A 140,769-nucleotide genomic window follows, 5' to 3' on the forward strand; every position below is an offset into this window, starting at 1 on the left:
ACCTGTTTTTTAAAATCTAACTGAATTTCACCATCTCAGATGGGGCTCAGATGACCACATCCTTGAAAAGCAATTTATTTGCCTGCAACTAACATTTGTTCCCCATCTGTATGCAATAAACTTTTAAATGATTTTTTCATCTTCAATAACTCTATGCATAGCAACTGCCTTGATGAATCATTCCTGGGAGGTCAATTTGCCCCCTTAGAGGGTTAACAAAGTACAGATCAAGAGGTTTGCCTCTTTTAACAAACTCAAGGACACTAGTGAAAGAAAACATATTTAATAGCAATATACAGCCATGCATTTGGTTATTTCAAATCAACACAGGACATTCTGATCATCTTTACTCTGTTCTCCTCAGTTCTCTAGGCTTCTTCCATCATTAGGCAAGCATGAATCATCATCCAAGTCAAAGTGACTTTCCAGTTTCCTGAGGGCAGCAGCACTGAATCTGAACATTAAGCAATTTATAGAATCAAAAACTGATCCTTTCTTCACAATAGTTAGAATGTTCACCAACATTCTGCGTCATCACAGCAGTGCAGCATTAGAAGTTGGTGAATTCAGACATTCTGTGACAATGCTACCTTGGGGGCTGGTGAACAGGGCAGTTCGATGTACAACTTTTTAGTTTTTTGTCTACTAAGAGAGCAGCTGTTCTCGTTCACAGGCTGCCTCTTCCAGCACCAAACTTACAATACTGAAAAACACAAAACACATACATTAGCTCCAATAAATAGTTTATTAAGGTAACATGACAATGGAAGGGAATGCAGTAGCTCCTTTGAATTTCCCCCTTGCACAAGTTAAGGGGAAGGCACAGCTTACTGCAAAATCCACATTGCAATAAGCTGCACTCTGAAAGACCTCAAACTCACACAGCTCTTCACAGAAGATACAGACTCAGCCCTATGCTCTCTCTCCCCCTTGCTCTCCAACTTTCCCTTTATGGGAAAGCACTGAATACCACTGGCCCCAACATCCCCCTTCTCATCCAAGCTATGCTCCCGAGACCTGAGCATTCAGGAGTGGGGATGGTAGGCCTCAGTCCGCATAGGCAAAAAGACATGAAGATGCAGAAACAGGTGAGCAAGAAGGGCAGCTGAATCACCAATCCGATCTGGCCCCTAGAAAGGGAGCCTCTTCAGCTGCTCGTAGGTGATAAAAAACTGTCAACAAGTTAAAGAAATGCCCTCAAGGAATTGGCTTTTCATTCCACACCCTGCTCCCTGTCCCAAGTCTCATCGCAGCTAAGCATCCACTTTATAGGTTTCTATTTCAAACCATGAAACAGAAGGGCAATCCAGTCATAAGTGCTTTCGACATGGAGCTGCTGGGACAAGAAGACTCTCAACCAACAACTGCTTTGGATGACCATCTGCAACTATTCACTCGTGAAATATCACAGAAGCCACTTTCTCACCCAAGTAATGAAGCAGCTCCACAGTCAGAATTGCAGAAGCCTAGAGACTGGTACTATTTGGTCAAAAAGCAGGAGAGAGAAAAATAGCCACCCAGATAACAAATATCCCTAGGACTTCCCTCATTGTTTCTGAAACTTGAGAACTACAAAGCCTGTTTTCCACCTGGGTTGGTCAGTACTGCTTCATCATCCCCCCCCCCCTTTCAGGCATGAGAAATCTGGGATATACATATAGTCCAAATACACAAATACAGTTAACATATGAAGCTCCCTTATACCAAGAAATACCACTATTCTGAAAGCAGAGATCTTTCCTGTATCTGACTACTAGAGGTCCTTTTTTAAAATGGGAGCTGCCCGGATTGAAGTGGAATCCTCTGCATGCAAAGTATGAGCTCTGCCACTACTAAGCTGTGCTATGTGGTACCTATGGCCCCTTTGACCACTGCTCTGCAGCCTTTACCTTGCCGACTCAGTGTAATTGTATCACCACTCTTTAGTACACCCTAGATAAATAAAACCAAAGCTGCAAAGGGCCCCAACTCCCCACCCCTGAGAAAATATCAATTTGGCGAAAGATGCCCCAGCACAGAAAGACTACACAGAGGACCAGTTTGTTTGTTTTAAAATGAAAAACAAGGTACTTTCAGCTACAATTCCCATAATGTACAGTGGCCTGGTTCGCATACGACTTTAAACTAAAGTACAGCTTAAAAGCAAGCACACAGTGATGAAATCACAGGAGCTTGTCTCTTCCCTTGTTCCTGCTGGAAACTAAGCTGTAGTGTGGCTTAGGATTAGATCTTAACGTAGGTTAGTGGTTTAATTCTCTCCACACGTATACCACGAACTGTAACCAAAGTCTGTTATTGGCTTACCACTTATGGTTTGTTTAGAGAGCAGTAAACCCACAAGCCCAGGTTCAGAACCAAAACTAAACCAGACCATGGCTTGGTCCCCAGCAGCAACAAACAAGGAGCAAAGTGAAGCCCTTGCAATTTTAGCAGCCTGCATCAGCACACTGGGCATTCACCTTTAAACAACAGTTTAGTTTAGTTGCAGTTGAAAGTGATATGAGAATACATCATTGTTGGAATGTTGCAAGATCTGTCTAGCTGTGATCTAATATCTAACTCCAGAAAGAATACTATGGGATAATTGCTTTGAGAACTCTCTTCGACTTTCCTTTCCCACCAAGGTCACACACATTAAAGGATACAATGATGTTCCAGGGGCCAAGCCGCAACCAATTTGGCCAGAATCCTTTGTAAAGCGCGAAGAAGCCCTCACTTTTCCATGTCTGGGAAGGAGACAGAAATTTTCAGGACCCACTGTGATCAACCTACCAGTTCTCTCAAAGGCCTGCAACTATATGGCAGACCAGAAAGCAATTAGCTTTCTGTTACAGGGTGATATTCAGTCTCTAGATAACCTCTAGTTCAGAGGAGGGGAACCTGTAGCTCTCCAAGTGTTGTTGAAGTCCAGCTCTCATCATTCCTAGGCAGAATGTCCAATGGGTCAGGGATGATGGGACTTTGTAGCCCAGCAACATTTGGAGGGCCACAGGTACCCGCTATCTCCTCCAGCTGCTCATTACATGCCTTTGCTCTTTCTAGTGTTTTAACTGTAGGCAAAGTCCCAAAGGCTAGCTTTGGAGGCAGGCACAAGAATTAACAGGAATACACAGACATGTGTTTGTGTGCAGGTCTCCTTCATTTAGAAGGCACAAGAAGTTCCCAGTAGATTTGTCATTTATCCTTGTCTTGGAAAAAGCGCAATCCCTATATACACACCAAATCACTGATCAGTTTTTATCTGTATTTATTTATTTTATTTTTTTAAAGTAGTAAAGAAGAAAGGGGCTAACTGAAAGAGGCTGTTTATACTGTTTGCTTCTACAAACTGTGAACAGATGGCATAACACTGGGATCTTAATTAGCTTTTGGAGAAACCTCACTTGCCATACACACATCACTGAATTATTTTAATGTTGTATGAGCAACTTCAAAGGACTTTTAGGATTTTAACCCATCTTCCATTTTGTCCTTGACATTTCAAGACCCAAAAGTGACTTCGTTACAAACCTTACCTTTACCAGACCATCCAGTGTACCCCTGTAGAGGTCAACGGTCCCCACAATGGCCCTTTGATTCATCATACGTGTCCGCACCACATCCACTGGATTTGAAGCAACGGCACCAGCCAGCCCACATGTAAAACTGGAACTAAATAGAGAAGAATACACGAGGTTACTTTTAGCACTCCAGGGGAAACAATTCGGGGTTGTGGATTCCTCCCATTCTTAATATACTGCTTCTAGAAACAAGACTGACATAATGGAGGTGATATGCACAGGAACCATTTTTTCTGGTTACCACCAGCCCCTCTCCCTTAAATCTTCTGGTATACACAGACTACTCAAAGTAGGGCCAGGATTAGTTGGCACTGGCTTTGGTAAAAGTTAGAAGCAGTGAAGATCTGTCCTGACTGCTCCTGACTAGAATCTGGTAAGAAGTTAGAGATGAGGCCCTTTCTCTTCCAGAGATCTCTGTATGTGCTTGAGGACTCAAGAGAAGGGCAGGGCTTGCCTCTCATTTCCAGCATGAAGTGAGCGAAGGGGCACTTTCTCTTTTTACTTCCCCTTCCTCTTCTGAAAAGTGGCAAGTCTCAGTGCTGAGAATAAGAAAGAGGAGGTGCCTGCCAGAATTGAATATAAGGTGCCTACAGATGATTTAGTAACTGTTCTTAATTTATTTGTGTTTATGTTAGATTGGTACTTCCATGACACAAACATTAAAAAAACACCTACTCCTCAGGCAGTGGAAATGAGAAACTTCAGCACAGAAGTGTAAAGTCTAAGGGCCACATTCACCTTTGACAAATCTTCCAGGAGCTGCATGCCATCAACAGGTGTGACGACCCACACAATACTGCTCTCCCCTCTCCCTCTCACACACATTGCTCATATCCTCAGCTGATTCATGCAGACCAGCCTTGGAGAAAGAGTTATCATCACCTCTGCTCATCAGAAAATTGATCTGACAGTAGGTAGAGGTGATCTGCCCACCACAGCACTATGTTTACATTCATTTTATACATGCAAAACTGGTCAATAATTACATGAAGTGGGCAAGGATTGTGTCCCCCACAAGTCCTGAAAGGATCAAGTGCTTCTTGGTGATGTCATAGACTGGCAATTCAACTCCCACCACTATGGCAGCTCTCTGAGCAGTCGGGACAACACCCTGCCAAATAAAAAGACTGAAAGTTAATAGTGCTGCCACCAGAGACCCTCACTCTAGTAACTCCCATGCATCTCCACTCCCAAATACTTTGACATCTGCAGCCTGCATAATCTTTTGGAAAAGGAAGGCTCATTGGCTATTAAGGCCTGCCAAAGTATCCTGGGCATAATCACATTTGCTATCCTTAGAAAAGATAGCTTCCTGTACTATCCTTAACTCTGCAATAGAAAACAAAATTTGACTAGAATACAGCACACTGATTTCTTTATATTACTTAATGTTCTTGCCTTGTAGTCCCCCTCCTTCCAAGAAGTTGCATCTTGGTATTTGCTTGCTTAGCTCAGAGCTGGGGAACTGAATTAGGGAAGAATGCAGTATTGGATCCCACTTTGTGGCTATATTATATTAAACTGGTTTAACTCTACAAACCATGATCCCAGTTGCTGCCTCCCCCCACTCAGAAAAGACAAGCAAACCTATTGAATCCACCTCATGAACTGGACAAATTAAGATTCTGCAGAGAATTTCCCCCCAAGCAGGTTCAATAGCTAAAGAAGGGGAAGGCAAAAGTAAGGAATAGGTCAAGTTCATTATCCTTCCATTCCAGCACTTTGCTAGACATGCATACAGTTTATAATAATTTTATAATAATCTGGGTGGTTTTGTTGTTGCATTGTTTTGTTGTATGTATTTTTAATTTATTCTTAACCTTGATGTGGACCACCTTGAGAACTTGGATGTATGGGGATATAAATACTATTTGTTATGGAGCAGAAAGCATTTATCCAGCACAAAAACATGTTATCACATTCCATGTTCTCTCATGCTAAGGTGGCATCCAGAACAAAGATAGCCTTAATACAGGGGTCAGCAAACTTTTTTCGCAGGGGGCTGGTCCACCATCCCTCAGACCTTGTGGGGGGGGCGGACTATATTGGGGGGGGGGAAATCCCCCCATACCGACTTTCCCCTCCCTTCTCCACAGCACTGGACAAGCCCCGGTGGCTGCTTATTTGTGCCTTGCGAGCGGTAGGGGCTGGCGGCGGAGGGACAATGAGCGGCGTGGAAGGGCTGGCTCGGGGGGGGGGGAGGGCCTGCTTAAAATGACGCTCAGCCAAATGTGGCTCAACAAAGCCCAGCCCCCTTTCTTCTCTAGGCAGGGCAAGGAGAAGCCAGGAGGAGGGAGGGAAGAGGTGCCGCTGCCACAGTGTGTGTGGGTGGGGGGGAGAATGGCACAGCCCAAACGATCAGAATCCCCACGGCGATTCCCAAACCATCTGCGGGCCGGATTCGGCCCCCGGGCCTTAGTTTCCCAACCCATGCCTTAAGACAACCACAGGAAGAACCCTGGTCACTTCTCAAACTATGGCAGAAAAGTTGGGGAGCAACTTACCCCCTGACCCCTCTTTAACTGTACCAAAATCAGACTTCCCTCAATAATCGCTCTAAATAGTGGACAATGGGGACATCAATGGGGACATTCACCTCTGAACACCCCCCCCCCAGTAATTTGTGTACTGTACTTAAGGAATACATGCTGGTACTAAGGCAAACTAGGAATATTAGCCAATTCAATCTGCAGCACACTCACTATACCAAAACAACGTGGATTTTACATAAGTTAGGAAACCAAAATGCAGAAATTCATATTATCCTTGATAAGTCTCACTACAAAATAAGACTTGATAAGACTTGATAAGTCTTACTACAAAAACGTTTGTTCTCTGAAGAATTTTTTTAAAAGCAAATGATAGATCGATGGGGTGCTAGCACTACAAGGAGAAGTAGTCAGTGGGGAAGGAGGGAAAGAAAGAAAGAAAGAAAGAAAGAAAGAAAGAAAGAAAGAAAGAAAGAAAGAAAGAAAAGAATATGTACAAAAGAAGCACTTACTCTCCATAGCCCCCGTGTGCCTTCCTGCTGGTAGATGTCTATGAAGCTTCCAATCATTCCTCCTTGGAACAGACTGCCCTGAGCCTGCATTCGGATCTAAAAGAGATGGATGAGCAAGAGACTTCCTAGTTATAGAAATGAATCAACATTCCTGATAAAGTAATGAATGAGCTGCTATCCAAAGTAAACTGCTTGTAAACCCAAGAATCTAAGCATTGAAGCAGCTGTCTAGCATGGTATCAAAACCATTTGTTGTGTATGGCTGGTCTTGAACTAGTGAGCCAGGGCCTATGGGTGGGTCATGCTGTAAACTAATATGATATTATCACCACAAACTTTTTGTGTATGTGTGCTTAAGGTTGGAAAAGAGGTTTGAGAGAGAAAATGTGACTAGATGCAAGGAAGGCAATCCTCCTCTACTGTTAAACCATTCTGTGAGTTTTCTCATCCCTCAAATATCAGCAGCACCTGCTTAAATTACCTCTTCTGCACAAGTACCACTGCTGTCCTCCTTTGCGTCTGGTCACCCAAGAGAGAAAGAAGCAGGAAGACAGCCAAATATAGCTTGCAGGGGGTTAAAATGAGTCTTACAATAAGCCTGCAACTTATGCACATTTAATTTGTCCACATTCAGCTTTATGTGCAAAGTAATATTTTAAGAATTAAAAAGGGGTGAAAAGGGGGGTTTTCTGGGGAAATTAACTTTGGCAATCCTGGCCATCCACTGAACCAAATGACTTTTGACTATAAGTGATTTTGGCTTTAGGGGTGATCCCTGGAATGTAGCCGTGTAAATTGTGGGCTTACTGTATTTAAAGTATATACAGTGGACGCTTGGGTTGTGAACGTGAGCCGTGCGGGAAGCACGTTTGCAACCCGCAGCACTGCGTTGGTTGCGATTCGGCACTTCTGTGCATGTGAATGTGCGATTTAGCGCTTCTGCACATGCGCCAAAACCTGGAAGTAACCTGTTCTGGTACTTCTGGGTTTGGTGTGGTGTACAACCCAAAATCGCACAACCCAAAGCGTCCATAACCCGAGGTATGGCTGTAAACTGCTTGATCAGAAATACTCCAAGCGGTATACAAATAAAAATGATAAAACATATTGAAAAATCCCCAAACAAATTAAAACCAAATATGAATGGATCCATCATCATTTTAAACAAATACAAAAGTTCATTAATATTTTTAGAACATGATAACAGGCTGTAGTTAAAGGCTCATCAGAAGAGGCTGAGGACTACTAGTCTTCACGTGTCTAACTTAAAAGTGTTACACTAATGTGAAACTGTATTTGGTCTCTTCCCTTTGTTGCTGCGTGTATGGTCAAAAAGTATGGCAAACATGGAGTAGCAGCTATGGCAGTGCTATGGATTGTAGAAGCAAAATAGCAGCATCTCCACAGACTAAGGACCAAAGGAGATAACATATGGAAGCAGTAAGTATATATACAAAGGCAGGTCCCTCTTACCTTCAGTACATCTGTTGGATTTGCCAGCGCAGAGGAGATCACCCCTGACACAACTCCACATATAACATTTAGTAGTAATGTTTCATCTGCAAACAGGAAGGAGTTTGGAGAGGAAGTTATAACCCCAGAATGGACCCCAAAGGAGGGAGAGCAAGAGAGTATTTTAGGAAGAAAAACAAAGACAAAAAAGATGTAATGTTACATAAAGACCAAGTGTTCCAGCTTTTTTTCTTTTGGGCCTATGGCACCAAGAACAGCCTTGTGACACTTCTGGTTTTTAATGAAAGTACTTCTGCAGCTTGACCAATGAGAGCACAGGAGCACACTACCAGTTAACTTGCTCTTTGGGACAGTTATCTGTCTAAAGAAATGTCATCCAATCCCATAGGGGCAATGTTCAAAGAATTTTGATGGTGGGGGTGGGGAGGATTCTACCAAAACCTAGAAGAGCCATCCCCAAGACCAAAAAAACCCCAGCCAAGGAGATTAGATCATTAGTTCAGAAAGTAAAAGCCAAGAGTTAGAGCAGAGTTAATGCTGGGAAGGGCAGTGGTACTGACCGCAGCGCTCTCCAAAGGAGACCGGGTCAACAGCTGCATGTGGCCTGAAGGGAAACAAATATTTAGGATATAGTACCCAGAAGCAGAGAGACCATGACACACCACATGTGGCAGGCATAGACAGAGGCAACTGTGTTGGGCAGCCAAGAGACAAGGAGGCATGTTGCTGGATTCTTGTAAGTTATGTTACATTCTACAGTTGTAAGTACTAGAGGAACTCAAGCTATGCTATGGTTTCTCCATCAGGAGCCCAGGAGTGGCAGGGCTACCAGCTTAATCAGAGTCCACAACAACAACAGTACCAAGCTCCAAGCTTCCAAAAGGAAAGCAAGAGGACAGTGCTGCCCAGGAACTTGATTCTGAATTGCAGGAAGCACTAGAGAGGCTGCCAGGAAATGGACCAAGATGAAGCTAAGTAACAGCCAGTTGTTTGAATGAAAATCACAGCATGACTGGCTACAATACCTCACCTACCTCCAGTAAAAAGCATCTCTTCCCCCAACACTCAAGTATCACTCCAGTTTTGCCAGACTCCAGGAATAGCAGGTGCTATTTGTAGTGCATCTATGTGTGTGCATAAATGCATGCACAGAAGTCCTTTCAGACTGATGTCAGTTGTGCATTGACTGTGGTAGTAGTGCATGTCAACCATGCATGCCCGTATCCAGAGGGTGGGATTAGTCCATGTACGCATGAGCCCTTTCACATGCTTATATTGTTGTGAGACCTGAAAGACCTGCTCCCTGCCTTGCAAGCTTTTTCCACCTGGTCTGGGACTCCCAGGTCCTAACTGACTCCAGCTACAAAAGCTGAAGCTGCTGAACAGATCTCAGGCTGGGGTGTTGCTTGGGGTGGGGTATCTTTATTTTACATCTTGTGATTTATGTGGAAAGTGTTCAGTTTGGGTTTTTTTTGTTTTTTTTATTACTACTTTCATAATGTTGCAGTTTTGTATTTTTTCATATTGTAAGCCAGCTTGAGCATGGCCTGAACAGTGGAAAGACGGCATACAAATGAAATTATGTATGTATGTAATACAACCATCCCTGCATGCTTAGCTTAGTATACCTACACCAAAGGGCCCAATCTCATACAGTAGCCACTGATAAACATTAAGTGAGAACTTTTTAAAAAAACGTGAATTATGACCGACAAGAGCAATTGCATCCAAAGATGCTGTAGAAAATGTCAAAGACAGCAAATGAAGTGGAGAGAAATGTGGCTCACTCTCTCTTGAAAGAAGAGATGTAAAAAATAAAGCTACTCCTGAGGAGTAAACTTTATAACTTGAAATATGCTGAGTCTTTCTAGAACACCTTTGGGTGCAGTTCCATCATCGATTTGCAGTGGATTGATGCAGCCCTTTTGTCCACCTTAGGGATTTGAGGCCAGAGACATAAAAGAGGAAGCCCAAACCAGATAAATTATTTATAGTATGGCATCATCAATATACATGGCCCTATAGATTAAGAAAAAAAGGCACACACTGTTTTCTTGGCAAACTAACCTTCTAATCGATCCACAAAAAGTCGCTTCAAAGTCTGGTATATACCAATCTTTATTGTGCCATAAGATGCTTGTCTTAACAAGGCTGGAGCGATCCTGTGGTGGGGGAAGAAGACAGTTAAGTTCCACTCAGCAAAGCAGGAGCATCACTCCTCCTTGGGGGTTTTTGGCTGAGTTCCCCTAGCATTCCAATTACAGTATACAGTTTTGACTCTTGCTATCTACAGGTTCTGAAACCTCAATTTAAAGGATGGGGAAGATGCCTCAAGCATTGTGTGGTTACTGTACATAAAGGACAGCGCTTTACCCAGAGTAGAGTGCAAGAATGCCTTCTTCCTTGGAGATACGAAACAAGGCGTGGAACATGCCCCGATACTTGATCTCTCGGAAACGGGCATCAATGCTTTGGCCTTGGACTTGAAGCCGTGTTTTGGTGAGATCCACAGGAAACGTCCCTATAAGAAAAAGAAAGAGACTTCAGTTCAGACACCAAAGTGAGGGCTGAAAAGGATACCGATTGGTCAACCCTGCCCCAAATCCATGCCAACACTAGCCGCTCTGTAATAATTTACATATTTGACTAGGATGCAATCAAGTTCATTGACTTATTTCTTCCTACAAAGCGCAAGTATCGCCTGTACTGAACTAAGCCATCCAAACAGATAAGTATTTCTCCCATCTGCTTCCCACACTCCACCAAAACCAACTAAGGGTCTTGTGGCACCCTTAAAGACCAACCAATTTATTAAGGCATTAGAAGCAACATAGGAAGCTGCCTTATACATAGTCAAAACATTCGTTCATCTAGCTCAGCATTGTCTACAGTGATTGGTACAATTCTCCAGGGTTCAATAACTGCCAACTGAGCTACAGCACGCTGTTGAGTCATATCTGAACAGCTCAAGAAGGCAGAAACCAATACAGTGGTACCTCGGGTTACATACACTTCAGGTTACAGACGCTGCATGTTACAGACTCCGCTAACCCAGAAATAGTACCTCGGGTTAAGAACTTTGCTTCAGGATGTGAACAGAACTTGTGCTCCGGTGGCGCAGCGGCAGCGGGAAGCCCTATTAGCTAAAGTGGTCTTCAGGTTAAGAACAGTTTCAGATTAAGAATGGACCTCCGGAACGAATTAAGTTCTTAACCCGAGGTACCACTGTACATTTTGCCATAAGGAATTAATCTGTTTTGTTATTCACTGTAAATAAATTAATGAATTTAGTGTTTAATTGCATCCTATCAAGAACCAGAGCTGAAGTGCTGCTTGATACCTTAAAAACTGTGTCTATATGCACACATGTGATTTATGGATGTCAGTAAGATACAGTATACACTTGATTTGTAAGGGAGAAGACAGGAAGGCCCACCTCATCAGCTCTGCTGTGACTGTCTTTTGGCTCCTCCTCTCTGATAACTCTCTTTCAGTGGCTGTTTCATTTGTTTATGGAACAGTTATGCAACTATGAAGAACTAATACTGAATTTGCTTTTTCTCTATTCCTTCCCTATCATTTCCCTTTTGAAACATGTCTGCTAGCCTTTAAGTGTACATACGGGATCAGTGTTTTGCTTTTAAATCTTTGCATAGCACCTAGAAAACGCTAGGCAATTTATAAATTATCAAACAGAAACACAAAGCAATGTGTACATACATGATGTATGCATACACACATAGATGTGATAACATTTCATGCAGCTAAAGCGGTCTCCAATTGACAAAAGCATGTGTCACAAATAAATCTACTTACTCCTTAAGGTGCCACAAGGACATTTAATTGCTTTTACAATTAAAATATTTAAGAAGTCAGGAACAACCCATGGACCCAAGTCATCCACTGTTATATATATTTATGTGTATTTTTGCCACTCTTCCTCTGAGGAGTGCAGATTGGCATAAAATATCCTGCTTTTCCATTTTCACCCTCACAACACATAGGTAGAGTAAACGTATAGCGAACAAAGTCACCCCAAGAGCTTTTGTGCTGAGGAGTCAAACCAACTTCTCGCCTGAACTAGTATGAAAAATGAGGCCCTGCAACATAGGGGCTTCTCTCTTTATCCCACCTTCCTTCTGAGGGTCACAAGAGCCATGTATGTGGTTCTGTCACCCCCACTACAGCCCTGCAAGGTAGGCTAGGCCAAGTGACAGTGCTAGGCCCAAGGTCATCCACTTAGCTTCACCAGCACCTCAGTTCCTTGAGTTCTAATTCAGAACTTTTAACCCCTACATCATACTGTTCGTCCCCACCCCCCACGTTCGCCATCTTCCCCTTTCTCTTTCCATTTCCAATAAGCCACCCTTGCAATGACCACCCGTTGTTAACATTCGGGTCCTCGTTTTCTCCCTCCATCAACAGATATACTTTTGCCTCACAACAACTCTGCGAGGTAGGCTGGTCTGACAGCGCGCCAGTGGCCCAAGGTCACCCTGCGAGCTTCGCCGGCAGGTGGAGATGCGAAGCAGGTGATCTCCCCTGTCCTAAAACCCCTTAACCCCGCCGAGGCTTCCCCACCCCCTCTTCTCTGGCAGAGTGGTATGGACCGAACTGAAAACGGGATGCGCCATTAGCAGTGAGGGGATGGAGATAAGGAAAAGCCCTCAAGGGCCGGACAAAGCCTCCTAACGGGCACCAGACAGCAGTCCGAAGGCCCTAGGCCCTAGAAAGGGCGTGGCATGTTGCCCGGTAACGGGGAAGGGGCGGGGTTAAGCGAGAGCGTGCGCCCAGGCCGGGGCCCCCCACCCACCTCCCGGGTCCCTCTTTCCCCTCTCACCCACCGAACTCGGCGACGAGCGAGGCCAGGCCGCCGTAGACGAACGGCTTCCAGCTCAGGACCGACATTGCGGCTGAGGACGGGAGCCGGCAGGGACGCCCCCACCCCCGCTCCTTTTCCCCAGAGCAGCCTGGCTCTTTCTTTCGCACGGCGGCGCTCCTGCTGAGGAGAGAGAAAGAGCGGCGACGGCAACCGGCAAAGGCCAAAAAGCGGGAGGGAGGGGGAGGAGTAAGGCTTTCGCTACCCGCGTGATATAAAATGCGCAAGACCGTCCCATAGCTTATGACTGGACAAGTGAAGCGGGCGTTTTCCAAGGGGCGGGGTAAAATCCGGCCAATGGCAAAGCAGCAACCGGGGGCCCCGCCCATGCAGCGCGCACGACGTCACGCCCTCCCGCCCCGCCCCCTTCCCTTGGCCAGGATTCCTGAGGGATGAGCGGGAGAGACAAAGGAGAGGTTGAGGCTGCCACGGCGGGTTGAGTGCCTGGCACGTGGGAAAAGGTTATACCCGTGTGTGGCGTAGCGATTAGGACTAGGTTCTTGCGATTTCATTCTTGCCTGTTGGCCAGCATGAGAGGATGATGGTCATATTAAATACTGTACAGGAGGACATCATCACTACAGATATTTGGGAAGGAACAAACCACCTATCTACACCAGTGTTTCCCAACCTTTTTTGGGCAAAGGCACACTTGTTTCATGAAAAAAATCTCGAGACACACCACCATTACAGCCCCGTGACGTCAGTGTGCAGCGTCACGCCGGGAGGGACATGAATTGCTAGCAAATTACATAATCACCTCCTTGAGGGCTGGCTCTTCTTCTCCGAAGGCAGAACCCCATTAATTAACAGCACAGACTCACACCATAGCCAAGACGAGGGGGGGAAACCTCAGTCATGCACAGTCATGCACATGTGGGGGCTAAATGAGGACGAAGACCGGGCAGAGAGCAGGGTTCAAATCACCCCACCTGGCCAGGACAATCCCTGGGTGCTCCCTTGGGCCACTCGCCTGACCCACCTCGCAGGGCTGTTGTTGCGAGGATAACACGGGGAGAACCACGCGCGCCCCCGGGAGCTCCTTGGAGGAGAAAGCGGGCGATGAATGCAATGCACGAAATATATGAGAGGCGACCAGGTTTTGCAGGTGAGGGGCCCCCGCCAGCCTCCACTTCCAACACCCGGCGCAACGACGCCGAAGTTTCCCCCCGGGCTCGGCTCGGGGAGCAGCGCTGCTCCCCCCGGCTCCCCTTCGCCCTCCCGGCTCTCTCTGCCGCCCACTGGGGACCCCCCTCACCTGCCAAGTCCGGAGCGCCGGTGGAAGTTGCATGCATGCATGCAGGGCGCCGCCTTGCCATTGCATTGCACTGCACTGCACTCCATGCAACGCCTGCACGCATGCATTGCCTTGCACGCCCGCCAAGGGGTCTCTGCGCAGTCCGATGCGTCCCCTCCGGCGCGGATGCAGCATTGCAAAAATAAAAAAACCCCGATGCAGCCCTACCTGGGGGGCAGCCTCCGCCTCCGCCGCTCCGCCTCCGCCGCTCCGCCTCCGCCGCTCCGCCTCCGCGGGGATCCCCGGGCTCCATCCTGCCGCCCGATCTCTGCGGGGGCGCAGGCAGGCTGCGCGGGGTCTGCGCGGAAGAGCCCCTGCCCGCCCGGCTGCCGCCGCTGCGCTCATTCCATGGCCGGGAGAAGAGCGCTTCAAACAAAACGCCCGGCCCGCCAGGCCACGCTGGGAAACGTAGTTCGTGCACCCCGCGCGGGCGCGGAGCCCAAGGGCAAGGGGACTACGGATCGCGGCAGCCCCCGCGCCAGGGACGGAGGGGGAGAGGACGGGTGCAGGGATGGAGGGACGGGTGGGCGAGCGAGTGAGTGAGTGGCAGCCGCCAAGCCTTGGCCGAGAGCCAGGAAGGGCCTCCCCGGAGGAGGAGGAGGAGGGAGGCGCAGAGCGGGAGGGAGGGAGGGAACCCCAGGGGTCATCTAGTGACGGCGCCCCAATCGAAAATTTGACTTTTAAAAAAAAAATCTTTCAAATTTTTTAATTTTTCCCGCGGCACACCAGGCAACATCTCGCGGCACACTAGTGTGCCGCGGAACAGTGGTTGGGAAACACTGATTTATACAACAGAAGAAAGGTCTTTCTAGGCCTTTGCAGTGTTTTTATCAAAGCGACTCCTTTCATTTTCACATTTAAAATCTTAAGATTTTGTAGAGCATGAACAAAACAGAGCAAGACCTGCATGGCAGACATCTGTGGGGATTACTGTCATCAGCAAACACTTAATGTCAGATCTCAAATGCCTTTCCTTGACTAAATCTGTTTTAAGAACAACCTTTCTCAGAAACTGGTACTGTATCAGGTTTATCACCCTTGGTTTTCGTTTCCAGACAATCAACTGTATCTGACAATAAACACATCAATTTGGTCTCAATAAAGGCATTGTTAATGGAACACAGTATCACACTGGCATCTATTGATGCCAATTACCCTTCCTGGGGGTTGGGGGAACCCTGTGGCCAAAATGGAAAGGGGGGAAAAAGCTCAAATGAGTTAATAACTGATGGTGATTTTAATCGGAACATAAATGAATCGTATTTTTTTAAAAAAATCTGTTTTATGTGTTTTTTGCAAAAAGACTATATGTCCATTTTGAACAAATAAGTTGCCATTCTGAACATTTTATTGGCTCTCCTAACCCCTTCACATTTAATTAATACCTGTACTTATTTTGGCAAATAATCAGTTTTGCTATAATTCTGCAGTTCAGTTAATTCTATAATAAATCTACATATGTCACATGTTTGAAAAAGCAGTTGAATTAACTTAAACCTTTAAAAGATACAGTATGGTTTATGTCCTCTTTCAACAGTAGAGGGCACTCCAGTACCACTAAATGTATAAGGTAAACTATAAGAATAACAATCAAGAGAATCAGAGAATTGAAGACTTGGAAGCAACCCTGAGGATCATCTAGCCCAACCCCCTGAACTGCATGAATAAGCAGCTGTCTTATACAGGAATTCAACCTGCAACCTTGGTGTTATCTGCACCATGCTCTAACCAACTGATCTATCCATGCTCCAGCATATTTTAAACAAATAAATGATGGGGCATATAAAATTTTATGGACCAGCTGATAGCAACTAAATTTTTATTTGTTCCAAAATAATAATAATAATAAATTATTATTATTATTATTATTATTATTATTATTATTATTATTATTTCAAATGTTATCCAGTTTGTATCACACCAATCCATACATCCAAATGACAAAGGAAACTTAACAAATTCATATTGCAAACAGGCAGACCACACATTAAAAAAATATTTGGTGTACGTTCGCCCAACTGTTGGAGGATGGGCACTCCCAAATCTAAGCAGCTATGACAACACATGCTAATTCAGCAACATGACAGACCTAAAGTCTGGCAATAAGCGAGTTTAGTGGGGCACCTTAAAGAACTTGGAAATATATGGTGTCCCTATAAAAACAATGTTTTCTTTTTCTTTTTGTTTGTTTTTAAATACATCTCTGCTCTTTACATTGGATTACAAATCCATTCAAGGTTCCAGTCCCAGGTCCAGCTTATTCAAGGGACATTATTATGTGTTTTCATTGTTTCAAGAAAAAAATGTGAGATTTGGAAAGCTCTTAAGAAAGTTGGAAGGAATATCCAGCCTAAGGCAACAACCCAGTTAAGATCTTTCAGGATTTACCTTTTGACACTTTTAAAAAACTTCTCCACAGAAAACAAAAGCATTCGGACAGGAATGGGCTGGAAATGCATTTGTAAAGAAGGCACCTGGGGACAGGCATATGTTGTTTGAAAACTAAGGTTGATTTCAATATACTCCCACATTTATTTCTTTAAAATGTTTGAAATATATTTGCTTATTATGCTTGAGGTATACAGTACTCTGTACCCACAGAGGTGCTTCATTACTCTCTGCTGTTCAAATAGAGCATGCTTCAAGCTATATTTCCCTAATGTTTTAATAGTTTTAAGAAGGTTCCAGAGCTGGAACTTAGGTAAACTTGCTGGAGATCCAATTAATGAACAGAACAAGAACAGTAAACATAGAAGGCATGAATTGGTAGAGAAAATTAATAATTATTTACAAAAAATGACTACAGGTATAAATGCGAATACATACTTTAAACACGTTGTTGGCAAAATATCTTTGCAAAAAGGACCCATTACTACTATTCTCAATCGTTTTCACGTAGGAATCTCCAAACCATACTCCTCAAAGTTAGAATCTTACCATCCAATTTCTTTTCTTAATTTGGATTATACATTTTTTTACAATCCTGGCCCTAAATTTACCCAACCATTAAGGGAAATTTCTGCTATGTCGTCTGCCACTATTAGAATAAATAATATAGATTTACCTAAATGTCTTCTTGGCCACAAAACAAAACAAGTCTGTCGGCTATCACCTCTGTTATTTGCATTAATCTTAGAACCCTTAGCAAGAAGTCTACACTCAATTTTAGCTGGAAAGGGGGTAACCATTAACAGAAAGGAATACATCCTGGGATTTTATGCAGATAGTATTATTTTATGTATGTCATGTACATCAGATCCCGTTAGTGTTGATAGGGTGAGGAATTTGAGGCTTTTCCCACTGTTTCTGGACTTAAAGTAAAATTTCAAAAAAACAGGAGTAATGTTTTTCCACACACCACAGGCCCAAAAAATATTTTCTAAAACATTACAGATACCAATAGCCAGGAAAACTTTCAGATATTTAGGAATAGCAGTCACCTATAACTTTACACCAGGTAAATTATAATAAAGTTTGGAAAACAATAAATTCAAACATATGGCACTGGAACAAAATGAATCTGTCTATTATGGGTTGACAGGCTGTATCTAAAGTAATGCTAGTGCCAATATTACTTTTTGTATTGGAAACATGGCCAGTCTAGGACCTATCAGCCAATATTGCATAATGAATTCAAGGATTAATGAATTCAAATTCCAATCAGATAGATCATGCATTTTTAAAAATTGCTTTCTCTTCATCCCATCATAGGTGGATAGGGACTCCCAAACTTAGTTATTATGAAGCAAGTCACTTAAGCAGTATGGCAGATTTAGTGTCAACTCAAACAGGAGTCCAATGGACAATACAGTGGTACCTCGGGTTAAGAACTTAATTCGTTCTGAAGGTCAGTTCTTAACCTGAAACTGTTCTTAACTTGATGCACCACTTTAGCTAATGGGGCCTCCCGCTGCCGCCGCGCGATTTCTCTTCTCATCCTGAAGCAAAGTTCTTAACCCGAGATACTATTTCTGGGTTAGTGGAGTTTGTAACCTGAAGCGTCTGTAACCTGAGGTACCACTGTATCAGAAAACAGATGGGGTATCTATAAGTGCAATAGCATTTATGAAAAACAAGTTCTGTTCCTTACACTGGCTCATAAACCTGTTTACACTCACAACTTTTAAGGGATGAAGGTCCTATCCCAGGGACATGTGTCTGTGTGAATGCAACTAAAATGCAAACTCAATTGGGATATGTACCAATTCTGTAGCTACTGGATTATCAGTTACAATCCTTTTTGATACACACTCAAACTAAAAAAGAAGCTACTGGATAATTAACAGCACATGAGAAAATAATAGTTGGAGAAAAGATGGAGAGGAAAGGTCTAACTTCATCCATGTATATAACTATTATAGAGGTACAGTTTTGCCCACAGCAAAATTAGGAAATTGGTGGGAACTAAATTGGTATTTCCCTGCCAACCTAGGAGTTTGAAAGTGCACCAAAAAGTGCAAGTAGATACCGTATTTTTCGCTCTATAACACGCACCAGACCATAACACGCATGTAGTTTTTAGAGGAGGAAAACAAGAAAAAAAATAATTCTAAACGAAATAGTGGATATATGATTTTTGTGGTTCATGCTGTGGCCACAGACATGTGATCTGACAGTGAGTTTGGAGTAGCCCAATGCAAAAATCCTGAGGATCCATGTGGATCCATGCTTTGTAACCACGGAGGAGGGAAGGAAGGGGAACCATGGATCCTCTGCTCACAACTGCAGACCCCCCCCCCTGCCACCCGCAGGCATTCGCTCCATAACACGCACAGACATTTCCCCTTACTTTCTAGGAGGAAAAAAGTGAGTGTTATGGTGCAAAAAATACGGTAAATAGGTACCGCTCCGGCGGGAAGGTAAGCGGCGTTTCCGTGCACTGCCCTGGTTTCGCCAGAAGCAGCTTAGTCATGCTGGCCACATGACCCAGAAAAACTGTCTGCGGACAAACGTTGCCTCCCTTGGCCAGTAAAGCGAGATAAGCGCTGCAACCCCAGAGTCGTCTGCGACTGGACTTAACTGTCAGGTGTCCTTTACCTTTATATTTTTTAAATTGGTATTTAGACATAGAAGAAAAAGTCAAATTAAATCAGGACCAAATCCCTATCAGCAATGACAAGGGAAAGAAATCTCAATATAGTACATGGATGGCACCTAACTCCCAGATGCATAGCATATATCAGTGTTTCCCAACCACTGTTCCGCGGCACACTAGTGTGCCGCGAGATGTTGCCTGGTGTGCCGCGGGAAAAATTAAAAAATTTGAAAGATATTTTTTTTAAAAGTCAAATTTTCGATTGGGGCGCCGTCACTAGATGACCCCTGGGGTTCCCTCCCTCCCTCCCGCTCTGCGCCTCCCTCCTCCTCCTCCTCCGGGGAGGCCCTTCCTGGCTCTCGGCCAAGGCTTGGCGGCTGCCACTCACTCACTCGCTCGCCCACCCGTCCCTCCATCCCTGCACCCGTCCTCTCCCCCTCCGTCCCTGGCGCGGGGGCTGCCGGGATCCGTAGTCCCCTTGCCCTTGGGCTCCGCGCCCGCGCGGGGTGCACGAACTACGTTTCCCAGCGTGGCCTGGCGGGCCGGGCGTTTTGTTTGAAGCGCTCTTCTCCCGGCCATGGAATGAGCGCAGCGGCGGCAGCCGGGCGGGCAGGGGCTCTTCCGCGCAGACCCCGCGCAGCCTGCCTGCGCCCCCGCAGAGATCGGGCGGCAGGATGGAGCCCGGGGATCCCCGCGGAGGCGGAGCGGCGGAGGCGGAGCGGCGGAGGCGGAGGCTGCCCCCCAGGTAGGGCTGCATCGGGTTTTTTTATTTTTGCAATGCTGCATCCGCGCCGGAGGGGACGCATCGGACTGCGCAGAGACCCCTTGGCGGGCGTGCAAGGCAATGCAGGCGTTGCATGGAGTGCAGTGCAGTGCAATGCAATGGCAAGGCGGCGCCCTGCATGCATGCATGCAACTTCCACCGGCGCTCCGGACTTGGCAGGTGAGGGGGGTCCCCAGTGGGCGGCAGAGAGAGCCGGGAGGGCGAAGGGGAGCCGGGGGGGAGCAGCGCTGCTCCCCGAGCCGAGCCCGGGGGGAAACTTCGGCGTCGTTGCGCCGGGTGTTGGAAGTGGAGGCTGGCGGGGGCCCCTCACCTGCAAAACCTGGTCGCCTCTCATATATTTCGTGCATTGCATTCATCGCCCGCTTTCTCCTCCAAGGAGCTCCCGGGGGCGCGCGTGGTTCTCCCCGTGTTATCCTCGCAACAACAGCCCTGCGAGGTGGGTCAGGCGAGTGGCCCAAGGGAGCACCCAGGGATTGTCCTGGCCAGGTGGGGTGATTTGAACCCTGCTCTCTGCCCGGTCTTCGTCCTCATTTAGCCCCCACATGTGCATGACTGTGCATGACTGAGGTTTCCCCCCCTCGTCTTGGCTATGGTGTGAGTCTGTGCTGTTAATTAATGGGGTTCTGCCTTCGGAGAAGAAGAGCCAGCCCTCAAGGAGGTGATTATGTAATTTGCTAGCAATTCATGTCCCTCCCGGCGTGACGCTGCACACTGACGTCACGGGGCTGTAATGGTGGTGTGTCTCGAGATTTTTTTCATGAAACAAGTGTGCCTTTGCCCAAAAAAGGTTGGGAAACACTGGCATATATAAAACCAAACAGCTCTCCCATGTCTTGCGGAGGATGTGCTACCATAGGGACACGCCAGCATATGTGGTAGGACTGCCCCAAATATGAAATTTTTTGGAAAGCTGTTTTTGCATAAATATCTCTGAACAGAGCACAAACAATCCCCATGACCCAGAGCTGGCTCAAATTATACAACCAAGACATGTTATGCATTAGAAATAAGAACTTATAACACATTTGTTAACTGCTGCAAGAACAACTACTGCCAGATCATGGAAATCCTTACAGTTATGAAATATAGACCATCATCTGGCAGACAGCACTGCTAGAAAAACTCATACAAAAATTAAAAGTGACAGGACAAAAGAAACATGGCAACTTTTATGCAGTTTGGTATGATTTTATTATAATTTCACAATGAAGCATATGGTAGGAAAGTACATCTATAATACAGTCTGGTGAACATATGTTATCCCTCTTCCATCACTCCCTATTACAGTGGTACATTGGTTTTCGAACGTAATCCATACTGGAAGACAGTTCGAGTTCCAAAACATTCAAAAACCGAAAACTCAATACGGAAACCGCATGACATGTTCGACTTCCAAGGCATGTTCGAAAACCAAAGCATTTACTTCCGGCTTTACTGCGTTCGAAAACCGAAATGTTTGTCAACGGAAACGTTCGAAAACCGAGATACCACTGTCTTTCTCTAATTATGATATATGTAACCAATGGCAAAAAGAATGGCTATTGAAATATATAATTTTGAATTGTTACTGGTATAAACTATTATTTGCCTATGTTCACCAATCTAAACATCATACGTTAATGTACCTAATTTAATTGGAAATACCATATTTTTCGCTCCATAAGACGCACCCGACCTAGTTTTTAGAGGAGGAAAACAAGAAAAAAAATATTCTGAACGAAACAGTGGGTGTATGATTTTTGTGGTTCATGCTGTAGCCACAGACATGATATGTGATTTGACGGTGAGTTTGGGGTGACCCAATGCAAAAAATCCTGAGGATCCATGTGGATCCGTGCTTTGTAACCACATTTTTGGGCCATTGCGGCCCCAGAAAACAGTGGATGCGTGATTTTTTTGGTGCCGGCTGTAGCATGGACATGCTATGTGATCTGATGGTGAATTTGTGGTGACCCAATGCAAAATCCTGAGGATCCATGTGCTTTTACCTCCCTGCTCCCAGGCAGCCTCCTTTATCTCTAGAGTCCCTTATGTCCCTCCCGATCCCTTGCCGATCAGCTGCTCAGCGGCTTTGTTTCAACACCCCCTTCCCTCTTAGTGTCTTTTCCTTAGCTGGAGCGGTATTTTGCGCCTTCTTTTCTTCTAATTTCTCTCCTCATTGCTTTAATCTTCCTGTCTCCTCTCCTTGCAAGTTCACTGTCTTTACCTCCCCCTCCCAGGCAGCCTCCTTTATCGATAGAGTCTCTTATCTCCCCTCTTCCCGCTTTATTAAAAAAAACCAAAAAACACGACCTGCTTTTTGCCCCTGGGCAATTCGGCTCCAGGGACCACGCATTTGCTCCATAAGACGCACAGACATTTCCCCTTACTTTTTAGGAGTAAAAAATTGTGGCTTATGGAGTGAAAAATACGGTACTCGTAACTCAGTGTACAAGTTAAATATATTGACTGTTTTATTTAATTATTGTAAATGATATGTTCATATGCAACCAAATTTGTAAGTTTTTGCAAATGCATTTATTTTGTGTGTGTGTGTGTGTGTGTGTGTGTGTGTGTGTGTGAAGCCGTAAAGCTTATTGTAAAATACTTGGAAAGAACTAATGCTTCCAATGGAAAAGCCACTAACAGAACAAAACACGATGCTTGACTCTTTAACACAGGGGTTCTCAAAAAAAATATATCTAGTCCACGGTGAATTTTTTAGCGATAGGAAATAAATGGGGGGGGACTCCTAGCAGTGCTTGATTTATAACATAGAACACAGCTACTTTATAATATGATCATGGGAAATCCAGAAAGTATTAAACAACGCAGCTACATAAGAACATGAATCATTCCCAAAATATAATTATAAACAAACGTCTTACATATGCACCTTAAGTATCTATAGAAATTCAAAGAGAATTGTGAGATTGCTTTCGTCAGGTAATCTCATTTATATTAAGGTCTAATTTGAGACAAATAGTATGCATTAAGGGCAGGAGTCCAGCAATTGAGGAGACAAGTGGGGAGGGCTGTATCCTTGGGGGGGGGGAGAGCGATTTCCTCCCTCTGGCGCTGCCATGGCTCTTGCTGGTGTGCTTGAAGTGTGCCCTAAGTCTGGGTCTCAGAATACCCAGTAACTGAAGAAAAGTGGACCACATCAAGGTAGACGGTCACCGAAGACGACAAAAGCACAGCCACATGTCGTTATGTGAAATGTGACTTTTTGCATGACATGGTGTTTACAAGTGTTTCAGAGGAAACCAATTAATAAAGAGTTTTTTAAGAGCATATTAACACTCAGAACCCTGGAACAAGATCAACACTTCCCGTCAGATCTTTTAACAGCAGCATGGATGGCACTTTCGCCTGCCCCTTTGGATTTGGATGGCTTTCGCTTTCGAGCAAGGAAGTCAGCTTGTAAACGCAACCTTAGCTTCTAATTTCCAGTTGATGACTTAATGGTGGTCTGCATGTGAAAAGTGTCCATTTTTCAAGTACCCACGGGGTGCGTGTGTGGAAGAAGGTGGCTAACTTGACATGGGAGGGGGGAGTTTAAGTGGGGTGGGGGGAGGAAAAACACTCAAACTGGAGGGACAAGGAGTGTGCATGGGGTGCGTGTGTGGAAGGAGGTGGCTAACTTAACATGAGAAGGGGGAGTTTAAGGGGGGGGGAGAAAGGGAGGCAAAAGTTATCTGAGAAGCCAGTCAGAGTGTGCTGCGCTTCTCTCTCTATGTGTATGTGTGTTGTTGTAAACAACATTTTGCCCTTTTCCCCTTATGGGGTATCCAAGAGCCCATATAGAGTCCTTACATAGGTTCCCTATTGGTAGGAGAGAATAACAGAGGCCAACCAGATAATATTGAGAAGCAAAGCAGCTAGCAAGCTTGATCTTTATTGATCTGTTGCAACGGGGTACTCCCCTTACCCACAGGAGAGAGGAGGGACCCAGAAAAATGCTGTGCAAGGCCTTATAAAGACTTTTGAAATTGCCACCTTGTAGATCAAGACCACCCCCAGAAACATCATACATACATCACAGAAGGGGTGTAACCTAAGACCACCCCTCAGATACATCACACCTACATCACAGAAAAGGAAGTATAAAACATAAATTTGAATATTGTTTTCTCCTGTTGTTGTTTATCTCCTGTCTCACAGGTTACATGATTGGATTGCCTGGGGAGCCTGGCCATTCTTTTGTAGTGATAAATACTTAGTTCCTGGGCCAGGTCAAAGGCTCACACCCTATTCAAACACAGACATTCCCATAAGACAGGATTTGTGAAGGAAAAGACAATGGGGAGGCTTTTCCACTTTGACCTTACAGAGTAAACATTTGATCAGTTTAGGAATCAAAATGGTTCCAGGTTGGTCTTCCTGTGCTGATCTATGTATGTGCTTGGTTGGTACACTTATGAACATTACCACATATCTAAGACCATAAAATTCCTATCACAGTGTGAACCTAAAGGAATCCTTTCTGCACCCAGCTTCTCTCTCTCTCTCTCATGGCATGCCTCTCCGTCTGCATATGCCTCCTCCTGCCTCCTTGCTTCTCCTTCTCCTTAGCCTTTGTTGTGCAGGTGCATCTTTTGCGAGGAGCATGCTGTGTTCTCTCAGGCTGCCTCGGAGAGGAGCTGGTCTGCGATCGACAGAAATCAGTCAGGAGATCTACGAGTCGATCCCGATCAACCTGTTGGGCAATCCTGCACTAAGTTATATAGAGTACAATTTAGACACTAATCCTTTATGCTTAATAAAGTTTCAAATTGTGTTAAGGCTCTCAGAGCTTGTGTTTTTACATGTTCTTTTATAATAAGGCTACGAATACGATTAAAATAAATCCAGTTTGTGTTTTAGATTTGACGAAGTTAATTTTATTTGGTTACCAAATATAGGTTGATTATTGGTATAGAAATCTTGCAATGTGAATTCCCAGTGTTCAAATTGTTTAACTCTCCCTTGCTGATAAAAAACTGGGTGATGTGATATTGGGATTAGTGGAGAAATAATAGGTACAAGGTTGTGATATACAAATGACATGTGAAGACATGGTCCATTTATTTGCAAAATTCATTATTTCTATTTCTAAAACAATAAAAAGTTACTTAAAAACACACGGAGGCAACAGCACACAACATTCACTCCACCAAGGATTCAGGGCTCCCTGCATGTCACAGGGTCAGGTGGGTCTGTGGTGGCTTGAAGACCCCCTCCTTGCAGGGCTTTTCTTCTCTCCCATCACTCCCAGGATCTTCTGCTTTCTATTGCTTGGTGCCTTTCTCTGGAAGTATCTACCTTCTTGTGCTTCTCACTGTGGATTGTTCTCTGTTCTTGCCTGTCCCTGTCTGTGGCTCTGTCTCGAGACCTCACTCTCACATGCTCATACTTAGACTCCTGCTCATGATGTGCCCTGCTTGCATGTTTGTGCCCAGATGTGCTACTCCAGGTCTGCTGACTTGCACTGGCATGCCATTCATATCCTGGGTCTTCCTTCTCCACTTTGATCCTGGTTTTAGAAGGAGGCGAGTCTACAAGTTGTTCCTCTTTTGCACATTTTCGGTGCTCTCTCTTCTCTTTCTTCTTCTTCTTGCTTTTCTCTTTAGACGAACAGCAAGACACAGAGGTCAAAAAGGTTTGCCACATCCCTACTAAAGGTCCTCATTATTTCTGCTCTTTCACCTAACCATCCCCAAATATTTCATCTCTCCAGGAAACTCTTCTTCCTAGTGTGTCATATGCCCTAACATTCCCAAGACACTCAGACATGAAATATTTCTAGAAGCCATCTTTCCCAAATTCAATTCGCTCTTTTTATTCTTGGTATCAGTTCTGCCCTACTGCTGACCTTGCATTATACATTGTAAGGATCAAGGGCAACAGTTTAAGAGAAATACACATAAAGGCTAGCCATCTGTTTCAGTTCCTTCACCCTCACCTCCTCAAACCACCCGTTAAACAAAGGCTAGACAATCCTAGCAGATATTCGACAACTAGTCAGGTAAAATGCATACTATAACTCAAGAAAGGCAGGGAAGATGACATAACTTTGGACTTTCCAGCATGCTTTGTCACTGCCTTGCGCACTAGTCATTTCTAAGAATCAAAAGCTGGCTCATATTTCTAGACTTGGGAGTTTCAAACAGACTTACAATTTTCAGACACACACATAGATGTTACCTTTTTTGTGTTTCTTTACTACCACCTCACTATCTTTTGAAGACTCTGGTGAACTTGGAGGTGTTTTAGCACCACATCCTTTTTCTCGGAGAGCTTTTGTTACATCATCAATATCCTCAGAGTCTTTCGGTGGGCGATAGTTAGCCACATGGTCCACACGAATTGTCCTTCCTTTAATCTGTGAACAGAGAATCATTACAATTATGGAACAAACACATCTAAACTGGCAACCTTGTTATTCTCCTCTTCTTTTGATTTAGGCAGAAGTGGCACCACAAAACATAAGCCTGGAGCAAAATAAGAACTAAACTCATAGAATGTTAAGATGCCTGACAGAATACTATGACTAGTCCTTTTGAGGGATATTGAAAATGCTCAATTTCCGCAAACCTTTCCTAAAATAGTCTGGTGACTCAATGCATCTTCTAGAGTGAGGACCTATCACAGCCTGACTCTAGTAGCTAAGTACAACAGAGAGGAATTCTAGACACTTTATGTCTCCAATTGCCAAACCAACCTTTATTCCATTAAAATTATCAACAGCAAGAATGGTGCTTCGCTGATCTTCATAGCAAATGAAACAGAAACCTTTGGATTTCCCTGTCTTTTTATCACGTACTAGATTTATGTTCACAATTTCCCCATACCTGAAAAGAAAAACAGAGATCAACAGAACTTAGGCTTCACACTGAAAACATGGAAGGATACAAGTCAAGCCAAGAAATATTAAGAAAACACAAATGCTGAGGTAGGGTTTAATTTGTCAAGGCAGAGAGGTGAGAAGAGTATAACCATGCTTCAAAAATTGTATCCATGAATGTAACTGCCACACTGGGTCACATCAAGATCCATCTAGTATGGCATTCTGTTTGCAATGCATAAATAGCCAGCCAGGCTATTTCCCCACTTACAATGGGGGAAAGCCTCTCCCTGAAGTGAGAGATAGTTAGCAGAGACAAGAAGCCAGAATTTCAGAAGGGAGGGGCAGAATTGCAGTGATGGATGAGATAAGCAAACAGGACAAAGGTGTCCCTTTTCAAGCTGGAGTGTGGGTGAGTGGGGAGGCAAAGCACGATGCTGCAGAGAGGGTCAGACATGATGTTTGCGGTCTCTTGGAATCTGAGGCTGCAGCAATGGGAGGAATAGGACCATCTTGTGATGCAAACACTCTGCAGTCCCTCCATCTAGACACAAGTTCTATATATGTGTAAATAAAACACATATCATAATGACACCACAGATTCTGCTGTGTCTCATTGTCTTCAACAGGCTCACAGACCATGGAAAGCCTAACCATGAGTCTCACGCCACTCATGGAAACTGGGGTGGGTTGTAACACTATTAATTAATGGACCTAACTCAGCTTTGTCCATTAATTTCATGTCCCATATCTAGAAAGCACGGGTCCAAGTAGTTTTCTGCTTGCCCTGTGCTTTTTATGGATGGGTCCGAGCGGCTTTCCCCTTGCCCTGCTCCTTTCCCAGGGTAAACACTCTCTTTTAATTCTAAATTGGAGCGAACATCAATCTGAAGAAAACCTGAATTGTGATCATCAAGCACTATAAAGAATGGCTTTCCCCAGGGGAAAGCAGCAGAACAAAAGGAAGTGTGGATAAGTCATATTGAATTTGACGGGGCTTACTTCTGAGTAGACTGCACCATAAATGTTTTAAAAGACCTCTGGGAAATGATATATAATGAACTGAAAAAAATGTTGAAAACAACTTTTCCTAAGAAACCAGAAGCTTTTCTTTTAGGTATTATAGGACCAGAGATCCCAATGGTCCAGACAAAACTATGTATGCGACCACGGCTGTGCACACTCTCTTAGCCCAGAAATGGAAAGATGGTACAACACCGACCAAAGAGGAGTGGCAGACAAAACTGATGAACTATGCTGAGATGTCAAAACTTACAGAAAAAATTAGAAACCAGGAAGAAGTCTTTAATAAAGAATGGGGAAAGTTTATAATTTATTTGAAAAGCTATTGTGAACAATTACATACATTGGTAGGATTGACAGAAAATCTGTAGTAAAAATTTGAACTATAGATTGACAAAGGATTTATAAAAATAGTTGCGATAGAGATACAGAGTGGGGAAAATCATTTCATTAACATACACAATGTGGGGGAGGGAAGTCAAAAGGGATGCCTTCAAAGGAGTTCTCAAAGAAATGGAATGTTGAGTGGACAATAAATGATGGCAGTTAATCTCTCTTCAAACCAGACCTGAGAAGAGTGCCTGAAAGGCTGCTCACGGACATTTACCGTATTTTTCGCTCTATAGAACGCACTTTTTCCCCTTCAAAAATGAAGGGGAAATGTGTGTGCGTCCTATGGAGCGAAGACGCCATAGCCCCACGACCCTCTCCCGGCTGGAGAGGTGACGCGCGGCTATGGCAGGAACCTCTACAGCCCCGTGTCACCTCTCCAGCCGGGAGAGCGCGCGCGCGGGGCTAAAGCAGCCCCCCGCGACCCTCTCCCAGCTGGAGAGGTGACGCGCGGCTGTGGCAGGAGCCTCTCCGCTGCGCCTTTCCGCTGCTCCCTGACCTGCTCTTTGGGGCTGGTGGTGGGCTTCCCCCCGCCAGCCTCAAAGAGCAGGTCGAAAGGAACCTGAAGCCTGGAGAGCGAGAGGGGTCAGTGCGCACCAACCCCTCTCGCTCTCCAGGCTTCCAAGGTAGCCGCCTGAACGCACCTTAAACGGCACCTTGTTTTAGAGCGGGAAAACAAGAGGGGGAAAGTTCTCCCCCTCTCTGTGCAGCGCCTCCTGCCGCTTCACTGAAGGGGCACTGGGCAGAGAGGGGGAGAATTTTTTTTTCTTGTTCTCCCCCCTCTAAAACAAAGTGCGTCCTATTGTCCGGTGCGTTCTATGGTGCGAAAAATACATATGTGTTTGGGAAATAACAGAGGAGCTGACTGTAAGGCAACAAGAGCGGCTAGCTATGTAAATGAATTAAAATGAATAGAAGATGATTAAATAAGAAGAATGAAGAAGGCAAGAACTGGAGGAATTGGACATATGTTTGCATAGGAGCAGGAAAGCTAATTATTTAAAAAAATGTTTAAACAATTTGGATTGATTTGTTAAAATTTGGATAGCTAAAAAAAAAGAAATACAAAAAAGGGATTATATGTTTATGTATTTAATTCATTTGTTTATGTTTTTTATGTAAAATACAAAATAGATCTCAATTTTTCACTTACTGTGAAAACACACAAATAATGTCGCCTTCTGTCAGCTCATAGGGAAGACCACCTAGAAGCAAAAAAAGGGGAGGAGGAAATAAGTACAGTTCCCAGCAAAAGTCGCACAAACTGCTATACTTTCAGGGATTGTGCATCGGAGGCTGCTTCTGCGCTTGACACCCACCCACAAACACCCAGGCACTGTCGCTGTACTCAGCATGCCAGGAGACCTTATCTTGTACACCAAGCTGTGCCTCTCGTTCATTCAGCTCGTTGATAAGCTTCACTTTGGTTAGTGGACTAGAGAAAGAGAGAAACAAAAGCCGTGTGAGTTCAGGACAGACTTCATATGCATTCTCACCACCCTGAAGGGTGTCCCAGCAATTCGCGCCAGCATACATGGTCCTTCCGCAACTTAAAAAAAACCGTCCTCGTGAGGAACAGAGAGGTAATTAGAGAAATATCACCCGGCGAGGCTCATGGCAGAATAAAGAGACTTGCATGTCGCCGATCTCGTCCTAGCCCCACGCTATACTGAGGCATATTTAAGGCATAGTTGTCAACTTTTTCCTTTTTTGCGATGAATCCTATTCGGAATAAGGGAATTTCACTTTAAAAAAGGGAAACGTTGACAGCTAGGACCCGAGAGGAATGCGTGGCGATCTTGCGCAAATTCAGACGTGCTCTTCTTCCGTGTCAGGGCGTCACACGTTTCAGGCTGGATCTCGGCTCTCGGAAAGACGATCTATAGGGCCGAGCGCTCTCCCAAACCTCCACACGCCATACCAAAACAAAACGTCCCTACACCCGCCCGCTCACTTACTTCATGGGGGTTCTCTTCGTCTCTTGCGTGCAACCAGATAAAAAACACCTTGCACAAGCCCGGCCGGCCGCGCACGCGTAGTCCCGCCTCCTCCTGTCCCTGATAGGTCGCGCCTCCTGACGAGATGGCCAATCCCGATACTCCGTCTCTCTCGGCCATGCTGCCCCAACCTGCCTTCTAGGAGCTCTATAACGCAAAGGAACCATAGAGACAGAAACAGTGTAGAACGCATTCTTGACATCGCCGTTCAGAAATTTGAAAACCCGCCCATTGGCGTTGGTGATGCCAGGCGGTGTCGCTCTAGCCTTTCACATCCCTCTGGTGAAAATTCTTCTGTCCTTCGTAATGGGAGGTTCCATTGGGGGGATCTGACTACTCTGGAGCGCGGGGCTTCGATTCCAATTGTCTGCGTTTTGATTGATAAATAATATGATCCAAACTAAATGTCAATGCAATAAACATGTTTTAATGCTTTTAAATTTCATAAACCCTTTTTAAGATGCAGAAGGTTTGAATTCCCACGTGTTCAAACCCAAGGTGTTTAAAAATGTGGGTATCGGCGGACACTGGTGGCTGTGCTCCTCGTGTGTAAATTGTACAAGGGGCATCTTTCCTAGTGAGTGAGGCAGCCCCTCAGGGAAAGGCCCTGCAAAAGAGCGTCTGCTTTGCATAGAGTTTAAAAAACAGTGGAGAATCAGGGTAGGTTATGTCATAGCTGTCAATTTTTCCCTTTTCTTGCGAGGAATCCTATTCGGAATAAGGGGATTTTCCTTTAAAAAAGGGGAACGTTGACAGCTGTGGGTTATGTTATTAGTTGCCTTCCACATACGTTCCAAGGCAATATACAAAGTATAAAAGAAACAAGTTGAAACAGTTACTACAGCACAAACAAAACAAAAGAGTTTAAAAACAATACAAAAATGGACACATACTCATCCAGCTGAAAACTGTTCTTAATACAGTACTGTACAGTTAATTTCTTATAACCCGTCACAGGACCGTATGTGGCAGGAGGGTGGGTAAGAAATTAGTAATAATAGTAACAGTAATAATAGCATAGTAATAATAGTTTCCAGTCAATTCAACAACATGCATACCCTCCAACATTTCTCCCATTAAAATAGGGACATCCTATTCCATAATAAGAATAATAATAATAATTTTATTATTTATACACCACCTTCTGACTGGGTTGCCCCAGCCACTCTGGGTGGCTTTCAACATATATAAAAATACAATACTGTAATACATTAAAAAAAATTTTTAAAAAAACATTCCTATACAATGCTGCCTTCAGATGTCTTCTAAAGGTTGTATAGCTTTATCAGAATTCTAAGGTATCAAATATAGAATAAGTGGTCATAAATGCATAAGGTAAGCACACATACCTAAGTATATAAACCACATGTTTGAAATAGTACAAGAGAGCAATCCTGAAGCAATTTTGACTCTCCCAAAGTGACATCAAATGTTCCTCTGCAATAGGAGAAAATGGGGAAAGCTCTCCAGTTGTATTTTCACTTGCAAATCCCATTAACAAAACTGCCTGCAATTCAGCCCTTCCCTTCTGAAATTAGGGTAAAGTTACCAGATTTTTTCCCAATGGATCCCGGGATACTTTTCAACTTCAATGGATTTTGTATGGGGACTGATTTTAAAATCCGAGGACTGTTCTGGGAAACGGGGATGTCTGGTAACCTTATTTTAGGGTGGTCTTGGGCTAAGGGGTTGGCAATTTCAAAAGCCTTTAAAGGTCCCTGGACACTTTGTTCTGGATCTCTATTACCTCCTTGAAAGGAGGGGAGGGAACTCTGTTGCAACAGAAAAATGAAGATCTGCCTTGCTTTCACTATCCTGTCTCCACCCATTCATCTCTGACTGACCATCTTCTTCTTCTTTGGTGAGTAAGATTGTCTTCCATGAACACTGACTTAACAGCATGTTTGTAGGTGACTGTGGAGGTCAATTCTGGATCCACACGTCTTTCCACAGTGGGGACATAAGTTTCCGGGCTTAGGGGACTCAGTCCCTTGCAGAGTTGGGCAGAAAAAGCCAACCACCTCTAGTTACTATATCAATAGTTACTTATCTCCTTGGCTTGGGGTCACATAACTCCATACCCTTCAGCATTTCTCTGATGAAAATAGGGACATTCTATCATATGCATCAACATTTATTCGATGAAAATAGAGACTTTCTAAAGAAAAGTGGGACATTTCAGAGTAAAATCAGAAACCGGGATGGCTTATGTTAATCTGGGACTGTCCCTGGAAAATAGGGACACTTAGAGGGCCAGCTACATGTTGCATCCAGCTAATAATTGTAGACTAGTAGCTTTTGTGAATTACTGTAAGCATCATTTAATTCACTGGTCCTTCAACTCAACTACTGGGTCATAGCCTGATCTAAGGTGGTGTGGGTAATGTCAGCAGCACTCCCCACCCCCGCTCCAATTATGGTATACTATAGTAATCAGAATAAGAAGTGGGTCCTCAAAGGCATGTTGGGTGGGTCCTGGGTCTGAAAAAGTTGAAGACTACTACTTTAACCAGACTGGAATGGGAGCACTGAAGACCTTGTCCTGCAATTTATGACACCAACAAACTGTGTTTTTATAGTTCGGCATCTTATTAACGATCTAAGCACTGTACAAATGTTTGTAAAAGAAACAACACTGTTCTGCAGGCTTAAAGAGCTCCTTTGGCATTTCTAGCTGGTGTGAGTAGGAAGGAAGCAAAGAGGTGTGAGCAACAGCGACCAGCCTCATAAAGAGCCAGCTAATTACTTTTCAGCAGGCAATGACATCACCAGTGCCTGATAAGTGTTGGTCCATTTCTAAACATTTACCTCTCCTTTATAATCAACTACCACACTGGGCTTATTTGACTTCTGGCCTATTGCAGTGTGGTATCAGAGACCAAAGCTGCAGGAGCTGAGAGACGCCCCTGAGATGCCTTTTCCCAGGACAACCTCTCCCACACCCTCCCAGTGTTTGTATCAGGTCAGGTCCATTTGGTTACCAACAGGGAAGGTTGGTGTCCATTGGGACTGGTAGGATGGAAGGCTAGCAGGAGAACCGAGGCAAAATGAATATCAGATACAGAGCTAATAATAGGCAGAGCCAACCTTTTCTTCTTTTATCCCCATCCTCCTTCCAGCCAACATGTAGACTGTGGAGGAGGAAGTTGACAAGAAATTCCACTCTTCTGACTGGTTTAAAATAAGAACGCAGGCAGGTTGGGGCTAGCTGAGGGCAGACAGAACTTGGTGGGGTCCATTTGATCCAGAACTGCAGATTTTTGACCATACAATACCTGTGCTTTGTCAGCCTCGCTGGCTCCCATTTAATCTCCGAGCCCAATTTAAGACGTTTTTAATATTTAACGCTCATGAGTATTGGGACCAGGTTACCTGAATATCTGCCTTCCCTCATATGTACCTACCTAAACATTATGATCTCCTTTAGAGGTCCTGTTCTGAGTGACCCCATCAAATGAAGTAACCGGGGAACCACTAGTGTAATCTTTCCCAACTTTGGGTCTCCGTATATTCCTGGACTAAACCTCCCGTTATCCCAGAAAGCATGGCTCGATGGGCAGAAATGTTGGGAACTGTGGTCCAACAACATCTGCGGACCCAAGGTTAGGAAAGGCTGCACCAGGGAGTAGCATGCTGGTTATGGTACAGCCTTCCCAGAAAGCTTTGTCTGGCACCCCATTATTCCTCACCATTCGCTATGCTGGCAGGTACTGATGAGAGTTGAGAGTCGAACACAATTGGAACACAGACACTGGTCCAGCTAGCTCAATGTTGTCTACAGCAGGTATGGGGAACCTTTGTCCTTCCAGGTGTTGCTGAACTACAATTCCCATCATTCCCTAACTAATGACCATGCTTGCTGAGACTGATGGTTGCTGTAGTTCAGTAACATCTGGCCAAAGGCTCGCTACGCGTAGTCTACTTGTAGCTTGCAGCACCTCTCCAGGTGTCAGACAGGGGCATTCCCAGTTCAACCTGGAGATGTTTTGTAGGGGGTTGGACTCGATGGCCCTTGTGGTCTCTTCCAACTCTATGATTCTATGATTCTATGTCAACATTAAACCTGAGATCTTTTGCATGCAATTTAAATGCTCTACCACGGAGCTATATACCCCATCCCCATATAGAGAGCAGCTTGTTCCCCATCTATGCTCTAATCCACAAAAGCTGATGCACCAGTAAAATGTTTCACAAGATCCATGCGGACCCCATCAATTATGTGGTTCCTTCCCATGATGGTGTTTCTGCTTCCACAGACAGCCGGATAGGTCTGAGAAGAACCACATTAATAATACACTCCTCAGAGATGACCTAGGCTAGTTTTATGCCTGATCAGAGAAATTTAAATGGGATTCCCCATCTCCATGAAGAAAGTATCACAATCCCCTCTATTTTTAATGTTCAGGTGGTGAGTGTCATTGCATATGTAACCAAAATAGTACTTCCCATGTGTGATAGGGAGGCATCAGCAGGGTCAGGGTAACTCCAAGATTTACAAAGTACAAAACATTTTATTTTATCTTTGTGAAAAAAGCCCCTAAAGGGGAAAACCATTGAGGACTCTGAGCATGATCAGATGCCACAGAATGCTAATTGACAGCAGGAGGCAGTGGGGTGGAAAATAAGGAAGGAGGGGGAATGGAATGGAGTATCCTGAGCAGGAACAGTTCATAATGCAACATTCTCTTGCAGATTCTATTGCAGGTTTGGATGGATTTGCTGGGATAGCTCAGTCAGTAGAGCGTGAGATCTTTTAATCTGAGGGTTGTGGGTTTGAGCCCCATTTTGGGTAAAGGTTCCTGCATTGCAGGGGGTTAAACTAGATGATCCTTGTGGTCCTTTTCAACTCTATAATCCTATGATTTTATGATATACTAATGCCAATTCAAGTCCTTTCATGCTTACAGAGTTGGAGCCAAAACAACACAATCCTTGTACAAAAGAGACCACTTGAGTTAGGCTAACCTGCAGTTTTGCAGATAGTTAAAAAAATGTGCAAGGGGAAACATTTCCCCATGCTGCATTGAGGAAGATGCTCAGTGCTAGAGCATGCGTCATGCATACAGTCTCAGATTTAACCCCTGGCATCACCAGGTACTGTTTGTAGTGTACCCTGTCCAAAACTCTAGAGCTTGATGGACCAATTCATTCAACTCAGCATAAGGCATAAGTCCTATGTTCTTATTCCTTCCTTCCTCCCGCCCTGCCCTATAAAATGCCAGCCCCCTAATAGCTAACTAGCTGTGTAAGTGGAGAAAATAACAGACAACTAGGTAGACTGAAGTGGCTATTTTTAAATGTCCCCAAGGATAGAAGAGATGGCTGCTCAAGCATATCAATGGAGAAACTATGACATTTAATGTAGCTGGGTTTGGGTATCATTGTGTCACAGCAGCTCCTCCATCCCCTGGTAATATAGTTTAGGAACCAGGCCTTTTAAAGCAAACTGACAATATTGGAAGTGACACATCAATGAGCACTAGGTTTCAACCTTTCAGCCAATCTTTGATGGGTGAACTTTTCACACTGATCAGCTCAGAGATCAGCTCCAACTTAAGTCAGTGTGTACTGCTCTGTTCAGTACTAAGCATCCTGGTTAATCCAGTCAGGAAGAGAGGAGACCAGACCATTTACAGCCACCATTCATAGACAAGGCTGTGACAGTCAAGCCCTGGGCCTGCCTCCTGGTGACTCAGAAACCAGTGACAGCTGGTGAAACCAATAGCCAGCCAGGAGAAAGAGAGGGGAAGTTTTAAGTGTAGGCTTATTGTTTTAACTGTCAGATAGGTACTCAAGAATGTAGACCGGGATTATATGTGACAGAGCTTTCCAAACTTTTCATGGTGGTGGCACACTTTTTAGACATGCATCGTTTTGCAAGACAGTAGTTCAGTTTTAATAGCAAGGTAAAGGTAAAGGGACCCCTGGCCGTTAGGTCCAGTAGCGGACGACTCTGGGGTTGCGGAGCTTATCTCGCTTTATTGGCCGAGAGAGCCAGCGTACAGCTTCTGGGTCATGTGGCCAGTATGACTAAGCTGCTTCTGGCGAACCAGAGCAGTGTACAAAAATTCTGTTTACCTTCCCGCCGGAGTGGTACCTATTTATCTACTTGCGCTTTGACATGTTTTCAAGCTGCTAGGTTGGCAGAAGCAGGGACCGAGCAATGGCAGCTCACCCCGTCATGGGGATTCGAACAGCTGACCTTCTGATTGGCAAGCCCCAGGCTCTGTGGTTTAACCTACAGCACCACCCGCTTCCCTTTTTAATAGCAAACCAGAGGTTAAACTAACTCCTTTCCGAGCATTTGCACGACACACCTACACACTGCAGCCAACACACTAAGGTGTTGTGACACACAGTTTGGAATGCTCTGGTCTGCATATTAGACAGGGACATTGGAGATATGGAGAAACTGTCAGTATGGGCAGTTGGGATTTGGGCTATCTGAGTGGGTTAGCCAGGCAGGGCAACCCAGTTTTGATTCCCTGAAGAGATCTTAAATTCCAGAAGGGAATGGGTGGGTGTTGCTGATTAGGAACATTAATAGCCATTCTAGGTAGGAAAAGTCTATCTAAATCTTAAGATGGAAAGAGTGCTGCTTTAAATTCTCTGTAAAGAGTTTGTGTCTTGAACCAAGTTTAGGATCTCCCTTAGCATCATCATCATCATGCTTTACACTCTCATAGAGTGTGTAACTAAATAAACATTAAGTTTTGTAACCAAAGTGTCTCTTCACCCTTTGAACCTATGCATGGGAAATGAGTGCATTTTGTGCAGCCTTCGCAGAAGTACACCACCTTGCTTGGCAGTGTAATCATAAATACTACCAGAAACAGCTAAGTCTATACTTCTCTCCTGAGTTAATAACAGGGCTGTTGTTTTTCCTGTTAACATACCAATAAAACCAGTCATGTTACCCAGCACCCATCTTCAGTGAAGGTGTTTATCATAAGGGCTTGTTCAGATCACAAACCAGGAGAAACAAAGCTACAACCAAACCAGTTGAATGCCATACAAATTTTATTATTAACTTAACATTTAACTTAGATTGAGACAAGTGGGTCTTGTTTCAGTTCATCGAGGGACAAAACCATCTGCCCTTCTCACTCACAGTCACACACATACCCATTAAATGGTCAGGAATTGCAACCTCAATAGTTCAGCAGGGACAAGGGTTTTTGCTGCTCCCGTCTGCATTAAGCGTCATTCTAGGTGCCTTCCCCTGCTGCCTCTCCATATCCCGATAAAGTAGAGACTTCTGGGCCTTCAGCCGGCAAGCCAGACACATGAAAATAGATTCCACATTCTGACTTTCTTTGGGGTCCTTGGCTGAGGTTTCAAACAAAAGCATATTATGTGCATCAGCAAACTTCAGGGCCATGCTGGATGGCACCTGGATCTGGTCCCGCAAGTCACACTTGTTTCCTACAAGCACTTTAGGGACAAGGGCAGGGACTGCATGGCCATTGCACTCCTCAATCCAGGTCTTAAGATTGATGAAGGAAGCCATCTTGGTGACATCATAGACGAAGACAACAGCATGCACATTGCGGTAGTAGTGCTCCACCATGCTCTTCCGGAACCTTTCCTGGCCTGCTGTGTCCCAGACCTGCACCTGTGGAACAGAGCAGAATTTCTGAAGAGTCTACAAACCAGGTAGAGAGTACATTCATGCAGGATCAGCTCCACCATTAAGGGTCGACATGGAGGAAGGTCCAAAGATCAAGGTATGAGACCTGCTTTGCCTGTAGACAATCCCTGGTTCAATTACAGGTGGAGCTTGGAATGTCTCCTGCCTAAATCCTCAAGAGTTGCTCCCAGACTTTGTTGAAAATATTGAACTGGAAGGACCAGTGGTCTGACTGGGTATAGGGCAGCTATCCATGCTCATATGAAGGCCCTCAGCAAAGTGCTTTTGGCAGGCTCTGGGCTCACCCATCTGAGGCAGCAGGCAGCTACAAGTTGCCACTGAAACAAATTCCCACAATGCCCGTGCTGTGCTGTCGTCTTTTTATTTTGTATAATGATATGGAGCCAAGCAACTGTGGGAAAACTAACAAGGAAGCTCACAGATCCAGCCACTATGTGTATGTGGGTGTGCACACGCGCATGTACTCACCCAAGACAGGAACCAGGGCAAATGAGCTCTGAAGGAAATGCTAGAATCTTTTAACAGCTGACAGAAAATGTTCAGCCTCCATTTATATCCAGCTTTTCCTTCAAGAAGCCCAGAGTGTCCCACATGGTTTTTCCTCCCTCTTTTATTTTATATAACCCCCTGGTATGGCTGAGATTTCTCCCAATTCATCTTCTGAGCTTTGTGGCTGATTCACAATTTGAAGCTGGACCCTAGTCTGTCACACTTAGGCCACCACATTATCTAAGGTCATATCCACACCATTTAAAGCACATGGTTTTCCCCTAATGAATGCTGGGAACTGTAGTTTGCCTGCAATGCTGGAAATTGTAGCTCTGTAGGGGTAAACTACTGTTCTCAGAATTTTTTGGGATAAGCTCTAACTTTTAAAGTGGTGAAAGTGTGTATTGGCTGTGATCTAGTTTAAAATATATGCAGATTTATAAACTGCTTCACAAGAAAAATATGCTGAAGGGGTATATTCAATAAAAATTAAATATAGAAGCCTAAAAGATTATGAATTCAATAAAATCAAAGTCAATTAAAGTTTTTTCTACAATTATAGAGTTATTATTCCCTAATATGACCCATTTCATAGGTAGGGTCAGCCTTCTCCCCAGCTGAGACAAGGAGAGATTAACAAGAAGACATGGGCCTACTTCCTAGCCCACACCTTTCTTAGTTGAGTAAACATGAATTGACCTCCCTTCACCTAATCTTTTCCCACAATCAGCAATCTCTTCCACATGTTAGCCTTTGTAATCTGGTCCTGAAGCAAAACAAGGCCAAATGGTCAATCTTTGTCCTCAGAAGGTTTTCTGAGGACCTGGAGGCAGAGGAGCTTCAAGGAAACTGGGTCTGCATTCATGAGGCAATAGGAATACACTGCACTGCTTAAGATGGGGTGCCCGTACTTTTTTTCAAAGAGGGCCAGATTTGATGAAGTGAACATGCATGAGGGCCGACCAAATTAAATTGACCGCCTGGCTGGATTAGGCCCCCAAAACGGACTTTGGACATGCCTGGCTTAAGACCATGTGGGCTGGTTCCACTCTTGAATGCTTCCTTGCTTTTTGTTGTTTTTTTAATTAAAAAAACCCCACACACTGCATCTTCTTTGTAACCTGGGGCAGGCAGGCTCTTCCAGGAGAAAGGTTTGCATTGCAAATCTTGGTCTGCTGTGATGGGCTTTATATTTGAAGTGACATTTTCCACAGCCTGGTGCAGTTTGCCCACAGCACTAAGCCAAAACCACAGCTAAGCCATGAATACACTAGTGTGTGGATTCTCACAGTGTAGCCTTATGAGGCTTTGCCCTCGGGTGGGAAAAATATTGCGTCCGGGAAAGTTTCCCTTCAACAGTAAAAAAGAATAGTGGCTGCTTCACTTCCTCCCAGGGTCATCCTGCTCCCATGCTAGTACCTGGAACTAAGGCATGCTCTGGCTTAGCATTATGGTTTGCCTCCTGCAGATAAGGCATGAGCAGTAATCCAAAAGCAAACCTTGGCTACAGTTCATGGTTTGTTTGGAGTGAGACAAACCCCAAGCCTCAGAGTTCAGACTTAACATTACGCCAAACCATCTCTTAGCTATGGGGAATTTGAGCAACAGTCATTTTGACTGCGTGTACCCACACACTCACATTATATGGGGTTATTTTTAGAGAACATGTTCATATGGTTGGGAGAGGATGCAAGATTGCCATACAGAGGGTAACATGTGCGTTTACAACCCTGTGTGGTAGGAAAAAGCTGCTGTGGGGGGAGAGGTTTGCAGTTAAGAAATTGTAGTGAGGAAAGGGTCAAGCAAAATGTTTCCTGCCAGCTCTCCATTATCAACCTCCCTTTTTTTAAAGCATTAAAAAGAAAGAAAAATGTTTTTAAACATTACATCTATTTGCACTCTCCAGGTCAGAACCCACAACTGCATGGCATCCTGACCGCTGGGGTATCTGCAGTTTTCTTTAAAAAGGAGAAACAAAGAGAATGAGCTATCAGACGCAAGGGAAGGCAGAGCTCTTTTACCTTTGACAGTTGAGCAGGACAGGGAATAATGTTGACTGCAGCAGCTTGTTAACCTTAGGAAAAGTAAAGGGGTAAAGGGACCCCTGACCTTTAGGTCCAGTCGCATACGACTCTGGGGTTGTGGCGCTCATCTTGCTTTACTGACCGAGGGAGCCGGCGTACAGCTTCTGGGTCGTGTGGCCAGCATGACTAAGCCGCTTCTGGCGAGCCAGAGCAGCGCATGGAAACGCCGTTTACCTTCCCGCCGGATCGGGATACTTGCACTTTGTGCTTTCGAACTGCTAGGTTGGCAGAAGCAGGGACTGAACAACGGGAGCTCACCCTGTCACGAGGATTCGAACTGCCGACCTTCTGATCGGCAAGCCCTAGGCTCCTATATATCTACTTGCACTTTGTGCTTTCGAACTGCTAGGTTGGCAGGAGCAGGGACCGAGCAATGGGAGCTCACCCCGTCGCGGGGATTCGAACCACCGACCTTCTGATCGGCAAGCCCTAGGCTCTGTGGTTTAACCCACAGCGCCACCCATGTCCCTAACCTTAGGTAAAGATAACTGCAACTACACTAAACTCCCTCTCCTGAACAGAATTCCCTGCTGTTTCTGAGCTGCGCTTGGGAACTGTGGAGAGAAAAAGGAGAAAGGTGGACATGAGAGTGGTGGACAGGTCAGATGCTGTGGCTGAATGCTTATGAAACTGCTCTGTAGAGTTTGCAGTGTGGGGTTGAATCCCAAGAACACCTGCTCTTTTGGAAGGGGCTGTAGCTCAGTTATGGAGTATATGTTTTCCATGCGAAAGGTCCAAGTCCAAGCCCTGGCATCTTCAGGTAGGGTTGGGAAAGATCCATGTCAAAACCCTATTGGTTGTCCATATAGACCAACCTTTCCTAGCCTGGTGCCCTCCAGATTTTTGGACTATAACTCTCATCAGTCCCAGCCAACCATGACCAGTGGTAAGGGATGATGTAATCCAAACCACCTAGAGAGCACCAAGTTGAGAAAGGTTAGTATATTAAGTTTAAACCGCGCCACTTTGCCAAATTCCTCTATTTTCTGCAGGGCTTCTTGTACACTTTTCTTTGGATCTTCTAATGTTAAAACTAGATCGTCAGCAAACACTTTTATTTTAAACTCTTTTACTCCCACCTTAACCCCTCTAATTTCTGATGTTTCTCTCAATTTCTTATTTAGAACTTCCAAAACCATAATAAACAGCAAAGGTGACAGGGGGCACCCCTGTCTGGTCCCCTTAGAAATTTCAAAAGTGTCCGACAAATTATTATTTATAATAAGCTTGGCTATTTGTTCTAGATATATGGCTTCAATACCTTTCAGAAAAGACCAATAATGTTAGTTAAAAACATGAACAAAGAAGAGACAGAGGAATTGCAACAGGAGACAGGAATCATGGTGGCTAAGAAAGTGAAATACCTCTAATATGGTTGACAACAATAAATATAAATTTGTATAAAGATAATTATGAAACTACATGGAGAGAGATTAAGAAAGATCTAGAAATTTGGGATAGGCTGAAACTCTCTTTCCTGGGCAGAATATCGGCGATTAAGATGAATGTTTTACCTAGAATGTTATTTTTGTTCCAAACAATTCCAGTGATTAAGGGGACAGGACAATGTAGATAGTGGCAAAAAATACCGTCAAGATTTGTCTGGCAGGGAAAGAAGCTGAGGATTAAAATGAAAATTTTGATAGATAAAAAAGAGGTAGATTTGCCTCTGTATTATGAAGCGTCCTGTCTTGTATGGCTAAAAAAATGGATAACACTGGAAAACACAGACCTTTTGGATTTAGAAGGGCATGATAACAGGTACAGGTGGCACTCGTACCTGTGTTATGATAAAGTAAAGGTCCATAAAGGTTTTTTAAATCATGTGATAAGAAGGTCAATCTATGAGGTGTGGGAAAGAAATAAAAAATTATTGGAAAGGAAAACCCCATGGTGGATATCGCCAATAGAAGTGTTGACCATCAAGAAAGTTAACATGGAGGGAAAGAAGAAATTACTAGAAAATTTACTAGAAAAATGGAACAAGGGTTAAAACTTAAGCCATATGATCAAAGAGAAGGTATGCTTACAGGTTAGTTGCAATACCATCAGGTTAATGATATACAGTGGTGCCCCGCAAGACGAATGCCTCGCAAGATGGAAAACTCGCTAGACGAAAGAGTTTTCCGTTTTGGAGGTGCTTCACAAAACGAATTTCCTATGGGCTTGCTTCGCAAGACGACAATGTCTTGCGAGTTCCTGCTGTTTTTTTTTCTTCCCCCCCTTTTTCTAAGCCGCTAAGCCGCTTATCAGCTGATCCGATCAGCAGATAAGCCGCTAAAAGCCGCTAATAGCACTAATAGCGCTAATCCTTCAATGGGCTTGCTTCGCAAGACGAAAAAACCGCTAGACGAAGAGAATCACAGGACGGATTATTTTCGTCTTGCGAGGCACCACTGTACTGAAAAATGAAAAAAGGAAGCTGGGTTTGAAGACAAAAAAGTCAAGATTTCAAATAGACTTAATAGAAGGCAGAGGTAAAACATTATCCAAACTGTAGGATTTGTTATTAGAATGGTTTACAAAAGATGAGAAAATGAAAGAAGCAATGATAAAATGGGCTATAGATTTTGGGCATAATATTGAATTGGATGCATAGTGTGAGTTGTGGAAGGTAAATATGAAATTTACGGCATGTACAGCTTTAAAAGAAAACCTAATGAAAATGATCTATAGGTGGCATTTAACAGTGGTAAAGCTGGCAAAAATGTACAGGATGAAGGATAAAAAATGTTAGAAGTGGAAAGAGGTGGATGGAGATTTCTATCATATGTGGTGGACTTGTGATAAAGTTAAGAACTTTTGGAAGCTAATGTATAATGAACTTAAAAGTACACCTTACCCCAAAAACCAGAAGCCTTTTTGTTGGGTTTGATGGGGAAAGAAATTAATAAAGTAGATCAAAGATTCTTTATGTACGCCATAGCTGCAGCAAGAAATATGCTTGCCCCAAACTGGAAAGTGCAAGAAGTCTCTACCATTGCGGAGTGGCAGACGAAAATGATGAGTTATGCAGAGTTAGCCAAACTGACGGGAAGAATTTGGGACCAGGACGACCAGAGGTTTTAAGAAAGTTGGAGTAAATTTATGGTGTATATAAAAGACAATTGTAAAACTTTAAAAACACTGGCAGGATTGAAATAGCTCTTACAATGTATGGCAGATATAAGATTAAATAAATAGAATATGCAATATAAGAAAATAAGGGATACTTGCTGGAGTATCCCTTCAGCAGATGGGAAGTTGTGAGCTTGGCAGAGCTAAAGTAAATATGTGATTTACTGTATTGTAAAAGTATGAATAAGGAAAATAATAAAAAAATTACTGGAAAAAAGAGAAAAAAAATAGAAAGGTTAGTATAGGCAATCTCCTATATGAGTTTTTGCTCTTTAAAGGTCTATGACTCATAGAAGCATATAACTGTAGAGTTGGAAGGGACCCTAAACATACCAAACTCCTACAACCATTCCTCATAAGGCTTGGTTTCCAAACCCTTGATCCTCTTGGTTTCCCTCTGCATACATTCCAGCTTGTCAATATCCTTCTTAAACTGAGTATGGCATTAGTATGCAATGTATACTTTGCCCTGGAATTTACTGTAACTGAGCAATCTGAACACTTCTGCAGATGCCGATTTTATGATATCTAAATATTCTGGATTTTATATCTTTCTTCTCCCATCCCCACTGTCAATATGTGTGCTCTCGATGGGCCTAACATTGCAAGGATGTAGCAGAGATGACTGAACCAGCACACATATATCCAGTCCTTAATTCCTGGTGTGCAAAAGTGATCCAAAAGTAAAACATCCAGAGTCAATAACAGAATCCCACAGTATAGGCAGTCTTTGTACAATCACACAGAGACCTCAACAGAAGTCTGCATAACAGAAGCACCAGGGGCTGAGTACAGTTTCTGGGCTGTGATGTGACTGTAAGAATGCACTGAAATCTTGGCCCTGCTCATACCTCCCCCTTCTACCAGTGTATCTCCTCCACACCTTGTCCATTCTACTGGGAAGGAGGTGTTTGCTTAGTTAAACATGTGAAGTAGCCATAAAGAACAGAACATCTGAGCACAGTACAGTTATGGAGGCTGGTTCATTCATGCATGCCAATTGATTATGGACATGGTAGTGAACTGCCTGTAGGAACAGGCCATCACAGATTCCAGCACTGAAGCCAGAACTTTCATATCAGGCATAACAGGGGAGCCCAGAACTTTCATATCAAGCCAGAACTTTCATATCAGGCATAACAGGGGAGGAGGGTGTCAGTTCATAGATGCAAGTCATCAAGTAGTTGAGTAATGAAGTGATGTAAATGCAGTGAACGCTATGCCCTGGCCCTCTTTCTCTTGCCACTATATGGCATCACAACCAGCTTTAGCAATTCGGAGTTGCCAAGTTGCGGGTGAGGGACGGTGAATGCTTCCACCACACTTGACTTCCAGACACTGTGGAGCCCTAAAACACTTGTAATTTTAGAAATTAGCCACTGTGAAATTAATACCCCAACCTTCAGAAGAACCTAGAGCCAGAATGATGTAAGTAGTTAGGGAGAATATACATGCAACACAGTCAGCCATTGGTCTGTCTGTACTGAATAGCAGAGCCTATCCAGGGTTGCAGGCAGGGTTCTTCCTTCCAGCTTTATCAAGGATTGAACCTGGGACCTTCTGCATGCAAAACGGGAGCTCTACCACAGATTTAAGGCCCTTCAAATCCTTACTTAGCCATTAAGTTTACTGGGCCAGTCCCCGTTTTGCTGTCTCTCCCTCCCTCATCATTTCCCACCCAATAGGGTTTTTGTGAGCATATTAAGATGGTGGTGAGGACAACAGCATCAGGATTCGGATTAGACAAAATATATACATCTTACACACCGTGCCTTAAGAAGCTTGCAGTTCAGGGTGGCTTGCCTACTGTTGCTCCTCCTCTACCCAAGCCTGTCTTATACTGGTTTCCCGTTACTCTCCCTAGATAGGGTTCTATAGCCTGCTTCTCTGGGAGTCCATCGATTTTTTGCTCCCCAGCTCTCCTCACCTCCATGGGGCGCCCTACATCCTTTCAGACATGGCAGCAATAGAAGACGAGCGGAGCTTTCAGAAGAAGCATCCTCAATTATGGTTGCTTTAAAAAAACACCCCGATAACAGACGAAGCCACCTGGAAGGAGGACCCGGCTCCCAGAAAAGGCTGTGTGCACCAGGCCCGGTTCCCCCGCTCTCTCCCTCTGCCCTCCCTGCTTTTCTTCCTGCTGTACCTTGATATGCTCTCCCTCAATCTCCACCGCCTTCTCCCTGAAGTCCACGCCGATGGTGGCTTCGGTGTTTGCCGGGAAGGCTCCCCCGCAGAAGCGCACAGTCAGGCAGGTCTTGCCCACGTTGGAGTCGCCAATGACGATGATCTTGAAGATGCGCGTCTGAACGGACTGCTCCATCGAGGCTTCCAGCTCCATTCTGGAAGGACACGCCGTCGGCGCTGGCTAGCAGAGGATAAGGCTCGGCTTTTCCGTAGCGCGAGAGCGGGAGGAACGCGCCGCGCAAAAGGAACAAATAAGGAAACCCAACGAAGGCAGGACACGACGGAAAAGCTCAGGGTTGGCTCAGTACGGCCGGCATGGCGACCGGGGTGAAACACAGCTCCCTGCCTACAAGACTCCAAGCTGTCGGTCCAGCCAGCCGCATTTAAGCAATGAGTCGCAGCTGCGGGAGCACCCTCGAGTCACCGGCCAGGAGCCGCCCATCGCTCCGCGCTTTCATTGGCTGCCGACACCCAGCCGGCTTCCAGGCACAGCCTCAAAGGCGGAGCCTTAGCAGCACCCCACCGGCGCCTTGTGTTGCGCTTAGCCAACTAGAAGGCAGGACGAGGGAAACCAATAAGCCTGGGTGGCCGCCGCTTGCTTGCCGGCTCTCTCGGCTCCTAACTGTTCATCCCCTGCTGCGCATGGAAGTGTGCTCATTTCCTTAGCGCTTGCTAACATCTGAGACGGGGGTGCTTGGTGACCCACGTTCTGCTGCTCAAAGGAATGTAAAAGCAATTATAATAGAAGACACGTACGGAGGCCTCTCATGTTTACAGTGATGGAACGAACACATGCTGCCTAAACAACGCGCTCCAATGTCGGGGAGGGCTGTATTGCTGAGAATGTCGGGATAGGACTGGGAAGATCCAGGCTAAAATCCTCACTCATGAAGCTAACTTGACCTTGGGCAAGTCCAGCAGAAAATGATGCTTCTTGGACTTCAGCTCCCATCATCCCTGACTTTGGTCCATGCTTGCTGGGGCTGATGGGAATCTGCATCCCAACAACGTCTGGAGGGCTCCACATTGACTAGCCCTGGCCAGTGGCCTACCTAGGGTCCCTTGTGCCCTTCGCAAGGAGCTGCATATGCCCACCCCCCAAAATAGAACCTTGATCCAACACAGAAGATTCAATGGCATATGCTCTCAGGTTAGGCTGTAATCTTAACCCCATTTACCTGGGACTAAATTCCACTGATGGGACACGGGTGGCTTATGGGACGCGGGTGGCACAGAGCCTAAGACTTGCTGATCAGAAGGTCAGCAGTTTGAATCCCCGCGAAGGGGTGAGCTCCCGTTACTCGGTCCCTGCTCCTGCCAACCTAGCAGTTCGAAAGCACGCCAAAGTGCAAGGAGATCAATAGGTACCACTCCGGCGGGAAGGTAAACGGCGTTTCCGTGCGCTGCTCTGGTTCGCCAGAAGTCATGCTGGCCACATGACCCGGAAAAACTGTCTACGGACAAATGCCGGCTCCCTTGGCCAATAAAGCGAGATGAGCGCCGCAACCCCAGAGTCGGCCCCGACTGGACCTAATGGCCAGGGGTCCCTTTACCTTTAAATTCCACTGAAATTTACTTCTGAGATTTGGTTAGGATTTTACTGTTAGCATGGATAAGATTGTGCTGCAGAGTTGTCATCTTTAAACATGCTTACCCATCAGTGAATCCATGTGAATTCTGTTGGGTTTGGTATATAATTTTAGGTTTTTAATCTGGTCTAGAAGTAGCGATTAACTAAATGGAATATAACTGGTTGGCATCTGTCTGTCTTGGGCAACAATGGAGGAGTGCACCTTTGGGTGTGAAGTCAAAAGGTTGCAGTGCTATGGCTGTAGAGACTGATGAAGGAGAGACATGTTTTGTTGCAGCTGGGGCAGATGAATATAATTAATTGTGCAGTATTCATAAGATAATCAGAAACAATAATAAGACCATGGGCAAGTGGTTCTCAGTTCTAACTGAATAAGGTCAACCTCAAAGATAGATGAAAATCCCTAGGTTTTCCCTGCTACTACAGAAGGAGACAGCCGCCTTCCACAAATGATGCTTGATGGTAAACAGGGTGCATGAAGTTTTTCAGCTGTGACTCTGTTGTCATCCTTGGAGAATTCCAGAGCAGAAGACCAGGTGAAACCAGAAGCTCTCATGCTTGTGGCAGAACTGCTGAAGAGGTTGGCGCCTGCTTCAGCAAAGCAGCATCTTACAATGCTGGTGAGGATGACAGTTAGGATGAAGCTGCTGCTGCTGCTACTATACAAAGCTTAGGCTCAGTTGCTTCTTGCTGAAGCAATCTTAGAATTCTGCCAAGCCTTAGATCAGTGCTCATATTATACGTAGTGCCCACAATACATTGCTCTGGATTGCAAATGTGCCTTTGGGTCCCAAAAAGTGTTGACCACCACCTGGGCTACAGAAATGATATTGGCACTATTATGGCTGTTATTTGTTTATAATTTCTATCAGCCTTCCCTTTTGTTTACAAAGTACTTTATGCAATTTTTATATCTTTCATATCTTCTTCAGTCTGCAGGCTGATGCCCTGTTCTTGGGGATTCAGCAACTGTACCCATTTAGTAAATAGCTTGCACTGCAACTCCATGCTCAGAACTAGCGGCCCCCTCCAGTCATCCTTTTTGTTTCATTTTCCTGTGCACTTCCCTGCCCTTCCCTTGAGCACAATGGAAAGGAAGCAGACAACCAGGTAGTTTCACACCACAAGTTTGAGATCCCCCAAAGTTGTGCACTCAGTCCTTTCTTTGTTCCCCCACCCCACTCCCTAAAGGGGCCACACGCTGCCCAGATCTATGATCCTTGCCCATCACCTTACGAGATGGTTGTAAGCAGTTAGAAGAGCAGGGATGCTCCCAACCCAGACTGCTTGGTAACCCAGGAGTGCCAAGCAACTGTGTGATTTTTGTGGAGTGTGTGTGCTGCCTGCTGGGGTGGGGGCCAACTTGGCCAGCACCCCCAGGTACACCTCTGCCTAAGCCAATCAATCTCTCTCTTAAGTAGGATTGTTGCGAGGGTATAAATGAGGGGTTGGTGATAAAGGAGTCCATGGACACTGCCTTAAGCTCCTTATTGGAAAGGCTGGATAGACAGGTAATAAACCCTGACATCCGTATGACTTGCTGCTAGGAAAATAGAGATAGACACAAGCAGAAAATTCTACTCATAGCAGACTCTTATTCACTCACATTTCACAGGACTGGCCTTTAAAGCAGGTATTAGGGCTAAAGCATGTGGAAGAATTGAAAACTAACTTCATGCAATGGCATATATACAGTCAGGTGTGTTTCAGTAGCAATGGCGCACATACATATACACACATTTACAATACTCCATGCTTTAGCAGAGCACTAACCTCTCATTACTGGGGTATTTGATTAATTATAAAAGGATACTCTCAATTAATTTTGCGTGTGTGTGTGTGTATATATATATATATATATATATATATATATATATATATGGTGGTGAGTGGGTGGTGCTGTGGTCTAAACCACTGAGCATCTTGGGCTTGCCGATCACAAGGTTGGCGGTTTGAATCCCCGCGACAGGGTGAGCTCCTGTTGGTTTGTCCCAGCTCCTGCCAACTTAGCAGTTCGAAAGCACACCAGTGCAAGTAGATAAATAGGTACCGCTGTGGCGGGAAGGTAAACAGCGTTTCTGTGTGCTCTGGTTTCCGTCACGGTGTCCCACTGCACCAGAAGTGGTTTAGTCATGCTGGCCACATGACCTGGAAAGCTGTCTGTGTACAAATGCCGGCTCCCTTGGACTGAAAGCGAGATGAGCGCTGCACCCTATAGTCTCCTTTGCCTGGACTTTACCATCCAGGGGTACTTGACCTTTACCTTTTACACACACGGTTACAAAAGTTGCAGGTGCTAGATACCTTCTTAGCAACAAAGCAAGTTATTAGACTGCAGTTACATAATCTCTGTATTGGCTGTTCTGTCTGGGGCTGATGGGAACTGGAGCCCCACATCTGGAAGGCAATTCCTGATCTAAAAGCAGAACTATTACTTTATTCAAATTAACATTTGTGAATCAGTTAATATCCATTATGATACGAACATAGGAAGTTGCTTTACTATGGGGTCATCTAGCTCAATATTGTCTATACTGCCTGACAGTAGCTGTCCAGGATTTCAGGCAAGACTATCCCCCAGCCCTATCTAGAGTTGTCAGGGATGCAAAGCAGATTCTCTGCCACTGAGCTATGGCTCTTTCCAATGTCTCTGATCTATGGCCTGCTAACTGGGACTGATGAGAGTTGGAGCCCAACAATATCTAGAGGACTAGTTTTCCCATCCCAAGTTTAAAGACCAACATACATGAGCAGGGGTAGGCAGACCCAAAGTTTATGAGATCCTGTTGTTAATAGGACCCCGAAATACACCCATAGGAACCATGTATTGAATGTTGCCTTGGGTGGTGCTCCTGGACATGCATTTAGAATAAAGAAAAGCACCGCCTGCTCAGGTAGCAATTTGTTTTCACTACCAGAATCAAAACCTTGACTCCAGTCCTGGTTTTCCTCCAAAATTTGTTTCAGCAGCTTAATGGGGGGGGGCTGTTTATTGTTGCAATTGCTAAACCACTGGGCATCCCAAACCGTTGCTGATCTCCTGCAAGTCACTCAAGAGCTTCATCTATGTTCTGCCTGCATCTGTATTGTGGGACATTGCATGGTGGGAAAGATGTGGCTTTCCAGATGTTGCCTGACTCCAACTTCCAACATCCTTGAGTATCAGCTATGATGGGAGCTGGGAGCCCCAGAAAATCTGGAGGGCGGCCATAGTTTCCATGTCCCTGTCCTCAAACTTCACATCCTTGAACATGTCACATTAATATGCCAGCATTCACAGACATCAAACCCATGCTTTCCTGTCCCCCCAGCCTCTGGAATACAAACAATATTCTGTGTCTCATACTGGGAATTTTCCCTGCACTGGAGAACAGACTTTGGCAACATGTTTTCCAAAGGCATGGAGGTTTTTGAAAGGGTGGAGTGCCTCTTCAAGCCATGGCTAATCGCCAAGTGGCAGCTGGACCCCATCTGGGACAATAAGAACCCCAGCTCACCATTTGTGACTGTCCTCCTCAACCAGTGTGTGGGCAAAGCCATACTCTGCCACTTCTACTTTGCTGACACCTGGATGATGTTCAGCAAAAATGTTCAGGAGAGTCACACATCACCAACACACCACACCACATCCCCAGACTGGTCAATGAGAAGTGAGTGTTATCCTAATTCTTCTGTGTGTGGGGATTGATAGAGATGTGCCTTAAAATGAATTATTATCCTCAGTGGGGCCATGAGAGTAATATGCACCAGAGCCAAGCTAGCTCTCCCTTTCAATGAATGAACCTTGTTACTAGGCACTATTGTGAATGAACTTAAGAGAGTAAATAACTACACCGTGCCGCCAACCATTTACTAAAATGTAACCATAAGGCACAAGCTGCCATCTTTTTTCTCCTTCTGAAAGCATAAAAAGAGACTACTTGTGGGTGATCTTCTCCAGCATCTGTTGATTTTTCCAGCTTTGGAAATTGGGTTCATTTGGATTTCTCCAGCTTTGGAAACAGGAGCCCAGCATCTGCCCCAAGCCTCCTGCCTTCAAAGGGAGACCTTTTGCCATAGTAGCGAGGAAGAAAGTTCAAGTTGCTTAGAGACCTTTCCGTGGGACTAACAGCCAGCCTGGTGAGGATTTTATCAGCAGTGTTTGGGATCATTGGTTGCAGGAGACTCCCATAAATCCGAAGGCATTCCAGAGTGATGTGCAGGATGGTGTCTTGCCACTGCTGTTCCTCAGGATCTTCACGACGTAGTTTCCAAGGTGCGTGCCTCTGAAGGAAGCCATTCGTTTGCCTCACGCAGTCCAGGATCGATTCTAAAGCTTTGTAGATCTGAAAGCGTTCGAAGCAGTCGCTCACATGAGCAGGCAGGTCTTTCACTGATGACACCAGTTTGTAGTCCTCAGCCAAGGCTCTGCCTCTCCTATTATGAGCATCCATGACCCGAGGGAAACATGCCTCTGAAAAGCCTGGGTAGCTTCCACTGGGGTTGAGGCTGGGGGCCGTGCACCGGTTAAGAAGACCCCCCAAGGCATCAGCCAACTCTGAATTGACCAAGTTGACAGCCTTCTCATCATAGTAGTCGCAGTCTCGCTCAGGGACACCCTGTCTCAGCAGGAAGTACCGAAAGCCATCCACTGAGTACCGCTGGAAACAGGCCTGAGGGTCTACCACATTGCCCAGAGTTTTTGACATCTTCTGCCCTTGAACTGTCCAGTGGGAGTGCACCAGGATTTTTTCTGGAGGCTCCAGCCCCACTGCCATGAGGAGGGCAGGCCAGTAGATGGCATGGAACTTGAGGATATCTTTGCCCACAATGTGGGTTGCACTGGGCCACCAGGTGTGGTGTGTGTCAGGATAACCCACAACGGTCAGGTAGTTCACCAGGGCATCGACCCAGACGTAAATGGTCTGCGTCGAGTCGTGGGGGACAGGAATGCCCCACTGCAGCCGCTTTCGGTCACGCGACACAGAGAGGTCAGGCAAGTCCTGCTCCAGCCAATGGAGCACCTGCTGGTGGAAAGGCTCAGGGGTTATGGCTGCCTTACTTTCTTGGAGCCATCTCAGCAAAGGTTCCCGGAATTCGGACAGTTTGAACATGAAGTTCTCCTCTTTGGTCCAGTGCACCTGAGATGCAAGAGAGAAACTGGTCACAACATTTTTCTTGCTGTCTCCCCTACAAATGGTTACTCATTTGTTTATATTCATTGCATCTATGATGGAACATTTGGCCTTCCAGATATTGCTGGACTATTACTCCCATTGCCCTTTATAGTTCATAAGTACAAGTCCCATCACCCCAAACTATGCTGGCTGGGGCTGATGGGAATTAGAGTCCAACCACAGAAGGCCAGAAGTTCCCCCACATCTGCATTACATTTATATTCCCCCCATGCTGAAATCCCAAGGGAGCAGATAAGACTTATGAGCAGATTTATGTATGCGACCACGGCCGTGCGGATGTTATTGGTCCAGAGATGGAAAGAAGATAAAGTCCCTACCAGAGAAGAATGGCAGATCAAGCTGATGGATTATGCTGAAATGGCCAAAATGACCAGAAGAATCAGAAATCAGGAAGACCGAAATTTTAATAAGGAATGGGGAAAGATTATAACTTATTTAAAAAACCATTGTAAACAGTTAAAATTGTTAGTGGGATTAGAATATCACTTGCAGTTTAATGGTGAATTTTGGACACAATGGAGAGGTAAAAGATTTTTGATTATCATAAAAGATGCAGGAGGAAATTATTAACAAGAGGACCCACAAAGGGGAGGAGGGAAGTCCAAGAGATTCCTTGGAATCTTGCTTTTATGTTGTAAGTTGGACACGTGACTGTAAAATGCTAATTTGAAAAACCAACCAAACATTTATATTCCCCCTTTATTTCAAAGAGTTTATGGCAGCATATATAGAGCTCCTAGGCAGCCTCCCATCCAGGCGCTGACCACTCTCAAACCCCAGGAGCACTATACATTTAAAGCAATATCCTGGCTTTGGCTTCCCCCAGACAATTCTGAGAACTGTAGTTTGTTAAGGGTGTTGGTAACTGTAGATCTGCAAAGGTAATGGGGAGGCTCGGGTCTCCTAAAAACTCTCAGCACCCTTACAAAACTACAGTTCCCAGGACATTTTACTGAAAGTATAGCACACGAGTCCTCAGACTTGCTAGGCTCCAGAAAAATTGCTACACAATATTCCTTCATACCAGGACAGTTCAACACATGGCCCAAGGGCCACATGTCACCCATGAGGCCTTATAGGTGGCCCTCAGCAACGTTTGACTCTCCCCAACCATGTAAGTAAGGCAGTAGGCTTTGAAAAGGAGGCAAGAGGGTCCTCCTGCCTCCTTTCCAGAACCTTGTTCCTGCTTCTCCAGCTTCGGGAAGGAGGTGGTGCTGCCTAAGCCTCATGCCTCCTTGCCAAAAACCAGTACCTCATTTATCTGGCAGCATGAGGGGGGCATCACATTTTAGCATTCCAGTCCCCATGACAACACGGCATGCGGTTTGCTGGTTCTGTGTTGAAGTACTCTTGCAGCCCACTTAGTATGAAAAGTTGGGCTGCCCTGCTTCAGTCAATAACCAGGAACCCTTATTCTCTCCCCCCCCCAGCATTTATGCCATGCCTTTCTATAATAAAGCAGGCTCATTCACACAAACACCAGCTATGCCCTCCAAAATGGATTAAGTATTAAACAATGTATAGAAATAAATCAAATTCCTCATAACATGCAGAAAATGTCCACCCAGAATTAAAGGCCAAATTGTTGTTTCTGCATAATCCAAGGCTGTGCATATGCTGCATTGTTTGGTGCCAAGAGAAACCAAATCCTATAACCTGCATAAATTGTGCAAATTAAGCATCCCTAATGTGTCTGCTTATGTTACACCAACAAGTCGAACCTGCAACAAAATGTTGCAGTGCTAAGTGTCTTGCTTGGACTGTTCAAGGTCCCAGCCAGCCACGCTCTTTCCATCTTTCCAGTTTCCATTCCCCCTCCCACACAGAATTCCGTCATCATTCTGCGTCCACTAAATCTGCTCAGTGCTCACTTAGTTCCCACCCGTCACCTTTATAGCTTTTATTACTTTAAGGTTTTTGTGTTTCTACAAGGTTCCTCTGAGCCTGCTGCTAATTCCTTCTTGTGCAGTTTTGATATTTCAGCAAAATAAAGATTCAGTGTCAGAGAACTTTCACTATTAATGTACAGGACTGTTTTTTCTTTGCTTCTCATAGAATACAGAAACACAATTGTTAAGGGCTTCTTACTGGAAATCTTGCTCAGCCCCACTTGCTCACTTCTGAGATTGCGACAGGTATTACATATTAACTTTGCAAACTGAAGGTACCTATTTATCCACTTGCACTTTGACGTGCTTTTGAGCTGCTAGGTGGGCAGGAGCAGGGACTGAACAACGGGAGCTCACCCCGTCACGGGGATTCAAACCCCTGACCTTCTGATCAGCAAGTCCTAGGCTCTGTGGTTTAACCCACAGTGCCACCTGCGTCCCTTATTTGGCCTCATACCCTGACTTAATTGCTCAGTCATTTCTGCTATAATCCCACCTGTAAAAAAAGCTTGAGATTGTGTGTAGCAATGCTGCAAGAGACATTTGCATTTTCCCAATGCCCCTTCCTATGCCAGAGACACATTATAGAAAAAGGAGCCAAATTTCTAAGCCATGACTCACATAGCAATCACTTCTCATCATTCAGCCTCCCTCACTCACACAGAAGGTTTGTGTGCTTGCAATTGAATGGCTGGACAGAAGCACTTCTGGAGTGATTTTGCAAGATGCAGCATTGCTTGGTGACACTACATAACCTCGTGGTGTCCGCAGTCATTTGAGAATCAGCCATGCAGTAAAGTCAATGTGACTGTGTTCTTGCTACTGCATGAAAAGGAAGGGACAGAGGAGGATTTCTTAGCAGGATGAAAAAAGGTGAGTCTTCAAATATAATAATCAAAGGTTGGAGGGGAAAAAATCAAAGCAATGACTATGGACTTGAGATTTCACATCAGTCTGCCAATGTGCTGAGGTCATCATCAGTCTGCCAATGTGCTGAGGTCATCATCAGAGGCCTTCCTCAAACATCAAAGTGAGTGGGGTAAGGTATGGAGAGAGGAGCTGTGTACCCAACATAGATTTCAAGCACATTTAAATCACACCTGTTCCCCAAATAAGAATCCTCAGAACTGTAGTTTATCCCTCACAGAGCTACAGTTCCCAGCACCCTTAATAAAAGACAGTTCTCAGGATTGTAGGGGAAAGGTGTTTAAATGTATGGTGTGAATGTAGCCAGGGTCTTCTCACTTTGTGACATGCCGTGTGTCTCTGAAATGCTGTACCAAAGGAGGGCCACCTGATACCTACTTTGCTAACTTTTCAGCACCATGGGAATATATTTCTTTAACACCCACCCACCAGCTTCTAACTCTGAAAACTGAAACAATTTAGTAGTTTGCTGTTACTAATCCACCGCTCTCAATCTTCCTTTAATTTTTTTAAATAGTATTTGTTTTATTCTTATGTGAATCAACCTGGGAATATTATGGTGAATAAATAATTAAATTTCAGAAGTATCACTGAAGCCTTTCTTGCCAAGGCAGAGGTAAGATGAAAAGTGTTTCTAAAATATAACTGCAATTGTGTGCTTCCTATTTGCCCCAAATGCTTGTTGAGATGTGTTGCATGAGATCATAGGGGACATCCCAAAGCAAACTCTGCTGCAAATCCCAAAAGATACTTCCCCGAGTGATGGAACCCTACAAAACATGGCTTCCCTATCACAACTGAAAAGACACAGAGGGGAACTCATACAGAGGTGCTTTTCATTACCTGGTGGCCACTCTCAAGCGAGACCATGTGCCTGTTGCCATGAGCATCAGGACGCTCAGTGACCTGGGAAGCAGCCAAGAAGGTTTCTTCAGCAGTACAGTACCAGCCTTCATAGTGGGCCTGGTAGAGCCAGCCCTGGTCCTGCAGAGCAGCCCAGAAGTGCTCTACAGCCCGTTTGTGCCGAGGTTCTGTGGTACGGATGAAGTCTGTATAAGAGATGCCTGCCTGGTTGAAGAGTTCTTGGAATTTAGCTGACATACAGTCACAGAACGGTTCAGGGGAACTGCCTGCAGCCGCTGCTGTCATCTGGATCTTCAGACCATGTTCATCAGTTCCTGTGCAGAGAAACAGGAGAGTGCAAAGAATTAAGAATCCAACAGACCTGGTATCTGCGGGCCTCCAGATGTTGTTGGGCTACAACTCTCATCATCCCCAGGCAGCCTGACCAATGATCAAGGATGGATGGGAACTGCAGCTAACCAACATCTGGGTAGCCAAGGTTGGAAGGCTGCACTAGACAGACTTCTAATGTGATCCAGCTGATCTGATGTTCTTAGGGCTGGAAAATGGAGAATACTGGTTATATTAAAGGAAAAAGAACCCCCCCTCCCCAAATATGTTGATGGACTACAGCATCCATCTATCACCACTGCTGCCAATTCTGGCTGAGACTAATGAGAGCTGCTGCCCAAGAGCATCTGGCAGCTAGGTGGGTGGGTAAGAAGTGTGTCAAGGTTGTTGCTGCCACTGCAGCAGCAGGTGATGCATTACTGTCTGGGAGGCCGGATCTGCTGCCCCTGTGGATCCTGCCCACAAAACGACTGCCTCGCGAGTTGGCTTGCATGCACACGTGCTTCACTGAAACTTCATCCTGCTATTTACCCATCTCCCCGCAGAAAAGTTTGTAAGCTTGTGGGACTGACTTCTCCGCACAAGGCAGACGAACACAACAACAACAACAACCGCTTTAAAGAACGCTCAAGGAAAAACCTCCACAGATCAGCAGCATCTAGCAGCCTTTGACACTAGAAGAAAACCCACCACCCATTCACACACACCCCTTTGCCAATCCTTTCACTGACCCGTGGTAAAGCGCCCTCTTCCGCGGCCCTGCAGCTCCCGGTGCCGGTGCAGCGCATCAGCCAGCAGCGCAGAGTACAGGTGCCCGATGTGCGGCGGGCCGTTCGCGTAGAAGATGGGCGTGGTGAGCAGCAGCGGCCGGCCGCTCCGGTCCGAGGCGTGGCAGCCTCTCCGCGAACCCTGCCCGGGGAGGAAAGTAGCGCGGAGCAGGCGGCGCGCGGCGAGGGAGCGGAGCAGCAGCAGCAGCATGACCGCCGCACGCGGGGAGGACAAGGAGGCCACGCCCCTTCCCAGGCGCCCCTCCCCCTGGCCGTAGAGTCGCAGAGCCCCCGTTCCTAGAGCGGCAGCGCGCGCTGACAGGGAACACGCGTGCGCAGGGAGACCGGGGTTCCGCGGGCGTCTTTCTGTCAGTAGAGGTGGAGACCGGGATCGGACCTGAATCGGGTCGGTGCCCGTTGCCGCCGCCGCCATCATGTTCCGCTGCCGCGTGGCTACCAGGCTAGTGCGGGCGCTGGGCCCAAGGTCACGGGGTCGTGCGGGGACAGGTGAGCGGGGGTTTCGCCGGCGTGGCCTGAAAAGGGAAGGCAGGACAGGTGGGGTGGGGGGGTTGCGAATCTCCAGAAGGTCTTTCCAGAAGTCCCTCAGTCTCCCCTTCGGGAAAATGGGTTCAGCGCTTCCTTTGCTGCAGTGCGATTGCCGTAAATGACGTGTCTTTGTTTTTAGGGTACATTAAACACACACACACCCGCTAATTCTGAACGTAGGTAACACGTTCACAACTTCTAGTTACGAAATTGCTTCATTCGTTCCAGATGCCCACATAAGGAAATCAGTTCCACCTGCTTTGATTCTCGGGGTGGGGGTGGGCCAAGGAGAGCTATTTAGGATGGAGTTGCCAGCTAACCAAAAACAAAGAAAAACCCCGAGGTACCGCATAATACACAAAGGCAATGCGAAACTGACTCTTTATTCCAAGGAAGTTTATGGGTCGTTATAACGCTATACTTCTGCAAAGGTTGATGTGCATGCCAAGTCTCCCCCAAAGCTCTTAAAGGGGGGAAAAAAACAACGAGGACCAACGTATTATTCCCAAGCAGGTCTACCTGGAAGTTATCCTTGCTGATTTCAGTGGGGCTTATTAATTAAGTAATAGACATGTGTAAAGTACAGATATGTAGCTACCCAGTTCACTCCGGGAGGGACACGCCATTGTCTCTTGAGATAGATGGATGCCAACAACAACAATTCCAGATCTTTCCAAGTGAATGGAACTCACTTTCCTATCCTAAAAGGTAGAGTTATTGGTCTTGCAACCAATTATTACTGTTGTGTCATCCTTTGCTTACGTCCTAAAAAGCCTTTGTTGGCACCCATATGTTAATAGCCTACATTTTTGGAGAACATTTATTTATTTATTTATTTTCAAATTTGTTAGGATTAAAGTTAGGATGGTATTAAGAGGCCAGAGAAGAGAATTTGGTAAACCTAAATGGGCAAATATCAAAGTACAGTGCCTAGAGTCAACACACCCTCCTGGTGTTGGTTAATCAAATGAAAGATTTCAAGAAGAGCCCAGCACTTGACGTGTTCATACATCTAAATAATTGGTCAGTGTAGATATTTGGCTGTTGAATTCCTAAAATGATCTCATTTCTGAAATCAATCACGTAAGCCTATATTTCTCCCTGGTTAATTATAAATGTGTTTGCTTGGAAATAAGTCTCAAATCATTTTGGTGCAATTTCCCTGTTGATCGCTGAGGAATGGAATGTGTGTTAGTTGTAGCTTCTTTTGTTTTCAAGTAAAATGCGGTTATAGTAATGAAGAAAGAAGTGAGTGGGGATGCTGGAATATTTAAAGCTTAGCTCTCTACATCTCTAACAAGTCTGATTCTGTACACATTAATGGTGCTTAAAGTCAATGATTTCAGTGAGCTTAGGAATACCTTAGCTCTGCATAGACTTGGGCTGCAAGACTCATGTGACTAAATTGTAGTAGGCATGATGGGGAAAACAGATTCCCATTTACTTAACCTTTACTATGTCATTGAAGGTGTCAAATCACAGCTGAAGCAGTCTTGTATTGGATCTGGAATTCCACATAGGCAAATTAGCAAGCTGATGAAGGAGGACAGAGTGCTCTCTGCCACTCCTTCACATGTTTGCTGCACTTTTAAGCCTCCTTTAAACAAATGAACCAGTCTATTTTTCACTCACAAGAGCAATGTCCCTTATGAGTACAAAGCAGGTAAGTAAAAATTATTGCAGGTTTGTAATTCTAGGGGACTTAGTAACAGGGAGAAGTTAATGGGTGCTTATGAACAGTTACTCTTGATTTTGGAAATCAGTCCACTTGCCTGTGGACAGGAATGGAATGCCAAGTTGTCAATCAATGCTTTTAGTCAGTGTTAAACTTAGTTCTTGGCTGTGGCCTCAGAGCTTGCTATGGTTCTAAGTTGTGGCCTCAGAGTTGCCAATGATGTAGATTACTATTGGTACATTTGAGTGTATTCTGCTGAACCCAGTTGCCAACTGAATTTGACCAAGAACCGTTGCACACTTGCCTGGGAAGAAGTATCACTGAGTGTGGCTAATATACTGTATTTTTTGCACCATAACACTCACTTTTTTCCTCCTAAAAAGTAAGGGGAAATGTCTGTGCTTGTTATGGAGGGAATGCCTACGGGTGGCATGCCTACGGATTTTCCTCCTCTAAAAACTACGTGCGTGTTATGGTCGGGTGCGTGTTATAGAGCGAAAAATACGGTACATGTATAGGATTGCATATGATAGGTATAAGATTGAAACAAAAAGTTTTCAGCAAGCATCTAAAATATTATAGTGATGGTGGCTGCCTAACAGCAATAAGCAGGGAGTTTCAAAGTACAGGTGTTGAAGCAATTGCTCTTTGTTGCTTCCTAACAAGCCATGATTGCTAGCCAACCTGAAGGCATGGCTTGGAGATCATGGCCTCTTAGGAAGCTACAAACCATGATTATTGGTTCAGACATAAAAGGGAACCAAGGTTTTGTGTTTTGCTTATCCTGTTTGCCCCGGGGAAGACTAAAGTGGGAGTGATGGGACAGCATGCGTACCCGCCTATTTCACATTCACAATAAACCACGGTAAACCAGAATATCTATTATGTGTTAATGTGGCTCTTGTCTCTCAACTTAACCTTCATTGCAAAGTGATTGTGAATATAGAGATGGGGGGAGGAGGGGAGGAACCTTGTTGGGAGCCACCTTGAGCCCCTTATTTTAAATCCAAGGCCCACCTTCGTGCTTTGCATTAGAGGGTAAACAGCTCAATTTTTATCTTTTGGGATGTCTCAGTGAAATAATTTTAGTACCAATGTAGCACTGGCTGTGAAACAAGTAGATTGCTCAACTGTCAATTTATAACTTAGCTAGTGTATTAATGTACACTGTTGACTATTCTCCCTCCTAACAAATTGTGTTTCCAGGCAACTTCTTTCAGCGATGGAAAGTTCCCTTAGAAGTTCAGCTGAGCAGACAAATGACTAGTTCTGGTGTTCCGGGAGGCAAAGGCGAAAATACTGTCTTTGCCTTTCTTGTGGGCTTATCCGCCTTAGGAGCAGGGGCCTATGTAAGTAGAAAGGCCTGATGGTCAAGAAAAGAGCAAGATGTCTCCTGCTACACAGTGGTCATTTCTCTTCTAAGCTCTCCTTTGGTTTCTGCTCTTCCTGCTTCTCATCTCTGTTTCTGTGCTTCCCTTCTCCGTCTGAAAAATCTCACAGGAGCAAAGTTAAGTCTGGCTCAAAAGTTAACCTTTTTTCTCATTGTTTCAGTTATCTCGCCAGAAGGGCAAACACTATATATCCACAAACAAATGGCTACTTTGTCTGCTATACAGTGGTACCTTGGTTCTTGAACTTAATCCGTTCTGGAAGTCTGTTTGACTTCTAAAACATTTGCAAACCAAGGCACGGCTTCTCATCTGGGGCTGATTGGCCCCAGAAACAATGCCAACAGCTGAAACAGATGTTCAGCTTCCAGAAAACATTCGCAAACTGGAACACTTGTGGGTTTGCAGCATTTGGGATCCAAGCCGTTCGGGAACCAAGGTACCACTTTATTGAGTTTGTACAGAAACTAGATTGAAATTCTGTGTTTATTCTTACTGGTTGGAAGAATTCTGATATTTTTTTGTAAAGGAGAGGTTTTTTTTAGCAATTATTGCATCATACCATGAGCTAGTCCCTAAGCACAGGCTGATACACTTGCTTAGCCTGAGAGTTCTGTTTATTGCTGCTTTCCAGACACATTGTATAATGCTGTAAATGCCATAGCTTATGACATTAGCAGTAGACAAAGCCATTGTTTTAGTCTCCGAGGAAACTTGCAGATTTGGTATTCTGGTATTCCTGGAGATTGGGTAAATGCAAATTTGGTTTAAGGATTTTCCTCTCACGATACCCTTTTTTCAAAAGAAGGTCAGTTATGAATTATTGTTTAAAATCAGATTCTTAAATAGCAGGACTTAACTGAGGGCAAAAAAGGAACATTGGCTTCGTTCTTAAATTATGGTTTGGTCACCAGGATCAGACCTTAGACTTGTTGCACTCCTTGCACACTGATTCCCTTCCTGGTTTGAGTATACCATGGGTGGCTGTTATGTTCAACTCGATCAATGGTTTGCCTACAAAACAGATTTGGAAATCCATTTCAAACCAAGATTCCAGGCCATCACTGGAAAACTTTGGGGAAAGAATGGGTACATGAGCCTGATGCGTGAACCTGATAGCAGAATAATTGGTTTGTCTGTTCTCTGAGAATCGAAACCCCTGAGTCTTTAAGCAGTCGGGATCTGCAGGATGCTTTGATTGCGTTTGTGCAATATGTTCTTAGTTTTTGGCTCATTTGTCTTGCTTTGATGCTGCTCTATCTCAGCAAGCTTTCCATGGCCCACTGGAGACCCTTTTAAAATAGAAAAGCTGCTATTATTCAGTGTCTCTTCTTCTTGCTCCCAACCCCGGTGAAATCCTGCATCAGCCACTGATGCCACTACTGACCAGCTATGTTGGACTTGTGCTGATTTGGGAGTAGCTGCCAGGAACTGTGGTACTAGGGAGAATGGGGGTAAGAAATATTTACTAGGTTAGACAAGTAGTTGATCTGTCCAGGGCCATTGCCAAGTCACAGTCTATTACTAGTCTGGCTATTACCAGTCATCCATTGTCTCTTTGTTGAAACCCTTTTACTAGGAAAGCTTTTGTGTTGGACTTTGCCTATATAAAGCATAGCTTACAATTAAAGCATTAATTTCTCACCTTCTCACCCCTTGCCTTTTCCTGTAAGACCTATTACAGTCGTTAAGAGTCGTCAACAGGCTCATCTCAGCTATCTGCCAATCTCCCATTCCCACCACCCTTCTGAGTAATACCCCTCCCCATCTTCTCACTATATAGAAGGATCTGGCAAGTTCTGTTTCAGTGTATCTGAAGAAGTGTGCATGCACACGAAAGCTCATACCAAGAACTAACTTAGTTGGTCTTTAAGGTGCTACTGGAAGGAATTTTTTTATTTTGACTATGGCAGACCAACACGGCTACCTATCTGTAATTAAAGCATTAGGTTTTCTAAACAACAAAACAATATATAAAGATATTGTTCTAAGCAATATTTATTATACTAGCTACTTTTAACCTGAGGTTCCCAGTGGTCTCTGATCCCAGGGACTGGCCAAGTTTAACCCTTCTTAGCTTGACCACTTATGCAGCATCAGATGCTTCCCAAACCATTCAGAGGATCTGCCCATGGAACACACCAAAATCATTTTCTAAAAGGAAACTGCTGGGGACAGCCTAAAACACTCTTCAAAGGAGATAATAACTGATGTTGTAAATGAAAAGAGGCCATTGAGCTGCCCATTGTTTTGGCAACTGAATGGTGACAATTTTCCAGGGTTTGGGGCTGAGATATCTCCCATGACCTACTTCCCGATACTTTTTTTAAAGTGTAGATGCCAGCAATTGAACTGGAGACTTGTGTATGCAAAGCACACACTCTACTCTTTGCATGTGCTTCCTCTTCTAAAAAAACAGTATGGGGTGGGCAGTTTGAAACCTGTTTTGGTGGAGACATGGGTAAATCTAGTGCATTGTGCAAATGTACAGTTACCTGCCACCTTAAGACATTATGCTGGGTTCCTTGAACAGAGAGCTGTGAATAATCTCAGAAAGCGACTAGATGGAGATTCAGGGTGTGCCTCTCATTTATTTTGAATGATAGGAAAGGACCTTTGGAATAGTGCGTACCTCTTGTGCAATGTTGCCACTTCATACATCATCACCATCATGTCAAAATGTTTAGGACCCAATCCAAAGAAGCAGCAGAACCTTTGCAACTGCTGGTGGTAATGGGGAATAATTGTGGCATCTGGGAGTAAGACAAACACCTGCTTTAGCATTCTCTTCTGCAGAATAATTTCATGAAATAGCAGATGTTATGTGCAGACCTCACCTTCTCACATGCCTCAGCTGCAGGAGGGGAAGGCAGTGGCTGTTCTTGAACAAGGCTGCTTCTTTTCATGGTCAAAGCTAAATCTACAATGAATCAGGGATGAAAAGAGTCCTTTTCTTTACTATGAATGAACACCTTCTGTCTTTTAGCATACTGGTTTTGACACAGCCCTTGCTCACCCCAAGATCTGTATAATCCAGTGTCCTAATTTCATACTCAGAGCTCTCTGCTTCCTTTCCCTCTTATCTTTCCTCCCTGTCTCCTTTTACAGTTTTGCAGTGCCTGCATCTCAGACCCCCTTCTAGATCGCTAACGTCTCCAGGTGCTCCTGGCAAGGGCAGCAGCAACCTAATGTACTTCTTAATTGTAGGAGGAGCAGTTACGGGGGCAGGCGCTTATGTAAGCTGCTTTCCATTGAGTTTGGTTGCCGGGTCTGGTGGGTGGTGCATGACATAACTGAAGGTTGCCATTTCATGCTGGCAGTCTTAAATGTTCACAGCCTAATCTTTCTATAAAATCGAGCTTTACTGCAGCCTTCTCCAACCTGGTGCTCTCTAGTTGTTGTTGCACTACAACTCCCATCAGCACTGACCTTCAGCCATGTTGGCTTGGCCTAGTGGGAGTCCAAATAAACATCTAGAGAGTGTCAGGTTGGGGAAGGCTGACTTTGGAGTTCATGCTTCTGGTTGTGATAAATCAAATGCTTGTCTTTGCTCCTGCTGTCTTTGAAGGCTCAGCTTCCTTGTTGATGGATGTTGATTCTCTCTCTGTCTATCTATCTCTCTCTGTCTCTCCATCATTATTCTTTTATCTTACACAATTTTGTTCCTGTTTAAGAAGAACCTTGCACACTTTTTCATTTTTAGCAATTGCTAACTTTCCTTTCTCCCCCACTTCTTCCTCATATTTGTGTGATTTCTGCTTCTTGCTAATAGATGCTTTAATTCACTTTTTGCATGGATTTGGGGTATCCTGTTACTTTTTCAGACCCCCTTTGGGGAACTATACATGGTTTTATTTATTTACTTTTTGTTGAGAGGGGAAGAAATAGTCCACGGGCACACTTTGAACCAACTTATTTCTCAGCAATATAACTCCAGTCGACAGCGACTTTTACTAGAGGCAACATTTGAGTACGACTAGCCTGCTGAGACTTATCTAGCCTCTCAAGACCACAGCCACTGCTTCCCCCATCCCACAGCTGTCTTGCCCCTGCATTGATGCTGCCTTAAGAGAGCAACATTTGGATTTGGCCCCTGAGCCCAGTAGCTGCTGATCCATGGATCAGGTTTTCCAGTTGTCTGCACCTTTATATGTTTGCTGAATCTAAGCCTGGCCAGTGCTCTGTAGCAACCTTCACTTGGAGTTGCAGAAATTCTCTCCCATCTGCAAAAGGGGACTCTCAAATTACCCCTTGCATTTCAAGCCCACAATCTTTGTATAAAATGTGTTCCCACTGCCCTCCCCTGGGGAGGCAGGCGCTTCCCTTTTTTTGCTTTACTTCCTTGGAATGAAGCCACTTTTCCTGAGTGTGCCGGGTGGACAAAAGCCAATTGCTCAGCTAACAGTAAATGCAAAGGTAAACCAAATGTATGTCAAAATTGTCACCTGTTTGGTTGTCTAGGCGTACAAGACATTAAGAGAAGATCAAAAGCGGTATAATGAGCGCATTGCAACAATGGATCAGCGCCCCCAGCAGGATGCAAAACCCCTGTCAGGTATGTATCTAGCTTTATCAGGATTGCCTCAACCTTTAGAAGAGGGATGTGTAACACCTCCAGATGTTGTTGAGCTCAAGCTCTCATCACTCCTCACAGCTGTCCATGCTGGCTGGGGCTGATAGGAGTCAAAGCAGGTCCCTGATATAAAATGTTGGTTTGCAAGCTGGGATCTGCAAAGAAGAGAGTTCAAATGAGGTTCGCTGTTTAAAAAGGTTTTACCATCAAGTAAGGAAACGGAGCTGTCAACAGAGGGAAAATAGGCCTTTAGCAGTAAGATTCTAAGCAAATACGACCCTATCCTGTTAGCTGCAGCAGACATCCCCATCAAATTAGCATGTTGGCCTGATCTGCGTGTGATGTGAAGTTGCATTCTGCTTACCTGCGCAGGGCAGCTTTCCAAATTGCATCTCCTCTCTTTCCAGAAGCAGATGCTGCCTCCCAGAGCACAGCAGGTGAGAGAGTGCTTCAAGACAGACAGACTTTGTATCCTTCCCACCACCACCAAAGTATCTTTGAATAGTGTTATTTTTACAATGCGTGCTGGTTCAGAAATAAATGCTGCAGTGGAGGCTATGATGGAGCTCTTCTGTTTTGGATTATAAGGAAGGAAGAGACGTTTTTGGGGTCCCCTAGGAAAATTCTGTATTTTGCCCCTGTGCTTGGGCTTGTGATCCTGGTGTGGTTTTGATGCTACTGTGAATACAGGAAGCTGCTTTCTATAGAGTCAGAACAGTGATCTGTCTAGCTTAATATTATCTCCTGCCCTCCAGGGTTTCCTGTCCCTACATGGTGATGTCAAGGAATTTAACCTGGATTTAAGCTTTAGGCTGACCCTGTTTGTCTCTTTGGAGTGACCACCATTGTTTTGGAGGGTTTTCTAAGTTGTAGTAAGGCTTACAACAGGAGCAGAGCACCTGTACCCCTCCAGGTCTTGCTACAATTCACATCACACCTGACAGTTGTTTGTGCCGATAGGTGGCTTTAGGTAAGCTACTGTCCTCTCAGCTTCAGCCCCTCATTTCCAATCTGTCGGTGGCACTATCGACCTACTTCATATGGGTGTTCTGAGGATTGCAACAATGAAAATATCAGATGCATGTTAAATACATGAAATCACTATATTACACACTAATATTGTTTCTTTGGTATTAAAATTATTCTCAGGCAGAGAGATGAGACTTAGCTCTTTTCCCTTTCTGTTTCTTTTGGACGAGAGACCTTTTTCTGTTCAGGTGTACCTTTGTGGTTGCCTTCACTATCCACTTGGTTATCTGTTGCTTGCAGCCCAAGAAACAGAAGCAGCCGCTCGCTCAGAAGTTCCGTCCCATGCTCCTTTCCTACTAATTGGTGGAGGCACTGCTGCTTTTGCTGCAGCCAGATCCATCCGGGCTCGAGATCCTGGGGCCAAGGTAAGTGACAGAAGTTTGGCTGCGACATCAAATTTTCTTGTACTTGTTGAGGTTCTCAAGGTAAATATTTCCACTGCCTCATGTCCAAGGTATTGATTGTGTCTGAAGACCCTGAACTTCCATACATGCGGCCCCCACTTTCCAAAGAACTGTGGTTTTCAGATGATCCAGATGTCCCAGAAACGCTGCGGTTCAAGCAATGGAATGGTAAACAGAGGAGGTGGGTTTCTTGTTCCTCCCTCACTACATATTCCCCCAAAATGTGCCAAAATGATAATCAATGTGAGTGTTTGAGACTTGGAATCCAAAGCAATGCCCTGGAAAGTATCTGCTGTTACCCAAATAGGTGTCTCATGTTCCTGCTTGGCAATGAGCTCTTTCCCAACTGAATAAATTTGGAGCAAAAAAGTTGGTTTGTTATCTGCAGGTTGGGGCATTTGCTCCTAGACCTGCTCGTTGCCAGGATCCTTGCAAACAGTGATGGACCTCTTGGCTCTTGGTCCAGCATGGCTCATTGTATGTCCTTGAGCAAGATTGTATACTCAGGATTGCTCAACACAGATCAGTTACGGCTTAAGTATTGAGACATTGTGAATTGCTTACTTTGTACCTTTAAAACATGCTGGTGGACCATGAAGATTCTGTGTTTTTAAAAAAGTATGAGGTTAACCCATCCCTGGCATGAAGGATCCTGGTATCTTTCCCAAGAATTGCTTTTGAGTTTTAAGTTTAATATACAGTTTAGCATTTTTGTCCAGTTTTGTTGACCAAAAGCTAAGGGCTCTCGAGGCAGCTTATGACCCATTGAATGATATAATAATCCAACAGTAAGCACAATAAAGGGATGTGGGTGGCGCTGTGGGTTAAACCACAGAGCCTAGGACTTGCCGATCAGAAGGTCGGCGGTTGGAATCCCCGTGACGGGGTGAGCTCCCGTTGCTCAGTCCCTGCTCCTGCCAACCTAGCAGTTCAAAAGCACATCAAAGTGCAAGTAGATAAATAGGTACCGCTCCAGTGGAAAGGTAAACGGTGTTTCCGTGTGCTGCTCTGGTTCTCCAAAAGCGGCTTAGTCATGCTGGCCACATGACCCGGAAGCTGTACACCAGCTCCCTCGGCCAATAAAGTGAGATGAGCACCGCAACCCCAGAGTTGGCCACAACTGGACCTAATGGTCAAGGGTCCCTTTACCTTTACCTTTAAGCACAATAAAAATAGGCACCCTGTATAATAATAACAACCTGTAACAATAAAATAACAGCAGCAGCAGCAGCCAGTCTTAAGCAGCAAGTGTTGTTCCTAACTAAGATTTTACCTGCTTTTAAATATTCATCAAGGATTGACTTTCACTGGCCTCATGGGGCAGTGAATTCCACCCAGAGGCTATCACTACCCAGAAGTCCTAATTTTCAGCTGCATAACTTGAGGAGAGTAGTGCAAGCACTTTGAAGCAGGGTCACCTCTGGAGATATTAAAACAGGAATAGGCAGTGTAGGGTCTTCCAGGCATTGTTGGACTACCAAAACCCACCAGCCCCAGGGCCAATGGTCAGGGATGATGGGAGATGTCATCCAACAGCATCTGGAGGGGACCACACTGACCACTACTGGGTTTGAGTATGTGGAGGTATGCATGGGAGGAATCAAGTCTGAAGATAATGGCTACTTAGAGTGGAGCATCACTTTCTCCCATCTTATTTATCACCCCACTGCAGTATATACTTCCAGCCACCTTCGTTCTATGTATCTGCACGTGACCTGCCTCACTTAGAGAATGGTGGAGTGGCCGTCCTCACTGGAAGGAAGGTTAGTGTAGCATTGATTACATCTGTTTCATCAGTACCATATCTCTCCTTTATTTCTTGAAACCAAAGCAGAATCAATAACAAACCCAATCAGTGTCAAAACTGAAAGAGATGCTTCTGTATATAAAACAGCATGACACCCAATTTTAGCAGGGGGCTGGCAGAAGGGTCGTAGCTCATTGTCGGAGTGCATATGTTGGCTGTGGAAGATCAAAGGTTCAGTCTCCGAGTCAGGCTGGGAAAGACCTCTGCTGAAAATGGTAGAGAGCTTTTGCTGCCAGTCTGCACAGACAATGTATATTTAGATAGATCAGTAGCCTGACTTGTACTAAGGTTGTTTCCTATGTTCCTAGGGAGGAGAAATGTTAAAAGGCTTGCAAAAATTAAAAAGGGCTTGCCTGGTGCCAGAAGATAAGAGTTGGCACCAGGCAATGGATAGTTTGTTCCATAGCAGTGGTTGCCTCCATTTCTCTTATTGTCACCCAAGCCAGGGGAGCCCATAGGAGGTCCTCTCAAGATGATGTAGGCAGTATGAGGAACCTCAGGCCTCAGGGGCAATGTTGGCCCTCCAAGCCTCTCTGCTTAGCCCCCAACCTTAGGCGATGACTCATACCAGCCCTTCTCTTTATCCTCCTTGTGTGTGTTTTCCTGGCTGGAATGCATCCTTGAACTGCAGTGATGCACCCTGTTTGCCTGAATGTAGAGATAGAGGGAATGGGAGTCTTTGGCTTTTGCATGGCTGAATGAAGCCAGCTGTACAGAAGTAAGAGTTAGAACCATTTCTCTGCCCACTTTGCCTCTGGCCCCACACACCACTGGCATGCAAAGGTTACCTGTTAGGGGAGCTCTTCCCAGCCTTAGGTCCCTAGACATTGTTGGACTGCAACTCCCATCATCCCTAGCTGGCAGGACCGGTGGTCAGGGATAATGGGAGTTGTAGTCCCAACAACATCTGGGGACCCAAGGTTGAGAAAGGCTGCATTAGGGAATGCTGCTCAGGTTCTGTGCGCTCACTCATTTCTGTGTGAAACATGAGCTTGTGTTTGACTTGCAGGTGGTCCACATGGACATCAGAGGCAACATAGTGAAACTTGACAACGGTTCAGAGATCTCCTACGACAAGTGCTTAATTGCCACAGGTTAGGATGTGGAGGCTGCTTCTTTTTCTCTTTCAGTCTACAGTGGGTGGACATGGGATGTATTAGCCAAGATGCCAGAGGGCTCTGATATTCTGCCTAGATGTGATTTTGGTATTTCGTTTGTGTCCTCAGGTGGTTCTCCAAGGAATCTTCCTGTGATTGAGAGGGCAGGCAAAGAGGTGCAGCAGAGGCTCACCCTTTTCCGGAAGGTAATCTGAAGAGGGGAACCATCTTTTGACCAACAATTCATCCATCAGTTGCCATGATTAATTTATGCTTATTAATTGACTTGTTTGATTCCCCCCTAAAAAGCATATTAAAAAAAGAAAATGCAAAGCAGACAAGCACTAGTGTTTCTTGAACATCTCAAGATATGAAAGATATCAGAAAATCCCAGAGCAATTTCTCATTTTTTCCTTGTCTTCTTCCCCCCCTCCCTGCCACCCCAAATTGATAACATTAGATGCAAGTGTCTTTCATGTGTTGTTTTTCTTGAAGAAGTGTGCATGCACAGGAAAGCTCATACCAAGAACTAACTTAGTTGGTCTTTAAGGTGCTACTGGAAGGAATTTTTTTATTTTGACTATGGCAGACCAACACGGCTACCTATCTTTAACTGTTTTTCTTGAATGTGTGTAGAGAGAGAGAGGGAGAGAGTTTAATTTCTATCCTGCTTTCCTCACAAAGGAACCCAGGGTGGCAGACAACAAAGTAGTTGGAACAGTGCAGTTGATTTAAAATAAAAGTATTAAAAACATTGGAAACAATAACAAACATTTAAACATGTTAAGAACATTTTAAAAATGTTAAAATGTGCAGCAAATGAAAAACATTTTTCTAGACTATCATCCGCAAAGAACAGGTTCTGTGCCCCATTTAATTTGGATTGAAATCTTGTCCATAACCAAGAGTTTTCATAGTTACCAAATCAACTAGTAAGGTAAAGGTACCCCTGACCATTAGGTCCAGTTGTGGACGTCTCTTGGGTTGCGCGCTCATCTCGCTCTATAGTCCGAGGGAGCCGGCGTTGGTCCGTAGACAGCTTCCGGGTCATGTGGCTAGCATGACTAAGCTGCTTCTGGTGAACCAGAGCAGCGCACGGAAACGTTGTTTACCTTCCCGCCAGAGTGGTACCTATTTATCTACTTGCACTTTGACGTGCTTTCAAACTGCTAGGTTAGCAGGAGCTGGGACCGAACAATGGGAGCTTACCCCGTCGCGGGGATTCGAACCGCCAGCCTACTGATTGGCAAGCCCTAGGCTCAGTGGTTTAACCCACAGTGCCACCCGCGTCCCTAATCAACTAGTAACAAACAACAAAAGCTTGGCTTTCCTTCAAACTGCTAGCTTAGCTTGCATTGACTTTCATTGTTTGATAATGTCTTCTCTTATTTTGCTTTATTGTGTTGATATTGTATCTGTTTTTGCTATGTTGCTTTTAGAAGGCTTCTTTAGAAGGAAAAAATGGGGTGTGGATATTGAACTGAAAAAAATGGGGGGATTTGTCATTTTTGCACTACTCTGTCACAATTTGGGTGAACTGCAGATTCTCACCTGTTGGTTATGGAACGCTCACATCCCTGTCTTGTGTTACCTGTAGACCTCAAGCAATACCAAAAGAGAATGGGCTCCTAGGTCCTCTGCTCGCCTTGTAGCTCACTGGTCTCAGTGAGAAACTATAAACTAAGAACTTTTCTGATTAATGTACTGAACAGGGACACCGTTACTAACACTGGCTAAAGAGAACTACTGAAATGCTCCTCTATCTCCTTGCAGGTTGAAGATTTCCGTTCACTGGAGAAAATTTCCAGAGAAGTCAAGTCAGTCACCATTATTGGCGGTGGTTTCCTGGGTAGTGAGTTAGCCTGTGCTTTGGGGCGAAGAGGTAAGCGTGACCTCTGATTAGTGAGAGTCTGCAAAGAGCAGGAGTTGAGAGTGTGATACCAGGGTATAAATAGCCACTGGATCATCAAGCTTATTTGGCTAAACCACTCTTACTCCCTGTTCAAACCTGCTGCTGTGGTGATGAACAAGGCAAGAATTTTAAAGCGCTGTGCCACAATGCAAGGACTTAGGAATGAGAATAGTGGAATAAACGCAGTGAGTTGCCTTGCTCGGAATGAATCAGTCGGGTCTGGATTGTTTTCACTGCAATTAGGTCAGTTTGTCAGCATGTAAAATCTCACATGTTCCGCCCATGTTCAAATTTTTGCCTTTTGATTTACTTCTTGGAGTTGTTGAGAGACACACTCTCCTGAGAACTAGTAAGGTTAATTGTAGACTAGATGGGCTAAGTCTGTTGTCCTTTTAAAAAAATGACTGGCGTCTTAGCCCTCCATCCTCACCGCTGATGACTGGAGGTCCAGCTTATATCTTCCCAGGTTCTGAAACTGCACCAGAGGCTGCCCAGCCACTCTCCACCCCACCCCCCCGATTCTCTTCTGCAGTGATGAGGACTAGAATGTTGTTAATGTATTAAATGTGGCTGTTCTCAGGATACTGAAGTTCTACTCTCCTGCATGGGTGATTCTGGGAGCTTGGAGCACAACAGACCTGCCTAAGTGGTGATGTGTACCAATTTCCCAGGAAGCCAAGCAGACAGACACCAGCCTTGAGGAGTTTCTCACTTTTGAGTGTGCAGAAGTCTGCTGGGCATAAAAGAAAGCAGGAGTACATGCATTTACTGGCTTTTGCTGTGACTAATCTTGTTCCCAGCCTCAGTCTTGTGTGTGCACACGCATGCACAGGTGTTTAAATATTCATATGGCACCTCTTGATCTTTTGCTCCCAAGGTATCTTACAATAAATCTGTCTCTCATTCGTGCATGCACGCAGCACCAAGAAGCAACAGTATCAGAAAGCATCAGCACTGAAGATAAAAACGGGAGATAAAGCAATGGAAACGAACAACTGCAGTCTTCCTGCAAATTGAGAAAATTGTAAAATGATATTATCCCCCAAACAATCAGTGAATTCTATTGACTTGATGCAAAAAGCTAACACTGATGGTGCTGTTGGGGGAATTTTGGATTCCATACCCAATAGCCTGGACAGCCAATAGAACCCAGACACCAATTGTCAGTCAAACAGGATTTTTATTTAGGTGTTGCAAGGCCAGTGCAACACAACCTGAACCATCAAGTAGTTGAAGGGTGGCATCCCAAATTTGAAAAAAAGCACAAGCTTTTTTGTTATGTCCATATATGGCAGTACTTCTGCCAATTAGCTTCTACAGGTTTAATCGCAAGCCATAACAACTTTCTTACCTTTTCCTCCTCGGTAAAGGTAAAGGTAAAAGGACCCCTGACCATTAGGTCCAGTCGTGGCCGACTCTGGGGTTGCGGCGCTCATCTCGCTTTATTGGCCGAGGGAGCCGGCGTACAACTTCCGGATCATGTGGCCAGCATGACTAAGCCGCTTCTGGCGAACCAGAGCAGCTCACGGAAACTCCGTTTACCTTCCCGCCGGAGCGGTACCTATTTATCTACTTGCACTTTGACGTGCTTTCAAACTGCTAGGTTGGCATGAGCAGGGACCGAGCAACGGGAGCTCACCCCATCGCAGGGATTTGAACCGCCGACCTACTGATCGGCAAGTCCTAGGCTCTGTGGTTTAACCCACAGCGCTACCCGCGTCCCTTTCCTCCTCCTAGTTACAGCTATAGTCCTGTGTGCATGCAATTTCATCCTTCTCTCGTGGTTGCCTTGCAAACATAGCCTTCCCTTGCTCAACCCTTCTCACACACATTCCAACTTTTAATTTTATGGGCATGTCTGTGGAGGGTATTTCCTGCACTGGGTGCTAGCTCAGAAAAGACCCTTTTTCCAGGTCTCTTCCTGCTTACTCTGTGAAGGTGGGGACACCTGAAGCGCCTCTTAAATCACGGACAGGTTTAAATGGGAGAAATACAATCTTTCATGTACTCTGCTCCACGGCCTTAGGGCTTAAACCAGCACTTTGAATTATGCCCTAAAACAAATTGTAGCTCACACTCTCCAATTCCCTTTGCAGCACAGTCAAGGGGCCTAGAAGTGATCCAGATGTTCCCAGAGAATGGCAACATGGGCAAAGTTCTTCCTGAGTACTTGAGCCACTGGACCACCAACAAAGTCAGGCGAGGTAACGCCCTTCCTTTTCTGCCTTCGTGCTGGAGCTGTTGAGAGGCTATCCTTAAGCACCCAGACGCATGTCAGCCTGGGCTGTAGACTGGCATGGTCTGATTTTGAGGCTGCAACAGCCTCTCAGCAGGAAGACTTGCATGAGAATTGTCTCTAAGCCACCTTTCTGTTCCTCAGTCCTTGTGCAATGAGGCGGCTCTGCCGTTTGATCCTAGGAGGCATAGCTGACGTTTGCCACCCCAGCATCCTTATCTCATGCCTGCAGTATGGCCATGGCACATTTTCCTAGCTGCTTAAAGCATATCTGCCCTGCCGCTTACATCCAAAGCAGCCACCTAGCATCTGCGTTCTGACTCCCTGTGCAATTGCTACTCTGCGTTTTCACTCTTTGGACAGCCAGGTGTAGGCTCATTCCTGCAGCTCGGGAGTAGGGAACTGCTCTTGTGCAGGCTGAATCCGGCTTGCAGCAGATTCGCACCCAGCTGCAGTTTCACCTCATTTCTCCCAGCAACTTGCAGGAATGAGGAGCGAGTGCTGTGTTCCTCTCCTGGTGAGCCGGTTCTGTTTCTGTGTTGGGCCATGAGAAAGAAAAAGTTTTTTTGAGGGGGAAGGGGGGGACTGGCAGAAACAGAATTAAAGTGAGTGTCTGCTGGTATGTAACTCCCCCCCCCCCCGGAGAAAATGTGGCCCTTGACTTAAAACGCTTCCTGACTTCTGTGCACCCTGCATTGCAACCCCTCCTTGGATCTCCCTGCTGTCAGCTATAACCATAGGCAAGATCCCTTTTTGTAAACTGCATCCCAGCCTGCCATGCCTCTGTAATTGCCCTGCCAAGTCTATTTCTGCTTCAGCTATTAATGTTCCCCCTTAAACAAAAGCTGGGATAGCTCAGTTGGCAGAGCGTGAGACTTATAATTTCAGGTTCATGCGTTCGAGCTCCATGTTGGGCAAAAGATTCCTGCATTGCAGGAGGTTGAAGTTGATGACCCTCGTGGTCTCTTCCAACTCTACAATTATATTATTCTAATCCCCCACCTTCTCTCTTTATCTCTCTGCTGCATTGTAATGGTTGGTGGCACTCCTGTTCCATCCCTGCATGCTTAGTTTACGAAGCTCCTAAAGTTTGTACAGATTTATTAAAATGCCACAGTCCCTGCCTGCAGGCTGATGAGCCTAATAGATATGAAAGCACAAATGGAGTGGGGAAGAACAGGAAGTCAAGGCATGTAGAGGCACTTGCTCATAAAGTTAGCGTCCATGTGCGCACTTCCTGTATTGAAAGGAAAGGTGGCAGGCAAGAGTGCAGTGCTAGTAATTACAATGAGCATGGGGGAAGCAAATTGATCACTGGCTTTAAACTGAAGGTGTTGCGGCACCAGCACAGTTCCTTTTGCTGCCCTGGGGTGAGCTGGATGCCCTCCAGGTCTTGACCAACCCTGCTGCTTCTCTCTGTCTGGCAGCAAGGCAGTGTGCAACCTTAAGGCATTGCTAGGGTTGCCATATTTCAAAAAGTAAAAATCAGGATACCCCAAAAGTTGTCGAGCTTTTTTTTAAAGAAGATCCCAAAAGTTGTTGACCTGCCTAAGATCCAGGATGAAGCACCATGTTTTGGAAATTCCCCCCCCCCCATAGGTCAATTCCACCTTTGAAATCCCAGTAATGTCCGGAAAAATGCAGACATCTGGGAGCCCTAGCAATGCTGTCTTTCTTCACTTCATCTCTCTGCCTCCTGCCATCAGGCAGTAGTTGTTTTCTGTGCTTTACTTGCAGAGGGAGTGAATGTGATGCCCAATGCCATTGTCAAGTCTGTATCTGTTGTTGGAAACCGACTGCAAATAAGACTGAAGGATGGAAGGAAAGTGAGTACTGGGCAAGTGACAAGATGGATCACCTGCCTTTGCCATGTTCTGCCTCCACTGTCAGAGCCAGTACAGTGGTATCTCGGGTTAAGTACTTAATCCATTCTGGAGGTCCATTCTTAACCTGAAACTGTTCTTAACCTGAAGCACCACTTTAGCTAATGGGGCCTCCCGTTGCCGTCACGCCGCCACCGTGCAATTTCTGTCCTCATCCTGAAGCAAAGTTCTTAACCTGAGGTACTATTTCTGGGTTAGCGGAGTCTGTAACCTGAAGTGTATGTAACCTGAAGCGTATGTAACCTGAAGCGTATGTAACACGAGGTACCACTGTTTAACACTTGTGAATAATGTTACTGGAAACCACATGAGGGGAGAGTGCTATTGTGATCAGGTCCTGCTTCTTCTTATGTTTATGTGTGTCTGTCTGCGCACAAAAGGAGTGAATTGTGATAATAATATAACCCAACCCTCGGTTCCTGCTCCCTACTGAAACCAACTTTAGTCGGTGTAACTGAAGTAAATGCATAGTCTTTCCCCTCTCCACCCCAGTTAAGCTGACTCCTGTTTCACTCCTTTTCCTCTGCTTTCTCCTCTCTGTCATATTTTGGACTGTAAGAACTTTGGGGCTAAGACTTCTAAGTGTTGGCAGCCACATAGTACAGGTAGTTTCAGAGGAATTATAAAAACGGTCTGCTTTTTCTGCTTTTTCAGGTGGAGACCGATCACATTGTGGCAGCTGTGGGCCTCGAGCCCAATGTTGAACTGGCCAAGTCAGCTGGCCTGGAGGTGGACTCAGACTTTGGGGGCTTTAGGGTCAATGCAGAGCTCCAGGCCCGCTCCAATATCTGGGTGGTAAGTGTGTTTGTGTATGTATGGAGAGAGCGTCTGAATGGGCCTGAGCTGCTGGAGAGTTTACTGAATATAAAGATTTAGTACAGGCAACTCCCCACTTAATGCAGTGGTTATGTTCTGGGGCCCTGTGCGCATAAGTAACATTGCATAAAATGGGGAGCACCCCTAAACACCCTTTAAACATCTCTTCCACTCTCTCTTCAATCCAAACAAAAAAATACTGTATCCAAAAGTATCCATAACTGGAATTGAAGCTCTGGGGATAGCGGGAGGATGCGCGGGAAAGCAGTGCTGCTCCTGAGCTACCCCACACGTCGGCTATTAGGCAAGGAGGCTGAGCAGCCAATACAAATCCCTGCTGTGCCTCCGGTCTTTTGGGGGCTTCCTCCACCCTCACTGAACTCTTCAGTGACTTTTGTCAGAAAGCCTCTCTCCCACCATTTCCAAGTTTGAATTGAACTGTTTAATTATTTCCCAGTACCACGCACAAATCGATCACGCTTAAGGGGGGTGAATACACACCTGTATAATAAGAGCATCAATTATTATTTAAAGTGCTTACATTGATGCAGCTTTCCAGGGCAAAGTTCTCCCAATGTGGTTTACAAAAGAGAACTAGCTTTACGTACACATCATGAACATTATGCTTACAAATGACCTGCAGAATGATCCACCTGCAATGCTTCCAGTTTAGCCCTCTCCACCCCCACCCACCCCCAATTATTTATCCATCATCCTGTGATCTATTTCACTGTGCCTGTTTATCAGTGGTTCCCCTGCCCTGTCTCTGCTTCTTTCCTTGGATGGTCCAGTGCCTCAGAACTTTGTTCTAAGGGTGGAAAGGTTTTGGAAGTTGAACAGCAGTCTGTTTTGGATATGGTTTCAACCAGTGTTTTCTAACCTGGAGACTTCCAGATGTTCTTGTACTAGAACTCCTGTCATCCTTGCTGGCTGGGGCCGAGGGGAGATGGAGTCCTAACTATCTGGAGGTTGGAGAAGTCTGTTTTTAGGCTGTCTTAATTTTCCTCCAAAACTCTTCACACCTGTATGCCAGACAGTAATTCAGCAGGTCATAGACCTGGGTGTAAGTACAATGGAGAGGTGGCTACAGCTGTTTCTCCCTTGAATGGTCTCGGCAATGGAAACTGGTTGCTGGAGGAAGTGGGGGAGACAAAGCTCAGTTTTTATCTAATCACAATGGAGGAGTGCCCAAATACTGTTTTCTCTCCCTCTGGATGAAGACAGTTGGAAGGAACATCCAAGCATGTTGCTTTTGAGGAGCAGGGGTTAAAGGAGAATGACATGCTTGTTGGCATGGAATCCAGTAATGTGCATGGGATGCTGAGAAACTGTTCCCATTTAAAGCGAAGAAAGTTAAGCTTCTGGTCATCGTGACACAAATTCCCTACTCCCCAAAAGAAAATAGCTAAGGGTTCCTGACTGTGACTAGCAGCATATTCAGTGCTGAATATGGGGCAGCTTCATTCCACTCTAGTTTTAATCACTCTCCAAAAGCCCATTTCCTCTTTTTCCATCTCCACTAACTCCGCTGCAAGCATTCTTAAAAAGAGTTGCAGGGCCACCTTTCCCAGCTGGAGACCAACAATGCCCAGATTGAAGCCAAATGAATCTCTCATTAATTTGACCTTTCTCTGCCCAGTCCTCACCCTTTGCACCTTTCCCAGGCAGGGGATGCTGCTTGTTTCTATGACATCAAGCTGGGCAGGCGGCGTGTGGAGCACCATGATCACGCTGTGGTGAGCGGAAGGCTGGCAGGAGAGAATATGACGGGAGCAGCAAAGCCATATTGGCACCAGTCCATGTTCTGGTAATGTGGATTCTCTTGTTCTGTCTGATTTTGCTCGGGTTGAGCTGATCTTCCTGGACCTTTTCAACCTACTGCATTTGCACCAACTTGGTGTAGCAAAGTCGTAGAATCTGCCTTTCATATTAACTTAACTCTGTTGGTTCATTTGGCCCAGTATTGTCTGCTCTTGATAGAACGTGGCTCTCTGGGGTCTCTGGCAGAGGTATCTTCCCCCTGTGTTGGTGCCTGAGATCCTTGGTAGGAGATACCGGGAATTGAAACTGGGGCTTTATGCACTTAAGTATGCACTAAGGACCATTGCTGGCTGTGTGGAAAAGCTGCCACAAAAAACACAAGCTCTGTTACAGGAGCTAAACGGCTGTGTCACATCCTAAATGTTCATCTGAGATCTGATCTACACAAGCAGTAGAATAAGGTGGGGATAAGATGGTTAGGCTACAGATTGAGGTTGGTTTTTGAATGCTCCCTTAATATACAAAGCAAACAAACAAAAACAAAAATCCTGCATCCAACAACCCACAAGTAGAAAGCTAGGAGAAGGTTCTAACATTTCTTCCTGGTATGCTTTTCCTTAATTCTTGGGTACTACATTATCATCATCATCATCATCATCATCATCATTTCTCACCCCTTGCAATATGAAATGGAATATTCATTTCCTCATCTCAGAATTCCAGACATCTCCCCCAAGGCTCCTACCTCTGCTAATCGCAGGAGTAGCCAACATTGTTGTCTCTGTTGTTGTTGGACTACAGTTTCCACCATCTTTAACTATTGGCCCTGCTGGCTGCAGCTGATGGTGTTGGAATCCAACGGCATCTGGAGAGCACCACGTTAGAAAGGGCTGCTATAACGAAAAGCTGTACATATTCTGTCAAACTAGGATTTGATGTGGTGGTCAGTGTCCTTGATACTTCAGCTTTTATTTTAAAAAAAGAGGAAAGTTCTAGTTCTTAGGGCATTAAAATGGTTGAGCAGAGTGCTCCAGGTTCAATCCAGCATTATCTGTTAAAGGATCTCAGGTAGCAGCTGATAGGGGAAGTCTGTTACAGTAGATCCTGGACAGCCACTACCAGTTACAGTGGACAGTTCTAGGCTTGGTGGACAGCAGTTGACCTGGATGAGGCAGCTTTGGATATCTGTTGGATTTTCAGTGGATGGTACTTTTACCCCCGCCCCTTACTTCCCATGAGTTGTCTGTCTGTCTGCCTGTCTGTCTGTCTGTGTGTCATCTATCTACCATAGAACTGGGAATCAAGGCAGCTCACAAAAATGAAAACAAACACGGATAAAACACATATGGCTAAAAACATATTCACATGAGTAGAACAAATGCATCTAAAAACAACCAATGACATGCCACTCTACATAATACCTGTGACAGCATTTTGTTTTTCTTGTAATCCAAGAGTCATGCTCCAAAACATTGGTTGCTTTCAGCCCACATTATAAAAACATGGATGCAGTTGGGTTGTTTTTTTTTAGACATGCCACCTTCCAGGGCTATAATAAAGAGATTCAAGATATTGCAGAGCCTCTCTGTGTCCAGTCATTCTTTCTTTGTGCTTTGAGAATGCCAGTTACAATCTGCCTTGGATTTCTGAGCTGGCCCTTACTGTCTTTGCTTGGTTCTTTAGGAGTGATCTGGGCCCAGATGTTGGCTATGAAGCTATTGGTCTTGTGGACGGCAGCTTGCCCACTGTGGGAGTGTTTGCTAAAGCAACATCAAAGGACACCCCAAGATCAGCCACAGAGGAATCAGGTGAGACTTCGCTCCTTAACCATGCTATACTTGGGGGCTTAGCTTCAGTTTTTCCACTGGTTGATTCATAAAAGAGTCATCTTGCGATGGAGGAAGTGTTTGTTTCTTCTCATAGGGGTAGCTTTTGATTTCTCCCTTGGAGTGAAACGCAACCTACTAAAGATTATCCCAGAAGTGGGCAATCCGTGCCCTTCTGTATTGGACTACAGTTCCTATCATCCCTGGCCATTAGCCATGCTGACACGGGCTGATGGGAGTTGTAGTCTATTACCCTATGGTGGGCCACCAGTTGGGGAACCCTGCCATGCAAGGCAGGCAGGAGAGGAGAGCCCAACAGGCTGTGCACAAAGCTAAGACCAAGTTTATTCTAGGAACTGGAATCCGCTCCGAGAGTGAAACAGAATTAGAAGCACCAGAGCTCAAGGTCTCGGCCGCCTCGCCTTCCAGCCTGCAGGCCCCACAGCAGGGAGAGGACTACGGGAAAGGCGTCATTTTCTACCTCAGGGATAAAGTGGTGGTGGGAATTGTGCTGTGGAACATTTTTAACCGGATGCCAATTGCTCGAAAGGTAAGCAGCATGAGTCTGGGGGTTGGGTTTATTCATGGGGTGTGCCGTCGACATCCACGTGGGTGCCGTTACTTAGCCCACTGGTTTTCAACTGGTGGGTCGGAACCCACTAGTGGGCTTCAGGGTGACCCAGGGTGGGTCACAACAGGAGTGTTGCCACTGTTCAGACATACCGGAAAAGATTAAGAAATGCATGTTTGGGTTAAAAGTACGCCCTGGGTCTGAAAAGGTAGAAGATACCTTACTTAAAAGGCTGCAAGTGGCTTCTACAGGAAGTGCTTCTTTTTCATGGGCAAAAAGAAGCACTTCCTGTAGAAGCCACTTGCAGCCTTTTTATAGTCCAGAAGAAGTAATAGTTCTGTTGATGCAACCTATGGCACTCATTGCCTTGAGATGCTGTATTTGGCAGTTAGCATCAGTGGTCTTCAGAAAGAATTTATTTTTTTAAAATAATTTTTTTTAAAAAGGGCCAGCAGAACTAGAACTGACTTGTCTGCCAAACTCTGAAGCTGTAATCAGACTGCTGTGAATAGAGATGGGTAACTCTCCGTGGATGAGATGCCAGTGATCCAGTAGGGTGATGCTAGTGAAGATACAGACAGTTCTTCTAGGGAATGTGTCATTCTCCATGTGTTCACCCATATATCTGGTGTGATACCTTTGTGCTTGGTCTCTGTGGCTATTTAGAATAACTGCAGCACGCCAGTGCTTCCCCAGCTCACACTTTTTTTCATGTGGCAACAACGAGAAGAAGACCTTGCAAGTAGGATCTAGCTAGCATAAAGCAAACTTTACAGCCATAAATGCATTGTGAATTGCAAGGTAGGAGGCTTGGAGGTGATGCTCCTGATAGCCTAATGGAAGAGAAGTACAGGGCTGGTCTTCTTGCCTGCCTTGCCTAACAGCTAAGGAATAGAGAAGGCAGGATATGAGTCCTCAAGATTACATGAGTAGCTGGATTTCATTTAGGGTCATGTCATCTTGTCCCCCGTATAGATCAGTACTATTTGCCCTGACTGGGAGCTGTTTTCTAAGACCTTGGACAAGGGTATTTCCTAGCCCTGCCCCCTCCCTCTATCAGGAGATGACAGGGAACAAACCTGAGAAACAGCAGTCTACATCTGGCCTAGACTGGGCCATTAGTTCTATCTCATTCCAGGTTTTGCAGATTAAGTATCTTGCATTGCATCTAATCTGTTTTCTGAGATAGTAGCAGTGCTGAGATTGGCCCGGGGGCGGGGGGCTTTTCAGAAAGGACACCCCATGGAGGTTGTTAGCAGGGTGGAGTAAGTGGTAGTTCAGGAGCTTCAGCTGAACAGTGTAGGCTCATAGCAGGTAAAGGAACACAAGGCAGAAGCTGCTTTATTTCTCTTGCAGATCATCAAGGATGGGGAAGAGCACGCTGACCTCAATGAAGTTGCCAAGCTCTTCAACATTCATGAGGAATGAGTGTCTCGCCCAAATCCTTGGTCTGGAATGCATTTGGAAACTCGAGAGATGAAGGCCTAGGCACCAGGCTGAATGGGCTTGTCTGCTTGTGTGCCCCCTCCCTGACCTGCCCACCAGAGTGTGTGTGAATGTTTGTGAATGTTTGTAATGGCCCAAGACTTGGGCTCTCTTTGCACCATGAATTAAACCGGATTCTAAATAGCAATCGGAGCCTGTTTCCTGGTAACCTCCCTGCTGCTGATTGGACACTGGCAATGCTTTTCTTTCTTTCTAGAGAAATAGGTGTTGGTACTCACCATGAAGTTGTTACAATAAGTGCCACAATTTTTAAACAACAAAAATGAGGTGCTGGTACTGCATACCCTTGACTACCCCCTGGGGAAAAAGCACTGAGCAATGGTCGTGTGAAGGTTAAGGTTGGGCAGTCACGGTGTAAAACAAGCCACTCCTTTCTGACATCAGCCTTTGAGGGGGAACAACTGTGCTGGGTAGGAGTGAAAATCAGGAGCTTCAGAGCCCAGCTGCAACAGTATGGGAAACTACTGGTCCTGCATACAATGTTGGATTCCAACTCCCATCAGCCTCAGTCAGCATGGCCAATGGTAAGAGATGATCAGAGTTGGTAACATCTGGAGAGCTGCTGGTTCCTCATCCCTGGCTTCAACCATCCTCCTCCTGGCTTTCTGTCCATGTTTGCTTCCCCTCTGCCCCTCTGGCTGTAGGGGAAGCTTGAGAGACTGAACACTCGAGAGACTCAGGGAAATCCCTTTGCCTCGTAACAGCAAGACGGTAACACCTTCTCTTCTCAAAAGCTGAAGGGAAGCTTCTTGGGTAGAGACAAAAAGAGTTATTTTCAGGCTGAGGGTTTTCATGTTCCTTTTCTTGAAACCCCCCCCCCCCCATATAAGGAGCAGTTTGGTTTTGCTGCTGATGGCATGCAACAAGTTTCCCTTGCCAGATAAACTGCCAAGTAAATTGGTGTTGAATCTATCTTATAGCACTTTAAAACAGGGTGAAGTAATCTGGAGAACTTTGGTGCCGAAGCAATCAGGTGTAACCTGTTACTTAATTTGTTGTTGTTTAGTTGTTTAGTTGTGTCCAACTCTTCGTGACCCCATGGACCAGAGCACGCCAGGCACTCCTATCTTCTACTGCCTCCCGCAGTTTGATCAGACTCATGTTTGTAGCTTCTAGAACACTGTCTAACCATCTTGTCCTCTGTCGTCCCCTTCTTCTTGTGCCCTCTGTTACTTAATAACCACCATTAAAAGAGGATATATTATATTGGGGAAACAATACCTGGTGTTTATGACTGACTTCCTGCCACTTTGGATTTCAGCTGATTCCTGACTCAAACGTGCAGGTGATACTGTGCAGAAGGAAGTGTCTACTAGTGGGTTTGATGGCAGGACTGGGGAACCAGTTGCTGGACTTCATACCCATCAAGCCACAGACAGCATAGTCAGGGAACAACAGCCGGAGAGCTATGGATTTCTCTCTTGTGATTTATGGTAGAGCTAACTGTGGAACCTGCAGTTCTTTCTTCCTTTCCTTTCCTGTCTCTCAGAAACTGATTTAGAGCACAAGTGGCTAATATGTGCTCCCAAATGTGGTGAATCATCCTGGACCACTGGTGCTGCTGATGGAAGTTGCAGTTCAGCAGTAGCTGGAGAGCATTAACCTAGCCACCCTTGATTTAGAGGCCTGGATTTGAAAAATGACGGGGGACCAGGCTTCAGAGTCCTTTTCACTCCAAAATACACGCCTGGTTTTCCTCCAAGCTTTCTTCATTTCAGCTGCCTAATTTTTGGGGGGTGGGGGATGCCATTGCTAATGTTAAAGCAGTTGGGTATGAGAGAGCCTTTCTGTTCTACACCAAGACACCCAGTGAATTACCACTAGATCCTGATCCAGCTAGAATTGCACCTGGATGGGATGAAGCAATCAGGGAAAAAGGACTCCTCTGCCCTAGGCTATTACAGTGGAGACTTAAATGATGCAGTTGCCTTAAATCAGGCATACCTAACAGGACCAATGGTCAGGGATGATGGGAGTTGTAGTCCCAAAACAGCTGGAGGGCCAAGTTTGGCCATGTCTGCCTTAAATGGTAAGATGCCCCAAAAACCATCTCCTCTAGCATTCTCACAGTGGCCTTGGGGAGCCCATGCTTTCCCCAACTTTTGATTCCTAGCAAGTGTTATTTGAACAAACGTTGCCCCCAATACTGGCAGTAGTACAGTAATGAGTACTTGTAGCTATTCAAAGTCTTATCCTCAGTCTGAATCCCCTTTAAAGCTACCCAGATTCATAGTCATGCCTGCATTGTGTGGCAGCACATCTCATGGTTTCAGTATGTGGTGCATACATACATTTGTATGTTGAAACTTCTAAGTTTCATTGGATGACCCAGTTCTAGTATTAGAGGAGAGAAAATGCCTACCTGCTTTCTTTACATCCTGCATAAAATTGTAAACGCATTCCCACATGCACTGCTTTTTCCAGCATTACAAATGTATCCTTTGGTTAGAGGGGATTTGTTCCAGTCCCATGATTGTTTTGCTTGCCTTTTTCTGAACCTTTTTCCAGTTCTACAGTGTTATTTCTTAGGGACAGTGACCAGATCTGTACAGACTATTCAAAGTGTGGTATCGCCATGGATTTGTATAGTAGTGTTGCAATATTGACAGTTGTTTTCAATCCCTTTCTTAATGGTCCATAAGATGGTATTCACCTCCACAGCCGTGGCACACTGGATGATGCTTCCATTGAATGTCTCCAATACCTTTTCCCTGGTCAGTCTATCACTAGTTCAGGCCCCTTTAAGTGTACAGTTGAAGCCAGGATTTTTTGCCTCAATGAACATCACTTTGCACTTACTTACATTGAATAGCATTTGCCATTTGAATGCCCATTCACCCAGTTTGGAAACATCCTTTGTGTTCTTACCACCCTGATCAATTTGGTGCAATTTGTAAACTTGGCCATCTCACTGCTCATCCCTAACTCCAGGTTATTAGTATAATAGTTCAAAGCTCAAGTCCCAGTACTGATCCTAGGGGGGCCCTACTTACAGTCTTCCATTGTGAGAACAGCCCATTTATTCTTACCCTTTGCTTCCTGATTGTTGACCAGCTGCTGATCCACAAGACCTTATCCTCTTTATTTCATCACTGCTAAGCTTACTCATTAGTCTTTGGTGAGGAACTGTATGAAAACGTTTTGAAAATACAGTATCTACCACAGCACCTCTGCAGATAAACTTATTGACGCTCTTAAAATAACTGGTATGGGAGGCAAAGACGTACACACTGTGCTAGTTATTTTTCAGCAAGGCTCTCTCTTTTGTACACTTGGTAATTCTACCTCTAATAATACTCTGCAATAGCTCTTCCAGTAGAGATGTTAAGCTAACTGGCCTGTAATTTCATGGCAGCTCCCAATTACCTTTTAAAAAAATTGGTGTTACCTTTAGGACCTCAAGCACAGAGGCTGATCTTAGGGTGTTGCATACTTTTGGTAGCCAATCAGCAATTTCACATTTCAGTTCTTAAGATTACACTTAAGCTCCTGCTGTTCAGCACCCTTGTTTTGAAATGTTCCACATGATGTGAAGGATTTTCATGAGCTCAGGCGAACTACTGCAGCTGCCCAAGGGCCTGTTTTTAGCTGGCTCTAGATATATAGTTTGCTGTCATATACTGAAGACTGACCAGTGAGGACAAGCCATGCCCTCTTTGAGCCTGTCACACACCAGTGTTCTCCTTTGCAGCTCATTGGCTGATACGGGGCATGGGGAGTGGTTTATCTTTTGTGTCCTCCTTCCACATTGCTGGTGGCACATGACATCCTTGAATTCCCTCTCAACCCTTGCTGCCACCCAATCCAGTCAGCTGCTCTGCATGGGAAACAATTGGGGGATTCTAGTCTACCGTGTAATAATTGGCTTCATGCTAGGCCCCAGCTTGGATCCCAAGCAGTTAGGGAGAAATTTAAATGAGGCTCACATCCATGATTAGGTTACTGGGTAGTTTTTCATCTGGCATGCATATCCTTTCTTCCAACAGAAATGGGGAACCTGTGACTGGCCATATGTTGGACTCCCGGCTGCTATCAGCCCTGGGCAGTATGGCCAGGTTAGAAGTTTCCTATCCCTGCCTTACAGAGTAGGGACCATGCCTCCTTGTTCCAGTGAATAGCCAATAGATGCTTTTCTAGATTAAACAGCAAGATTTGTCCCCTGGGAGCTACAGCTGTGCCCAACAAGGATTGTGTGTGCATCCCAGTTCAGTTTGGAGCAGCATCTTCTCTCCTCCAGGCATTGTCTTCTTCCCAATACCTGCATCGAAGAAGAGTGCCTTGACTTCCCACCCTCAGTTCTTTGCCCATGCCAGCAGACTCTGGGAAACGAGGCGACAGTTCCACATAAGACTCCTGACTAGAAAGCCAACCTAACTGCTGAGTTACTGCTGAAGACAAAGTGGGAGATAATCCCAGCTACAGCTAGGGAGAACAGATTTTTCAAACCAATCCTCCTCCCAGGAATAACAGAAACCTTGTGTACAGCCAAGCTATGATGGAACTGATCGGAGATAGGAAACACCTGTGGCCACCTTAGCTGCTGCTAAGACTTAAACTCCCATCATCCCTGACCTTTGGGTAGGTTGGCTGAAAGTGCTTGGAGTTGAAGTCTACCCACAGCAACCAAAGGGCCACAGGTTTCCTGTCCCTGGGCAAAACCTTCCTAGTTGAACAGACCGCCCCCTGCAGCTAGTCCTTCCCTTTGTGCAGCACTCACCGGGAAGACTTTTGCAAAGACAGGATGCTGCTGCAGCAAATCCCACCTTAGGTGAATGGTGTGAGGGATAACCCAGCAAAGTGCCTTAAGATTTTTCTGCAACAGATAATTATACTCTGGTACTGTTCAAAGTGAGTATAGGGAACCTGTGACTCTCAAGAGTCCTTGGCCATTGCCCAAGCTGGCTGGGGTGTTCCGAGTTTCCCAACATCTGGAGGGCCACACGTTCCTCACTCCTGGTTTAAAGAGGCAAAGGGGGATAGAGCTGGGAGAGAAAGTGTATGTGGAGGCTGACCCTTTCAACTTCCTCACACCCTGTTTTACACAACTGGAATCACAGCAGCTTTAGCAGAGGGGTGAGTGGATGGGAATTCCAGTCAGGAAAATGCAAGTCGCTTAAATGATGCACCTTTGAAAAACACAATGCAGGCTCTTGAATTAAAACTGTCTTGCAAGACGCCTTCGTGTTCAACAGTTTAGGTGATGGACAACAGTATCGGTGCCAAAATCCATCTCCCTTCCTTGCTGCTCTTGGTTTACTGGCCCGTACTGGGACTAAGAGCCCAGCGTTCTCTTTCCCCAACCAGCAACAGCTTGCTTTGTCCTGGGAGGGATGGCAAGAAACTGTTTTCAAAAGCCAACAGGTAAGCATCAAGTGGAAGTTGTTAACAGCCTTCTTTGGTCTGCACAGCTCACTGCCAAAAATGGGTGGAAGAGGCAGCTATTATGGCATATGGATAACACTCGTTTTCCCCTCGGAGCAGAAGTGCTTCTGTGATGGGGCTGCTCCCCCCCCCCTGCCCTGCCCACCAGGCTTCAGGAGTAACAGAGGCTGGACCCAAAAGACGAGGCAGGAGACTGAGGCCCTGATGCAGGTTTTTCTGTACATAAGTGTTTTTGACACCAAAGCGTTGCTTAAAACAAATCAGAAGAAGAAGAAGAAAAAGCAGCAGCTGCAGCACACGCCCCAAAGGCCCAAAGCCTTGGTGGAAAAGAGAGATGGGGGCGGAGAGAAGGGAACGCTGTTTGCTTTTTCCAAGGAAGGGGGCCAGTAGAGGCAGCCTGCTTGCAAAACTGATTTTGGGGCTGTGCAAGGAAATGCAGCTCCCCGAGGGGAAGGGCGGGGGGGGGGGAACACAACACAAAAGAACAAAAATGTCACCACCCAAAACAACCTCCCCAGAGCAGGGGAAGTTAGCCAAAATAATAAGAGATTGTCCAGTCCTTGTTAGCACCTGTACAATAAAGCTGTACCCCCCACCCCCTACCCTCCAAATGATCCTCTCTCTCTATCTCTGCTGCCCCCACCCCACTGAAGATCGTACTGCCTTGCCAGCTGAACTGACTGAACAAGGATGAAATTATAAGGAGGGAGTGGGGGGCAAATAAAATAGCTGAGACCAACAGGTGCCTTTGGCTGTATAATAATTCTGTTTCAAAAAGTGGCTGGCTGGACATAAGAAACAAAATAATATGATAAAAAGGGCAGGGAGAGAAATGCACCCAACCAGGGGTGCTAACTTGAATAAAGTACTGGGGGGGGGGGCAGGTGTCGCCTTGCTTAGCTGCTCACAAGACCTGATGACCGCACACCATCTGAATGGTTATGCTCCTCAACTCTGGGGGGCCCTGGCTCCTCAAATATTTTATTGTGGAGGCTGAAGGTTGGCTCCTACTGTAGCTGGGTGTCTCTAAAACAGAGAGGAGAGGAGAAACAATAGCCTCCCTCTCGCTATTTCGTGGAGGAGAGGAGAAAGGAATCCCCAGCTTAGTCACTCAGGGGAATCCCAGAGGCGATGGTGGCTGCAGGAAGTTGTCCCCTGTCTCTCCACTCACCCCCCCTCCCCCGAATCACAGTGATACAGACTTAGCAAGAACAAAAAAGAAAAAGAACACCACAAATTAAATACTAATTTAAATAAATACTCTGGTAGAGCTTGGGGGTGGGGAAAGAGATGCAGTTCCATGGAGAGGCTTCCGAACCACCGAGGCCCTGCAGCAGGTGAAGGAGTGCAGAGTCCAGGGCACAGGGGACGGCAGCTTCCTACCCCCGGGGTGGGTGGGAAGGTAGGAGGGCAGGCGGTGAGCACCCGTTGCAGTTCGTCAGGGAGGACCAGGCAGACAGAAGCCCTGCCCGCGAGAAGGCCACCTTCTCTCCTTGGTCCAATTATTGCCTCGCAGTGCAGTCCGACGCCGACAGAGGGGAATGCCCAGCCCCCCGTCAGCTGCTCCAGGCCTCCAACATCACCTCCGAGCCCAGCAGCCGAGCCAGCTCTGGCTCGTGGCGCACCAGCTCCACTGTCTCTGCAGCGCCCAGAGCCAAGGGGGGCGCCATGTGCGCCTGGATTTCTTCAGGGGGCAGCACCTGGCTCAACGACACCTGGCGCTGGAACTCCACCTTGGGCAAGGTGGTCACCTCGAAGTGTGGGAAGCGGGCCTGAAAGATGCGGGACGAGAGCTTCAGCCGCTTCAGCACGTCCGAGAAGAGGAACCAGTTGCAGGGCCTGGGCAAAGGGGAGAAGCGCGGTGGTCAGTAGGGACATGCTCTCTGTGCCCATCCCTCCCCTGTTCTCCATTTCACCCTCACCCTCCCACCCCTACAGTCAATGTTCTAAAAGCTGAAATGCAAGGGTTGAAACCTACGCATAAGCGACACCATCCCATCTTGACGGAAGCCCATTTTCCCCATATGTTGCTGGATCGCAACTGCCATTATCCTTCTCACTGGCCAAACTGGCTGGGGCCAACAGGAGTTGGAGCTCAATGACATCTGGAAGGGCCACATGTTCCCCATCCCTAATGTACTCAGAGCAACTGCCCTATCTTCTAGTGCCGTGTCTCCCCAAACGTGGGTATGCAGCTGTTTTGGGGCTATGATTCCCATCATCCCTGACCACTGATCCTGCTAGCTAGGGATGATGTGAGTTGTGGTCTGAAAACAGCTGGAAACCCAAGTTTGGGAAACACTGTTCAAGTGTTTTTATTTAAAAAGTGCTCACGCTGCAACACCACGCAACCTCTCTCCCCAGCCGTTAGCACCCACCTCACATCACCCAGGGCCACAACTGCCTGGTGCAAGTAAGTGAAAAGGATGGTAGTGCTTTGTTTTTGAAGACCATGCTTCTAACCATCATGGGTGCCCATTATGCTTGAATACACTACAGCCTGTCCCTACTGACATCTCAGCAGTTGGCTGGGCAGAGGGAGGCAGGTCTTGGGTCAGGTAGTGAGACTTCTGGGTAGCTCGTTTCTCTGCTGTGCGGCCCTCCCCCACCCCTCTCCCAGCTTCTGCCTAATAAAAATCAGAACCAATGATGCAAAAGCACAAGACATTCTGAGATCTGCTTCCTTTGCATCCTTTATCTGGGTCACAGCATTGTAACGACTGCAGCACCAGCAGTTTGGAATGGTGCTTTTGCAGATGCAGAATCTTGGCCACGACCCTATCTGCCCCCACCCCCGTCCTTTTGGAACCACGGAGCTCCCACCACTTACACGCTTAATATGCAGAATAGGCATCACGTACCCCACCACCACCACAAAGCCTGTTATTTTGTCATGGTTTGCCAGTCTCTCATTTGCCACAGCAGGCTCTCTGAATGCCCCTCCCCTCCTTGAGAAGCTGGCAAAACCTTGCTGTGCCTGTGTGAGCTGGAGAAGGAAAGGGAAAGTTGACTTGCAAGCAAATGCACGTCTCGCTCATCCTTTCTCCAAGGCTCTCAAAAGCTGTTGTCTGCAACAAACCCGGTCCTTCCGTCCCTCCTGCTCACCACCTTCCAATGACACTGGTCTTTGGACTCCAGGGCTCTCCCAGGGAGTAGTGGGGTGGTACAATTTGGCCCGTTCTCACAAACTCCCCAAGCTCTCCCAACAAGGAAATGCTGCCATTACTCACCCCCGGGAGACAGACACTTCCAGGTTGTAGCAGGGGAGCAGCGGCTTGTCGGAGAACTCAAACATGAGGTGGTCTGAGTCCTGCTCATCTTCCTCCTGATCAGAGCTCCCGGGAGGGTTGAGCAGAAGGTCACAGCCGATTTTATCTTTCCCCTCTGAAACAAGGAATACGGGAAATGGAGAGGGAGAGGGAGGTGAGCGAGGGGAAACGCCACGGGCTCAAAGAACTCTGCACGCACAACCTTGCTCCCTAGCCTTCCCTGTGCCCAGTTCACTTGCTGGACAGCCATCGCCATAGCAACCCAACCACGGGCTGCAAAAGAAGCCCAGCATGGAGATGCCTGGAGGAACAGCTGGCAGAAGCCAATAGAAATTTAGAGACCACTATGGGGCTGTGTTACGCTGCAATGCTGCAGGAGTGCAGAAGGCTCAGGCTGGGTGAGGAATGTAGCTCTGCAAGAATGACAGCTCCTGTTTTGAAAAACCCCATGCATCTAGCCTTTTTAGGTGCAGAGAAACATCTGGCAGTGCAAGTAAGCTGGGTCTCCTGATGTTTCAGGTCAGAAAGTAAGATTTCCAGTGGTTGGGGTGCATAGCTCATCAGCCCCTCCCAGGATCAGCAAAGCTAGAATAAATGACAGACAAAAAAACCCCCAAACAGTGGAATAAGTTGTGCATAATAAGGGAACATGCACAGTGCTCAATCCTTGTCCTTTAGAGCTACCTTCTCCAATGTGGTGCCCTCCAGTTGTTTTTAGACTACAACTCCCATTACTCATGACTGTCAGCAGTGATGGCTGGGGTTGATGGGAGCTGGGATCATGCAGCATCTAGAAGGCACCAGGTGAGGGGAGGCTACTTTCAGCAGGCACAAAATTCAACTCCTCTGGACTGCACGGATGCAAAAATGCTGGGTTCCTCTTTCCCACATTTAAACAGAGAAGACAAACAGTCCTAGATACATACTCATTTCCCCACTTGCTCCACTCTCAGGATGCAAAATGCCAACTTCCTCAGGCACAGGAGCAGCAGGTTATTTTCTCCCACAGAGAATGGCTGGAATTCTGGCACAAGGTACGCCAAAAGTCACCCATCTCTTGCTGCCTGCTGCTTGCTCAGAGCTGCCACTAGGGCAAGGACAGGGAACCTGTGGCCCTCCAGATGTTGCTGGACTCCCAACTCCCATCGGTCCAAGCAAACAGTTAGGGATGACGGAAGCGGAAGTCAAGCAGCACCTGGAAGGCCACAGGTTCCCTATCCCTGCCTAGGTTGAAGAAGGGAAGGCACCAGCAAAGGAACAAAGAACAGAGGAAACATCCCAAGGTGCGCTTGTGAGACCAACACGTCTTGAGCTTGAAGGCTCTTCCACAGGGGCAACCAAACCGGTTTCTTCAAAGGGCAGTAACTGGGCAAAATCACCCACCTTTTGAAGAAAATGGTTCAAACACATCTTTGAAGATCTTTCTCCTCCACTCAGTACGCTGCAGGAGCAAGTGGTTTCAGACCAAAAGACAGAGTGCTTGGGAAACAATCAAAAAATGCCCTGCACTTCATTCCCTTGCTCCAAACATGCTGCCTCTAAGGATGGAGGGAAGCTGATCAGCTCCACTATGTGTTGTTCCAGGGAGTAGGGAAAAGAGGTAGGTGGGGTCTACTCACCTACTATAGTGCTGCTGTAAAAATCCCAGGCTGTATGGGGGTCCCCTTCAGCTCGACCCTGCAGATCCAAGAGGTAATCTGCAAGAAGATAAAATGGAATAAAGGAAGCTGAGACATCAATGTGTTTTCGGGTGCTTAGGAAAGGTTCCCAGAGAGTAAGGTGGGGGACTTTTTGACCTGGTGTGCCAGATATTTTATCTCTTCCTATCCTTGTGTCTGAACTTTTACAGGTAGGCAGAGGCAACCCATCTGCCATCAGGTGACCATTAAGTAGGCAATCTTGCTCACCTGTTTAAGTTAACTCGTGGAAGGAAAAAGTCACCAGGAAGCAGCAAGGAGCAGAACTGAACTGTCTCTCATCAGGTGATGGGAGGGCACTTAAAATACTGATGCTTTGGCTTAGCATACCAGCTCCATGTGGGGAACAGGCAGGCACAGCCCATCAACTGATTTCACCCACCCATCAAAGTGATGTCAGGTGACTGACCAGAGAGGGCACAGTTTAGGGGAAATGGTCTCATGGGCCAAACTGGACCCAAAATTGGCCTGCAGGATGAAGGTTCCACAATCCTTGCCATAAAAACTGATTAAAGCAGGATTTCCCAAACTTGTGCCTCCAGCTGTTGTTGGACTACAACTCCCATCACCCCAAGCTAGTAGGAGCAGTGGGTCAGGGATGATGGGAATTGTAGTCCAAAAAACAGCTGGAGACCAAAGCTTGGGAAACCCTGGATTAAAGGCATAATTCAATGTGGATTTACCATGAAAGATTGTGATGTTATGATAAATCCACATAAATCCACCTTTAATGGAGCAAAAATCTTCGTATTTTGCTCACGGGTACCTTCTAGAAATATTCATGTAGGATTCTAGTCTAATGTTTTCAAGGTAGAGCCCTCCAACATGAATCCGTCCAAAGCCCTCCTCAGAGGGAAAACTATGCACCAGAATCAACCCAAAGAAGCATGCTTATATCCTGCAGAATGATGTCCTTTAGTGCAAATCAGCCACTTTTCCTGCAAAACCCATGTGCATTTTCGACTGCAGCAAGACACACGTCATATCTAGTATCCAATGGCCGGGGTGTGTGTAAAATTGCTGCCTTACCTTTGACAAAAGGAAACCTACCATTAAGGAAATTTTTCATGTTTTCGCTGCTGGCCAACTTCAGGGCAGTCTGCCCCGAATATGTAGCCAGGGTTGGGTCGGCACCGTAAGACAGCAGGAGCCACATGATCTCCAAGTTGTCATTTGCTGCAGCGTCATGGACAGGCCTGCCAAGAGACAAAGAGTTTTAAATCGGATTTCACAGAGTCAAAGGCTGGAGCTGAGCAGGGTTCACCCATTCCTCCCTGGCCTTTCCCCATCAGGGAACCCTTGAGGAACCTGCAAGGGACCCTACCCCTCCTGTTTGCCTTTGTGAAGTGTTGTGTACTTTCTGTTAATGACAGACGGCAAGCTCAGCATCTGCTTGCCTACAAGAGGTCCCAGGTTCAATCCCTAGGAGCTTCTGGTAGGGCTGGGAGAGACTCGTCTGAAAAACCAGCCAGCCTCAGCCAGCCAGCGTAAACAATATGCTGAGGTGGGTGGAAGGGTCCTGTGCTCTGCTACATATTTTTTTTTTTTTTTTCAAATTCTTTTTATTTTTATTCCATACAGACCAAACACACACAGAAAATCAACAAAAAAAAGACACACATATAAAGAAAAAAAACAAAAACAAGAAGTCTCAATCACAGCGAAAAAAACACACAAAATTCTTATTTTCATATTTTTTTCATAACATATTTCTTTCTTTTGGGACTTCCTTCAGCCTGGCCGCAAATCATACGGAGTAAATATGTAGAGTCACACGTTTCATCCCTTATATTGTCATTATGTCCAATTTTGTTCTCTATTTTCCTTATACAATAACCTTAGTCTGTCACAGTACATCTCTAAAGCCCCTTAACGTTATTTGTCCATCACTGATGTTTTCCAGATAGTTTACATATTTTCCCCAGTCCCTGACGAACACTTGATCTTTTATATATCTGATCTTTCCCGTTAACTTGTCTAACTCTGCATATTCTGTTAATTTACATCTCCACTCCTCTACTGTTGGAGTTTCTTCCTGTTTCCATCTTTGAGCTATTAAGATCCTTGCTGCCGTAGCCGCATAGTATACCATTTGGTATACTCTGCTACATATTTTAAATAGGGAGAAATGAATATGGAGAAATGTCCACTGCTGGCCTGCCCTTGGTAACTGAGCAACGACCATATTATTAATAAATAATTATCCCGAGCTGCAAGGATTTAAAGAAGTACCAGACATGACGGAGCCACAGCTCAATGGCAAAGCACATGCCTTTCAAGTACGCGGGACAACAATTTAGTCCCCAGAATTACTCGATAAAAGATCCAGGCACCGCCACTTTGGGCTCGGGACATTGCAGAACCGCTGCCCCTCAGGGTAGGTGAGTGCATTAGACAGCCCATCCATCGTGTTTTTCTAATGGGGTGCGGCCTGGCCTGGCCTGCTTTCAAGACTGCGGAGGGATTCTTGCTGAGCCTTCTCCCTAGCATGCTATTTTTCTATGTGCAGGGATTTTTAAATAGAGAGTAGCTCCACTTCAGCAGACAGTTCTCAACCTGCAGAACTGGCTGAAATTCAGTGCAAGATGTCCCTCTTAGAGCACATGGACAAAGTAGGTTGCATTTATTTATTTAATTGCCACCCCACCTTTCCTCCCAAGGATCTCAAGGAAGTTTACGTGGTCTCCCCCATCTCCTTACCCTCATGAAAAAGGGTATGGCTGGTCCAAGATTGCCCAGAGAGTGGCAGAGTTGGCAATGGAACCTGGCTCTCCTCTGCCCTAAATCTGACACTCTTAAGTACTGCACCACAGCAGCTTTCACTGGCTTAACTCGTCAATGTTACAGATCCAGAAGCTAAAACGGGCCAAATGAGGCCCAGAATCAGCAGACCTCTTAGCCCCTGGCCATGCCCCTGGCAACTGTGGTTCCTCAGCAGCAGTGGACTTGCCTGGTGCCATCCTGTGCACTGCAGTTCACGTTTGCACCATGCTCCAGCAAGAGCTGCAGGATGTCCACCCAGCCGCGAGCGCAGGCCTCGTGCAGGGCTGTGTAGCCTGCGTTGTCCCTGTGGTTGACATCGTTGTTTTCCTTCTGCAGGCAGTACATCACCACATCCTGTCGAAAGAACCCCCAACCAAGATTAGTAAACAATGGCAGCACTTGTCTCCTGCTGTTTATCTATCTGCCCCGCCCCGCCCCGCCCCCTGCAAGAACTGGCACCCACCTTATAGCCAAGCCGGGCTGCTCTCTGCAGCAGTGTCTCCCCGGCATTCTTGTTCACAATCAGTCGGCGAGCTTCAGGGGGCACCGGCGGGGCTGCGGGGGGCTCGGGGGATCTTTCTGATTTGTGCTGCCGGGACTTGTTCAACAAGCAGGGTTCCCGAGCTTTCTTTGGAGAGCGTGTCTTGGACTGGCTCAGGCGTGCCTTGGCCTTTTTAAAAAAAAAAACGGAACACAGAGAATGATTGGGGAGGAGGAAGAGTAGTGTCAGAACAGGGCTAAGCGAAGAAGAATTCTGAACTTCTAAAAAAAAAATATGCAAAAAAAGCTTGCATTCCACAAGGTCACAGTTTACATCAATAACACGTTTACTTTTGTATGAACACTCAATTCTGCTTCTGCTAGCTGTGGAGAAGGGCAGAAAATGATATACAATATGGAAAGTCCGGAAATCTCAGCAGTGTAAATCACACTCTCCAACACCGCACTAGCCCAGTTTCCTGGGATCTCACAGGCATCACTCACATTTTGTTAAATCTTAAAAAAAGAAAAGAAAACTGAGACGCTGGATTCGGCTCCCAGTAATCCATTCTGCCTTTGCATTGTGCATAGGAGGGCAGATAAGTTTGCCAATCTGGGTTCTGAATACATACACACTGGCTTCTGCTCTGATCATATTGAGAGCCCTTTAAAATAAAATGAAAAATGCTGGCAGATCCATTCATAGGAAGTGAGGGAGCAGCTGTACACCAAGATGAGACTCTTTGTTATGCTTAAATTAATACTGTTGACACCAGGGATATGCTGCCTGTGGCACTTCAGCTCCCTCCCACCCCATCCAGGAGGGTTATGGGTTACCCATCCTTGGTATGCAATACCAAGTGGCAACTTCCCAAGGCCCCAGGCAACCGAGATAAGTTATTTCCCAGTAACTGCTAGCTAAACCTTTTAACTGGCAATTGAGCCTGGTTTTGTAGCTCAGACTCCCACAGAGCCCTGGGTGCAGCACCCGTCTAACCCTATCCCGAAATCAACTCCAGCACCTCCTAAGCAATACTGTACCTTCCCCTCTTCACAGACGCCTGAGAGGTGTTTGGTTTTGCATTTGCGTTTTCCAGAAGGTTTCTCTAGCACATCCTGGATGGGAGCCGAGTCGGGGTGATCCAAGAGGAATCCGTTGTGAAAGTCCAGGCGTCCTTGGAGGGTTGGGGAAAGCCTGCTCCTCAAACACAGGTCTGAGCCTTTGCTCGGCACAGCATCCTTGTGCTTTCGGTACCTGAAGTCTGCAAGGCAAGCCAGAGGGGGATTAAACAGAACAAAGGAGGCTCAAATGCAGACATCCCTGTGAAGCCCTTCCGGGAGGCAGCCTAGCCTCAGAATCAGCTCCCGAACATGCAAACAGAAGTGGGAAGTAGAAAAAGAAAGGAACAGCAGAGGCTTCAGGGCAAGCTTCTTGGTTAGCTCCCCTTGCATACCGTCAGCCAGCCGTGGGTACGCCAGAGGAAGCTGTCCAGCATCCTCAGTCTATGGAGTGCTGCTAAGCAACTGCTCCCATTTTAGCCAACTGAAACGGCACTAACGTCACAACTTCTGCACCTATTTCCCTAGCCCCCTTCTATTCTGAGCCACTGCCACATTACCGTGGCAGTGAGTTCCGTAGCTTTATTGCATTTATTATTATGCCATCGATGTACATGATCCTTTGGTAACAACTTGAAAGGAAGATGGACCAGAGGGCCAGAGAACTGCAAAAGCAAAGGATTCTGGGAAACTGATACCTTTGACCAGAAGCAAAGAATTAGCATACAAACGAGGACGAAGAGAGAAGCAGACTGGTGGACGGACCCACCACTGGCAGCACACGCCGTTAGATATACTGCAGACGTCCACAATCGCCCCAAAGGGAAGCTGTGCTTGAAGTTATACGTAGTTTCCTCCTGCTTAATGAGCTTTCCCACAATACATGCGGCCCTGTCCTCCCTTAAGGCTTCCAGGCCTTTAAGCTCTTCGCAAAGCACTCCACAGCTTTTTCCACCCCTGCTAGCAAAGCCCAAGCCGAAGCAGCCGCCCCCTGGTGGCTACCACAGCTGACAAACTGGACAGTTGTGCCTTGCTCCGTGCCACTACGGAAGACTTGTCCTCACTCAGGACTGAAGAGGGACGCCTTCCTGCAGCCGACAGCAGGATTAATTTGGCAAGCCTGCAAGAGCAATTGTCCCTCTTCTTTCCAATGGCCTAAAAGGGTTTTGTTTTTGTTTTTGTTTCTTAAAAAAAGATGCCAGAAAGGAGAGGGACAATTGCTTGTTATTTCCTCTCTGGTAAAGCACTGCCTTTTAAATTCTAGGGAGGAGACGGCTGCAGCATAAGTTGTTCAAAGGGCACTCCACAGACTTAACAGCCGTTCAACAACAAATAAGCAGGCTAAGACGCTGGCGAGGTCTATTTTGGACAAGCTCTAGGGAAGTGAAGTTGGATGGGTATCCACCAGGGGTGCTTCAGGCACAGGCAGAGCTGTGTGCACTTTGTGCAGCACTTGGTGCAGGATGACAAACTTCAGACTGCACCACATGGTTCAAAATGAATGGTCAATGCTTGGCAAAACCTCAGAAGACCCAAGGAAGGGAGACCGCCTGTCCCAGGTTCACACTGTTTCCATGGGCTATTACTACTGCACATGCACAGAAACATGGTGGGCAAACTAAGAGTGCTGGCAACCACTGTGAGCAGCGGGGGCACACAGGATGTACAATGTTTCCCTCTCTGCCCCTTACAACCCTCCCAGTCACAGGGATTGGCATGGACTGGCTCAGCCCACAAATTTGTGTTTTTTATTTACCAGCCTGCCCCACGGCCAGCAAGAAACATGGGCTGTGCTTTCTTTAAGAATTGCATTCTGCCAAGCAGGTTGGCAGAGGAGAGGCAGAAAGGTACATGCCTCCTTTGCGAGCCCACTCACTCGCCTGCATGGGATTCCTGGTTGCCCATGGCGACTAAGTGAACTGTTAAATGTGAAGCTGCCACAGGGCCAAGTACCACTAGCCTGACAGCGCAGAAGTTGCACCAAGGGCTGCCGCCTTAAGGATCCCTGCGCTGCAGCCATGCCCCATGCTGTTCCTGGTGGCTCCCCTTCGCTACCTGCTTTCATTTTCCGCCGCTTATGGCAACAGCTCGTGTGCTCCTCTTTCTCCCGCTCTATCAAGTACTCTCCAGTCTGGTACTTCCAGCTTTTCTGCCTCCTCCTCTTCTTCCTCTTGATGTGGCCGCTCTCCTCCTCCGCCTCCTTGCGGCTCCACAACTGCCGAGTGGCGTCCACTTGCCACGGCATCCCCTGACTCTTGCGCGAGTGGAAACTGCTCTTCTCTGACCGCGACCGCTCTCCGTCTTTGCAGCTGGAGTGGGGGGAGAGGCGGTGGGATTTTCTCAGCCTGCGATGCCTCAGGGCGAGCTCATCCTCTCCCTCGACATTCTCTTCTTCCTCTTCCACCGGCGGTAGAATCTCCTGGCCACACTCCTCCAACATGTTAGCAGAAGAGCCTCCCATGCCCCCTACAGGAAGAAGGAAAGGAAAGGACCCCCCCGCTCTTCAATCAGAATTAAGCACTACACCTCGGGACCTCAGCTTTAGCAACAGCTCCCTCTTTTGTGCCCAATTTTCCCTCTCAGAATCCCCTAATATATAATTCATTTCACAAGTAACAACAACAAAACAATTAGCAAATCCAGATGCTGATTTTTCTTCAAAATTCACTCTGAGGAAGAGACCTGTGCAACTCAAAAACCTGCACACTTGGTTTCAAAATTAAATTGACCCAAAGCACAGATATTGCTTGTCTCTTTCTGCATGGTTGCTTAGGGACTGGGGGACCGAGGCAGCTAAGCTAAGAAGATTTCACACAACACACAAGCATACGTTTCAGACGGACCACAGCCCCCTGAAAAAAAGCCAGGTCCCCCCCCCCAGGTCAAAGGAATCAGCCACTCACCTGTCTGGCTGCGTGTCCGGCTGCTCAGCACCACAGGAATGAAGTCCCGGAAACTGTTCTTTGATTTCTTCTCAACAAAAGCTGAGGAGGATTGTTTGGTTGGGGGGAAAGAAAAGAAAAAAGAAGAGAGCTCTGAAAACTAAACTGCCATCTGGAAAAATAAAACTATTGGTCCAGGGAAGCTGTGCATCCTCCGTCCTGCCCCCACCCCAGAGGAGATCTCAGCCACCAGCAGGTGTGAAGCTGGGAAAGTGAGCCCACAAACCCAAAAGGGGGTTTTCAGACACACAACTCGAGATTAGGGAAAAACAGATCAAACTGTGCATGGGTTCAGTCGTTCAGTCTGCTCCGTCCCACTTCCACATTAATTGGAAAATATGCTTTAAAATTTTCATTTCTATCCCGCCCTTCCTGCCCACCTAAAATACACATGTAAAACGTATTTTGGTACCCCCCCAAATCTTTATTTATTTATTTTTAGCTATGATCTGTATTGCAAAATTTGAACAAGTGCAAAACCCAAAGGACAGTTGTGTTCCGATTTGCATTATCATCAGCTTGCACTCTCATGCCCAGCTCAACAGGCCGTGGTTGCACAAACAAAAACTGAGGTAGAGGGAATTGCAATAAAATAAAATAAAAACCTACATCTAAGTTGTCTAATAGGCTTGATGTTTGTTAAACCTTTGATTACACGTATTTTGCTTCCTCACAAGAAAGGAAAATGCTAGGTACGCTACTGTATTTTAAGGAAGCAAGCCACAAATTCAGAGAACGGGCCTCATATACCCCAGAGAGGATGGACAGAAACCCCTCACACTGCAGGTAGCAGCTCTGCCCTTTAAGGGGGGCTCACTCCCATTTCGATCCCTCTCTCAAGAGGTAGGCAAAGATGGGCTGTGCCCAGCAGAGAGAGACCCAGAGTAGGAGAGTCTTCCATGGATGTTGGACACTTTTAGGAAAGGCAATTGCCAGAGCCCAGACCCGGCTCCTGTACCTTCTTCGCAGCTGTGCCCATGATGCCCTGGAGACGCCTTCCGGCGCTTGCGCTTGGCACGGGGGCTGCCATGCTCCTTCGTGGAGCCCGACCGGCTCTCCTGCTTGCTGACCTCATGGGAGCTGTGGTACTTCCGCCACTGTGGACACAGAAGAGACACACTGGCAGTGAGAGGAAGCGAGAGGTCTTTGCTAGGTTTGTTCCACGTTACTTTTCTTCCCACGTTTGTACCCCACACCTCCAGCGCTCCCATGTCCCCAGGGCTGCTTGCAATTGAAATGGAACTTCAGAAATACAACACAAGGCAGAATAAAACTCTGGAACTGAAATGCTAGGAAGATCCAGCAGATTTAAAAAAGGCACGGCAATAGAAACCGCTACCCCAATCTGCTTAGCAGGTAAAAAAATAAACAAATGAAATTAAAACCTGGGGAAATGGAAAAGGTCTTAGCTGGTGATGAAATGACATAAAATTAGGTGCCACCTGGGGGAAGTGTTTGTGTGTGTATGTGTATGTATATAGGTATACCTGAAAAGGTCTCTCACTGCCCTTATTGCCATTCACTTAGCCTTTGAAGGGCAGGTCACCCTCAGAAAGGCTATAGAAGTGAACTTCAGTCACAGTGGTAGGGAGGAAGACAGTAAGAGATAATCTGGGTTCCAAGCCATGCAAGAGCTTTAAAATGATAAGCATGGGCCACTTTGAACTGAACTCTGAAAGAAATCAGAAGCCAGGCCGTGGCTTCTTAATGGCTGTGTCTCATTCAAGCAGCTGATGGCAACAGGGCATGCACTTGGGGCAATTAAAACAGACTTTCCCTAAGCCATATGACACAGCCAAGTGCCTCTGAGCCTCTTCTGACGTCACATGCTCCATCTAGCTGCACGAAGAAACCTCTGAGACAAGTAAAGTCAAACCCAGGGAAAAGCCCAAGGCATTCTGATAAGGCTGGAGTCATCTTTTACCTTGTCCTCAGCAAGAGATTAGTCCTCCCTGAGGACTCCCTAACCCTCAGCCCAATCTCACCCATTCCACCCCTCAGGTGCTGCTCCAGGAAACGCTGGGTGCGATCCCTGTTTTCACATCAGGGCAAGTCACTCACCTTGCGGGTGTGCAGGTTCTGGCTGTCCGATTTGCAGGGGGCCTGAGATTCCTCACTGCCCCTGCACTTCTGCTTCTTGTGGGTCAGGCGGTCTGGCCCGTCATCCTGCCGCTTGGACTTGCAGGGGAAGCCCTCCTCCACTTTGATGTGGGCCACCCCCTTGAGCTTGGCTTTCGGAGGGCTTCTCAAGGCAGCCCCAGCATGCAGACAAGTGGTGGAGGTGATCAGCACCTCTGGCTCCACCCGTTCCTTCTTCACGCGGCTGAGATCAACCTGGTGCACGCTGCGGAGAGTGACTTCTGCCGCCGGCTGATCCCGAGATGCGTTGCTGCACTTCCGGTCCTTGCGCTTGCTCCCTGGGAGAGGCGTCTCAGAGGTTGTCCGCACGCTTGGCTGGCTAGCTAAGGAAAGGCCGTGAGATAGGTAGGCAGTCAAGACCTGGTTTTTAGGCTTGGCGTCCCCGGGGCGCTTGCGGCTGCAGCCCTCTGGGGGAGCTTTGGGCTGCGGGGTGGCCTCTGCTGCCAAGTCAGCCTCGAGTCTGTCGGAGTCGTATTTTGGGATGAGACCCTCGGAGCCCCTTGCGTCTGGGAGGCTGGTCTGAAGAGCTGGTGAGATGCACAAAGGGCTGGCTGTGTTCGGCAAGGCTGCCTTACAACCCTTGCCCTGAGAGGGAGCTTCCGGGGGCTTCTGGACCACAGCAGAGGACTCTATCGGCTGCACACCAGGGAACGTGGCCAGCTCGCCTGCGCCAGCTGTTTTGCAGGGGGCAACTTGACTCGGGCACAGCTGCCCGGCTGCCGAGATGCCGATGGAAAGCAGAGGGCCCTGATGATAAGGCGACCACCCCACGGGCAGCAGCTGGGGGCTGGCAGGCTTCCCGTTGACTGAGCACCGAGGGTAAACGCTTCCCTGGCTGGGGCTCCAAATGGCCAGCTCCTTTGAAGGGTGCAACTGGGCCCCTGGGACACCCCGGCCACGGAGGAGCTGCCGTGCGGGGTCAGGAGGTCCCTCTCCACCACTCTTCTTCCCAGGAGGCAGCCCACCGCTGCGAGGCTCTCCCTGGTCAACAATGGAAATAAGCTCTTGCTTGGCAAGATGGCGGGAGTCCCTGCCAAGGCCGGGGCCGGAATCCTTGCCCAGCAGCACGGAAGCTGGGACTGGGTTGGCCACCCCAACGTAGGTGCCTGGGATGGTGCTGATGAGGGCAGTTGAGTTCTTCACCCAGGAGCCCTGCTCCCCATTGCGGAGGAACTCCGGGAAGATGACGAAGGGTGAAGCGGTGCCCGGGCCGCCAATGGCCTGAGCCACCCGCTGAGGCTTGGAGAAGACCGTGGTGAGCAGTGCTTTGCCGCTGGTGTGCACCGGGGTCAACACAGGCATCGGGGGCGTCTTGCGCTGGCTCGGAGGAGGCAGCTTCTGGCGGTTTGACTTGGCGGAAAGGTCAAGGGGCATCTCGCTGCATTCCGGGGAGACCATCTCACGCTCCAGCTGTGGGGGGGATTTCAGCGGGGAGATGGAGGCCAGGACGCCTGAGGGAAGCTGTTCCGGGACTGCCGGGGCCCTGGTGAGCACGCTGGCGGCGACTGACAGCGGGACAGTGCTGGCACCTGCTGCTGCCGAGGCAGGCGTGCTAGGCGAGAGGTCCGAGCCTTCGACAGCAGAGGAGGGCCCAGTGACTGCAAGGGCGCTGCTCTCCCCTGACGGGGCAGGGCAGTTCAGCTGGCTTGTCTCCACAGGCGCCACTTTGGGATCTGCGGCCAAAGGCCTGGCCACGGAGAAGGCATATGGGTAAGAGCGCAGCTCAGAGGGGGCGAGAAGGCTAGGCAGGCAGGGGTCTTGTGGGAAGGAGGGTATGACAGGCAGGGCAAGGGCAGACGGGACCCCGAGTGGGCTCGGAAGAGGTGGGAGGTAAACCAGGGGCTGGCTGGGGGTGAGGACTGCTCCGGGTGGGAAGGAGAGGGCCATTTTTTGCATAGCAGGGGCCTGAGAAGTGGAGAAACAGACGCTTTTCAAGGTGAAGGTGGCTGGGGGAGAGGTCAAAGTGCTGCAGCTGTTGGTGGCCGTGGCGGCAGCAGCCGTGGCGGCAGCTGTCAGGGTTGTGCCAGCAGCTGGGGTGCTCTTCTCCTTTGCTGGATGCTCACTCTCCAGAGCCTTTGGGCAAGCAGGGGAGACCTCTGCCGCCTCCTTAGCAGACGGCTGTGCACAGTCCGGGCTGCTGCTGCTCTCTGGCCTTGTGAGTCCGCCTTCCCTAACTTTGCCTGGGTTGGCATCGCCGCCCTTCAAGGCCTTCTCAGCACAGTCTGGCTCGCAGGGCTGCTCCTTAAGTGTAGGTCCGAGTTCCTCCTCCACGATGCCCTCTGCCTCAAACCCTTGGGCACTGCCGCCGCTACTCGAAACTGCCGTGAGCTCCACCTGCAGCAATGAGGGAAGGCAATTGCGTCAATAACACTATTGTATAAGCATGTTGTTGGTGTTTCACATGCAAATTATATCAGGAATCCTAAAGCAGGTTAGAAATCAGTTTTATTGTCTTGCTAGGGAGCCAAGGCAGAGTGACTCGCCTAAGGCTACCTGGAATCAACAAGGGTGACCCACACCTCCACCTGGTACGCCGGGTTAGACCCCACCTCCCTTCAGACTGCCTCACCAAAGTAGTGTGTGCCCTGGTTATCTCCTGCTTGGACTACTGCAATGCACTCTACGTGGGGCTACCTTTGAAGGTGACTCAGAAACTACAACTAATCCAGAATGCAGCAGCTAGACTGGTGACTGGGAGCGGCCGCCGAGACCATATAACACCGGTCTTGAATGACCTACATTGGCTCCCAGTGCGTTGAGCACAATTCAAAGTATTGGTGTTGACTTTAAAGCCCTAAACGGCCTTGGTCCAGTATACCTGAAGGAGCGTCTCCTCCTCCATCATTCAGCCCAGACACTGAGGTCCTCCTCTGAATCTTCTTCTGGTGGTTCCCTCACTGCAAGAAGCGAAGTTACAGGGAACCAGGCAAAGAGCCTTCTCTGTAGTCAGGCCCGCCCTGTGGAACGCCCTCCCATCAGATGTCAAGGAAATAAACAACTATTTGACTTTTAGAAGACATCTGGAGGCAGCCCTGCTTAGGGACGTTTTTAATTTTGATGTTTTAGTATGTTCTGATATATGCTGTAAGCCTGTAAGCTGCCCAGAGTGGCTGGGGAAATCCAGCCAGATGGGCAGGGTATTATTATTATTATTATTATTATTATTATTATTATTATTATTATTACCAGCACCTAATTTCATGGCAGAGGCAAGAGTTGAACTGAGAACTGTCCAGTTCATGTTCTGGTTTGTTTGTTTTAATAGCCACTATGCAACATTTGTTCGAAGAAAGCAACATAAGAATCCCTTTCCTGCTTCATCAGATCAAAGGTCCCTATTTGTCCCCAATATCTGGTGCTCGGGGACAGACTGCCTCAGCACATGGAGGTTCCATTTAGCTACCCTGGCTTAAGAAACAGGAATATACTTTTGTACAGGTTCAGATGACTGGCCCATCTAACCCAGCACTGTCTTCTTTGACTGGCAGCAGCTTCCCAGGGTCTCAGGCAAGAGTCCTTCCTAGAACCTGTAACCTGATCCTCTGGAGTTGACGTGGATAGAGCCTGGGTCTATACACATGCAAAGCAGCTGCTCTACCTCTTGGTCATGGGGTAAACAGCCATCAACAAATCTCTCCTTCTCCTCCATGAATGTGCATAACACCCTTTATATAAAAAAGTCACCCAAGTCCATGGCCATCAGTCCACCCTGTGGCAGCCCATTCCATTTGAGCTGGCCAGGTAATTAGCCACTTAGGCCCTCTGTATCTCAGCAAGAGCCAAAGCTTCCTCCCCTAGGTACAGCCACTAAGCTGCCCCTTACCTTGGAAAAGCTGCTGCCAGTGCAGAAGTCAGGGGAGCCCAGATGCTGGGAGTTGCTGGTGTTGGATTCTTCATCAGAAAGTGGGGCTCTCCTGTTGCAGGAAGAAGAGAAAGAATTGTGAAACTGAGAAACAATCTCCCAAACCTGCAAGACCCAAAGCATCCCCCCAACCCACTTTTGGAGGTATCTCTTGTGAGCAGATGCACATAGGCAGGGGGCTTCGTCAGCCAGATGCAGTTCATGAGTCATACACAGCTCACGCTTGTCCTAAAGGATGTGCAAGCAAGGCAAGGTTGGCTTCCCAACCTTCAGCAGTAGGCCTGTATAACTTAAGAGAAATTCAGAACCACTGAACGCTTAAGTCTTGGTCTCCAGCTGTTGCTGGACTAAAACTCCCATCATGCAAAACCAGTTTAGCCAAGAGTCAGGGATGATGGGAGCTGTAGTCCTGCAACTCCAGGGAAGCCAAGGTTGAAGAATACTAACAAAGCCATAACAAGGGACAGACACCAGCTCCCTTCCAACACCTTTTTCTACCTGTTCACCTCGATTCGTGTGGCACCCACTCCCAAAACTATGCTGTTTTGGATCCAGGGCTTCAGCTTCCCAAACTTTATCACCGATGATGGAAGTAAACTTGTGAAGTAGCAGGTGAGATTGTGGCCAAAGTGTGGGGGGAAAGAAGAGGCCAAGAGATCCCTTCCATCCACCTTCCCCCCTGAGATCCCTCACCTCAAGCTTCCCAGACTTTCCGCAAATTCTCTCATATCTCAACCATGGAGAAATACCCCACATTATCCACTTGGCCTGACCTCAATCCCCTTCTCTACTTAAAGAGTGCTGAGTGGAAAGCCTGGCCATGTTTTTAGAAAGTAATCTTTCTTTCCCTCCACCCCAACATTTTTGGAAAAGGTAGAGCAACACTATCTCTTCGAAAACACGTGGTTAGTGGTGGTGCTGTCAGGTAATTTCAGGCTGCATACACGCTATAAATTTAAAGCAAGTGACTTTCTTCTAAGAATCCTGGGAGCTTAGTCTACTCCTCACAAAGCTGCAATTCCTGGCAACTAAAAACGACCTACAGTTCCCAGGATCCTTTGGGGGAAAGCATATGCTTCAAATGAGCTTCAGATTTGTGGTATATACACATCATAAAACACTGTCTTGCTGGGGGCAGCGGGGAACTTTTGCTAGTTATTATGTGCATTACATCACTTCAAAAATGTGGAAAGCCAGTCCTGATGCATTTGGTACCCCTCCTGCTCCTTTTGCTAAGGTGTAGGGCTCTGAACATGCATCTCCAAACCCTGCCCTGACAGCACCACTGCATACGAGAGACTCAGAGAGGTGACTGTGATCATGTAGGAGTGATTTGTCCCCCTTTGCCTCTGCTGGTGATGAATACGGCTGCAGGTGAAATGTCATACATCTTGCACAAATTCAAAGGATCCAGCAAAGCTTATGCATTCAAACCTGATGCACTGAAAGTTTCTGATTTTAGCTTAAAAACTACCATCCTAATAAAGATCTTGCAATATTGAGTACTACTTGGCCAAATTCATACTTTAAACTAATGATGATAATGATAACAACATGTCATTATTATTATTACAGATAGGTAGCCGTGTTGGTCTGCCATAGTCAAAATAAAAAAATTCCTTCCTTAAAGACCAACTAAGTTAGTTCTTGGTATGAGCTTTCGTGTGCATGCACACTTCTTCAGATACACTGAAACAGAAGTTGCCAGATCCTTCTATATAGTGAGAAGGTGGGGAGGGGTATTACTCAGAAGGGTGGTGGGAATGGGAGATTGGCAGATAGCTGAGATGAGCCTGTTGACGACTCTTAACGACTACAATAGGTCTTGCCTTTTCCTGTAAGAAGCACAAGTTACTTGGAGGAAAGGACAAAACCTTCATTATTATTAAACAACAAAGCCACACACATCCAGCAAAAAAGAGTGTTAAAATAATTAATGGAAATCATAAAATGTGCTGGCTGGTGCTGATCTGAGCCATAGTCAGCACATCTGGTGCGTACCAAGATAGCTACTTTAAAGCAGCAGTCTTCCAGCTTTTTCAGACCCAGGAACTTCCTTTAGCTCCATCATACATATGCTGACCCAGTTATTATTTTTCTTACCATATGGTTATAGAGCTACTGTTTTGACCCACTGTAGATAAGTAGTGGGTACCTGGTGCAACAATTGAAGGCTGGTGTCTGGTGCAGGGAACTTGTGTCCCTGCAAACGTTGCTGGACTGCAACTCCCATAAGCCCCCAGGCAACAATCAGGAATGATGGGAGTTGTAGCCCAGCAAAGGCTGGAGGGCCACAGGTTCCCCAGCTCCACTCGAGTCTCTTTGCCTAAATCACCCTACAAATTAAGTCAGCTGAACTGCATTTCTGAAAACTGGAGGACACCCCATTGCCCAGCATCCTCTAACAAGGAATCCGACCACCTCTCACATACCAGCTGCCCAACCTCTTCCCTCCCGGCCTGTGAAGGCCACACGCACCTCACCTCTCTTCGCTGAGGCCACACATGCGAATCCGCTCAGCACCAGTCCAGTTGTGCACCCCGCTGTAGAGAGGCGCTGCAGAGATCATGACAGCCGCTCAGTGCCAGCCAGTCTCAATCCTGTCACAGGCTCTGCCTATTGAAAAAAAACCACGAAACACAAATCATTAGGGCCAGATTTGACAGTTGCTGTTTTCAGCATCCAAGAGGCAGTTCAGACAGATAAAGAGTAGGGGGGCAGTCACACTGACCCTTGGCTAAGGTGAGGTGCTTCCATGCACAAAGTTAGGCTGGAGACAACGGCATCTGCAGAAATGTTTTTGGGAAGGTGGAGTTAAAACACTAAAAAGGGGAAAGCAAGCTAACTTCTCTGCCGCATAAAATGAGAATAATTAGTTCTTGTACTTTTTTGCCTCACATCTCAGGCTTGAAACTTAGCTTGTTTAAAATGAAAAGTGGGGAATCTGGGAGTTATGGTTCATGGGGTGCAGGGTTGTCTCCTGTGTGGATGCCTGTGGCTGGAGGGAGCATGGAGCACTGCTGGAGAAGTGCAAAAGGCAAAGGCACACACGTCAGCTTGAAATTCCTTGAGCGGAGTTCTGTTCAGATAAAGAGTCATTTCCTCTCCACACTGAAGCACTGCCAGGCAATTAATTAGCAAAGCAATTCTCAGTACAGCTATGCAAGACATGAGCTGTTGAATTTCCAGACTGGGGCCACAGTGGGAAGACCATACAGGGATTGTGGGAAACCCAAAGAGGGGAGTACTGTAACTTCTCACGATGAGGAGAAGTTAGAACAAAACACAACACCAAGGGGAAATTCAAAGTCACTAGGAAGCTGTGTGGTGTAGTGGTTATAGCTTGAGACGAAGGAGTCCAAGTCCAAATCCCAATTACCCATGAACCTTGGGCCCATCGTTATGTATTAACCTAACAGGGTTGTTGTGAGGATAAAAATTGGGCAGGGAGGAGCATCATCTATGCCACCAAGATCTCCTTGGAGGAAAGATGGAGGTTGAATGCAGTATATGAAATAAGGGGGCGGGGGGAGAGAGAGATGAGGGAAGCAAGCGTGAACTCCTTTGCCCATGTTGTTTCATGTACCGACCGTATCAGTGCTTTATATAGTTATCAAAGAGCTTGCAGATGTGTGGGGGACTTAACGTGCAAATTCAGAGGGCGAGAAGAAAGCAAAGTACCATACAAAATGGGAGGCGGCGCTGGGGGAGAAGCAGAGAGCACAGATGGGACAGGATCTCCGCGGACGAAAGATGCCAAAAGCAGAGGCCAAGGCTACACGGGCAGCCGTGCATTTGCCGAAAGCGCAAGGAAGGATGGGGGTCAACGGCAGAGGCACGAAGGCCCCTTGAAGGATGCAGCAACAGAAACGGACATTGTTGAGTGCATTCTTTTTTTGTTGTTCCCAGGGAGGATGTGGGACGTGAGCCAGGCAGAACCATTCCCAGGGAACAGAGAAAAGGGGAGAGCAGGAATCCCTCGCAACCAGGGGAACAAAACCCAGGGATTGAAAATTGGGTAGAGGGGGAAAAAGAGAAAGAGAGAGAGGCACAGAAACACACACTCCAAACTAGGCAGTACAAGTGCAAGTTCCCAAGGAACTACAAGGAGTTCCCTTCTGGGCAGGCAGCACGTAGAGAGGTGCCAAGTGCAGAGAGAATTCCACAAAGGAATTTGCAGAAGTGCCCTCAACCAAGCCCACTGAGAAGCCACCCTGATGGCAAGCACCCCTTCTTGGAGTCAGGAGCCTTGAGAAGCAGCAAGCACCTTCTTTCCCCATCCTCAGTATGCCACTCCCTCAGCAGGAAGCTAGCCATGTACACCTCTTGGGGTCCTATAATGTCATCTTGTGTAGCCTGGCAAATTAGCATGACCCAAAGCTCCCTCTCTGCCCATCTACAGTGAACCATTACAACAAAACAGAGGCACCAGGAAAGCAGCTCGAGCCTACAAATGTTTACTCAGAAGTTGCCCTGCTTTCGGCACAGTTGAGGCTAACTGTGAAGAGGATGTTGCAATCTATCTGTAGGGTCTTCCAAATTTAGTAAACACCTTAGCAATGGAGTTTTGAATATAGCTCTCATAAGAAAGGGGAAAGCTGCCTCCCACTTTGCCTGTTTTCTCCATTCCCCTGCCTCAGCTGCCTTTTTCAGAAGCCTGTTCCAATTGCCAGAGATGAATCCAGTTCGGAACCCATGCAGAAATGCTTGCTGTTTTCCTGTTTCATTGCAAAGTTATTCAAGAAGTAACACACTCGATAATACAGGGAAGATCATCGCCTGGGAGTGCTACACTTGGTCCAGGATGCTGAGGGCTGCTGGAAGCATAGAAGGGATTTTGGTAGCTTACCCATAGAACCAATTCAAAGCACAACTGCATATGCCATTTAAGCTTTTGCAGGGGTTAGTCCTGCAAGTCAGGGAGGGGCTGTGGATCAGCAGAGGAGCACCGTGCTTTGTATGTGAAAGCTCCCAGGTCCAATCTCTGGTGTCCCCAGGTAGGGCTGGGAAAGAGCTCAGCCCCAAATCCTGGAGAGCTGCTACCAGTCAGGAAATGGCCTGCTACTCATTCATCAATAGTTCTTGTAACCTGCCCTTCATCCCAAAGAGCAGCACAGGATGACTAACAACATAACATGAAAATAACTATATGACACAACTGCCTATCAGTACAATAAACAGCACCATCTAGACCCAACACCCTTTGGTCCCCACCCTACCCCAAACGCCAGGACAGATTAGTGAGTTTTTAAATTTTGCCTGAATGTGATCAAAGTGGTGGACGATCCGACGATACTCAGGAGAGAGTTGCATAAGCAGGGGGCTGCCATGCTTCATTTTACTGTATAAGGCAGCTTCCTATGTTCCAAAGTCCTGGTGCAACGGCAATAGAGTAATAGCTAGTCAAAACCTAATGGATGGGAGGTGAGGTCCGCCTTGCTGAGGGGGGTGAAACTGTGCTCACACACCCCTTCCTAATGGTCAGGAAAGATGCAAGAGGGAGCTTGTGCTGGAACCATGAGAAACTAGTCTCAAGATAGTCTGGAGGAACACCTTGATCATCCATCTGAACAGGTGGGAGGAGAATTGCTCAAACAAACAAAAGGACTTCTCTAGATTTTTGTCCTCTTCAACCTGGTCAGTTTCAGGGGGCCTCTTGCAGGCTGTGGCATTAGAATTAAGGACCACTAGGCTTTCCATAGTTAAAACCATACTCAAGGCAGCTTACAACATGAAAAATATTACATAATTACAAACATAGCAAAAGTAGCCATAAACAGAAAGTACACAACTGAACTAAACAATTTCCACAACGTACCTCATCAGTGAAGTCATGAGCGCTAGCCATTGCACTCACACAACCACATTCCAGACAGCACTCTAAATAGCAATCCCTTACCCAGCTGAGCAAAGAATTTAAAATTTCCCAACAACAATATGGTTCCATCAGTGTTTTTCAGGAGGGATGGGGGTGATGGTGACTGCAATACCCTTTCAGAACAGATGCAGTTCGTCAAGGGAAAATGCCGTGATCCTGTGCAGGAGATGAGCCACAGCAGCACATTTCTTGGTCTTAAAAATAAACATGTGAAAAGGAATTCCAACCCTGGATGGAACTCAGTGGGTCATCTAATACAATCTCAGTGTAATCTCAGTCAAATGTAGTTGGTACAAGTGTCAACCTGGACCTGGAAAACCCATGTCTGAGTCCGTGTTAAGTCATGAAGCTCACTGCAGGACCTTGGCTTAGTCACTCATCCTCAGCCTGTGCTACCTGACAGGGCTGTTGTGAGAATAAACGATGATAACCCTCATGCATATTGCCCATAACTCATCCTAGCAAGAGCAGGATACAAACATGATTGATGGTAACAATAAATGACCTCCTACCCTAGGAGACAAGATCTCTTAGATGACATCCAGGAAAGACAGGAAGTTAACTCCATTGCATAACTGCTCTCCAAACTCCTTAAATCATTTTTAGTTTACATCTGTCATGGAAGTTCACTACAAAGCTAGGGAAACGGCAGAAGTTGGATTCTAGCACATAATTATACAAAATAGAGTGCACAGGACACCAATGTTATATAAATGCTGGTGCTTGAAAATTTTATGTATTTTCCAAAATCCGGATTCAAACCCATTGCTTTTTGCTTTGTCCTCAGTAGAAATTATGTCTGATAGCCCTAACTTTGCATAGATCTGTTCCTGCCCAGATCTGTTTTCTGCAGAACATGTATTTCATCCTGGATATCATGGTCTGAATTTTCTGCTGAAGGGTCCAGACATACTCTGAAGGGTGCCAAACAAGTGAAGGGGCCTCACAATGCTACTGGCTGGGACAGCAAGGAGGTCTCTTCAATAGAAGTGATTAGCTTAGTCCTAGCACAGAGGAAAGGGCAAAATTGGGACAAGGAAAAAACCCTGTATGTTCTTGCCTAAGATGCCCTGAAACTCTGTCCTAGGGACAGATGGAAAAGAAAGAAGGAATAAAATACCAAAAAGGATGAAAATCTAAAGGAGACGGACAAAAAGAAGTGTCCAGAGAAATTGTTTTACAGTTTATCCATTTGTAAAAGGAGGGTTGATTTTTGCAAAATAAAATCCCCAAAAAGCAGGACACAAAAACTCCAGCAGTAAAGTTTCAAACTGCATGTTGCCTTAACTTATCTTACTTTAGCAAAATAGCTAAATTTATTGTTTCCCTTGTTTCTTCTCCTCCTACTCCATACTCCAAATGATCAAACACTATTTTATCTGGACAATGACAACACAAGCTTTTCTAGCCATAACACACCATTCACAGATGATCAACACCAGCTCTGGTTTTGGACAACATTTGGCCACCATTTGACACAACAAAAGACAAGAGTCAGCTTTCCTGTTGTCCCTTGGAGATATTCTAGCCTCCCTTTTTTTTAATGTCTCTCCCTTCATTTCCAAGTGGGCCATTTGAATTTTACACTGAATGATCCAGAAAGCTCAAATCGCTGGTTACCATAGGTGGCAATGGACAGGATAGGAACATTAATAATAATTCAGGTTTGTGCTTTAAGAGGCTCAAAGCACTTAAGATACATTATTTCAGTAACTCATACAACAATTCTGTAAGTTAGGTCAATTTTATGATCCAGGATGGGTAGAAAAGCAAACAGCAGTTTTCCTAAGGGACAGAACCTCATTCACGAAAGAACAGAATTTGAACTGGAGATTTCCTAAATTCAGTCTCAAAGCCCTTATATTAAACTTGCCTCAGAAAAATGACCATTAGTAATGGACAGATCTGCCCAAGTCTGTCCCTTTCCTTTCCACTGGCACCCAATCATAGGTCTGTTCTGTCCTATTTTGTGCAATTCTTTTTTAAAGATAGCATGAAAAACTTGTACTTAAATTATATGCACTGCCCCAAAATATGTATTTTTCAATGCTTTCCAATGTATTTTCCACAAAAGATACATTTTCCATGTGCTTTAACCATCAACAACACTTGTCTGTGCTCTTTTTGCACACTAAAACTTCATTGCAAAATCCAGTTAAGAGCATTCTCTAATGAGGACTTGTGTTCCAATCCACAGACAAGTTTAGGACTGTTGAACTGGGTCAATACATTGCAAAACAAAAACCAAAAAACGGACTGATTGAATTCCTCCTCCATCCCAAAAGACTACAGAGCAGAAAATGGAGAACCTATGGCTCTCCAGAAGTTGTTGAACTCTAGCTCCCATCAGCCCCAGCCAACACGGCCAATGGTCAGGGATGATGGGAGTTGTAGTCCAGTATGTTCTGGTGGGCCACAGGCTTCCCACCTCTGCCACAGAGGAAAAATCAATGTCTGAATAAAGCTTTAGATGATGTTGGAACATATTTACTAAGAATCAGGGCAAAATTTACAACATACATATATACTGTATGTTATAAAGCCAACGGCTTGTACAGCTTTGAGAGCTTCAGGGGCTACCACAAAAAGTCAAAATTGACATCTCTGCTGGTGCTTGCAGAGACAAAGGCCAAAAGGAAATGAGCTCCGTCAACAGTTAAAGGCCAGACGGATTAACAACATTTCTTATAGCTCTTGTGTTTTCAGGTCAGCCCTCCAGATGAAGAAAGAGGTTTATTCCCAACCTGCAATCTCTTTAAATTATTCTTTGACGGACACATAGTACATAAACAAGTATGCTCCTGAATCAAATTCCATATATGACATTTTTCTTTTTAAATATACTTTCCAGCCCCCACCCCATGAAAAACAGCAACCGTCATGTAGGAAATAAATTCAGCTTGCAAAAGTTGCCAAACCTTTAGCAATATGGAAAAGATAAAGTTACCCTATTTACTTTTGCTGCACCTTATAACGATCTGGAAATCTTGACGTTGAGAACTTAACTGAAGCAAGGAGTCCGCACTGGCAACCTGCAATTAAGCACAGAACACTTCTGAGAGTGTACAGAGTGCCTCTTTCTCATGAAGTGAGAGAGAACGCAGCTCCCATTCTACACATCCAGGTTGAAGGAACAAAGTTTCTAGGCCTACAGTGGCTTGAAGTATGGCACTACTTTTAGAAACAAACCACCACTATACCCAGTGGAAGGCCTTATCACAGTAGTGTCAGCAACCACTTCCAACTGGCTTCAATAGAAGGCATGCATTTGGAGCGCGGTATCAGAGTGGAAGTCCCCAGCTCCTCTCCCTCACACTCTGCTTGCGAGTATGTATACAGAATGACTGCCAAAGCAATCTTTGCCTGCACACCTGCTTATTCCCTTTTCCTAAGCGTGCACGGCCAGGACAATGTACTCCTAAGCATGCAAAGACAATAATGCATCTCCACCAAAGCCAGGCACTTGCAAACTTTCCAACCGTCTCCAGGTAAAGCCTCTCTCTTACTCACACTGTGCAATGGCACAGAGAGAACGAACCATCACTCGCTTGCTCACTGCAGCCTGGCAAGGGAAGCCTCACCGTGGAAACCTGTCGCAGCTGCAGATTAACATCACGTTTCTAAAAAACACAAGTCAGGCTACCAAGACCGGGAAAAGCCTCCTCCAGACCCCAAGCACACACACATTGTCCGGCCGATGACGCGATGCCTGCAGCACATCTTCCCACCCCCACCCCGCAAACCACCCTCCATCCCCATTTCAGCTTCAAAAAACGTCCCATCCCTTCACTCTTCCCCGCTGCCACTGCCAGGCTCCGATTTTCTTGGCAGGCTGAGAACTACACGACAGTAAACATGCACAACGACTAGCTCTGGGGGCTGCCATTCGTGGGGCCAACCTGGAGGCAGAGCCCTGATTACAACAAATTGGATGGGGGGGGTGTTGCTCATGTGTTACCTGGACAAGGCAAGGCAAGGCAAACTGGGATAGCATGCAAAGCCCTAACTCTACCCTCCTCACCAACACAGACACACGGACATCTCTTGTGCTTTGCAAGCATTTTCAAGCTACCCTCCCACTGAGACATTGGATTTTAAAGGGCAGGCCCATTCCAAACGGGCTAGCCAGTTACACTGCAAAGATGCCAACCAATACTTCCCACTCTTCCAAATAGGGCAAAAGTTGTCCCCCTCTTTCTGAAAACAAGCTTATGCTCTCTTCCCTTCCTGCGGACACACTCTCTACCGAGACTCAGAGAAATCAACCTCCGGGAGAACGGGTCGCCTCCGTTCTGCCTTCAGCAGCCCATCTCTGCCTCCCGACCGTCTAACACTTGGTTACTCCTTCCGAGTTTAGCTCGCCGCCGCGCCGCGTTCCTCCTCTCCTTTTCCCCCGCGCACCACGATCTAGGCTGCCCGTCCCTTCGGGACCGTCACGGGCATCGCCCTTGTCTCTTGTTGGAGGGAGGGAGCGGGGTAGGGGAAAGAAAGAGGGAGGCGGCGGCGGCGGAAAACAGCAACCCAAGACGCCTGGAAGGAAGCAGACGGGAGGGACCAACCAAGCTTGAGTCTCTGCCATTCAGAAGTGTATATGCCATTATCAGGTCTCTTCTATCGGCGGATCGCCCCGCAACGTGCGTCCGGAGTGGGTGGCCGCTGAATTATTCCCCCTCCTCGCTCAAAAAATTAAGCCCAGAATTTAGACGGGGTGGTGCAGCTCAGGCTCCCCATGCCGAAGGCTCACCGCACGCTCGGGATGCGCAGAGACTCGCGCAGACCACCGTATCCGCCACCGAATTCGCCAGAGCGAAAAGGGTGTCGACCCCCCTCTGTCCGCCCCGTCGATGGAAGCAGAGGAGAAATGGAAAGAGAGAGTGGGGAAGAGGAGGGTGGCGGTGGTCGAAGTAGTGGGGGGGGGGTAAGCCCAAGCACCCCTTCCTGAGAACAGAAAGTGAAATAATCTGCCTGCTAGCCTGAAGCGACGATCGCTTCCTCCCTCGCCGTCGGGGCCGGAGCAGAAGCGGCCCTGCTGTCACCATCCTGTCCTAGACGGGACCTTACCGCGAAGGGAGGACGGGAGGGGGGGTCAGGAAGGGAGAGAAAAGGGCCGCGGTCCAAGGCCCGCTCCCCGTTTCCATGGAAACCTCACTCACACGCCGCCCCCCCTTCCCTCCCCGATGGCGACGGAGGCGGCGGGGGGGGGAGAGAAGAAGCGGGCCCGGGAAAGGGAACCGCCGGGGACCGTCCACACGCACCTGCTCCCAAGGCGGGCTCCCGCCGGGGTACAAGGGGCATTCGATCCCGAGGGAATCCAGCCAAGCGGAGCCGGAGGAGCACAAGGGCCGGCCAGCGCGGCTCCACCGATCAGCAGCGCAGCGCAAGGAACAGCGGCGGTGGCGGCACTGGCAGCGGCAGCCCGAGTGTGAGGACGAGAGCGAGCCGCCGCCGACTGCTGCTTGCTGCGGGGCCTGCCGGGAAGTGTAGTACTGTCGTCCGGCCGCCCCCACGCCCACCCCGAGCCGGGCCCTGCCCTGCGGACTACGCCTCCCAGGCTGCACCGCGGCGAGCCCTGCCCGTGCGGGAGGGGCGGTTTGCTCCGAGCCAGCCGAGTCCGGAGAGGGAAAGAAGGGGGGGTGGAGTGTCGGGGGGGGTTGAGAGGGGGAGGGGCCTCGCGCCCTGCCCGGGGAGGGGGAGAGGCTGGGCGAGGGCGGGGGGCGAGGGCGGGGACCGTCCTCCACCCGAGGGGAGGGAGAGATAAGAAGGGGCGAAGGGGAGGAGGAGGCGGCAGCAGCTGCTGCTGCGCTTAGGCTCTTGCTCGCCTCCCCTCTTTCCACCCCCCCGGGGTTACCCATTCACACGCAGAAAACCAAGTCCTCGGGTGGTACTGGGCACCCATCCCAAAAATATGCACTGTTAGCTGTCCACACCGATGAGGTCACGGGACTGGAGAGAGAAAAGAGGAGGGGTCGGGGTACATCAAACATTGCGGTGGGGGGGGGAGTTAGGTGTTTTCTGGGGAGAGATCTACAATTTTGGGTAATCAAGCGGGAGCCTGAAAAGATAAAGGGGGCGCAAGGAACCCGCGTGGCGTTAAGGGAGGGGGAAGTGGAAGCCCCGAGTGCGCACGGAGCCCGAGAGGGTCAAGCGGCGGATCAGCCGAGGGCTTCGCGGTGCCTAGATTGGCGAGCGCGCCTCTCTGCGCAGCGGGGAAAGAGAGGCGAAGACCGGAGCGGTGCTGTCCGGTGGCTGCACCGACGGAGACAGCCCGCAAGCGACTCGGGAGGGCTGCAGCACGCGGATGGGAAGAAGCAGGGTGCCCGTGCCGGGGGTACCTGGATCAGCCCGAGCTGATACTGCGCGCGTTCCAGGCTCCGCACCTGCGCTGGGTGGGCGCCCCCTCGGGGTCGCAGCGCAACGCGGCGTCCGAGTCTCTCTGTCTCCCGCTCGCTCCCTGGGCGGCGCAAGCCGTGATCAGCACCGGCGCGCCCCGGGGAGCGGCTGGCCTGCCTACCTCCTTCCGTCGCCTGCTCGGCTCCTCTCGGGGATGCGGCCGGAGGGAGGCGCCCCAGCTCGGCCGGAGGATCGGTTGCTGGCTTTGACCCCCAGCCGGCCGGCAGCGTCCGTCGCCTGCCTGCTTGGCGGCCACGCTCTCCTTCACCGCCCGTCTGTCCGGGCTCGCAGCGCCTGCCCTAGAAGTTGCTCGAGCTTCGAAGGCCGCGATCGCCGGCCAGGCCCTCGCGAGTCCCACCTCGCGTCGGCAGCACAAGCAGAAAGCCCACGCCGCGCCGCCCTGCTCAGTCCGGCCCCCCTGTGGGCCGTCTCGGCGACGATCGAGCCCGGCTTCCCTTCCCCTGGGCCCGTCGTCTTCGCCACTGCCCAAGGCCCTCCCCCTCTGCTCGGCCGGGACCCTCCTCTCGCACCCCAGTGCCTTCCCACCCGCGCCGTCTTGCCCCCTACCCTAGCCCAGCGCCCTCCCTTACCAGGATCGCAGCCCATCTAGGACGAGTGGCGTTGATCCAGTTTCCCCTCTAGTTTCTCCCCCACCTTTTTTCTGGCAGCCCCGCACGTCTTTACACCCGCGTGTGCACACACACCTCTCCTTACCAGTGTGCCGTCCGAGCGACTCGATCTCTTTGCCACACCTCCGCTTTCCCGAGCTTTAAACCGACTCCCCTCTGTATGGACCCAGCGCCTTACATCGTCTGCCCTAGCCGTTCTTCCTGCTTTTTGTATTCCGCCTCAGGGCTAGGAGTTCTTTCTACCACAACCTGGTTGGCCGGCACGGGGAAGCCCACCCCCCACCGCTGCCACCAAGCAGCAACTATGCAATCTGGGGCTATTAAAACTGTGCGACAGGGAAGTAAGCTAGTGGGGAACTTACTCTCGAGTAAGCTTCCTGAACAGCCCCCAAGAATTCTTTAAGCGGGAATTCTTCTAAAGGATCCTAAAATCAGGAGGAATGTATTGTATTGCATTGCATTTTGCAGCTTTGAGGTATGCTTTGCATTTTGCAAAAAACTTTTTACAGAGATGGATGGAACTGTGATCAGGCAAAACCCACCCAACAAACCCCCATCAACAACCCTTACTACTCCTGAAGACAAATAAGTGCCTTGAAGAGGATTGACTTCCCATCAGAATAGCTCCCTCTCTCCATTTATTATTTCTGCTCCTACCTTCCCCCCCCCTCGTTTCTTGCTTTTACTCAAACTTCTCTAGGAAGGCCCATTTAAGATTCCTGACCAGGTGCTCAGAGCATAAAGTCATAAGAGACAATTCCACTACACTACCTTAAACTGTATGTGCCCCAATCTAGAAAGCATTGTGGACTGGGAGCTAAAATTAAATTTCCATTACCTCCTGTGCTCGGGGGAAGTTTACTTCTTGTATGACTTCCCTGGTTTATGTGCACAACGTGTTGTTCTTCGAGCAGTACAATATCTCTGTGCTTCTGCCTCATCTTCCTTACTAAATACCTGCTGTTTTATGTTTCTGCCAGTGGCCAAAATCACACAGGATGTGAAAGTTAGAACAAGACAGGTCCATGAAGATGACCTCCTGGGTGTTACTATTGGACAAAGTTGCTCAGATACAATGCCTCGAACTCTTCCACCAGTGTACCTGTGAATTCAAAAGTGGTATGTTTCAGAAGTGAGGGGAAGAAATTTAAAAAATATACAGCTAAGCCTGTAATTCAGCAACCAAAGCAAAACCAAGCTTCAGCTGAAGTTCCTTGCATAGTAAGAAGACATCCAGGTGATTTTGTGTAAGATGTAGACCAGAATAGGATGGACCTGCTTAGAAACTGGGGAGAGGAACAATTTACCCCCAAGGAACATATTGCCCTTTAAGTGCTCAGTGGTGGATTTCCCTAACATGGATAACGGGCCTAATAAAAGAACTACTATCTTTCTAAATGTAATGGGCATAGCTGAAGTATACCTGTTCTGCTGATCTACGTCACTTTAAATACTGGTTTTACAGCTGGTAAAACATAGTGGTTTGGGCTTAGTTCAACCCAAACCATGATTTGCACTAACTATGGAGTAGCACTCACAGACTCTCAGCGTTTCCAAAGCAAAGAATGCTCACTGTGCTCCCCCAAAAAAGTTTCTCTAAGGTTCCTGCAGTTCAGAACATGCTTGCTGTTCCCCTGGCATAAAGCAGCGAAAGAACAGTCACATACATTTCCCGCAAATTGAAAGCAAGGTAAGAGTTAATGGTACCCCAGCCAGAATAGGGGCCAAGGAGAACCCTCTGCAGGGCAAGATCAGGGGGTCAGGGCAAGATGAGATCAGCACCAGAGAAGGAGAAGATGTGGGTCATGTGAGCATTTTCTGTAGGTGAATGTTAGCAGAGACCAGATGGGTCTGGGAAAGGAGACCATGCTGTTACACCTGTTACTCAACTACAGCCCTCAGCATCCTTGGCTGTTTGGTCATGATGGCTGAGGCTGATGGGAGTTGGAGTCCCAACATCTTCAAAGGTCCCACCACCACCTTTTTTAGTCTGACCTTGCTGGGGGAAATCACACCCCGGCTGGAGAGCAGCTTTGAGATGGTTCTTGTATGTACACGTACATGGCTTGATTTTTCCACTGGATGGCTTAACATCAAATGATAGCATGCATGTTTGAATGGGTGAAAAGAGCTCTTATAACAGCAACAGAACATTGGCATCATCTCATATTACCTCAAACACAATATTTTCGGTGGAAAGTGACTGTAGGGGCACAGCCTTCACTAGGGATGCTATGTTAGGTCCTGGAGATGTCAGGGATTCAACTTACGACCTTCTGCATTCAAAGCTGGTACTCTGCCGCTGAGCTAGGTTTCCTCTTGAAAGTTCTATTGGTGTTCTGCCTACCATTCACACATGCAAATTGCACGTCTTGTGGTGCAGTAATCAAGTGAAGAAGCATGCAAGTATGAATCAGCCCTTCATCTGTGGGAGTTGACCAGGCAGGCAGGCACACATATTTGCAAACACCAGATAACTGATAAATCCTTAGGCAGCTGAACTGATGGCTTGAATGAGAACAATACAAGAGTGGTGAGATCCTGATAGAGACTTAAGGGAAAGAGTAGGAGAAAGAACAAAACTTCTCCTATGCTGTTACAGTGGTGACAAAGAAAGGCCATGCAAAATTTTGCTAACTGGATGTCTTCCAGTCCTATCAACAGCAGCCAGCGCAGCTGAGATTTTGTAGCACAAAACATCTGAAGAACGCCAGGTTTGTGAAGGCTGCAGTACAGACTTCAGTGATTTAAGTAGAGGCAGTGTTAGAAACTCACGATATATAAGCCAGGTGCAAAATGGCTCCTAAAACCAAGGTTAAAGGTAAAGGTACCCCTGCCCGTATGGGCCAGTCGTGTCCGACTCTAGGGTTGTGCGCTCATCTCACTTAAGAGGCCGGGAGCCAGCGCTGTCCGAAGACACTTCCGGGTCACGTGGCCAGCGTGACAAAGCTGCTCTGGCGAGCCAGCACCAGTGCAGCGTACGGAAATGCCGTTTACCTTCCCGCTATAAAGCGGTACCTATTTATCTACTTGCACCCGGGGGTGCTTTCGAGCTGCTAGGTGGGTAGGAGCTGGGACCGAAAGACAGGAGCTCACCCCGCCGCGGGGATTCGAACCGCCGACCATACGATCGGCAAGTCCTAGGCACTGAGGTTTTACCCACAGCGCCACCCACCAAGGTTACAGGTCACCAAAATGGAATGTCTAGTTGCTATTTAGGGCAAGTCTTGCTTTTCAAATGGCTATGATTCTCAGTTAAACATCTAGCTAGTTCAGAAGACAACCTTGAGCTAGGTTAAGAATTTTGAGAACTTAAAGAAGAAAAGCCACTTTATCCAGGGACAGTCCACATATATACTGGCCTGGCGTGTTCTGACCTCTTTTTCTTAATGGTGACATGGATCATTCATAACGTGGGAATATTATTCACAACTGGGAGCAGGGAAGTGGGGTGGGGTATGTGAAGACAAGCGACAACCATTAACTATAATGTTGTCGACTGCTCCAGCTCTGGCTGCACAGAAAAAGCATTTTGGTTCCTGAAATTGACCTTAGTTTTCCAGAGGGGAAGGGCAGTAGTAATTAATGTATTGTGCCCATACTCCCTGGAGGGAGTAGTAGTGTGGTGCTGCTTTGACTCTGGGATGGTTTATTCTGAAATAACAGCAGGGTAACAGAGAAATCCAAAATGCAGAAACTCACCAGAGGGGTGCGTACACCAGTAATCCACCAGTGCTAAATGGGTGGCATGCAAACCTCTTCTGATACATCAGATCATAGGTCTGGATGACAGCCTTAGCAGAATTGTTCAGCCAAGGTTAGCCTGAACTACACAGAAATTCAAGGGTGCCTTTGAGCATGCACAAAGTACTTCCCTGCGGCACTGTGTATCATTAAGACGTAAAAAACCCTAAGTTTAGGAGAATGAACTTGCTGACTGAAGCCGGGATTTCAAGCTTTGATATAATGCTCAGTAGCAGATCATTTGCCTTGCATGTAAAAGGTCCCAAGGTCAATCCACGGCATCTCTACGTAGGGTTGGGAAAGACAGGAGCCTGAATTCCTGGAGAGCAATTGTCAGTCAGTGTAGACAGTGTAGGCTGTCTGCTGAAGAGAAGAAAAGGAGAAGGCTTCATTTACTACGCCCAAATTATAATCAGTCTTGCTAGAAGAGGTGTGCTCAGATTGTTTCTTTCTCCTTTGATGGGTACGAGAGTTTTGGAATATTTATTGCCAGAAATGTCACAATCTTGGACTACAGATTGATCCCGAAGCAATGCTTCCTCATCAATTTGAACCTAATGTCCCAGGATTCCTGCATAAAGACCTTCTTAGACTATGTGTATGCCATGGTAAAGTTGTGTACAGCATGTAGCTGGAAGTCTCCAACACAACCTTCTCAACAGTTGTTGATTAATAAGATTTGGGACATTAGGTTTAGGAACAAATTTAATTCAGCTTAACATAGGAAGCAAGGAATCCCCATTTTTAATAATAATGCAGTGTGGCTTTCAGTTTTATTTACTATATGGAAAGCCTTCAAGCTTCTGATCAACTGCCAATCAAGTGCGGATGACTATATGATGTCTATATCATCAAATATAACATATGTATCAAATATCCATTCTGAAGGAAATCAGCCCTGAGTGCTCACTGGAAGGACAGATTGTGAAGCTGAGGCTCCAATACTTTGGCCACCTCATGAGAAGAGAAGGCTCCCTGGAAAAGACCCTGATGTTGCAAAAAATGGAGGGCACAAGGAGAAGGGGACAACAGAGGACGAGATGGTTGGACAGTGTTCTCGAAGCCAGCAGCATGAGTTTGACCAAACTGTGGGAGGCAGTGGAAGACAGGAGTGCCTGGCGTGGTCTGGTCCATGGGGTCACGAAGAGTCGGACACGACTAAACAACTAAACAACAACAACAACAACAGATCAAATAATTAGGAAGGTTCTCCTTAGGCTACTTTACTCATTTTCCTTTCTTTCTTTTTTTAAGTAATTGTCCCACAAGCATGACATATATTAAGGATTGCAATCAGTGGGTTTCTTTATTCCTTTAGTCATCTTGTTGTGTTTCCATGTGCCTTGCATTCTGTTGCCTGCATTTCTTACTTTTATTTGAGGAAGAGGAAGAGGAGAAGAGGATGACAAGGCACCTCTTGAGATGGGGAGGGAAGAGAATACATTGCTAGACTGCACAGTTTGTTCAGTTACGGTTCTTCTGTCTCAAATCTCCCCCCTGCATGCACACCCACACCCAGAGTTTTCTGCAATGCCCAGAAAACTGGGTTGGGGGAGTGTGCGTGTTTGGAAGGCCAGAGGCCAGTTGTATGCTGGGGGAGGGGAGGAGTAGTCCGCTGTGCAAACTGACAGCGTGCCCCAGAGGACTCTGGCGAATTTCTTCTGCTTTCATGCCTGCCTTCCCGCCCCCCGCCCCCCAGCCATCGCTTAAGGGAGACCTACTGAGGGCCTCCAAAGTTCTAGCAAGTTTTTTTTTTACTGTTTTCCCCACTCAACAGGGGAAAATGAGAATGGTACATTAAGGAACAGGCCCTATAATGCTTCCATTCTTTCCCAAAGCCCAACATTTAAGCCGTTTGAATTTTAAAGCAAAGCCAAAACTGCTCGTGTATCTTTGCCCGATATCTTTTCAAGCTATTGGTGATGTTTTAATCAGCTGAATTAATTGCAGCGGCCTTGGGTTTTGTTCTGAGATGGATAGGAACTTTTCCAGAGAATGTGCTTTCATTAGGGAAGATGAAAAGGGGTTCGTGCAACAAGAATTTAAGGGAGGAGAATACTTCTCAGGCAAGTGGATTTCAGTAGATCTGGACAAGCAATTCTGACTTTTAAGTCTTGAGGCAAGTTAAGTTATGTTGCAGAGGTAAACTCTGGAGACACCAGGCTGGGGGAAGTTAGTTTAAAGCGTTCTGCTAGGAATGGGTTTAAAATCTCAACTTTGCAGGAAGCTCCCTAGGTAATATTGGCCTTGTTTCTGTCTGTCTTTTGCTATCTCTCTCTCTCTCTATCTATCTCTCTCTGAATAACCTACCTCACAGGGTGGTGGGGAGGAAACCATGTACACTGTCCCAAATCCCTCAGAAGAGGATTGGAATATAAGTGTCATAAACATATGCATATTATTCAAACCTAGTAACATCAGTGCTATTTTTCTAGAAAAAGAGGTGTTGGAACTCACCATGAATGCCTCCCTAATTCTCTTAGAACAGCAATGATGCTCACCTGAGATGTGCCAGAACTGAGTTCCAGTGAGTTCCGGCTGGGGAAATAAGCCCTGAGTGACACAATGCAAAAATTAACCTCTGAAAACTGGATAAATTATCAAACACCATTTCATTACTAGCACATCTCTTTCCTGTCTTTCCATTCTTAATAGAACTCTCCAGGTGGTGAAAAACCATCTTCAAAGACATAAACAGTCCAATAAAGCAGCACAAGACTGAACCACTAATAGCACACATTTTAAAATAGCTTGCAATATCATATTGACAGAAGTCAGAACAAAAACAAAAACCATTTCCAATTGCTTCGATGAGCTCCCTGATCAAATGCCTTTCAGTGCAGGAGTGTGCTACCACCACTGTCAGCGGCTGTGTGCTTCTGAATGCCAGTTGCTGCAAACTGCAGGAGGGGAAAGCAGTGCTGTGTTCAGGTCCTGCTTGCATGTCTCCTGCAGACATTTGGCTGGCCACTGAGAGAAGAGGATGCTGGACTAGATAGGCTTTTGACCTGAACCAGTGGGGCTCTTTTTATGTTCTTATGGTCAACTTGTCTCCTAAAGGAGCTGTTTAAGTGGGGTGCTTCTTGGCAGTGCCCTTACTGAAAAGCTTTTATATATCCAGTGATGGTTTTTGAAATCCAGAATCTGCACAATTTGGTGGTCTGGTGTTGCTTCCTTCCAGTCAGCATCCAATGTGGGGAAGAATTCTGTCCATCTCTGGCTGGATGCAACTGAAGCATTTAATCTGCTCTAATGATGCAGATGACCTGCAAAGAAGATCCCCATTGCCAGGGCCAGAGTCAACCTGATCTTTTAGCAAAGATTCTCTCTCCCCGCCCCAATTAAGTTTCTCACTATCTCCCTCTCCCTCCCAGCTTACCTGGTAGTAGCGGCAGCACCACTTCCAGAATATCATTCCAGGGCATTATGGGAAATTTAAAATGAAGGGGCTCATGGATGCAGCTACCCGATAAACACAGACTAGGGCACATGGCAGTACTGCTGGGCCCTGCTGAAGTAACAGGATACCAGCTGCTTGCACCAGACTTCTCCACTACATCTATCCCAGCCTTTCTCAACCTGTGAGTAGCAAGGCCAGAGCTCAGGGATGATGGGATTTGTAGTCCAACAACATCTGGGGACTCACAGGTTGAGAACCGCTGTAAAGGTAAAAGGTAAAGGGACCCCTGACCATTAGGTCCAGTCGTGGCCGACTCTGGGGTTGCGGCGCTCATCTCACTTTATTGGCCGAGGGAGCCGGCATACAGCTTCTGGGTCATGTGGCCAGAGCAGCGCACAGAAACGCCGTTTACCTTCCCGCCGGAGCGGTACCTATTTATCTCCTTGCACTTTGACGTGCTTTTGAACTGCTAGGTTGGCAGGAACAGGGACTGAACAACGGGAGCTCACCCCGTTGCGGGGATTCGAACAGCTGACCTTCTGATCAATAAGTCCTAGGCTCTGTGGTTTAACCCACAGCGCCATCCGTGTCCCTTTTTGAGAACTGCTGATCTATCCATAATAGTTACTGTGTCTGTCATGCCTCCTGAAGTGGGATCCTCTTGATGGCACATCATTCTTTCTTCCTACACAATTCAAAAGTGAATCTTTTGCACCCCAGACCAAAAGCCCCAGTTTTCAGCACTCCTCCTCCATTTGCTCAAATATCTTCGTTTTTACTGCATTTCAATCAGTTCATTATACTGATGTTTGAATCATTCACACTGATTGGCAGCAGCTCAGCAAGACTCCAGGGAAGGGTTTCTCCCAGACCTACCTGGAGATGCCAGAAATCGAATCTGGGACCTTCTGTATGCAAAGCAGACTGAGGAGGGACGTGATATGCTGTGATTACTAAGACCCAGCATGGGTTTCTCAAAAATAAGTCATGCAAGATGAATCTCTCTCTATCTCTCTTTTTGATGGAATTACAAGCTTGGTGGATAAGGAGACAAAGTCCCCTATGATATTCTTGTGATGAAGCTGGGTTGAACAAGGTACCTGTTAGGTGGATTTGTAGCTGGTTGACTGACCAAACCCAAAGAGTATTCATTAATGGTTCCTTGTCATTCTGGAAAAAAGTGATAAGTGGCGTGCCACGGGGTTCTGTCTTGGGCCCACTGTTGTTCAACATATTTATAAACAACTTGGATAAAGGAATTGAGGGGATGCTCATCAAATTTGCAGACGACCCCAAACTGGGAGGGTTAGCTAATGCCACAGAAGACAGAATCAGAATTCAAAATGACCTTAACAGACCGGAGAACTGGGCCCAAGCTAACAAAATGAATTTAAACAGGGGCAAATGTAAGATTCTGCACTTAGGCAGAAAAACCAGATGCACAAATATAAGATGGGGTACATCTGGTTTACTAGCAGTACATGTGAAAAGGATCTTGGGGTCTTAGTGCACCACAAGCTTAACATGAGTCAACATTGTGCTGCAGCACCAAAAATAGCTAATGCTATTCTAGGCTGCATCAACAGAAGTACAAAATCAAGGGAAGTAATAGTAGCACTCTATTCTGCCTTGGTCAGACCGCATCTGGAATACCGTGTCCAATTGTGGTCACCACAATTTAAGAAGGATGTTGACAAGCTGGAATGTGTGCAGAGGAGGGCAACCAAGGATCTGGAACCCAAGTCTTATGAGGAACGGTTGAAGGAGCTGTGTATGTTTAACTTGGTAAAGAGGAGGCTGAGAGGAGATATGACAGCCATCTTCAAATATCTCAAGGGTTGTCACATGGAAGAGGGAACAAGCTTGTTTTCTCCTGCTCTGGAGAGTAGGACTGGAACCAATGGCTTCAAGTTACAAGAAAGGCGATTCCAACTCAACATCAAGAAGAACTTTCTGACAGTAGGAGCTGTTTGACAGTGGAATGGTCTCCCCACAGGATGTGGTGGACTCTCCTTCATTGGAGGTTTTTAAAGCAGAGGTTGGATGGCCATCTGCCACAGATGCTTTAGCTGAGATTGCTGTATTGCAGGGGGTTGGACTAGATGACCCTTGGGGTCCCTTCCAACTCTGCAATTCTATGGTTCTACGATTCAACTACTCAAAGGGCTGTCACACAGAAGAAGAAAAGGGCTTGTTCTCCACTGCCCCGGGCTATGGACACACTATAGCTTTAAAGCACATTGAAAGCACATTCTTTCCCTCAAAGATTTATGGGCAACTGTAGTTTACCCCCTCAGGGAACTACAATCCCCAGCAACACTTAACAAATGATAGTGCCCATAATTCTTTGGGGAAATCCATGTGCTTTAAATGTATGGTGTGCATGCAGTGACACCTTAGAGATTCAGGCTGTGTATACACTATACCTTTAAAGCACATTCAAAACACATTCTCTTTCTCAAAGACTTTTGGGCACTATCATTTGTTAAGTCTTGTTGGGGATTCCTCATAAAATTCCAGGCACTTTTGTTTGTTAAGGATTGCTGGGGATTGTAACTTGGTGAGGGGTAAACTACAATTCCCCGCAATCCTTATCAAACTAAAGTGCCCAGAATTCTTTGAGGAAATTATTTTGCTCTGAAGGAATATTGTGTACACAGCCCCATTGCAGAAAGTCAGGGCCAGCTCTGTGATTCTAAGGCTACATTGGCAGCACACCTTTAAAACACTGTTATACCACTGTAACAGTCATGGCTTCCCTCCCCTCAAAGAATCCCAAGAGCTGTCATTTGTTAGGGATGCTGAGAGCCATTAGGACAGTGATGGCCAAACTTGGCCCTCCAGCTGTTTTTGGACTACAACTCCCATCCTCCTTAGCTAACAGGACCAGTGGTCAGGGATGATGGGAATTGTAGTTCCAAAACAGCTGGAGGGCTGAGTTTGGCCATCACTTCATTAGGAGATCCCTCTTCCCCTCAAAGAACTAAAATTCACTCTTCCCAAGGAACTCTGAGAACTGTAGCTCTGTGAGGGAAATCGTAGGGAAATTGTAGCTCTGTGAGGGAAATCAGAGGCCCCTTAAACAACTCTCAGCACTCTTAACAAATTACAGTCCCCAGAGTGATTTAGAGAAAGCCATGATGGTTGAAATGGTATCACAGTGCTTTAAAGGTGTGGTGCAGATGTGACCAAAATGACAACAGCAACATGAATGCAACGCTGACCGGGAACATCACTGGTGCCAGCTTTTCAACGGGCTGTTTCTACTATGTGTTGATCCCCTCACTCCTGCCCCTTGAGGTTTGGCAGTCAGCTGTGACACATGCCCCTCAATCTAGCCCCAAGTATACTTCCAGTTTCAACTGTTTGCTTCAGTTATCATGTTGGGAAAGAGCTTAAGATAAGGGAGATATTGATTTGCAGGGAAATGGGCTGTGCCTCAGCAGCAGAGCGTCTGCTTTGAATGCAAAAGGTCCCGAGTTCAAACCCCAGCATGGGTTGGGAGAGATTCCTGTTTGAAACTCTGGAGAAGACTTATTGATATAGATAGATGGACCAGTTCCTATTTTCCCAGTCCATACTGACTTGAGAACTACAGCAAGACCAGGGTCTCAGTTGCTGAGCTCCAGGAACCACATGTGAGAAGAAGGGCCAGTGTCAGCTCCCAGCATCACTGGGTGGCTCTGAGCAGCACCACATAGCTGACTTTAGCTCCCATTTCCCTCGCTCAACCCATGCCAACAATGTAGCATCCTGCAGCAAATCAAAATGGCGGCTAAAATCAACTGTCTGGCTGTGTTCTGAGTAAAGTTTCCTGCAGGCACAACCAAGTAATCTCACCAGGGCCTAGTGACAGAAGTTCCCCACTTTGCTCAGGGCCACCTCAGAACTGAGGCAGTCCATGGTGAGCAGCAAAGAGAAACTTCTGGACCTCTCTCAGGTCTATGTTGTTTCTAAGGTACTCCTCTTTGTCCCCTCTGAGGAAACAGTGCAATTGGCAGGGACAACATAGCATGGCCTTTTCAGCTGTGGCACTGAAACAGGAAAGTACCTTGCCAAGGGTTCTGTTTCTGCCCGCTTTTGAACAAGCTCCCAAAGTGATGTTATTCTGGCAGGGTTTTATTTTCATTTGTTTTAACTACAGCTTATATATAGCAAGGGACGCGGGTGGCGCTGTGGGTTAAACCACAGAGCCTAGGACTTGCCGATCAGAAGGTCAGCGGTTCAAATCCCCACCACGGGGTGAGCTCCCGTTGTTCGGTCCCTGCTCCTGCCAACCTAGCAGTTCAGAAGCATGTCAAAGTGCAAGTAGATAAATAGGTACCGCTCCGGCAGGAAGGTAAACGGCCTTTCCTTCTGCTGCTCTGGTTCTCCAGAAGCGGCTTAGTCATGCTGGCCACATGACCCGGAAGCTGTCTGTGGAAAAACGCTGGCTCCCTCGGCCAATAAAGCGAGATGAGCGCCGCAACCTCAGAGTTGGTCACGACTGGACCTAATGGTCAGGGGTCCTATATATAGCAATGTGTTTTATGTACTGGATCAGACCAAAGGCCCATCCTATCCAGAATGAGGACTACAGGAAGCCTGCAAGCAGGAAGTGAACCACACAAGCGCTCTTGTGCTCACTCTCCTGCAACAGCTATTCCTCAGTGTATGACTGTCCCCTACAGCGGAGGCAGAATATAGGAATCGGGGCTAGTTAGCCACTGAAAGCCTTGTCCTCCATGAATTTGTGTAAACACCTTAAAGCCACATTAGTGGCAATTACCACATCCTTTGGCAGCAAATTCCATTGTGTTTCACTATGCACTTTATGAAGAAGTCTATTACTTAGTGTGTCCTGAATCTTCCAACGTTCCTCTTCCCTGGATGGTCCCAAGTTCTAACAATATGAGAGAGGGAGAAAAGTCTCTACTGTACCCACTTTCTTCACCCCATACATATTCTTCAACTCCGTCATGTCCCCTGTAACCTGCCTTTTCCCCTGAACTAAAAAGCCCAAAATATTGTAAGCTTTACTTCACGTGGGATTGCTGCAGCCCTGTGACCGTTTTACTTGCTCTTTACTGAACCTTTCTCTGCAATTTCTACAACTGAGGTGCAGCAACCAGAACTCAACACTGTATGTGCAGCTGCACCATAGATTTGTATAACGGTGTTATGTTATTGGCAGTTTTATTTTCCCTCCCTCCCCTAGCGTCTCTTACGATGCTGTTATCGCTGCATATTGAATACAACAATTGGGTTTTCACTCGCTTCATCTCTCTCTCTCACACACACACACTCAAATTCTGAAAGCCACCTTGAGCATACTTGTCATAGAAATATATAACATAAATGTTAAAATAAATTAAGTGACAGAACAACCCCATGCATGTCTACTCAGAACCCCACTGAGTTCCATGCGAACTTGCTCTCAGGTAAGTGGGCACAGGTAAGTATGACAGTGTGATGCAGTTGTCATAATGTCAGACTAGGACCAGGGAGACCAGGCTTCAAATCCTAACTCATCTACTTATTTATGCATTTGTCGAACTTATATGCCAGCACTTCCTCCAAGGAGCTCAAGGCGGTTAATGGTTAATGGTTCTCCTCCTCCTCAGTTAATCCCCCAAACAACCCTGTGAGGTACCTTAAACTGAGATGCAGTGACTGACCCAAGGTCACCCAGTGAGCTTCATGATCATGTGGGATCTCTCTTTCAACCTAATCTACCTCGCAGGATTCTTGTGAGGATAAACGGAAGGGGGGCACAAGTGAATTAAGTGTGCCAGCTTGAGCTCCTTGTAGAAAAGGTGGCAATAAAAAATGCAATTATATATATATACATATGCATTTTTAATGTCATATATATATACACACACACACACACACACACACACACTCTTTCCTGAGAGCAAATCCTATTAAATTCAGTGGGGATAACCTCCAGGTAGGCATACACGAGATTGCACTGTACATACGTAAGATTGCACACCCCATCGAAAACCCAGCCTGTATTCACAGGTATTCCAGTGCTCCCTTTTCTTGCCCCACATTTTATTCCTATGCGTCTTATTCTGACCAATAACAAGAAACTTTTCTGCAAAGTTGCACGATCTTCCATATTAGAAGAAGAAACACACACACATACATGCATGCATGCAAACACACACACACACACACACACACACACACACACGCAGCCGAGTGCGGTGCGTGCAAGCTAAGCGGCGGAATGTGTTACTTCCCGGGTCGTGTGCAAGGATTACCTCATGCGGCACAATGGCAGACAAACACGTGTTCCCACCTTCGCCCTCCAGCGGCTTCGGAACGCGTCCGTGGGGCACGGTCGCCTCGGCGCCACCGCATCCTCCGCGAAAAAGGCTGGTCGCGTGAAGAGGGAAGAGGGCGGAGTTTGTGGCAGAATGTACGCAAGCAACCACCGTGCGATTGGCTTTCGGAGAAAGGATTGTGGGAGTTTAGGGGAAGATGGCCAGGGAGGGGTCTGCGGGGCCGAGGCAACGTGTGAAAGGGAGGGATGGCGAGGAGGAAGCGGGGAGTGAACCGATCGGGACTTCAACACGCCCGCACGCGCAAAAGGGAGGCTCGGAATGTGGAGATCGGTTCTGGCTGCTTCTCTCAAAGTGCGGCAAGCTTTCGGATTCGCAACGAGCCTCTCTCTCTTTCCTTACGCGGGTCGCTCAAGCCCCTAAATTATCAAAAGTTCTTGAACGGCCGGGTTAGGCTCTGTTTGTGTCGATCGCTTCTTGGGGAGGCAAAGAGAACAAAAGGATGGTGATTGAATTGGGAGTACCTAGCTAGGGGCTAGTTCTCAGATTGCACGAATCTGAAAATTTGAGGGGTTTGGTGGGAGGAGTAGAAGAATACGAATCGCGCTCCGATGAACCCTAAAATCCACAGCAGGGCGGTGCTTGTATTAGGACCCAGCCAAAATGTCACAAAAACAGTGGCGAGGTTTCGAGCTGTCCAGAGTTCTTCGTCGAGTAGCATGTCTACACGAAGGGAGCAAAGAGAGAATTGTTTCATTTTTAAGGGATTCAGACAAACATACCCGAGCCGGCATTCGATTTGGGAGTCACGGGTACCTTCTTTGCTCAGCGCAGAGTTAAAGGGAAGGTGGGTGGCCTCTGCCTTATTTGTTAATTATCATTTAATTAATATGTTTTTACCTTGCCTTTCAAAACCCCAATGGTCCCCAGCACAACTTGCAATAGACAGCAATAATGCACACACACAGAGAGTTATATACACAAGCCTCAAACCCACCCAACCCAGCGGTCTTTAGTCCCCTGACTGATAAATGGGACCAGCCGTGCTTCCGCTCTGCAATCCTGGAGCAACTGTCAGTTGGAGCCGAGTGCTATTTGGGAAGGGCAGGGAGGGGGGCGGTGCGGGGAGAGGGACGCAAGCTTCTTGCAACTTCTGCTTCTTAGGAGCCCAGGGTGGTCTCCCCCTTGCCCGTGGTGACTGGTTCCAGCCACAGCCAGCGACAGGCAGAGCTACTCCATTCCGCTTGTAAGCAAGAAGATAGGTGGTGGACTGGCTGAGAGCAGACCAAGGTTGCCCTAGGGCAAGCAGACCCTCCCCTGCCAGGAGACCCTTGTTTCCTTCCTGGAAAGCCGAGTGTGCAGCAACATTTACCTGGAGAAGTTCCCTAACGGAATAGAACTGTGTTTCTCAGGGGTCGTGAAAGAACAGGTGATGCTCTCAGAGCAGAATATAAAGTTGCCTTTTATTTGCCAGTGAACTGAGATAGGCATAGCTGGCAACTTCTTCCTTCTTCTTCCTGGCAAGGGCCCTTTCGCTTTCAGCAGCTACACAACAGGTGGATATTCCACAGGGCAAGCTTTTCTTCAGCATAAATGTGCATTGATGGAGAAACAGTCCTGTGATGAATTCCTGGCTGCCATGCCAGGCGATAACTCACCTTCTCTATGGCTGACAACTCATCTTTCTCCATGGGAATGCAGAGCACACACCTTCATACTGGAGTTTCTGTTAATGACTACTTTCCCCTATTAATACATTTGCCAATATCAAAGGTGCATTTTTCATTCCCACGGAGGAGGTGAGTTATCATCTCGTTGATCAGAGTTTAAAGCAGCCCAGATTGCTGGGAAACAATAAAAGGGAGACTTTTTGCTGGTGTACTTTCAACTCCTTTCCTGACAGAGGCTGCAGCAGTAATATGACAGCTGGAAACTCAACCAGTAGTGTTTTATGTGTCTTGGAACTACTGCCACGAGAAGCACAACCTTTTGGATTTTGGCTTTATAGAGGCACAGAAGCCTCTGTCAGGAAAGGGAGCGTCAACCTCTGCCTCAGACCCATGGCTTTGTTTAGGCAAGTCACTTATCTCTCAACCTGTGCTCCCCCTTCTGCAAAAAGGGAATGAAAGCGACCTGAGAGGACAGCCATGAGAAAAAGAACGCGGGGGGGGGGGGGGGAGAGAGAGAGAAAGGTCCACAAACCCAACAGTACCATGTTGAAATATTTTTTCTACTGTATCAGCATTAGCATGTGTGGTGGGTTATAAGACAGTGGCAAGTTCTGATGGATGGATCCATGGAAGGTTTGTGCATTTATTTAGGACAATCACACACCTCCCTTCACAAACTCTTACCCCAGAGTGATTCCCAGTGCAATTTAAAGCACAATATTATAACTATAATGGCTAATAGTTGTTAGGCATGATTGAAAACTGAACCTCCATTTGCAGTTGCAGTGTACCTCTATATCTGAGATCCTGGGGGCAATGGAGAGGTACAAAGCCTTCCTTGAAAAAAAAATGGCTGGCTACTCTTGGAAACAGGTTGTTAGACTAAAAGAGCCTTGGTCTGATACAACAGGGCTCTTCTTACATTCTTAAAACTGCTACTATAAGAGACTCGACATTTAAAGTGGTGTCCCTTGGAGAATGGAGCAAACTTGTTTTCTCCTGCTCCAGAGGTTAGGACCTGAACTAATGGCTTCAAGTTACAAAAAAAGGAGATTCTGACTTAACATCAGGAGGAAGTTTCTGACGGTAAAAGCAGTTTGGCAGTGGAACAGACTCCCACAAGAAATGGTGGGCTCTCTTCCCTTGGAGGCTTTTAAGCAGAATTTTGATGGCCACCTGTCATGGATGCTTTAGTTGAGATTCCTGGATTGCCGGGGGGTGAACCAGAGGAGCCTCAGGGTTCCTTCCAACTCTAGAAGAAGAAGAAGAAGAAGAAGAAGAAGAAGAAGAAGAAGAAGAAGAAGAGTTTGGATTTGATACCCTGCTTTATCACTACCCTAAGGAGTCTCAAAGCGGCTAACATTCTCCTTTCCCTTCCTCCCCCACAACAAACACTCTGTGAGGTGAGTGAGGCTGAGAGACTTCAAAGAAGTGTGACTGGCCCAAGGTCACCCAGCAGCTGCATGTGGAGGAGCGGAGACGCGAACCCAGTTCACCAGATTACGAGTCTATCGCTCTAAACCACTATATCACACTGGCTCTCCAATTCTATGTTTCTATAGTTAGAGTAGGATGGGGGAATTGTGGCCCTCCAGATGTTTCTGGACTCCCAGTACACCCAATGGTCAGGGGTGGCAGCAGCTGTAGTCCAGCAATATCTGCAGAGCCATAGGTTCCACATCCCTGAATTAGACTATTGGGTAAGAACCTTGAGAAGCCAGGGTTCGAGTTTCCAGCAAGCTGTAAAGCTGTCTGGGTGGCCTTGGGCCAGTCTCTCTTAGCCTCTCCTTGAAGTCCTCTAGTGCCCCCCAAGCCCTGTGAGTAACTGCTCCAATGTCAAATTGCTCCGACCATAAAGGAGCATCTCCTAATATTCAACCAAAATTCACCCTCCTCTTACTTAAGTCTATGCAATTTCTTGCCCTGCCCTCTTGGGCAGCAGAGAGTAATTATCTTCAGATACGTGATAAGAGGAGACTCCCTGCAAAAGACCCTGATGTTGGGAAAGATTGAGGACACAAGGAGAAGAGGACGACAGAGGACGAGATGGTTGGACAGTGTTCTCAAAGCTACCAGCATGAGTTTGACCAAGCTGCAGTGGAAGACAGGAGTGCCTGGCATGCTCTGGTCCATGGGGTCACGAAGAGTCGGACACGACTAAACGACTAAGCAACAACAACTTGATACTTGAAGACTGCTGTCATGTTGCTGTGGTAATCATTGCCCCCTGACTTCCCAGTCATCTCTTCTCTAGGCTAAGCATACCAAACTCTGTTCATCTTTTCTGAAATAACTTGCTTTCCATACTGTTGACCAGTGGCGTAGCGTGGGGGGTGCAGGGGGGGCCGGCCGCACCGGGCGCAACATCTGGGGGTTAGGGTTAGAGGGCGCAAATCCACGGGCTAGGGGGCGCAAATTACTTGCCTTGCCCCGGGTGCTGACAACCCATGCTACGCCACTGCTGTTGACCATCTACATTGCTTCCCTCTTATCCTATTCCAATCTGTTTATAAGAACGGAAGAAGAGCCCTGCTGGATTGGCAGGACCTGAGCGCAATTGTGCCCTGTCCCCACTTGTGATTCCCAGCAATGCATATTCAGAGGCATACCAGACCTCTCATCTCTAGAGCAAGCGAACCATTTGGTAACCCAGCAGGTCTCAAGCTTGCCCACTTACCTCATTGAGCACCTGGGTTAATAACCTTGTTGCTAGTCACTTGATCAATACAAATGAAAATGCTTTCAGAAGTACATAACAGCAGCTCTGCTGGAGCAGACCAATATCCCCAGCTAATCAGGCATCCTATTTTTACAGTGGCTAACCAGAAACTAAAGTGGAAAGACTGTCAGAAGGACCTGAGTGCAATAGCACTCTCCCTTCCTGTAGTTTCCAGCAAGTGGCATATTCAGAAAGCATTGCTGCCTCCAATTGTGGAGGCAGAGCCAAGCCACAGTGGCTAGCGACTATTGACAACCCCATCCTCCATGAATTTGCCCAATTCTTGAGCTGGGGAGCCAGTGTGGTGTAGTGGTTAAGAGCGGTAGACTCATAATCTGGTGAACCGGGTTCGCTTCCCCGCTCCTCCACATGCAGCTGCTGGGTGACCTTGGGCTAGTCACACTTCTCTGAAGTCTCTCAGCCTCACTCACCTCACAGAGTGTTTGTTGTGAGCGAGGAAGGGAAAGGAGAATGTTAGCCGCTTTGAGACTTCTTAGGGTAGTGATAAAGCAGGGTATCAAATCCAAACTCTTCTACTCTTCTTCTATCCAAATTAGAATCAGAATCATAGTTGGAAGGGACCCTGAGGATCATCTATTCCAGTGTTTAGCAAACTTGGGTCTCCGTCTGTGGTTGGACTACAACTCCCATCATCCCAGTGGGCAGGGATGGTGGGAGTTGTAGTCCAACCACAACTGGAGACCCAAGTTTGAAAAACACTGATTGAGTCGAACCCCCTGCTACTATACTGTGAATATGCAGCTGCTGCATATGGGGATTGAACCTGCAACCTTGGTGTTATCAGCACTACAGTCTAAACCTACTGAGATACACACACACACACACTGGTGGCCATCACTACATCACCATCTTAATAGTGTGACCCACAGACCTGAACACAATACTCCAAATGAGATCTGAGTAGTGCAGATGGAACATTGAACGCTGCCTTGCATCAGACCATTGGCTGATGTAGCTCAGCACTCTCTTAGTTGTGGTTCTCCAGGGTTTCAGACAGGAGTCTGCCCCAGGGGACTTCTTGCACACAGGTGAGCTGCAGCACTTTCACCAAATGCAGGGCCATGGCTACAGGGGTCTAGCCAGGTTTTTTGCCCCAGGTGAAGCTTCCGGAGGAGTCAGGCTCCCAGCCTCTGTGTGTGTGTGTGTTTGTGCGTGCACACACACAAATGTGCGATGGGAGGTGTCAAACTGGGTCTTTCACCCGGGTGAAATGAAGTCAAGTTTCGCCCCTGCCAAATGGAACAAAACAAAGCCTACACTTTTGTCTCCCATCCCAGAGGTGTGTGATTACTCGGTACAGTAGTGAAACAAACCACTCTGCCAGAAAGCCTCAGACCGCATGTAAAGCAGGAGATTTCTGTTTAGATTTCCTAAAAGCATCATGGGTAGAATGGGAGGTGATTTGATCAGGACTGCCCTCCCTATACCGATACTAAAATTCAAATCCTAGCCCCTGCCACCCGATATTAGCTGTATTGGGGAAAACATAAAAGACAGAGGAAGAGCTGAGCAACACATTCTTGAAGGTGCAATTTGCATTGGGGAAGGGGAACTGGTGCAGGGTATGGAATGGAAATGTATCCTCCCAACACACACACCAGCTGCTTAATCTTTTGCTCCCACAATATGGGCCTGATGCAAACTGGGCTCTGCATAACTTCCTTTACAAGTAGATAAATAATATTAGAAGACTAGAGTTGAACATTCATGCTGCTTTTTATTTGATTTTACTTGGCTTAATATTTGTATCCCACTTTTCCCAAATGTTGAGCTCAAAGCAGCTCACAATAGTTACAACAGCATTAAAAAACAACTAACACTGTGATCACTGGATCACTTCCAGTCGGGATTCCCTTCCAGTCGGGATTCAGGCCTCATCATGGGACTGAAACTGCCTTGGTCGCACTGGTTGATGATCTCCGGCGGGCTAGGGACAAAGGTGAGAGCTGTTTCCTAGTTCTAATGGATCTCTCAGCGGCGTTTGACACCATCGACCATAACATCCTTCTGGACCGTCTTGAGGGGCTGGGAGCTGGGGGCACTGTTATACAGTTATACTGTTATACAGTGGTTCCGCTCCTTCCTCCTGGGCCGTGTTCAGAAAGTGGTGGTGGGGGATGAGTGTTCAGACCCCTGGGCCCTCACTTGTGGGGTGCCTCAGGGTTCTGTCCTCTCCCCCATGCTTTTCAACATCTACATGAAGCCGCTGGGAGAGATCATCAGGGGATTTGGAGTGGGTGTTCATCAGTATGCGGATGATACCCAGCTCTACCTCTCTTTCAAATCAGAACCAGTGAAGGCAGTGAAGGTCCTGTGTGAGTGCCTGGAGGTTGGATGGCGGCTAACAGATTGAGGTTGAATCCTGACAAGACAGAAGTACTGTTTTGGGGGGACAGGAGGCGGGCAGGTGTGGAGGATTCTCTGGTCCTGAATGGGGTAACTGTGCCCCTGAAGGACCAGGTGCGCAGCCTGGAAGTCATTTTGGACTCACAGCTGTCCATGGAGGCACAGGTCAAATCTGTATCCAGGGCAGCTGTTTACCAGCTCCATCTGGTACGCAGGCTGAGACCCTACCTGCCTGCGGACTGCCTTGCCAGAGTGGTGCATGCTCTGGTTATCTCCCGCTTGGACTACTGCAATGCGCTCTACGTGGGGCTACCTTTGAAGGTGACCCGGAAACTACAACTAATCCAGAATGTGGCAGCTAGACTGGTGACTGGGAGCGGCCGCAGAGACCACATAACACCGGTCTTGAAAGACCTACATTGGCTCCCAGTACGTTTCCGAGCACAATTCAAAGTGTTGGTGCTGACCTTTAAAGCCCTAAACGGCCTTGGTCCAGTATATCTGAAGGAGCGTCTCCCCCACCATCGTTCTACCCGGACACTGAGGTCCAGCCCTGAGGGCCTTTTGGCAGTTCCCTCACTGCGAGAAGCCAAGTTACAGGGAACCAGGCAGAGGGCCTTCTCGGTAGTGGCGCCTTCCCTGTGGAACACCCTCCCACCAGATGTCAAAGAGAACAACAACTACCAGGCTTTTAGAAGACATCTGAAGGCAGCCCTGTTTCGGGAAGCTTTTAATGTTTGATGTATTATAGTATTTTAATATTCTTTTGGAAGCCGCCCAGAGTGGCTGGGGAAGCCCAGCCAGATGGGCGGGGTATAAATAAATAAATTAATAATAATAATAATAATAATAATAATAATAATATCACTGTAATAACAAACAAAGCAGCATATAAATAAAGCAAACAACAGCAACAAATTAATCAAAACTTTGTAAACTAATAATGTTATAGTAATTCAAAATACCAGAAAGAGTTGCTGCACACCAGCCCTATGGTGGCTTACTTGTTTGCACCATGAAGTTAGGTCAAGCAGTTATAATCTCAAACTTCTCAGCGCATTTTCACAACACTTTCCTTACTGAAAAAAAAATCCTTTAAAAAAGTGGATTGATTGTACAAGGGTACAAAATCCACTTTAATTATGCAACCTGAATCTGACCATGCACAACTGAATTCTACTCATAAAGTAGCAATAGTCTGGAAGCAGCCAGTCACATGGATCTCCCAGGTAACATGTAAGAACAGTACATCCTATGTTTGCATATATTCATTATTTCTTCTCTTTGCATCTCCCATTTCTGCTTTCCCTCTGTTGACTCCTCCACTGTCAAAATTTCAGTTGTAGAGAATTATACAAAATTGATGACTAGGTGGTACATTCCATATAAACTGCCAACTACAGGTAACTATATACTGGTAATTCTCTGGGTTGGAAATGTGGCCATTGCATAGTGGGGCTTCCTATTACATGTGGTTATCATGCCAAGCTAACAACAAAGCTTTATTGTTGCTTCCCCCTCACAAATAAATTGTCTGACTAGATCAGATTTAAAATCAGACTTGCTGGGGTTGGTGATATCAAAACTTTGGGAGAGCCTGTGGCATTTCCAGTTCTAAATAGATTGGGTGAGAAAGGCCTTTGACTGAGACCCTTGACAGCTGCTGTCAGTCAGTGTGGACTGAACTACAAAGCTTGATAATGCAGTTTCTTATGCTTCCTGTATTAGAACCCATGGGGTATGGTGGTTAGAGCAGGTAT

General features: G+C 46.6%; 6 protein-coding genes across 26 annotated transcripts; 1 reads left to right on the plus strand and 5 right to left on the minus strand.

Moving 5' to 3' along the window:
• Positions 1-267: 267 nt before the first annotated feature.
• On the minus strand, positions 268-13,114 carry SLC25A14 (solute carrier family 25 member 14). Of its 2 annotated transcripts, none has more exons than XM_082208433.1 (9): positions 12,879-13,114; positions 10,408-10,555; positions 10,102-10,196; positions 8,035-8,120; positions 6,562-6,657; positions 4,547-4,671; positions 3,516-3,651; positions 2,646-2,726; positions 268-1,172 (listed from the first exon to the last, which is right to left on the minus strand). In XM_082208433.1, the coding sequence occupies exons 1-9, from the start codon at positions 12,940-12,942 to the stop codon at positions 1,131-1,133; spliced, it is 873 nt and encodes a 290-aa protein (XP_082064559.1). In that variant the 5' UTR covers positions 12,943-13,114; the 3' UTR covers positions 268-1,130. The 2 variants fall into 2 exon arrangements, with proteins under 2 accessions (XP_082064559.1, XP_082064560.1); XM_082208434.1 differs by lacking the exon at positions 12,879-13,114 and adding an exon at positions 11,471-12,313.
• An 11,923-nt stretch (positions 13,115-25,037) lies between these two features.
• On the minus strand, positions 25,038-30,302 carry RBMX2 (RNA binding motif protein X-linked 2). Of its 2 annotated transcripts, none has more exons than XM_082208314.1 (6): positions 30,206-30,302; positions 29,567-29,682; positions 29,401-29,452; positions 26,712-26,841; positions 26,195-26,372; positions 25,038-25,614 (listed from the first exon to the last, which is right to left on the minus strand). In XM_082208314.1, the coding sequence occupies exons 1-6, from the start codon at positions 30,208-30,210 to the stop codon at positions 25,256-25,258; spliced, it is 840 nt and encodes a 279-aa protein (XP_082064440.1). In that variant the 5' UTR covers positions 30,211-30,302; the 3' UTR covers positions 25,038-25,255. The 2 variants fall into 2 exon arrangements, with proteins under 2 accessions (XP_082064440.1, XP_082064441.1); XM_082208315.1 differs by having other exon boundaries at positions 25,038-25,600; positions 26,184-26,372.
• A 6,944-nt stretch (positions 30,303-37,246) lies between these two features.
• RAB33A (RAB33A, member RAS oncogene family) lies at positions 37,247-46,271 on the minus strand. The gene is made up of 2 exons (XM_082208435.1): positions 45,732-46,271; positions 37,247-37,859 (listed from the first exon to the last, which is right to left on the minus strand). Exons 1-2 carry the CDS (start codon positions 45,924-45,926, stop codon positions 37,404-37,406), a joined length of 651 nt encoding a protein of 216 aa, XP_082064561.1. The 5' UTR covers positions 45,927-46,271; the 3' UTR covers positions 37,247-37,403.
• A 2,667-nt stretch (positions 46,272-48,938) lies between these two features.
• MARS2 (methionyl-tRNA synthetase 2, mitochondrial) lies at positions 48,939-57,549 on the minus strand. The gene is made up of 3 exons (XM_082208367.1): positions 57,282-57,549; positions 56,200-56,534; positions 48,939-52,483 (listed from the first exon to the last, which is right to left on the minus strand). The coding sequence occupies exons 1-3, from the start codon at positions 57,526-57,528 to the stop codon at positions 51,338-51,340; spliced, it is 1,728 nt and encodes a 575-aa protein (XP_082064493.1). The 5' UTR covers positions 57,529-57,549; the 3' UTR covers positions 48,939-51,337.
• A 94-nt stretch (positions 57,550-57,643) lies between these two features.
• On the plus strand, positions 57,644-82,474 carry AIFM1 (apoptosis inducing factor mitochondria associated 1). Of its 6 annotated transcripts, none has more exons than XM_082208361.1 (17): positions 57,645-57,824; positions 60,745-60,887; positions 65,388-65,481; positions 65,907-65,936; positions 66,769-66,893; positions 66,983-67,113; positions 68,605-68,695; positions 69,749-69,833; positions 69,966-70,042; positions 71,610-71,718; positions 73,845-73,952; positions 75,722-75,810; positions 76,522-76,662; positions 78,348-78,490; positions 80,128-80,252; positions 80,624-80,820; positions 82,198-82,474. In XM_082208361.1, exons 1-17 carry the CDS (start codon positions 57,752-57,754, stop codon positions 82,267-82,269), a joined length of 1,833 nt encoding a protein of 610 aa, XP_082064487.1. In that variant the 5' UTR covers positions 57,645-57,751; the 3' UTR covers positions 82,270-82,474. The 6 variants fall into 6 exon arrangements, with proteins under 6 accessions (XP_082064490.1, XP_082064487.1, XP_082064488.1 ...); XM_082208362.1 differs by lacking the exon at positions 60,745-60,887 and adding an exon at positions 64,035-64,162; XM_082208364.1 differs by lacking the exons at positions 60,745-60,887; positions 65,907-65,936 and adding an exon at positions 64,035-64,162 and having other exon boundaries at positions 57,644-57,824.
• A 5,454-nt stretch (positions 82,475-87,928) lies between these two features.
• BCORL1 (BCL6 corepressor like 1) lies at positions 87,929-132,648 on the minus strand. Of its 14 annotated transcripts, none has more exons than XM_082208337.1 (15): positions 132,233-132,648; positions 125,083-125,134; positions 108,424-108,556; positions 105,902-105,992; positions 102,001-104,412; positions 100,898-101,036; positions 99,901-99,981; positions 99,053-99,463; positions 96,980-97,200; positions 95,922-96,128; positions 95,646-95,812; positions 93,746-93,891; positions 92,618-92,695; positions 90,960-91,113; positions 87,929-89,568 (listed from the first exon to the last, which is right to left on the minus strand). In XM_082208337.1, exons 3-15 carry the CDS (start codon positions 108,507-108,509, stop codon positions 89,286-89,288), a joined length of 4,476 nt encoding a protein of 1,491 aa, XP_082064463.1. In that variant the 5' UTR covers positions 108,510-108,556; positions 125,083-125,134; positions 132,233-132,648; the 3' UTR covers positions 87,929-89,285. The 14 variants fall into 14 exon arrangements, with proteins under 14 accessions (XP_082064463.1, XP_082064460.1, XP_082064462.1 ...); XM_082208334.1 differs by lacking the exons at positions 125,083-125,134; positions 132,233-132,648 and adding exons at positions 114,766-114,850; positions 118,799-118,857; XM_082208336.1 differs by lacking the exons at positions 125,083-125,134; positions 132,233-132,648 and adding exons at positions 114,786-114,850; positions 117,074-117,269.
• Between the last annotated feature and the right edge of the window lie 8,121 nt (positions 132,649-140,769).

The sequence above is a fragment of the Podarcis vaucheri genome (genome assembly GCF_965113315.1).
Source record: "Podarcis vaucheri genome assembly, chromosome: Z".
Lineage (NCBI taxonomy): Eukaryota > Metazoa > Chordata > Lepidosauria > Squamata > Lacertidae > Podarcis > Podarcis vaucheri.

Excerpts from the sequence above, each read along its gene's own strand:
- MARS2 (XM_082208367.1), bottom strand. The coding sequence starts at position 57,528 with ATGCTGCTGCTGCTGCTCCGCTCCCTCGCCGCGCGCCGCCTGCTCCGC. Across the intron at positions 56,535-57,281 it reads AAGAGGGCGCTTTACCACGG|GAACTGATGAACATGGTCTG; the intron begins GTCAGTGAAAGG and ends TTCTCTGCACAG. Across the intron at positions 52,484-56,199 it reads CGCTTGAGAGTGGCCACCAG|GTGCACTGGACCAAAGAGGA; the intron begins GTAATGAAAAGC and ends CTTGCATCTCAG.
- RBMX2 (XM_082208314.1), bottom strand. Across the intron at positions 26,842-29,400 it reads ATTATTTGTGTGTTTTCACA|GTATGGGGAAATTGTGAACA; the intron begins GTAAGTGAAAAA and ends TTTTCTTTTCAG. Across the intron at positions 25,615-26,194 it reads AGTAAAGAAACACAAAAAAG|AGAAAAGCAAGAAGAAGAAG; the intron begins GTAACATCTATG and ends GTTCGTCTAAAG.
- RAB33A (XM_082208435.1), bottom strand. The coding sequence starts at position 45,926 with ATGGAGCTGGAAGCCTCGATGGAGCAGTCCGTTCAGACGCGCATCTTC. Across the intron at positions 37,860-45,731 it reads TTGAGGGAGAGCATATCAAG|GTGCAGGTCTGGGACACAGC; the intron begins GTACAGCAGGAA and ends TCTGTTCCACAG.
- AIFM1 (XM_082208361.1), top strand. The coding sequence starts at position 57,752 with ATGTTCCGCTGCCGCGTGGCTACCAGGCTAGTGCGGGCGCTGGGCCCA. Across the intron at positions 65,937-66,768 it reads TGCCTCCCAGAGCACAGCAG|CCCAAGAAACAGAAGCAGCC; the intron begins GTGAGAGAGTGC and ends TGTTGCTTGCAG. Across the intron at positions 70,043-71,609 it reads GGCTCACCCTTTTCCGGAAG|GTTGAAGATTTCCGTTCACT; the intron begins GTAATCTGAAGA and ends ATCTCCTTGCAG.
- SLC25A14 (XM_082208433.1), bottom strand. The coding sequence starts at position 12,942 with ATGTCGGTCCTGAGCTGGAAGCCGTTCGTCTACGGCGGCCTGGCCTCG. Across the intron at positions 6,658-8,034 it reads ATCCAACAGATGTACTGAAG|ATCCGAATGCAGGCTCAGGG; the intron begins GTAAGAGGGACC and ends CATCTCTTTTAG. Across the intron at positions 2,727-3,515 it reads CACTGGATGGTCTGGTAAAG|ACATGGAAAAGTGAGGGCTT; the intron begins GTAAGGTTTGTA and ends TCTCCTTCCCAG.
- BCORL1 (XM_082208331.1), bottom strand. The coding sequence starts at position 108,509 with ATGATCTCTGCAGCGCCTCTCTACAGCGGGGTGCACAACTGGACTGGT. Across the intron at positions 99,464-99,900 it reads CCGGACACGCAGCCAGACAG|GGGGCATGGGAGGCTCTTCT; the intron begins GTGAGTGGCTGA and ends TTCTTCCTGTAG. Across the intron at positions 91,114-92,617 it reads TTACAGCAGCACTATAGTAG|AGGGGAAAGATAAAATCGGC; the intron begins GTGAGTAGACCC and ends TCCTTGTTTCAG.